The sequence below is a fragment of the Gopherus flavomarginatus genome, chromosome 5 (assembly GCF_025201925.1).
Source record: "Gopherus flavomarginatus isolate rGopFla2 chromosome 5, rGopFla2.mat.asm, whole genome shotgun sequence".
NCBI lineage: Eukaryota > Metazoa > Chordata > Testudines > Testudinidae > Gopherus > Gopherus flavomarginatus.
Window position 1 is genome coordinate 122,455,347 of NC_066621.1, and position 144,179 is coordinate 122,599,525.

Consider the following 144,179-nt stretch of genomic DNA (forward strand, 5'->3'; position numbering starts at 1 on the left):
CATTTAATTATTTTATAGAAAGTGGAATGTCTTCAAGAAGAGAGATTGAGGGAGTCCCGCAATCAGACTATCCCATAGTCCAGTTTATAGAGCACTCACTTAAGAGATGGAAAACCCCTGTTCAAATCCCTTCCCATTAGGCAGTGGGGGAATTAAACCAGGGTCTCTGGCATTCCAGGCGAGTATCCTAACTGCCAGGCTAAAGGTTATAAGGGAGCCAGTCTCTCCCTCTGGCTGTTTTGTGTGCAGTTAGGCATGTTCTGGGCACAGCTGCTGGATCAGGCCCCATCTGTGAGCTGGCCAGGGCAACACCCATCTTCAGCTGGTTTGAAGATTGTGCGGGGGCTTAGACATCAGATACATGTCAAGACTCCTAGAGCGAGGAATGGTGCATGTGCAGAGGCAGAAATTTAGGTGCCTAGGAAACTTTTACGTAGAAGGTTTAGGCGCCTACAGGGTTAGGCAACAGCTGAATGAGGTTTTGTGTTTCATGATAATGGCTAAATCTGGGACGAAGGCACCTAAATCTGGGGTCTAGGTGCCTAAATCCTTTTGTGGATTTGGACCCAACTCTTTTTGTTTTTATTCAGACTACAGCTTGGTTCCTTGATTCTTGCCTGCTCCTTACGTAGCAGTCCATTGAGCAATACATGAAGCATTTCTTTGATCTCAGCATGTGCACATCATCTCACAGTTAAGCAAACCCAATTACCACACCACTTCCACATTGGAATAAAGTTCAAATTTCTTGGTAACTTCCCCACATGGCACCCCATAGTCCAATACTTTAACTAGTACATTCATTGCAAGCTACAAATATACAGATATCTTAACTGCTGGTTGCCAGATCCTTAGGTGCTGCATATGCTCCTAACTCCATTGAAATCAGTGGTTTCCCCAGGAATTGAAATTAGGGGAGGTGTTCGAATTTACAGGGGGAGTGTCAGGTCCAATGAGATATATAAAAGAGATATGAATAAAGTAAATGTTTTGTTAGGATTATGCAAATTTAACATAAGGAAAATGCAAGTTACACCAAAACACATAACAGATCTAGATTTCTAAAAAAAAAAAAAAATAATGAAAAAAATGTATTTAATTTAAAATTAACTTTAGAAAAGTAATCCATCATGGTATAAGAGGGCAGTCCTCTCATGGATCAGTAACTGGTTAAAAGATGGGAAACAAAGGGTAGGAATAAATTATCAGTTTTCAGAATGGAGAGAGATAAAAGTGGTATCCTTGAGGGGTCAGTACTGGGACCAGTACTGTTCAACATATTCTTCTGGAAGAATGGGTAAACAGTGAGGTGGCAAAATTTGCAGATGATACAAAACTATTCAAGACAGTTAAGTCCCAGGCAGACTGCGAAGAGTAACAAAATGGCAAATTAAATTCAATGTTGATAAATGCAAAGTAATGCACATGGGAAAGCAATCTCAACTATACATACAAAATGATGGCATCTGAATTAGCTGTTAACACTCATGAAAGAGATCTTGGAGTCATTGTGGATAGTTCTCTGAAAACATCCACTCAATGTGCAGCAGCAGTGACAAAAGCAAACAATGTTGGGAATCATTAAGAAAGGGATAGATAATAAGACAGAATATATCACATTGCCTCTATATAAATCCATGGTACACCCATACCTTGAATATTGTGTGCAGATCTGGTCACTCATCCTAAAAAATATATATAGGAATTGGAAAAGGTACAGAGATGGGCAACTAAAATGATCAAGGGTATGAAACAGGAGGAGAGACTAAAATGACTGGGAATTTTCAGCTTAGAAAAGAGATGACTAATGGGGATATGATAAGAGGTCTACAAAATCTTGACTGGTGCGAAGAAAGTGAATAAGGAAATTTTATTTAATCCTTCACATAACAGAAGAACTAGCAGTCACCCAATGAAATTAATAGGCAGCAGGTTTTAAAAAAACAAAGGGAAGTACTTCTTCACACAATATAAAGTCAACCCAGGGAACTCTTTGCCAGGGGATGCTGTGAAGACCAAAACTATAACAGGATTATAAAAAGAACTAGATAAATTCCTGGAGAACAGGTCCATCTGTGGCTATTAGCCAGGATGGGGAGCGATGCAATACCATGCTCCAAGTGTCCCTAGCCCATTTGCCAGAAGCTGGGAATGGGCAACAGGGGATGGTCACTTGATGATTACCTGTTCTGTTCATTTCCTCTGAAGCACCTGGCCTTGACCACTGTTGTAAGACAGGGTACTGGGCTATATGGACCATTGGTCTGACCCAGTATGACCATTATTATGTAAAAATTAATTATAATAATAAAAATGTTTAGTACAGAAACTCCCCAATATAATGACCTCCCAAGATAGCAACAATGTGAGATAACAACCTTGGCAAATAATGCATTTTTAAAAATCTTGGCCTACTAGGAAACATTTATATAAGTTTCCATTCCCAGTCACAAATCTAGCATTTTGGAACAAAGTGACTAAAATATAGTCCAACAAACAAATGTTTATTTAACATGCCCCTCACTTTTCCCTCCACCGAACTCCACTTACCGGTGTTGTCCTTGGTCAGTGGAGACTCAGAGTTCAGAGGTGCTTTCACGTGAGTACATCTTCCAGATGGTGGACAAGAAGGCACTTTGCTTGTTCCTCCAGCTGCTCACTGTTCACTCTGGCCACGTCTGTTCGTTGTGCCATCGTTCACTCCACCACTCTGTTGCCAATGGCCCTGCGCAGTCACCTTCGGCTGCCACCTGCCACTGTGACCTCTGCGAGTTGGTCTCTTGAGGTTCCACCCAGCTCTGAGTGATTTCAGCTGAGCTCTCAGTGCGGGAACCTCGCTCACTGCTAGTGCGGTCTGGGTTGTCTCTTACACAAAAATGCTGTACCCACAGGAACACTGTCCCCACAACAGGACTAAGCACTTAGGCCTTGGCTACACTGGAGAGTTGCAGCGCTGGTGGTGGCTTTACAGTGCTGCAACTTACTCACTGTCCACACTTGCAAGGCACATACAGCGCTGTATCTCCCAGGATACAGCGCTGACTGTACTCCTCCTCTGCCTGGGGAATAACAACTGCAGCGCTGGTGATGCAGCGCTGCTCTGCCAGTGTGGCCACCAAAAGTGCTGTTATTGGCCTCCAGAGGTATCCCAGAATGCCTGCTCAGCCACTCTGCTCATCAGTTCAAACTCTACTGCCCTGGCCTCAGGTGACCCGCCCTTTAAATGCCCTGGGAATTTTAAAAATCCCCTTCCTGTTTGCTCAGCCAGGTGTGGAGTGCAATCAGTGAACCTTTCCAGGTGACCATGCCTCCATGTGCCAAACGAGCCCCAGCATGGAACAATGGCGAGTTGCTGGACCTCATCAGTGTTTGGGGGGAGGAAGCTGTGCAGTCACAGCTGCGCTCCAGCCATAGGAATTACGATACCTATGGGCAGATATCAAGGGCCATGCTGGAAAGGGGCCATGACCGAGACTCGGTGCAGTGCAGGATTAAAGTGAAGGAGCTGCGGAGTGCCTATTGCAAAGCCTGTGACAGAAACCGCCGCTCTGGTGCTGCCCCCATGACCTGCTGTTTTTACAAAGAGCTGGACGTGATACTTGGGGATGACCCTACCGCCAATCCAAGGACCACGATGGACACTTCAGAGCGCGGGGGGGAGGGAGAGGTGGAGGTGGAGGAGGAAGAGGGGGGGAGGAAACAGAGTGAGGGTACTGGGGTTGAGGGAGACACCTTGGAGTCCCAGGAGGCATGCAGCCATGAGTTCTTCTCAAGCCAGGAGGAATGCAGCCAGTCGCAGCAGCTGGTACTTGGTGAAGGACAAGCCAAGGAGCAGGTTCCCGGTAAGCGGCTTTTATTTTCAGGATGGAAATGTTTCGGGAGAGGAGGGAGGGTTAGGGCTGCATGCATGCATGCCTAGATGTGGAATAGCCCATTGATGTGGTCTATCACGTTGCAGTAATCGGCCTTGGTAATCTCTTCAAAAGTTTCAGCCGGAGCGCGGGCAATGCGCTTCTGCAAGTTTATAGGGAGAGCCACTGTGGTCCTTGTCCCAGTCAGGCTAACGCGTCTGCGCCACTGTGCCGCGAGGGGTGGGGGGACCATTGCTGCACACAGGCAAGCTGCATAGGGGCCAGGGCAGAATCTGCATTGCTGTAGAAGACCCTCCCGCTCTTCCCAGGTGACCTGCAGCAGCAGCGAGATATCTTCCAGGATTAACTCCTGTGGAAAATGTTGGGAGAGTGTTCACTGTAGGTGCCCCCTGCAGCAGTTTGCTTTCCCCAACGCACAGAAACCCCTTTACAGCCCTGAAGCAATCAATCCCCGTTACTCACCATTTCGGGGCTCCTGTGGGTTATGTGCACTCTCTTTGGTATGGGAAAATTATGCTAAAGTGAAGACTATAAACTCCTTCACTGTCTGAGAATAACTGTCTGAGATAAAAACAATGCTGCCTCTGTTAACTGTTGCCTTTTTTTCCCTTTCCACAAGTGACCTTGAGTTCTCAGCTGCCCGTGTTAATAGCAGCTCTAAGACTGCAAAACCTGCGGAAGAAGCCACAAAAAAGCAAAGACGACCTGCTGCAAACAGTTATGGATCACTCTGCCAGAGAGAATAAAAAACTGCAGGACTGGAGGGAAAGAGAAAGCAGGATCCGCCAGAGAAACGCAGTGGCCAGGAAGAAAAGCACAAAGCAGCTGATAGGCATCCTGGCGCGCCAAGCGGACTCTATCCAGGTGCTCGTAGCCATGCAGACAGAGCACTACCGTGCCGGCCCCGCCCCAAAGTTCTTTCCCTTGTGCCCCAATGTCAGCTCCAAACTCCCTTCCCCAGCATCCAGGTTCTTACCTCCACCAGCTGCCTCCAACACCTGTACGTTCACCAACCAGCACTGAGAACTATGACCCTTACCCTCTGCACTCAACCCCCATCACCATGCAGTACAGGCATCCTGAAGTGCAGCAGTCATTGCACAGCACTCCAGACAGGACATATTCAAACCTGTGACTGTACAGTTCCCCACCACACACCCGTGCCCTTTTAGGTTCCCAAAATGTCGTGTGTCTGTCAATAAAGTTATTTTCTTTTCAAGAAATGAATTCTTGGCTTTGAAAACAGTCTTTATTATTGCAGAAAGTCAAAGATACCTTAGCCCAGGAAAGAAACAGGCACTGCAAATCAGCTTAGGAAAAACAGATTCCTACTAACATTGTAACCACTGCACTTCACTCCCATGCAAGGCACCAAACATTACTGTTGGTTTTCAGCCTCAAATTCCTCCCTCAAGGCAACCCTAATCCTTGAAGCCCTGTGCTGGGCCTCTCTAGTAGCCCTGCTCTCTGGCTGTGCAAATTCAGCCTCCAGGCGTTGAACCTCTGAGTTCCATGCCTGACTGAATGTTTCTCCCTTCCCTTCACAAATATTATGGAGGGTACAGAACGTGGATATAACCGCAGGGATGCTGCTTTCCCCCCAAGTCTAGCTTCCCATACAGATATCACCAGCGCCCTTTTAAATGGCCAAAAGCACACTCCACAGTCATTCGGCAACGGCTCAGCCTGTAGTTGAACCAGTCCTTGCTCCTGTCAAGCTTTCCTGTATATGGGTTCATGAGCCAAGGCATTAATGGGTAAGCGGGGTCTCCAAGAATCACAATGGGCATTTCAATGTCCCCTACTGTGATCTTCCGGTTTGGGAAAAAAGTCCCTGCCTGCAGCTTCCTAAACAGGCCAGTGTTCCAAAAGATGCGTGCATCATGCACCTTTCCAGGCCAGCCTGTGTTAATGTCAATGAAATGCCCACGGTGATCCATAAGCGCTGGAGAACCATAGAGAAATATCCCTTCCGATTAACATGCTTGGATGTTAGGTGGCGTGGTGCCAGAATAGGAGTGTGTGTCCCATCTCTCGCCTCTCCACAGTTAGGGAAACTCATTTGTGCAAAGCCATCCACAATGTCCTGCACATTCCCCAGAGTCACGGTTCTTCTTAGCAGGATGCGATTAATGGCCCTGCAAACTTGCATCAAAACAACTCCAACGGTCGACTTTCCCACTCCAAACTGGTTCCTGACCGATCGGTAGCTGTCTGGAGTTGCCAGCTTCCAGATTGCAATAGCCACCCGCTTCTCCACCATCAGGGCAGCTCTCAATCGCGTGTCCTTGTGTCGCAGGGTGGGGGAGAGCTCAGCACACAGTCCCATGAAAGTGGCTTTTCTCATCTGGAAGTTCTGCAGCCACTGCTCGTCATCCCAGACTTCCATGACGATGTGATCCCAACACTCAGTGCTTGTTTCCCAAGCCCAAAAGCTGCGTTCTGTGGTGCTGAGCATTTCCGTGAAAGCCACAAGCAACATCGTGTCGTACACATCAGGCGACTCGCAATCATCGTCGGACTCCTCATCACTTTGGAGCTTAAGGAATAGCTCAACTGCCAAACGTGATGTGCTGGTGACACTCGTCAGCAAACTCCTCAGCAGTTCGGGCTCCATTTCCCACAGAAATTGCGCTGCACAGAAACCATTGGGAGAGTCACAATGGCGCCAAATGTGGATGGAAAAACAGGGACTGCTGGGATGCAAAGCGATGCATCACGGGGCGTTGGGACAGGAAGCAGAATGACCCGCACCCTTCCGTCCCCTTCCCACAACCCACGGCGCCAAAATGGGACGAGGTGCTCTGTGGGATAGCTACCCATAATGCACCACTCCCAACAGCACTGCAAATGTGGCCACACTGCAGCGCTGGTAGCTGTCAGTGTGGCCACACTCCAGCGCTGTCCCTGCACAGCTGTGCGAAGACAGCTGTAACTCGCAGCGCTGCAGACCTCCAAGTGTAGCCAAGGCCTTAGACCTGATTGTCAGTGATTTCAGCTGCAGTGGTCACTTAACAGAACAAAAGACTATCTATGGAGCCTAATCAGCTCTGTCTTTAAACAGTGGAGAGGGACAGGTCCCCACCCTCTCTCTTGATGTCTTCAAATCATCACAGGCTAGAGTTCTACTGCCCTTTACTCATACAATAAGAACGACATTTCATCCCCCATTCCCCCCACATTCAAGTGGTTTGTAATCCAACCCCAGCCAAAATCTATCACTTGGACAACACAGCTCTGTTTGCTGGATACCTAGGTAGATTAGGTGTGAATGTAAATATAATCTGGCCCTGAAGCCGTTCCCTGCAGCCCCAGCTCATCACTAGCTGTCAGGGAGAGCTCATTTAGGCTTTGCTTACAAATCATCATTTGAAATTATTAGGTTGGCCAACATCACCAAAATCAATGCACTGACATCATAAAAAACAGCTGTATAAGGAAGCGAGGAAGCTAGTCTATGTTCATATTTTTCAAATCTATTATACTTTTTCAGATACACATATTTTATCATACACTGTATAAGCTTTTAAAGTGTGTATTAATGTTTCAGTTTAAATTCAGATTTCCAAACAGTTACTGAATTGGTATGTAACTAGCTTACAAAAGTGGAGTGGGTGTTGGGGAAATTCAGGGGCGGTATACACCCCCCCCGGGGGGGTGTAGGGAAATCACTGATTGAAATCAATACGCGACAATGATTTACACCAGGTGAGCATCCAGCTCTGGATTTCTCAGTGGCTTAGAATAATTGAGCATTGCCTGCAAGGTGATTAATTTGTCGTCTTCTCACCTTCTAAACAAAAACTCTAGGGAAAAGAATAACCCATTTTATGTTCCTTCAGCTCTAACGCTTTGGGTAAAGAGTGGCCGCAGTGACATCAATGATAGCATTGTCATTGATTTCAATGGGGGTTGGATTTTACTCTTTCTCTGTAAGATTAAGGGTTTGCCTTCACTGCAAAGTTATAACGTCAGTGCCGCCCCTCACAGGAGTACCATCCACACACAAAACCCTTTAATTTAAGCCTGTGGTGCTTTTAATCTGAATTGGCTGGCCCATCAGAGGGTATTGGCTAAGCTTAGAATAGAATCATAAGAATATTAGGGTTGGAAGAGACCTCAGGAGGTCATCTAGTCCAATCCCCTGCTCAAAGTAGGACCAACCCCAACTAAATCATCCCAGCCAGGGCTTTGTCAAGCCAGGCCATTTCAGGAGCTTCTAACAAAGTAGCTGATGCACTCTCTCGTGAAAGTTTCCCAGAATCCACTGGTTAAAATTTGTCCTTAAAACGTAGAAAGTCTTGTAGTTTACATACTTAGTAGTATATGTAAAGGTGCATGTGTTGTACTAATCTGTTTATTCTAAAGTTCTAGGAAGAAATCACCGCCAGTGAGGTTCCCCACTGTCTGCGATTTGGGGGGGCGTGTCATAAACAGATAGTTAAGGGTTAATGTCTCTTTTACCTGTAAAGGGTTAACAAACAGTGAACCGGACACCTGACCAGAGGACCAATCAGGAAACAAGATACTTTCACATCTCGGTGGAGGGGAGCCTTTGTTTGTGTTTTTTGGGTTTGGCTTTGTTCTCTCTGGGTTCTGAGAGTAACCACTCGTACCTACAGGCTCTCTAATCTTCTGTTCAACTTTAGTAAGTACAAAGGTAGAAAGGCCGTTTAGTCTTTTTAATTGTTTTTCTTTATTTGCAAATGTGTATCTGGCTGGTAGAGGTCTAATATGTATTTGGCTGGAAGTATTTTAAATTGTATTTCTGCTGGAGGAGGCTTTTTCTCCAGTTTCTAGAAGCTGACAGACCCTGTAATATTCCATCTTGAATTTACAGTGATTTTCTTTATTCTTTTTTTCTTTTATTAAAAGTTTTGCTTTTAAGACCTGTCTGATTTTTCCCCCTTTGTTGAGGCTCAAGGGAATTGAGTCTGTACTTAACAGGGAAGGAGAAGGGAGGGGGAGAGAAAGTAGAGGAACCCACCTGATTTCTCTGTGTTGTGATTCAAGGAGTTTGAATCACGGTGATCTCCTAGCGTACCCAGGGCGGGAAAGATCTGGGAGGAAGAAAGGAGAAGGGGGAATCCCTTTGTTTAGATTCACGGAGCTTGAATCTGTATATCTCTCCAGAAGCCCAGGGAGGGAACACCTGGAGGGGAGGAGAAGGGGAGAGAAATGTTGTAGGACCCCTGTGTTGTAGGACTCAAGGAATTTGGGTCTTGGAGTCCCCAGGGAAGGTTTTGGGAGGACCAGAGTGTATCAGGGACTGGAATTCCTGATTGGTGGCAGCTTATCAGATCTAAGCAGGTAATTAAGCTTAGAGGAATTCATGCTAGTACCCCAAATTTTGGACTCTAAGGTTCAGATTGGGGAAAGATACTATGACAGGGCCTTAAAAACCTCTAAGGATGGAGATTCCACCACCTCCCTAGGTAACCCATTCCAGTGCTTCACCACCCTCCTAGTGAAATAATGTTTCCTAATATCCAACCTACACCTCCCCCACTGCAACTTGAGACCATTGCTCCTTGTTCTGTCATCTGCCACCACTGAGAACAGCCTAGCTCCATCCTCTTTGAAACCTCCCTTCAGGTAGTTGAAGGCTGCTATCAAATCCTTCCTTACTCTTCTCTTCTGCAGACTAAATAACTGCAGTTCCCTCAGCTTCTCCTCGTAAGTCATGTGCCCCAGCCTCCTAATCATTTTCACTGCCCTCTGCTGGACTCTCTCCAATTTATGCACATCCCTTCTCCAGTGGGATGACCAAAACTGGACACAATACTCCAGGTGTTGTGCCAAATAGAGGAGAATAATCACTTCCCTCAATCTGCTGGCAATACTCTTACTAATACAGCGCAATATGCTGTTGGCCTTCTTGGCAACAAGGGCACACTGCTGACTCATATCCAGCTTATCGTTCACTGTAATCCCCAGGTCCTTTTCTGCAGAACTGCTGCTTAGCCAGTCGGTTCCCAGCCTATGGCAGTCATGGGATTCTTCATTCCTAAGTGCAGGACTCTGCACTTGTCCTTGTTGAACCTCATCAGGTTTCTTTTGTCCCAATCCTCCAATTTGTCCAGGTCACTCTGGATCCTATCCCTACCCTCCAGCGTATCTACCTCTCCCCGCAGTTTAGTGTCTTCTGTGAACTTGCTGAGGATGCAATTCATCCTATCATCCAGATCATTAATAAAGATGTTGAACAAAACCGGCCCCTGGGGCACTCCGCTTGATACTGGCTGCCAACTAGACATCGAGCCGTTGATCACTACCCGTTGAGCCTGACAATCTAGCCAGCTTTCTATCCACTTTATAGTCCATTCATCCAATCCATACTTCTTTAACTTGCTGTCAAGAATACTGTGGAAGACCATATCAAAAGCTTTGTTAGAGTCAAGCTATATCACATCCACCACTTTCCCTATATCCATAGAACCAGTTATCTCATCATAGAAGGCAGCCAGGTTGGTCAGGCATGACTTGCCCTTGGTGAATCCATGTTGACTGTTCCTGATTACCTTCCTCTCCTCCTAGTGCTTCAAAATGGTTTCCTTGAGGACCTGCTCCATGATTAAGTTGGAAGCTGATTGGTGCTGCAAGCCTGGAAGGCTGGAGAAGTGAAGCAGCCACAGCGTGTTCGGGGTGGAGGTGGAGCAGGGGTGAGCTTGGGCAGCGGCGGGGTGTCTCAGGGCGGAGGGGTGAGCTGCCACGGGGGGGCGCCTCAGGGCAGGGGCGTGGCGAGGGGAGGGCGCAAGGTGGAAGTTTTGCCTAGGGCGTGAAACATCCTTGCACCGGCCCTGTGTGTAGACGTACCCCATCTAGCTCGGATACTAGAGCAGTGAATCTGTGGCAGAACAGGCTTCAGCATAATAAATACCCTGAGTGACAGGCTGGCTTGTACAGCCGACATTTAAGCCTGCGTTGCTGCGACTTCACTGCTCGGGTATGTACATAAGAGCTACAGTCACACCCTGAGACTGCAGTGTAGACATACCCGTTAAGGGGTCACGGCCATTATTTAAGCCCATAGGCTGGAATAGCAGAGGGAGGGAGGGAAGAAGGGGTGTGTATGTGTTAGAATTCACATTCCCAGCCACCCTGCATCCTACCCACCTAGAATCTAGTTACTCAGGCTTTATGCAGCAGAGGTAAATTTCACCTCTAGTGTGCAGTGCCCAGTGCCCATTGCTTCAGTGGGAATTGGGGACATCAACAAGTCCTAGGCTTGAGCCATTAGTTATCTGCCAATTTGTACAATGCCAGTGTTGCAAGGGTTAATTTCATGGAAAAAGGCAGGGAGACTTAAAAGCTTGGCAAATATGCTTGAGTATATCATTTGAAATCCATCTCTTCTCCAGCTGCCAGAAATACAATAGTCACTTGTACTGTTTTCTGTACTGAAACATGGAACACTAACATTTCAAAGGAGCAAGACAGACTGGTGCAGCAGCTTTCACAGTTCCTGTGTTCCAAGGGGCTTTATAGAAGAGCTACTAGTAAAATACTGGAAGTGTAATGAGTAGAACTGTTGTGAAGGGAACTCTGTTTTCTGTTCCTGAAATAATCATGTTTTCGCCAACTGTATTCATTATTCAGAAGTATTTGCTGAATGATTTGTTTGTAAAATTTTCACCAAATGGATAATTTACAAAATGGTTGTTTTGACTATTAAACTACAAGGCAGTCGCAGTCCATGGGGATGAGCATAAATACACAGGCAGACCAAATGTATCTTTGAATACTTGCTACTCATGGTGTGTGGTGGGTCACCTAAATTACACACGTGATCTGTGATTGGATTATAGTAACTTTTGGAGCAGAAAAATTGTGAAATGACAATTAGTGAACAACAAATAGGAAGCTTCTGCTACAAGTGTCTAAATGAATCACTGAATTTTTAGGGTCCCAACTCTAGCACAACAAATAATAATAAAACAGAGAATTCACCATGTTTATCTGCAAAACAATTTAACTGCTTTTTGTATCACTGCACCTGCTCTTGCACTGAATGTGTAGCAAACACAGCAGGCAGTAGTAGCTTACACACAGACTAAGCCAACAGAATCTGTTTTTAACTGGGAGAAGGAAGATTGACCAAGACACTGGAATTTCTCTTTTCTTAAAGTTCCATGAGTTCTTTAAACTTCCACCTGGATGCACTCCTCCACCACCCTGAATTTGACAGTTAGTTGGCCCATAGGAACCCCACCACGCCTGTCTGGTTAGCAGAGTGGCAGAAAAATCCAACACAGCTGCATATAGTGAGATCACATTTATGTCACTATTTGGATTCTCTCATTTTAGCCACCTCCCTCCTGTGCAACCTTTCCCCTAACTATCAGAATTAAAGGGACAAAAATCAGTTTAGGCCCAAAATTATTTTATGAAACTTTAGAAGAAAAGAGACCAAAAAACCCCAAACCCACCTGACTATGGACAAATGACTTTTCAGAATTCACTACCAGTGGAACACTTTTTACAGTGGGGGTGCTGAAAGACAGTGGTCCCCAAACTTTTTACTTCATACCTCCCCTTACTTGTGTCCGTGCCCCCTCTCCCCGGAGCTCTGGCTAGGACCGGGCTGTGGCTCCGGGAGGGTGCGGGGGATGCGGACAGAGATATGGGGGCTGAGGCTGGAATCACAGCTGGGGCAGGAGCAGAATCCCAGGCACGGTTCCTGTAGCCAGGACCCTGGGCGTGAGGCCAAGGGCAGAGCTCTGGGGATGGGTCCTGCAGCCAGGACCCTGGGCATCGGGCTAGGTGCTGGTGGCTGCCAGGACCCAGGGCAGAGCCCCAGGTGCAGGACCAGTGGCACTGGGATCCTGGGTGTGGGGTTGGTGGCTGGAACCTCGCACAAAACCTGGGAGCGCTGCAGAACCCCAGCACCCCTAGTTCCCACAACTATGTTCACTACAAAACAGTGTTTTTGTGGATGTTCTCCTTCCCATGCAGTGTGGTGAGCTTCAGTCTAACAGATTTGGCTGATGAGAGCCAAAGTGAGAACCAGAGAATGAAGTACAAATTGAAAATGAACCTAACCAAACTCATCTCAATGGACTGCTCTGAGGTCAAAGGAAAAAAATAAACAAACAGCATCAATAATGAGGGTAATTAACCATTGGAACAACTTACTCAGGTATATTGCAGATTTTCCATGGCTTGAAGTCTTTAAATCCAGATTGGATGTCTTTCCCAGCGATATGCTTTCACTGAACCAGAAACTATGATCTTGAAACAGGAATCACTTGGTGAAATCCTCTGGTCTGAGTTATCCAGGAGGTCAGATGGTTGTAATAATCCCTCATCATCTTAAAATCTATGACTATGAAATGTGAATTAGATTTTTTTAAATGTTAATTTTCAATCATCTAAAGCTGCTATTAGCAATATGGGTAAGATATTTAAAATAGATTGGCAGAGACCCTAGGGGTTTTCCACCTTCCTCTGCAGTGTGGAGCATGGGTCACATGCTGCTTTGAACTAAAGTAAATGGTGGATTCTCTGCAACTTTAAGTCTTTGACTTAAGAGTTGAGGACTTCAGTAACTCAGACACCAGTTACAGGCCTACTACAGGATTGGGTGGGTGAGGTTTGTGGTCTGCAATGTACAGGAGGTCAAACTAGATCAGTCATTCTCAACCTATTTCCCACTGTGGGACACACGTGCAGCTCTCGCTGTGTTATGTGGGCTGCATCCACACACTATATATACTACGGATGTCACATGGGCCACAGCTGTGTGTTGATTGGGCCACAGGTTGAGAACCATTGGACTAGATGATCACAATGGTCACTTCTGGTCTTACAGTCTATGTGTGATTTTAATCTTAAAAGGGTCCTTTCAAAACCAGAGCGATAAAGACATACTTAACTCCCTGCTTCCCCCCCCCAAATGCATAATTAACCTATGGAATTCATTACCAATAGATAGCAAGGCTAAGAGCAAAGCGGGCTTCAAACCAGGATTGGGCAATTATGTGAAGTGAAAATACCTGGAGCATGAGGGTTTATACTGCAAATCAAATGTAACTATGTTCTTATTGTCTGTATAACAGTGATTTTTTTCTGAATCTCCATTCTAGTTTAATGAGTCTGACAAGAGGCAGGTGGCATTTTCACCTATTTTAATGAGAAGCAGTGTCCACGCTCTGACACTGGCTAGTTATCAAATACTCCAGAGGCAGGTGCAAGAAACCTAGTAGTGGACAGTTATGGAAAAATCTGTAGGAAAAACTGCTTCCTAGCACTAATCAGTTAAGAGTCCAATATAAGATTTTCAATAACCATTATTATCCTCTTAGCTGCAGGTCCTCTACTTCACCTGCTGTGTTTCCCATAGGTCTGACATTCCACTGAAATCAATGGGAAAGCAGTGTTGCAACAGCTTTCTGACTGGAGTATTTAGCAGGACGTAGAGATGTTTTATGTGAAATATTTGGGAGCATGGCAGGGGCATTATGTGTGGATGTTGAAATAGCTGTGAGAACAGAGAGGTTGCAGGAACACAGTGAAAGAGCATTTCACTGTACCAATATTGAGAGAGGGAGAAAAAAGAGACAAAGAGTGTAGATCAGTTTAGGCAGAGGGAGGGTTCATTAGAAAGGAAGCAAAGGGGTGCAGGAATAAACAAAGCTTATTTCAGGGCATAAAAAGGGAAGGGTTTTTAAATAATCGTTGTTTGAATTAACTTTGGTTAAAGGGACAGCCTCAACTTGCAAGCTTATTTTCAAATACAGGTTAACAATAGCATCAGGTACTATGTCTGTCCTGGAGTCCCCCACCCCCTTTTGTAAATTTATAATCAAGAACTCTCCCCCGGTTGTGTGTGAAAGATCCCCACACAGACAAACAAGGGACAGTCTGTTTATTTATAGCTTGTGTATAGATACTTTCACTATCTTTCTCTTAGTGCTATGAAATGCACAAATTAAACCAATTGAAAAAAAAAGAGGGAAAATCTACCATGCAGATTTTCTTAAAAACTATGTGGACTCAAGTCTTCTGAGCCTCGCTAACAGACCTAAAATATCATTCTTAAAAAGCGTCTGAAAGCTAGGTATCTGGGGCCCTCTGCTGGTTGAATACACACCCACATCTTGGACACATCCCACTTTCATAGCCAGAGGCATTACAAGTGACAAGAGCTGGGGAGGGAAATGGATGCACACCTTGCTCCTGCCCCAGCGTCTGCCTCCCATACAAGACTACTATAAACACACAATGTGTTCTGAGAATTTTCAGAAAATGAAGCTAGTGCAGAAAACACCCAGCTACTTATTATGTGATGTGTCACACAGTCAACATATGACATCATATAGTTTGGGATCTGTCAGTGACTGCCCCTAAGTCTCCGCCTGGAGTTCAAGATGTTGGTTTTAATTAACCTATAAAGCCCTAAATTGCTGGAGGCCTAATTACAGAGCTACCACTCACTGTCCAAAGAATACTGTTTATGTGCAGAAAATAGACTTCATGCATAGAAATGCTATGTCTGGTTCTGTATGCAATGGAAACAATTTAGTATAGGCATATACAAGTTTAATATGCTTAAACACTGGGCAGCGAAATGATTGTCATGGATTCCTAATAGGCTTGCAAGGTCAGCATAAAATGTCCATGAAAACTTAAAAAATTCCTTATGGGCTCCTGAAGAACTTAAAAGTTAATTTACATGCATTTCAGCACATGAAATGTTGTGCAGGAGGCTCCTGGTCCTCCTTTCCCCTAATAAAACTAAATAAAACTAAGTTTGGGGTCTCTGAAGAAGCTGAAAGCTCCCACGGGGATGGAGTTTGGAAAACTAAACAAACCTAGGCCAGAGGAGGATATTCCAAACTGCAGAATTTGTTAAATAGACACAAATTAGCAAGGGAAAGGACTGCAGCTATTCAACTCAAAACCTTTTTCTTAAGTATATTTCTATGCATAAATCTTTCTCTTTTGATCACCAAGTATTGAGGGGCATAAACTTGTATTTTCAACATCTGACTTATGTACGTGACAGTGAATGTTATGAAAGATATCAGTGTCTAGTAAGCTCTGCCCAGAACATCCTAAGAGTCCCTGTCCTCCAGATTTCACAGCCTTTCCCTAAGTGTACATCACTCTGGAGTTACTGCAACACTCACTGAAAAGCTCATTAGTTTTATACTGCCTCCCTAGATGGTAGAACCATCTTCCTCAGGGCTTGGGTGCCTTTTAGGCTAAAACTGTTTTCTCTGAAGATCCCTTCCAAAGCCCATTTGAGGCAAGTACTGCCGTGCTCTTCCCTGGTAATGGCCCAGGTGCTGGAAAAGTGGTTTAATATTAAGAAGCCAGCCTTAGCCAAATAAGAAGGCAGGCAGCTGGCTGCCACAGCCTTCTCTAAGCGCTACTCCACAAATAGTCAGTTCAAAGCCGCAATGACCTCGCCAAAGCAGCCTTCCGCTCCCACAAAGGTGCATGTGACTGCTTTTAAAACAAGTGGTTATGTCTTCCTCAGCTGCTAATGCCATTCTCTCCCACTTAGGCTGGCCTAAAATATGAGCTGAACCCCTTGGAGAACTATTGGTTCCTTTCAGTGCCAGGTTTACAATGCCCATGCTCAGAAGGGGCCCTGGCCTGCTGCTCCTCTTGGCCTGCCCGTCGACTGGCTGAGGGCTCCTCTCTGGCCCCTGACCCCAGTGCACCTCCAGGTCTGGGCAGTCTTGGCTTCCCTTTGCTCAGCTTGAGGGTAAGGAGCAACTCCAGGAAATGGTAGTCAGGGGAATGCTTCTGTAACTTCTACCAAGAGGCTCTCAAGTTAAATTTCCTTTCCAGAGTCTTGTAATTTCTCCAAGAAAAATCCCCTGGATTCTAAAGGCCCTGGTGGTTTTTTGGGTTTGTGGAGGGCAGGGTGTTTCTAAGAGAAAATAAAATCACAACACTTTCTTAGGAAGGAAATAAAAAGGGGAAGATTGGAAATGGGTTGATAACTAGCCAAATTGTCAAGATCACTAAATCTCTTGAGCAAATGATACATTCAAGTCTCCTCCAAACCTGCTGCTATGCTGAAGGCATTAACAGTCTGCACCAGTAATAAATGCTGCACTTCCTTATGGGCCTTAACTAGGAGGGATGGGCTAAATGCACAGCTGATAGCTCAAAATACTAACACTTTGGTGAGCAACACAGGCTGAAACTCAAGCAGGAAAAACCTGTTTGTGTCTGTCTTCCCTTCCTCCCTCCTCACGGCCCAGCATGTTGTTGTGCTTCCATGGAAGCAGAGAATTCAGCCTACATCTGACCAGTAATAGGAAGGACTTTAATTAGCAACCATGCCCACAACTGGAGACCAACCAGCTGACTAAGATTTTCCAGGTGGTATGATGGAGGCAAAGACCCTCTGGTTGGCCTCCTGTATAACCCCGGCATAGCAAGTCAAGAAATCCTTGTGATACAATTGATCAGATTTGCCCTGAGACATCCAGCAATAGCTCTTTAGCTAACTTACCACTTGGTTTGTTTAGCACAGATCTATAAACCACAGTGGCCTGTGAAGATGAAGCCACAGAAGATGACACCTGTCTACATGCCAAAAATATCCCACAGCACTGAGTCTCAGTGCCTGGGTCTACAGACTCAGGTTTTTGCTACAGTGCTAAAACTAAGTGTGTAGTTGTTCAGGCTCAGGCTCTGAAACCCATCCTCTTCCCTAGGCTTCAGAGCCTGAGTCTGAACATCTACAAGACTATTTTTAGCACCATAGTGCGAGCCTGAGTCTGAAGACCTGGGCTCCGAGACCTTCTGCTGCAGTTTTTTATTTTTATGTTTCTTGCCCTGTAGACATATCCCTAGGGGCCAAAACATCAATGGTAGAAGACAAGACTGCTCTAGGGTCCAGTTTTCAGGGAGATTATGAAGTCACAGTGCCAACTACATTCAGCTGAAGTTGCAAGTGCTTGCACTTCTGAAAGTCAGGCCCATTCAGTCCTATTAAGTGATTAATCAGAGTGAAATGGTGAAGGAACAAGATCACACCAGAGATCTGTCCCACCCTCCCAACAGCTGTTTCCATTGCTCAGGAGTGGGTAGCTCTAGAAGAATCCACTCCTGGCTTTCCCCAATCTCTATCTGCTCCTGCTTCCAGGAGGTGACGCTAGGATCATGCTCAAGTCCAAGGTGCTTCATTTTTTCTATATTGGGAGCGGAGAACATTCTGCTCTCTGCTAAAGTCCATCTGGGAGAGGTTTAACTCAAGGTACATTTCACCATCAAGCCCAAAATACAGCCATGGAAGTATTGCCATTCTTTTCTATCCACAAGGGGAAAAAACCACTAGTGATTATTTCAGTTGGGTCACTCTTTGGCCTTTGTTTCACTCACGTAATAAGACAGAAACTCCTTCCCTGACCTTCCCCCCTCCAAAAAAAAAAAAAAAAAAAAAACAAACAAGAAAAAACCTTCAGAAGATTAACAATTATGGATTTGATTTTCAGTTTTTTCCTTCTCCATCATTAAAAATCTAAGTTCTAATGCTTCAATACTCTTGATTAAATCCTTAGTAGGGCTGGTGTTAGACTCACTGGGGACCAGGGCAGAAACTAAGGAGTGGGCCCCCACCTCGCCTCCCAGGATTGAACCCTGAGGCCTGGGGGCTGAAACCTGAGCTGCCTGGCATCGCCGCTTCCCCCCCAATGTTCCTCCAAGACCCCATAGGCATTCCTCACTGTTTGAAAACTGCTGCTTTAGGGTGATTTATTTCCACTTTTAGAGATTAAATTACTGTAATGGTCACATTACATTTACCCATAGTGACTCTATATATGTTGCAACTTGGCTTTGCAGGGCCCCAGGCAAGTGCCCTGCTTGCTACCCCCCTAAAGCTAGCCCTGATCCTTAGTATATTTTATTTCCAAGATTTTTGTTCCCTGGAATGACATCTGTTCCCTATGTTATAAATATATTAGAATTCTTTATTCAAATTCATGATGAAGTATCACCCCCTGAATGTTTACGGCCATTTCATGCCCCTGACCTGTATTAAAGCTACTGGGCTGAAGGTGGACAGAGATTATGCAAGGAACTTGCTATCACTTGCTTTAGAGATCCCACAGAAGATGCGCATGTTTCAGTTTGTTGTGAATTTGAAGCATATGTTTTCAAACAGAACTCTGGTCTCATACTGAAGTAGTTAAAGCAACTGACAACAAGGGAGGACGGTAGGGCTAATATCCAAGAGACAGCATCAATTACACATGCCTTTCACGAGCAAGGTTTAGTGGTCATTTTATAGCATTGTAATCAGCAAACTTGAGGCTTTCTCCCATGGCAGAATATGATAACTTCCCCCTTGACCACAATGTGAGTGATTCAATAGCCTGTGTGCACAAACAATGGAAAAAGGGTTGCCAACTTTCTGCTTGCAGAAAACTGTACACCATTGCCCTGCCCCTTCTCTGAGGCCCTGCCCCTACTCCACCCCTTCTGAGGCCCCGCCCATCGCTCACTCCATCCCACACCCTCGCTCCCTCGCTCATTTTCACTGGGCTGGGGCAAAGGGGGATGCAGGAGGGGATGAGGGCTCTGGCTGGGGGTACAGGCTCTGATGTGGGGCTAGGGATGAGGGCTTTGGGGTACAGGAGGTGGCTCAGGGTGTGGGCTCCAGGCAGTGCTTACATCAGGTGGCTCCCAGAAGTGGCCAATATTTCCCTCCGGCTCCTAGGTGCCCGTCTGCCCCCACAGTTCCAATTAACCACAGCACTCAAGGCTGCACCTCCCCCTAGGAGCTGGAGGGAAACACTGGGTGCTTCTGAGAGCCACGCCTTGGCCCCGCTGTGCCGCTGACCAGAGCCACCAGGATCTCTTTTCAGCCGGGTGTTCTGGTCAAAACCGGATGCCTGGCAACCCTAGATGTGTATTCCAGTTAGGTCTGTGTGCACTTAGTGTGCTGGAGTGGGAGCATTTTCCTAGCAGTACCTGTAGAGGGATGATGCTTGCACTTCATGGCCATAGCCCCTTCCCTGGGTATATGAGGTGATGCCACCCCAACCCCTCTTGGTTCCTTTGCACCAAAAGAGATGAGACTCTGATGCAAAGAGACAGAGGGTGGGTCATGGAATACATGTCTTCATCACATCTCAAAGAACCAGTTACAGTAAGTAACCATTTCTTCCTCTTCTTTGAGCAGATCCAGCCATGCATTCCACTTAGATGACTCACAATCAATACCCCTCCCAGGAGGCGGGGCTCAGAGTTTGTCTAAACGAGGACTGTAGCATCACCCTTCCCAAGGTCGTATCCACCCTGGAAGATGCAGTAATGGCATGAGGTTCATAAAAGCATGTACGGAAGACCATGTAGCATCCCTGAAAACATCCCAGATGGAAACGTATTGACATTTCTTGCACTCTCATTGAATGAGTTCACACCCTCTGAGGGGGTGTAGCCAAAGCTATTTCATGCACAGTCTTGATACAGGATGTTATCCATCTAGAGATAATCTGTGAAGAGTCTGTGCTTAACCCTTCATAAGATCTGCATATGACACAAACAGGCGAAGTGAAGCACAAAATGGTTTAGTCCTGTCCTAATAGAAGGCTGGACATTGCCTAATGTATGGAGATGCTGTTCCTCTGGAGACTAATGTGGCTTAGGAAAGAATACAGGTAAGTATACCAGCTGGTTCAAATGGAACTGAGAAACCTCCTAATGACCACATCCAAAATTTTTGTCTAAAGTCACCTTGTCTTGGAGAATTGTGTACAAGGAGGCTTTGCCATCAAAACCTGCAACTCACACACTCTCATTGTGGATGTTATTGCTACCAGGAATGCAGTTTTCTGACAGGACAGGAAAGGGACAGGATTTAAATGATAGGTTACATACCACATTTAATAGTTCTGCAATTTCATATCTGAGTTCCTTCAGAACTCTTGGGTGAATACCACCTGGTCCTGGTGACTTTAATTAGTGTTTAATTTATCACTTTGTTCCAAAACTTTCTCTGACGACACCTCAATCTGGGACAATTCCTCAGATTTGTCATTTACAAGAATGGCTCATATGTGGGAATCTGCCTCACATCCTCTGCCGTGAAGAATGATGCAAAGAATTCATTTAGTTTCTCCACAATGGCCTTGCATCCAGAGCGATGTTCCAGTCATTGCTCAAGGAAGATAAGAGTCAAAACGGGTGTTTGAGAGTTGCCGGGAGAGGGCACATCGATGGCCTGAACCCATCTGCTTCTTTCTGTGGGATCTATGCCCCTTTTTAGGGTAGTACCGCTGTCTTGGGGAAGAGAAAGTCTGCCCAAACATGCAATACAGATGCTACTGCAGTTGTTGCTGTTGAATACCATACTGGTGCATCTGCAGTGCAAGTGTTTACACCCCCAAAAGGACCTAACGGTAGCCCTAGGATCCTTTAAGGGGTGCAGTCTTCTCTGATAGTTGAGAAAAGTGCCTGGCAAATCCTCAATGGCTTGCTGGCACTGGTAGCAATGCTCAAGTTCTGCAGAAAGAAAGACCTCCTCATGGTCATCGCAGAGGCCACCACTCTGGCTGAAGTATCTGTGACATCCAGCACGGACTGCCAAGAAGTCTCAGCCACCATGCTGCTCTTGGTGACAAATGTCCGAAATTTCTTCTGCAGGGAATTTGCTGGTTTATAAATTTAGATACAGCTGTCCAGTCGACAAAGTCACATTTAGACAGTAGTGCCTGCTGATTAGCAATCTGCATCTGCAAGGAAGAGGAGGTGTAAATCTTTCTGCCCCTCAGGTCCCTTCACTTAGTTCTCCTTGGGAGTGGACTTAATCTTGCTCTTGGGCTCTATTGTTCACCAGTTACTATCAAGGAATTTGGGACCAAATGGCAATAAAACCCCTCAAATCCCTATGTGGGAACGAAAACACTTTTCCATGCGCTTAGCTGCAAGCAGAACGAAACCTGGGGTGCTCCAGAGGACCTTAGCAGGCTCAATGAGCACACTGTTAATAGGGAGGGCAACTCTCCAAGGGGCTGATGGCTGCAGGATATCCACTAACTTTGAGTGTTCTGCTGGGACTCCACTTGAATACTCAGGAAAGCCGCCTTGCCCCGCAACAGGTCCTGGTATGCCTTGAAATCCTCTGGTACTGAAGGGGAAGTAGAACTCTGCATCCCAGAATTGTCCAGGGATGAGGTTGAGGCAGTTAACTGCGTCAGTGCTGGATCCTGCTCCAGGGCTGACAGGCCTGGGCAGGATGACTTTGGAGGCTTCAAGGGGAAGTTTCACTGGCACCTGGACCTGTGGTGGATCGACTGTTACTACCACAGAGCTGGTTGGTGATCTCGGCTTCGAGTGGAACAAGAAGTGGGACCTCCATGACCCAGGAGTGGCCCACAGAATCCACTGGTATAAATAGGGTATTGGTGGCCAGTCGGCACTAGGCCAGGGGCCCCAGTCCTAAGCACAAGGTGAGTGTCAATCTTGGTATCCAGAGCGCTCCATGAATGGCCTTTGCTCAGGCAATGGAGAGCAGGAGGAGTAAGATCCTGATTCAGATGCCAAGGAGTCTCGGGATTTGGGATACAATGGTGGGGTAAGGGTGCAGCCAGTCTGACTTATCCGTAGCCCAGAATGATGAAGAGGCTGGTGCTCACAGTGGAAATGGTACTGATGACACCAAGTATGCTTGCATCATTTCCAGCGCTGGGAGTGGTATTGGTTCCAAAGTAAAGATTGGTACCAAAAGTAAGTAATGGTGCTGAAATGGAGGCTGGTGACTGCTGCCACGGCAACACTGGTGGCGCCAGTTATGGGGGCACTGGAAAAGTTTCCAGTGCCAAGGAAATCCTCTGTGCCGAATCTGGTACTGGCCCCATTGCCACTGAGTGTGGGGTGCAGTGCTGATAGATGCATAGGTTCAGTAGTCTACCCCACCAACAGGGCTATAAAAGATACAGCCCTGGCAAAGTACTGGACCAAGGGAGAGGTTGGGACAAAAAAAAGACAGACCTGCTTCTGCCAGATACACCACTGGGGTGGTAGCAGTCAGTGCTGGTATTGGTCTTGTCGGTATCAGACTCAATGGATACCCCAGGGTTGAAACTGATGTCAACAGTACAGCTCTCTGCAGCTTGAGGTCTTCAAACCACAATTTGAAGACTTTCATAACTCGGACATAGGTTAGGGGTTTGTTATAGAAGTGGATGGGTAGGGTTCTGTGGCCTGCTTTGTGCAGGAGGTCAGACTAGATGATCACATTGGTCCCTTCTGACCCTAAAGTCTATGAGCTCCCTGCGTGGTGGTGGGGACAGGTTGATGGCACCTCCTCCATCATGCACACTGGAATTCACCCTGTGCTGATCTACTCTTCTTCTGGAGGAAAGATACGAGTCTTCACAGGACCTGGAGAGGCCTCAGTTGGCCTTATGTGAACTTTTTCTCAGACCACTCGATGGGGAACGACTCCTCCATCTCTTCGGAGAGGTGCCAACTACAGGATGCAAAGCGGGAGCAGTCCTCAAACTCAAGGGCGACCTGAAATCTGACAAAGGCTTTGATGCTGAAGTAGGCTGCATGGCCTGTTCGAACAGGTGCTGCTCCAGACAAAGATCTCTTGCCAACTGAGTCAGCTTAGTGAACAATCTGCAAATTGAACACTGCTGTTTGACATGGGCTTTGCCTAGGTACATCATGTACCACATGTGGTGATAGTTACTGGGAATTTCCCCCACCCTACAACGTTTAAACTAATACAAGGTCTAACACTATACTGGGGTACTAATGAACTATATACAATTAGAAAAAAATAAGTCACTGAATAGAGGATTGTGAGGTTGAAAACTATAGAGTTCTGACTCCAGCTACGGGCAGTAAGAAGGAACTGAGAGAACATGGGATTGCATATAGTCAGAAGTGGAGCTACAGCCATGAGATATGAGCGTCGCCCCCCTACAGGTCCTGCTAGGCACATTCTCTGGCAGCGTGCTGTGCATGCACACCTAAGTGGAATACATGACTGCATCTAACTCAAAGAAGAATCTAATTCACTGAGCAGGTCACACACAGTTACGTAAAATCACAGATCAGTGTTACACAGCAGCTCCATGTCTGCAACAAGCATTATTTCCATTTTAAATATTGGAAAACGGAGGCACAGAAATTAAGCAATATGCCATAGACTTGGTATGTGGACTTGTGCAGATCTGGCATTACAACCCAGGTTTCCTAATGCCCAGTGCCTTACCAACCCTGAATTAGCAGATGCAATGCCTTTGTGGATTCAGGGCAGCATTTGGAATGAAAATACATAGAAGCAGGACTTTATATATAGTTTTAGCCTATAGTTAGAAGCCTTTGTTATCAGAACTACAGTATCTTACAGCATATAGGCTAACCATAGAGGTGGTAACTTTATTTCACAGGATTAAAGATACAGTACAAAATGAATCTGTACATCTTTCTATTAACATAATTTGTTTACACAATTATATTACACTTTACCAGCCTTTATGCTGCATTTCCTTAAATACAAAATAAATTTTAAAAATCCCTACAATATCCTCTTAACAGTTGCAGCTGATAAAGACAAAAAGGACTTTTGCCAGTAGCCCTTGCCTGCCCTTATGCACTTATAGTAGTTCTCAAGTCATATTAAGCCTTTTCATTGTTGTATACTTGTGAATATTCTCTGGAACCCAAACATAAATATCAACTTATGGTTGCCTATTTATAAAGGAAAAGATTGGTGAAGTTGAGCTTTCCCCCTGTAATAACAATGTGCCAAACTCAATTTGTATATTGATGGCAACAGGATTGGTACATAATATTTTTGAACACTATAAATGCTTTGACAATACATTTAACTTTCTTGAAAAGTCACATGGAAAGACAGGTTAATGAGTTTTACTTCAGCAAGTTTATCACAACAGCCAAAGTCTCATGGAAAACTTTAAAAAGTTTCACCTTTATGTTTTGAAAAAACGATCTAAGGACATTTGTATTAACGCAAGCTCCCTTCTTCTGCTACTTATTCCCCATTTGAAATTATTAGTCATAGGGTGAAATATTTCCAAAGAAATGAATAACGACAACTGATGTAAGCAGATCCTTGGACAAATATCACCAAGGAAAATGCAGATGACAGAATCCTAAATTCTCAACTTGGAAGTTAAATCAACTATTTAAGAGTTTTGTTTTCAAATTACAAGCAACATTTTTAAGTTGACAGGTACATAAGGTTAGTGATTTGGGGTCACTGGAATAAAATTCTCTCCTCAGATCTTCATCTTTCTAATTTCTTTCCACATGTAGAACTCCCACTGATGGCATTTGACTGCTCTACTGTTCAGTACAGTAAGCACTGGGAAGATCGGATAAGTAAAGTTTGCACTTAAAACACTGCTGGAGTAGGGTATGGGGAGGAGGTCTATAAAATTATTTCACTCAGCACACACTGCAGTTCACATTCAGAAATCCTGTTCTCATTCAAGGTTCCAAAATAAAAGAATGAGAGAAAAGAAATATAGGGGAAAATAAACTGAGCAGAATTCAGTGTCAGTAGATTTTTAACCAATACAATCTCAAATTATCACTTATTTTTGACTGAAGTTACCTAACTTCCCAATGTTGAAGTATTCAGCACTCACATATTAGCCTTCAAAGTTTGGCAGGTGCATACTCAACTTTAGCAACATAACTTCACTGAACTAGAAAAAAAATTTGAACTGCCACACCAAGTGATCAACTGAATGGAAATTTTATTTTAAACTCAATTTCCCTTCAAACTGCTCTTGCACACAACTAGAAAGACAAGGTGTGCCACCAAAAATGAAAAGATGCTCTTTAAAAACAAATAGCAGCAAGATAATTAAAAATCCAGTCCTACTTACTTAGGAAATTGAAAACTGGTTGATAAACTGTATGCACAACCTGAAATAATTCACTATTACTAAGTCCCTTTTTTTGTAAGAAGCAAAAATATGCTGCAAAGTTTGGAACAGAACAGTAAGGGATTATCAGAAAAACTAAACCACACAGTAGGCAGCTGATCTAGAAAATCTACTCATATTTCTTTAATCCCTGAGTTAGTTTGATGTTATTCATATAAACTAGTTTCTGCTATTATCACTTTATTCAAATGGACGCCATTTGACAAGATTAAGCGATGGTCAACAGCAGGGGAAAATTTCCTTATTGCTTATGTTGTACTTCTCAAAAGGCAATTCTATAAAATGAAAAAATGTTTTGATATATTGCCTTCTGTTGATTTATTTAATGTAAAATGTTTCAGCTCTGTGCAAAGCCAGCTACAAAAGACTGCAGTTATAAACCATTTCGTGGGAATGAATTCCCACATAGCTAGGAGGGAGCCATTAGAATTTAGCTCTATTAGATTATAGCATTCAAAACCTTTTAAATAAAAATTAAGATTAGCAAATGGTAGAACTGTTAAAAAACAAAATAGATACACAATGCATTCAGTGGTGGTGAACTGGAAAATGTTTTCCATATCCAGCCTTTAACTACCTTATGCTGAACTAGAGAGATCTACAAAATCAAGGGAAGAGGTAAAATACCACAGAGGGAAAAGGTTTGGAAGTTCACTGAAATTTTTTTTTTAAAATAATGCAGTTAATGGACTGCTGTATATTTTAATCAGACCATGCAGAAATTCAATACTGTTCCCTCTCAAACAGAACTGAAACACCCCCTTGCCCCAGAACGGATCTTCCATGAAGACCTGGTGAGATTCTGACTCCACGCTCTTGGAGTATCTAAAAGTTTTTTCTGTATTCATAATACTGCAGTCAGCCACAAAACATTAGCTTCCAGGAAAGAATATTTAGCCCTTCTCCCAAAATGCAACAAGTTAACTGCAAAGAAACCTTGCCCATTCAACTCTTTATAAACACATTATGTGCAAAACGTATAGGATCTCACAGTTTCGAAGCCTTTTCATACAAGCGGGTTCTTACTTAAATTCCGATCTACTGAACAAAAGCCTTTAAAAAGGAAGCTGTTAACTCTTCAAATGCACAACGTATGATCTAGAGGCAGCATCAGAGTCTTGAATATTCAAATTTCATTTTGCTTTAAAATAGTGTATCCACAGGGTATAGTGTTAATATGGAAACAAATATCCGCATCTGCTGAGGAAAAAAGAGTACAGATTTCTGCCTTCTTCTCCCAGAAAGCTGGTCTCCTATATTTACTTTGTGCATTTAGCTTCCAAATGGTTATGATCAGTTAAAACAACTATCAAAAATTTTACAAAACAAGAACCTTGAGTTTATGGGTCTGATTCTCCAGCTCAGTGTGGCACCTTTGCACTGCTCTGGTGACACGAAGGAGCCATAATCCATTGGGACCACCTCCATTCTGGATTCCCCCATCGAGGCGAGTCCTCAGATGCTATAGCCATCTGTTATGTCATTCTGACATAGATGGCAGAGGGGACACAGCTAGATGCTCCTGTGTTCTAGTGAGGGGCTGTTACCAGCCAGCACATTTCTGAGCACTCCTTAGGCTATTCTGAAGTGCAGCAATGCTGATGAAAATTCAGCTCCAAGAGCAGGGAGCTGGAATTCACCCCTTTGTACCTCCCCTCCCTTCATTTAGATGTGCTCAGCAAAGAGAGGAAAATTCTCTGCTGCACCCACTAGGTATGTAGCAAGATATGTAGATTTTGGCTGCATAAAGACCTTGTGATACAGGTCATTTCCATTGTACTTACTGACTGGATTGCTGAAGTTGTAAGACTAGCTGGAGAAACACGAGAGTTCCATCTTTTAATAAAAGAAACACTAGAAAAATAGTCTACCTATAACTGAGCTGAGAAGGCTTCTGGCCATGTCCCCCCATCAGAGTCTTTTCTAAACAAGAATCCTTGCTGCATTCTACAGTAAGCCACTCTCTCAGCTTACTATGGAGACAAGATTAAAAAAATAAAGCAGGAAGACTAACAAATTGCCCTTTTGCTAAGAAATCCCACAAGTTGCACAGAGGCTACAAGAAAATATTCACCACTTTTCCAAATGTTTGTGGAGGACATTCTGTGGAGGATTTGTTAAATCATTCTTTTATTTTACAAATGCAATCTATCCCTATTCACCTTCTTGAATAGAGATTGGCCATTAGCAAAAATGTGTGCTGCAAGGAAAAAACAAAACGCCAAAGTGCAAATCACAGAACAAGAAGTTTTCTCACTAGTTACAGATTTTGCTTTTGTTTTTGCTTCTTCTGAATGGAACATCCAGGTTAAGTCATCAAAGGTAAATGAGGTTACGTGAACCGTGAAACTATTATTAAGGAATAATTAAAATAAGGTCTGTACGAATACTTGGGATGCAGATAAGAAAAACATTCTCTCACAGTTCTAGAGGATCTCTTTTTGCTCAGAAGAGCAGAGTTCAGGTCTTCAGCCTTTCAACATTTTTCTTCTTTCTATATGGGCCAGCTCCTATTAGCCAATGTCTTCCACATACTTTAAGCGATGATTAAAAAGAACTTCAAAGAAAGAAATTGGATATAGCAGGCCTCACTTTTGTAGTAGCACACTTGTGTTTCACAAAAAAAGCCATTGTGTTATTCCATTGGCACTGAAATAACATTCAAATCAGTCTAGAAAAAGTTACTTATCCCTGAAAAAAGGCATCATTCTAAGCAGCTTTCAGAATTTTATGCTTCTTTGAGCCTCTTCTGGGGGGTGAAGGACCATAGAGCTGTTCTAAATCACAATGAAAATAGTTTCTGCTGGAGAATATAGTTCCTTTCACTGAGATTTCTGTTGCTGCTATTGTGGCGGCTGATGTTCTGGTGGAGGTTCTTGTTGGGGCACAGCTGGCCGCAGCCCCACTGGTCTGAGGATAGCTTGGTGTTGCCTCTGTCTGTAAGCTATAACTGTTCCTAGGAGCAAAGCGATGATAGTCATAAGGTAAAGGTCCCACTCAGGGCCCAACAGCTGGTCCATGTCAAGATGTGACACTATCTCTCTGATCTAAAAAACAAAAACAAAACAACTCACCATTATGTTCTTCTGGCTGCATGAGTCAGAAATGTTGTAGCAGTTTCAGACATCTTTAATTCTGGGGAAAGCCACCTGCATTTTTTATTTTTAGTAGTATTCTTTTAATACACCAGTACCAATATTTGCCATAATAGATTAACCAAAATCATGCTCCAGTTTCAACAGCTACAACAGAAAATGCTATGCACTATAAAAGGAACACCAGCAACTACTACTTATGTATTTACATATCTTTCATGTGAGCAAAGCCTTTAACCCACCAGTCTTAAGCCTGAGGCAAGAATAACCCATATTGCCATATTAACTAGTAGAAACTGTTCTGCTCCTCCTTCAAACTGAATTTTTTTCCTATCATATTTTCTTCCTTGGAGCTCAAGACTTAACATCTGCATGAAAACTACAGGAAAAGAATTTTGCAGTAGTTCAGGTATCATTTGCTTATTTTCTGATGAAAGCTGAAATTTCTTTTTCTTTTCATTTGCTGGAGCCTGCCAAATGTCCTGAACAAAAGTGCAGAAGTAGAAAACAGAAGTGGAGAAACAGAGAGAAGGGAATGATGGACTTATGCTTATGGCACTGAACCAGGTCTCAGGGAACTGAATCCATGCCTCACCCTGCAAGACTTCCTGTTTGACCATCAGCAAGTCAATTAATCTCTGTGCCTCAGCTCCCTTTCTGCAAAATGGGTATGATCATTGCTCTCAGCCTTTGTCTGTCCTGTCCTTAGGGGTGTTGAGGGAATGCATTAAATTAATGAACATTGGAGGAAGTCAGATAATATGGTGATGGGGCCATATAAGTACCCAGACAAACATTTCTTTAATGCCGATCACCAAGCACTATGTGGAGATCCTGTTGAAAGAACAGCACAATATAGTATTATCAAGCCAGAAAGAAGGAAAGCAAGCAAACATTGGCATGCTGTCCCTGGGATGGTAAGCTTAATTCTGGGGAAACCTGTTCACATACATAAGTTATCAAGTTTTGGGCCAGGGAAGATCTCCTGAAGGGAGTATTAGCACAGCATCTAGAATACTGATTGGGGGATTAATTATTAGGATAAAATGAGTATATCCCACACAGTTTCCTGCAAGCTCAGGAGGTAGGAAAGGCATTGAGACCTTAGTTCTTTCCATTTCTCTTGTGAAATAGAAGAAAACAAGACAGAGCAGAAAAGTTTATCCTAAAAGGTATGGAGTTTAGGGTGAGGATGTGATGTTTTGCTTCCACTTCTAAAGAGGTTCCAAAGTTAGGAATAAGGATTCCTTGCCATCACTCTTAAGTGTTTGCATTACTTACATTGGTTTCTCGTACATACTGCAAGGAGTAGACAATCCCGAGTTTACAGAGTGCTAGGAAGACAGGAACTTGAGCATCTGGGCTGGCTTCAGCTGCCATGTCATAGAAGCGTTTTGCAAGGTGAATATCCTGTAATTAATACATAATACAGAGAAATCTATTTCCAAAGAAACCCAAACAAAATTAAGGTAGTTAAGTTGGTGGTTACCTCAGGGCCAAGAACTTCTGATACCAAAGGAGTTTTTAGACTTTGCTTGTTTGCCAGATAAGAGCCAATAATGCCCATTCATTAAAAACACCCTTTTCAAAGGAAGAATCGTTTTGTGGCCAACTTTCTTTCATTAAGATCTGTTCTATCCCACCACCTTCTGTTTCAAGCCATGTATTTGCATCCACATCCATGCTAGGTTTATCTCTGTGTGAGAGTAAAACTGTTGAAATTGATGCAAGAGTGGCTGTTCAATCAATGTATTTTAATACACACATAGGACTTTGCAAAGCAGTAGGGGAGCCTTAATTTTAAACCCCTCTTCCACAGACACTCCTATAGCAGACTGGCCACATACATTAGAGAATATCAACCAACCAATCAAGCCCCAGTATTTTAGGTCTCATTGAATCCATTTTAGAATGCAACCCTAACTATGCAGATGCTGCCAAGTGACTCCATAATCTTTCTGCTTGTTGCTATATGACAAAGCCTATTGGAATTTTAAGAAATACAGAAAACAGTCATATACACCTTGTGCTAATGGGTTATGTTAGCTATTTTACAGTTGGTTGTTTTATTTCAATGAAGAAAGAAAGGTTGAGAGAATTCCTTAGAAACCTCCCCTAGCAAGCTTTTTATTCAAGGTGATAGGGAACACTTCCCTTTTCACACTTGTGCTATACTAACAGTAATAAGGGAAATGAAGTTAGCCTTCAAATTTGTTAGTGCTTTTCGTTAGAATCACAGCTGTTGTGTTCAGTTTACACACTGCTTTATACATCTTGTATTTCCATTTTCTTCTGCTGTTTTATGAAGGAGACTGTTTAGTGAGTTTGGTCCCTTCACAAAATATTTGCTACAAATTCGTAAAGTGCAAACTCAATTTTGAATATTAATGATACCCAGTACCTGTTAAAAGCAGCCCCTCCCCGATCAAGTCTCTTTTCGAGAAATCTTTGTAAAAAAAACTAATACAACACGGCAAACTCATTTTTCTCAAATATTAAACCAACACAATAAAAACAGTTTTTCTCAATCTATTCTCCATCCCTTGAAAAACTTCTGTTTTTAAATCCATATTCAAACATCTCTCATTTGGGACAAATTCTAGAAATATCGACGTTAACACCATTTATTTTTACAAACACTTCAAAATTTGAGAACTATTGAAGTGTGGAAGCACTTGTAAGCGTTTAAATAAAAAACCATGAGTTGACTAACTCTAGTGAAGGTGAAAACAGGGTATGTTCATATCCTTACTTACTGTAAACACAAACTTGGGCTTTCCTTTAAAATTTGTAAATTGTTGTGTTTTCTTAATGGCAAGAGTCTTATTTCTAATTTCTTATTATAATTCTTTAATGCTACTTTAATGTGAGTAATGATCCATATTTTAATACTTAAGAAGCTGCCTGAAATTCCCTCTCTCTGTTTCTCTCTCTCTCTCACACGTACGCTCTCTCCCCCCATCCCTGGAGGCAAATAAAGATTGTTAAAACAACATTAAGGTTGCAAAGCCAAGCAATCAAATTTTAGGAAATGCCAGAATTAAGGCTGCCTATGCAATTTCTGGAAATTTAGATGCTAAAATTTAACAACTCTACAGAGCACATAGTAATGATTTTTGAAAGGGTTATAACACTGCCAAATTTGAAGAGAGACTGTCGCAGAGATGGCAAAAGGCACATTTCTGATTTCAAGTCCCTGTTCCAAAGCATGGTGACAGCAAAGCTTTTCAAAGAAAAAGGTTGTGTGATTTTTAAAAAAAATGAGCAAAAACATTTCCTTAGCCTCATGCTTGCTGACCCATTTGGCTGAAATTTTCCACAAAGTATTCAGCCTGAGGCAGACACCCAGCATTGCAAAATTTCTTCCCAAACAGTTAAAGTTCAGCAAAAAGTTATAAGCAACTGAAAACAGTCTTATAATGGGAAATGTTGGGCCACTTTCATAACAGGTGTTGCTACCTGCTCTGCCTATTATTATTATTATAACAACATGTATCACCCCACACATTGAGAATATTAAAATTTCAAATGCAAATACTCAAATTATGAAGTGACAGATTTACGGTTGCCTATTGCAACCATAATTCTGGCTCCTTGTGTAACCAACCTATGCACTGAATATGGTAGAGATTCTGTGGAAAAACAGTATATTACAGTGCAATTAAAGATACATAATGCATACATATAAGGTGGCAGAATGAAGATAGCATCGGCAATCGCAAATCTGCCATTTCTTAATTTTCAATGGCTTGACTTGCCAACCTAAATACGTTTTTTTTGCACGCAATTTCCTGGCTTTGTGTGTGTATGTTAAGGAAAGGTAAAGAAAAATGGTACATCTGGAACAATCTGCACTCCACCCTCTCTCCCATCATCACAGTTTGAACCCTGAACCTTCAGCATTGCATCACAGACTTCTATTGTTTGAGTTATAGGACTAATCACACTAGCTCACAACAGAAGAAGGCTGCCATCAAAGGGGGGGATTTTTCGGGGAGGGATTATGGGTCTACAGAGCCATGTGCTAGTTCCAAGAAGTGGATGAGGGGGAGTTTGGCTTGGCTCCTTTCTTTCCCCCCTGCAGAGGTGGGGGCTCCTCTGCCCCACGTAATGTTACCACAGTGGGAGACAGGACTGTTAAGGACATGTGCTGGGTCCATGGCCTGGCTCCTTGTCACCCAGGTGTTCTGTATATTGTCTGCTGCTGTTTTGGCAACAGCATGGGTCCAGCATTTTCAAGACGAATTATCTTGGCATGCTGCCAAAAGTTTTCTGAGGCACCCAAGAAAGAGGAGAAATATAGAATTTTTTAAAAAAAGTTCTCTCTGAGAAATTTGAATGAATTTTATTGGGGATAGAGGATACAAAACAAAAGAAAACCAAAAAAACGAAGCACATTTGCCTGAGTGTATGCTGGATTTCAAAGACCTGCTGCAAAGGAGGTGAGAGATAAATAAAAGGTCTCAAGAACCTTTCCAGATGGAAAGTAATAGGCAACACAGAGACAGGTTGCTACTAAATGCCCCTATAATAATGTATGTGAGTTCTGAGCAGTTCTTACATGTACATATATTCTTCACTACGCATTACACAAGAGTGAGAGAATAGGGCTGAGGTTTACTAGACCAAAAGACGTATTTATTCATGCTTTCCAGGTTCCTTTAGATCCTAAAAAGTGATTCACAAGTGGTGAGGAATAATGTTTCCTAGCTGCCACCTCTGCTAAAGGTCCACTGAGCTGTGACCTCAATTCTACCATGTACTGGTCTTCGGGAATGCTGTACCCAAGACAGGCTCTTTCAAAATTTTCCAAGAAGGCCTCGGTGTCATCACCTGCCTTGTAGGTGGGAAATTTCCTGTGCTGTGGAGCAATATTTGGCGCCGGGTTGTTAGGGTTGGCTGGCACATGCAGCCCAGCTTTTGCCAACTCCAGTTCATGTTTTCTCTGTTTTTCCTTCTCTTCATTTTCTTTTTGTTGTTTTTCCATTTCTCGGCGGTGGGCCAACTCTTCTTCTTCTTGTTTCCTTCGGTGGGCCACCTCTTCTTCTTCTAGTTTTCTTTTGTGTGCTGCCTCTTGGGCTGCCTGTTCTCTTTGGAAGGCTGCCAGTTTCATGCTTTCTTCCTTTTCTTTCATCTCCATCTCTCGCCTGTGTTCAGCTTCTTTGATTTGTTCTTCGGCCTCAATTTTTGCCTTAGAAGTCATGGTTCCTGTTTTCTTGTGTTGGGGTGCCCTCCGGTGTTTATCTTCTGAACTGCAGGTTCTCTGTTGCCTCCTGAAGTCTGCCTAGCAACAGTGCCTTTAGCTAATCTTCAATGTTAAGTAAACCTGAAAAACCACTTTATTTGCATGCCTATAGTGCTGGACTTGCCTCCTAATGGGAGGGCTATTGCATGACAAAAGACCCTTAACAGTCTGGTAATGGCTTCTTGCTTAACATGCAAGCCACAAACTGCCAGAGAGAGCAGAAAAAAAAAATTCTCTCTGGTTCCCTTTTAAAACCAACGGTTTCTCTCTGCTAAAAAGCCCTTAGCAGAGAAGAGAAAAATATAATATTCCTACTGGCTTCTGGATTCTGTCTATATCCCACCTGCTGCCACTCATGTGATAACCTTAGTCCCACATTTGGACCTTAGCGTCCAAAATATGGGGGTTAGCATGAAAACCTCCAAGCTTAGTTACCAGCTTGGACCTGGTACCTGCTGCCACCACCCAAAAAATTAGAGTGTTTTGGGGCACTCTGGTCCCCCTGAAAAACCTTCCCTGGGACCCCAAGACCCAAATCCCTTGAGTCTCACAACAAAGGGAAATAATCCTTTTTCCCTTCCCCCCTCCAGGTGCTCCTGAAGAGATACACAGACACAAGCTCTGTGAAACACACAGAGGGACTCCCCCTCTCTGTTTCCAATCCTGGAAACAAATAGTACTTTCCTATTCCCCCAGAGGGAATACAAAATCAGGCTAGCAATCCAACACACAGATCTCCCCTTGATTTCTTCCTCCCACCAATTCCCTGGTGAGTACAGACTCAATTTCCCTGAAGTAAAGAAAAACTTCAACAGGTCTTAAAAGAAAGCTTTATATAAAAAGAAAGAAAAATACAAATGGGCTCTCTGTATTAAGATGATACAATACAGGGTTGATTGCTTAAAAGAATATTGAATAAACAGCCTTATTCAAAAAGAATACAAATCAAAGCACTCCAGCACTTATATTCATGCAAATACCAAAGAAAAGAAACCATAGAACTTACTATCTGATCTCTTTGTTCTTACACTTAGAAACAGAAGACTAGAAAGTAGAACTACTTCTCCAAAGCTCAGAGAAAGCAGGAAGACAGACAACAAAGACTCAGACACACAATTCCCTCCACCCAAAGTTGAAAAAATCCGGTTTCCTGATTGGTCCTCTGGTCAGGTGCTTCAGGTGGAAGAGACATTAACCCTTAGCTATCTGTTTATGACAGCTGGCTTCTCTTTAAAGGAGTGTGGTTTGGGGAGATAATCATAGCTTAGTTCAGTGTGAAATCACAGCTAATATTGCAAGACAGTAAAGGCTACTATTCGTTGCTTAAGAATAAGGATGCACAAAGCCTGACAGGCAATCTCCAGAGCACCTGAACACGACCTCTGAGTGCAAGGGCAATCTTGGGGTTAAAGCACTGGATGGGGACTCTGGGCTGAGATTTTAAAGATGTCTAAAGGATTTGCACACCCAATTCCCTCTTCCTAAATCCCTTAGGACGCTTTGGAAGTATCAGCCCAGGAGATTTGGGTTCAATTCCTGTCTGCCACAGATATCTTGCAACTTTAGGGAAAGACACACTTCTCTGTGATTGAGTTCCCCATGCGCAAAACAGAGAATATTTCCTGCCTTCCACCCTGTGTCAGTCTGGTCTATTTAGGCTTGTATATAGTGCCTAACACGGAAGGGACCGATGTCAGTTAGCAATACAAATATATTTATTAATAAATAAATAATACTTTGAATAAACTAATTACTCATATCAAGCTGTGCTCACCTGTTTGATGCCCAGTCCCTTCTCATGCATGTACCCCAGGTTAAACATGGCTTGGGCACTATGCTGTTGCTCTGATGCCAGTCGATAGTGAATAAATGCAGTTTCATAATCAACATCGGTACCAAAGCCATAGAAATGGTAATCTCCAAGCTTAATTCTAGCAACAGTGTAACCTAATTAGAGGAAAGACAGTACAAGTATAAGACAAGTGAGCTATGCAAGGTGTGCCTCTAGTTTCATTTTAAGATGCACTGATGATTTCTAGAAAAGCATTGTGTTTCAATAGGTCTTTTAAATCATATTATTTGCTTTATTTTTCTTCTTGTACAATGAAAACACAGAATCTTTTATTCCCAAGGTGTTCATAAGAGCATCAGCAGCTGAACTGTCCTGCTTTCATGCAAGTGTTCGAAGTAATAAAATGATGAAGGGTTCCATATTCACAGCAGTATTAGCAAAATAACTGCAGTTTAAGACCAACTGAAGCCTCTGGGAAAGCTATAAAACATGTTCGGGTGTCTTGCATAATGGTTCAGCTACTGTTTTATTTGCTAATTTTCTACCTTACATATTTTACCTTATAATGTCCTTATATTGGCTAATTTAAAAATATACTCCCGCCTGCTAAGAAAAGTGACGTTTTTACAGTTTTAGCTTTTTTTTGGGGCAAAAAATAATTGCCAAATGGGTTGGTGTGTTAGTCCTTCTCATACATCAATTTTTCCACGTTTCCAATGTTTTGTTGGAGCCAACACTATAGATCTGTGCCACATGCCCAAAGGCTTTTGGTATGTCTACACTATAAATGCTACAGCAGCACAAGTGCAGCTACATTGCTATACCACTGTAGCGTAGACACTTTATACAGCAACATAAGGGGTTTTTCCATTGCTATAGTAAATGCACCTCTCCCAGAGCTGTTTCCCAAGCCAATGGAATTCTTTCGTCAACCTAGCTGCATCTACCATGAACATTAGGTTGACCTAACTACATTGCACAAGGTGTGAAAAAATGTAACTACGTCAACTTAAGTTTTAGATATAAAGCAGGGTTGTTTTTTTTGGCAATTCCTTAGGCCCTGTCTACATTGCAAACTTGCCCCTGTTTAACTCATTGGTGGCCAGTTGCTGATATGGCTGCACCAGTGCAAACCCCTAGTTTAGAAAAGGCAAGTTGCAATTTGCAATGATGGAGCTTACCCATGCTTTAATCAGGATATGCCCTATCAACATAAATCATATCCTAACTTGTCTACACCAGGCATTTGCAACTATACTAGTGGTTGGCCATTGATTTGGGGCACACTGCCAATGAGGCAAGGTCTCAGTGGTTAAATAGTAGTGTATTGTTTACAACAACTGATACTTGCAGCTAGTCTTAAAAACAAGTCAAAGTTGAGACAGATCATTTGACACTGTCCCTTCAACGTTAAACTGTTTAAGATCCTATGTATAATTTCACACTTTGCATTGCTAGTTTGAATGGTAACTGATGTTATTATCCAGAAAAATAATGAAGGTTTATACATTTATACAAGGCCTTTCACCTGAAGGATTCTCAGATGCCTCATGCACTGAAAACTAAGCTACCATCATATGCAGTGTAGTTGTAGCTGTGTCAGTCCCAGGATACTGGAGAGACAAGGTGGGTGAGGTAGTATCTTTTACTGGAGATTGAAAGCTTGTCTCTCTCACCAACAGAATGTGGTCCAATAAAAGAGAGAGATTTACCTCACCCACCTTGTCTCTATTATACCACTGAAATACACCTCTCTCTGGGTTGAAGGGCACCAGGTAAGCACTACAGAGCATACCTGATGTGGAGAGGAAAGTTTCCCAACCACACCCAGGTAAACCTCTACTCTTATGAAAGGAGCCATGGGACAGTCAGTGGCAACATTGTGCAGAGCCTCAGTTTATAAGGACCCATTCCAGAGATCATCATCACAGTTAACCGCATGGCACTCTAGCTTGGAAGGATGAAAGGTTCAATCAAGACTGTAGGGATTTAAATCTGGAATTCCAGCGAGCCTACGTAGTTCAGTGTGAGTACTTAAATAATTAAATTATGTCCTTCAAGGATCAGTTCAGAGACAGTTAAACCAACATATGCGTGGGAGGATGTGCCACCTCCAAGAATCTTAAATATTTGACTTTTTCCTTCTCACCTAGTCTCTCTGTAACAGCACCAGGACTTACTTTAATCTTGGCCAATGGCCAGCAAAACAGCTTTTTGAAAAATAAATCTGTTCTTTGAGTCATAGGAAAACATGACCTCCAAGAGATCGGCTCCAAACCACTGAGCTATTGTTTACACTCAAATCAAGGACTATCAAACAGATTTGAGACAGACTAAAACCACTGTCTGATTATTGTCAAAGTAATTATAAATCCTTCAAAGTAGTGATTTAGAAGGGAAATCACTGGGAGCAGTAGCCATATAAGTAGAAAGCCTATAAGGTAGGCAGAAAGTGTAAGACTGCAGAGCTGAAAGTCACTGAATCTCTTCTAATTCCCAGAAGACTCAAGTTGTATGGAGCTAATTCTTACATTGAAAACTGGATAAAGAGTAAGTCCTTGACAGAGAGCAGAATACTTCGGTCAAGGAACTACCCAGAAAGTAACTGTCTGTTGATACAACAACATTTGTTTTATTCCAAAGGAGAGAGTAACTTACTTAATAAATAACCTGTAGGTAATAAACTAGACCAGGTGCTCAAAGTGAAATGGTCATCATTGAACTGTGACTCACCTTGGGAGGCTGCTCTATTCCAATGTAGCAAGGCTTGGGGATAAGTCTCATTCTCTCCTACTATGCTGGCCTCTTCTGCAGGAAAAAAAGGAAGTAATTAAGTCAAGCAGGAACAGGGCACAGAAACTCCATAGTGTCTTCCTGATTACATGCATGTCAGTGTGCATGTTCACCATTTACAAAAACTTTTGCTGAGCTGGATTAAACAGCTGTGCCTCAGAGATGATGGGTCAGATTCTGACCTTTGGTTCTTTCTTCTCTATGCTGCACTTGTGGTGCAAAGGGAACAGAATTTTGAGCGCTGTAAAGCTGGTGTGGCTACCTCTATGCCTCCCATTCTATACCCTTTTCTAGGTTCCCATGAGGACCAGAAGTACAAAGGGGCAATCCACATATGGCAAAGGGGAAATCCCTAGATTTCTCTAGCTGGAGTAACATAGAGCAGCCAAGTTAGAAAACATATGATGTGTTACAATATAAAGTTTATTTCTCTTGTAGACAACTTGTGTTGCAGATAACAGAGTATTTAGCACCTTTAATGAGGCCAGATTATCACAATTTTAGCTCCCATGTAGGCATCTAATACAATGGTCAATGGTTCCCCCCCCCAAGAGCTCAGCCCTCAGCAACTCCCATGGTTTTCATTGAAAGCTGGGAAGATTTGAAAATGCAGCCTTAAAAAGCAGTTTTTGAATAAAAGAGTTGAACAATTTTAGTTATTTTAACTTGAGTTACAAGTTTCAAAAGTGTGTAACTTCCAAGCATGGTTGAAGGGACAGGATCTAAGTAGTTAAGAAAAATTACACATAGTGTGCAGTGCTAGAATCCATTTCAGAAATGTGTGGAAGTTTTAGGCTTTTATTGACAGTGTCACACAAAGGGATGGCTGTGGAAGTGCTGCATAGGTCAAAAGATTAATATTCCATTTCAAATTCTTTCAACTCTAAAGTATTGGTTTCAAATTTGAAATATTATGTGGCAGCAAATGATACCCTATGTAAAATGAATTAGTGTCAGTCTAGTCCTCAGTGGACATGTGATCACTTCTTAAGAGCGACACCACAAATGGCAGTCTCAGAGTCCATGGAAACTTGCCCTCTTACTCTTACAGGTGATGTCTTCCAGATCAAGACTGAGACATACGGACAGAACAAGCTTCCAAAATGCCCTGCCACTGTTGTATCCTTTCTGGATACTGAAGCCATCAATGTGCTCAGTGTGGCACCTTTTAGCATCATTAAAAACAAAACAAAACTATGATGTCTACTAGCAGTCAACAGGCTGACTTACTTATTAAGCTAATTACACAAACCCCATAGCAGTTGTGTTTTTGAGATCCGCACAAAACTTAAATGTTGGGTTCCTGCACTTTCTGATAAATGTCTAGATTGTTAAAAAAACGTATCACTGTACTTCTAATATGTTCTGATAACCCTGCTGTATTGCAACACTTTACTCTGGTCACCCATTTTTAGTGAAGCTTGATTTAATTACTAAGCAGTTCTTTCAAGTTTAGCAAAAGAGCTCAGCTGCCCAGCTACCTATTTGTCATTCTTTCTAGTCAAGAATAAGAGGGTAACAACTCTTCACTAAGAAGTAAAGCACTAGGCCTCGCTGTCTCACCCTCTCCTTCCGTAACACAGGTATGTCAGACTTCAAATGTTCATTAACACTCAGACCAGAAAAATATCTTTACAGGGCATGAGAAATAGAATCAATAACTTCTGAATATAGGAAGCAGTCAGGATGGGGGAGAATTCTTGCTTTCCAAGCAACCTTATTAGTTCAGACCAGCTACTTAATCCTAGGTATGCCTTGCTTGATGATGCATTGCATGTTAAATGGACAGTGACCACTAACCCACAACAAGCTATTGTTTGACACAAGCTAGCACAGCCCCTTACTCTGATCAAGTATGAAGGCAGCATTGCTCTGTGCCACTTCATAGCCTTGTTCTGCCAACAGGAGATATTGAACCACAGCAGCATTTGAATCACCATCTTTATAGCCATTGTAGGCAGTCATGAGTCTCTCAGACCAGCGCCCTCGTTCACATACATTCTTAAATAACTGTAGGGAAAAAAAGAACACCACACAATTATCAGGGGCTTCTTCAGAAGTTTATTGTTAAAAGGATAAGAGGCGGTATGTCTTAGACAGCCTTTCAAACAGTTTATTTAAGTGGACAGTAGTGGTTCTGGAAACAGGAAGAAACTTATAAGAAGGACTTAAGTGGCTTAATAGTCTAATAGCACATCCTTAACAATGCAAGTACAGCAGAAATACAACAGCCTCAGAACAAACCAGCAAAAACAATGTTTCAGTTGATTCCAACCAATTATTTTTTTTCCAGACTGTGAAAATCTTCAAGATTTTGACTTTGTCCCCATACAGGACAGGAAAAATTTCAAATTCTTAAACATTCTTGGGACAGGAAAAGGGTTTCCCATCTAGTTCTAGTAATATGTGAAACAGTGAAATTTACTGACTGTGTAAGTAGGCAGCAACCCACTTGAAATCAGTGGAACTGTACACTTCCCCCAGTCCCCACTAGTATTGAATTTTTCCTGTTGAGTTTGGAACCTATTTCACAGTATAACTTGATAAATGAACACGCACCTATATATTCCAGGCAAGGTTCCTAAATTCTGTGGCACTCTGCACTAGCAGACTGGAAGTGTTGCAATAGCTTCACTTAAATTAGGAGAGGAAAAAAAAATGGGGGAGGGGGAAGGATTTTTAATATGAACGCAAGTGATACAACCAAGATGGTAGTCTCTATTTATTTTGAAACGTGAGTTCTCCAGCTAGGGAGAGCTTCAAGATTATCTTTGTAATGGAGAGCTAGAAAGTGTTTGCTTGTTTGCTTTTAAGCTGAGGTTCTGAAGTAATGTGGCTTCTGCCACAGATTTTGTGGAAAGTGTGGGCCCTGTGCACAAACACATGCAATACAGACAATTTTTTGAATTCTAAACAGCGCTTTCTTTAAAAAAAAAAAAGAAAACTGGTGACCTCATTTTTCCTTATGCTGTCTTGCCTGGGTTAGCCACTTATTCTTCACACTGGTTGAGGTATGAACCTCCCACAACAGCGACTGGCTTTTGGATCTAGAGTTATACTCAAAGAAACCTAGTGTTCAATTTGACCTATTTTTTTAATTAGCTTAAATTTCAAAACAAAAAATAATTTCTAAGAAAAAACCCTGGAATTTTTATTTCAGAAGCATCAAGACATTTTCAATTTTTTTCAAAACAAAACTGACGCTTCTCATGAACAGTTTTGTTTTGACAAATCAGCATTTTCTACAAAAATAATCAGATCGGAACATTCCTGACCAGCTCTACGACTTAGTCTGGGTTGTAAGTTTATGAAGAGAGGTCCTTACCTCAACAGCAGTATGACAGGAGCGCATCACCCCGGTGCCAGTGGCGTGCATTTGTGCTAGATTATAGAAAGCCAGAATATGACCACCCTGGGAGGCCAAATTGAAATATTTCAAAGCCTGTTTATAGTCTCTCTTCACTCCAATGCCATCTACAAAGAAAGAAGCCACACCAGAGGTCAACACTATTCAGAGATGGCGAACGAATACCTCACAAAGGCAGAACTGCAATCAGAATTAAGGATATAGTATTTGTGTTTTTAATTTTAACAATTAAACAACAACAGTAGCTGAAGGCAATTTGTTAAGAAAAATTCCATCAAGTAAGGTCTAAGCATTCAAACTGAAGGAACATGAAGACTATTTTACTATATTTTGTGCTAGGTGGTCTAAATTCTTGTGATGAATATACAATACTGACTCATATATGTTAAACACACTCCTAGTGTTCCAGCGCCATCCAGTGAATACTTAATGCAACAACATTCTGAAACCACTTACTGTAATACATTGAGCCCAGCTGAAGCTGTCCATCTACCCACCCTTGTTCTGCAGCCTTCTGGAAATACTTTAATGCCAGTTCATAATTCTGCAGGAAGACAGGTTGAGTCATTATAGAGCCTAGCAAGGTGGCACACTAAGGAGCTATATCCTCATCAAAATGAGGATGGACTTGTGTGAATGTATCTGTACATCAAGAATGGATTACATGCCCATAAATCTGTATAAGATAGGTTTTTGCTGACAACAGGAGAATAAATACATTAAAGCTTCTTGTCCAGCTATGTAGAAAAGTTACACAAAACACACAAAGAAGAGTTTTGTTGAGTAAGACAACAGCGTGATGCAGTTGTGAAAAAAAAAAAAACTATCATTCTTATGGGGGGGGGGGGGGGGTGTATTAACATGAGCACTGCATGTAAGAGACCGGAGGTAACTGTTCCGCTCTATCTGGTACTGGTGATGCCTCAGCTGGAGCGTGTGGCCAGTTCTGGGAGCCATATTTTAGGAAAGATGTGGACAAACTGAATAGAGTTCAGAGGAGAGCTACAAAAAGGTTCAGCAAACCTGATCTATGAGGAAAGGTTAAAACAACTGGGTATGTTTAGTCCTGAGAAAAGAAGAGTGAGGGGCAACTTGATAATGGTCTTCAAATTGTTAATGGCTGTTACAGAGAAGATGGGGATCAATTGTTCTCTATGTCAACTGAAGGCAGGACAAGAAGTATTCCGCTTAGTCTGCATCAAGGGAGATTTAGATTAAATATTAGAAAAAAACTTTCTAACTATAAGGGTAGTGAAGTTCTGGACTAGAATCCCAAGGGAATTGTGGAATCCCTGTCACTAGAGGTTTCTAAGAATAGGCTAGATAGATAGACAAACACCTGTTGGAGAGGACTAGGTATACTAGGGTCCTGCCTCAGTGCAGGGGACTGAACTAGATGACCCTCACAATCCATTCCAGCCCTATGTTTCTATGCTTTTTATGTACTCTTCAGAGTAGATTATTCTCTGCCACTTGATGGCAAGTGTTGAAAATTTGGGCTATTATCTCAGTCTTTTAGGACACCCAAGAAATCACTAAATACTTGACAGGTTCTCCAACAAACCTCTGCTTCAAAAACCTATGCCAGTAGCTATAGGATGGGTATCCATAAAGCTTTGATACTATAATGGCTGATTGCAATTGATATAATTAGTTTGTTTAGGTAAATGGAATGGACACATTGTACTGTTTTAGGAGAAAACAGCTCTAGAACCTCTTAGCTGCATTATATAGCTTCAAAATAGTTCAGCTCAACTACAGACACCTTGAATTTTGAATATATCTGTTTGCAAAGCTGAACACCTAGAGCTCCAGGAAGGTATATCTTCCACATGGGATCACTAGCAAGGCAAGTGATGTAAGCATTTGTCTCTGCAGATTTTCATAAAAATCTACACATAGACTTGTGTGTCCTTGAACCATGAAATAAAATAGGAATAGTTCAGAACTACGTCTAATTGCAAGACAAAATAAAGCTGGATTTTAAAAGTATTTTATAGCATGTTTTGTATTTTAAGAATTATTTCAGTCCTGTGACTAGTAACATCTTTAATGGGCACTGGATGTTCAAGTTATTTGAAAATATCAGGGTATTATGTTTCTCAGTACTGGAGTTTTACTTTCATGACTTATATTCATAGGATTCGAGTAACTAAAAAATGATTACTTATGAAGGAAAAGTCAGCAAATAAGATTATGTAACCTAACACTTATCCCTCTCTTTTACCAACCAGGTATTTTAGAAATTGACTGATTTTTCCACTAGGTGATCAGGACTGAAAGGATACTATTCAGACTTACCACTGGAACTCCTCTTCCATACAGGTAAGCCATTCCTAGTCCACTCTGTCCAACTGGATTACCCTGACAAAGAAAAAAAATACTTAAGGAGGAAAAAAAAGTGGGGGACCTGGCTACAAGTTATACCAAAGTCTTTAATATGTCCTTTAATGTCCTCCAGGATAGCTGTTGATGATTAACAGATTTTCATAAACTCTTTAATATGTCATTGTCCCTCTCTAAGCCCTATGGCGCTAGCCTCTCCTTGGCGCCTATTGTGCTACCCTTATTCTGTTACCACTCCGTTGATTTCAGTAGAAAACTAGGGGGTGCCCAATGCCAGAAGTGAGATCCTGTGCTGTACCTCTCAGAGACCCAGCACAGAACTTGCAGGCCAAGGGGAGGTGGCACTAAGGTAGCTTTCAGCCACCTATGTGCTCCTGAGTCTGGGCTGTTCTGAGGGCTGGAGGGGGCCGTGGTGTAGCAAATAGCCTTGGGGCCCTAAGTTATGACAACTCTCTGGAATGGTCAATTTATGGCCTACAGCACTGCCTAGAATCTCCACAGCACTGTGTGCTATGGCTGTGCCCGACATCCACCTCCACACACCAGGGCTTGTGAGTGTTCCTCTGAAGGCAGCTTTACATAGCTGTCTTCCACAGTGCATACACTGGGGGAAATCTCCCCCAGCCAGGGCTGTTAGGATCCTGTTATGCTGGGTAAAAAGTGCTGGAGTGGTGTAAAAGGTCTGGAAAAGCGGTGAGAATCTCACCCCAGGTATCTTGACAAATTCAAGCAGTAATCAAGTTACTAATCTTAGTTATCTTGCAGGGCATGGAAGAGCAAGAAAAGTACACCTCTACCTCGATATAATGCGACCTGATATAACACGAATTTGGATATAACATGGTAAAGGAGTGCTCTGGGGGATGGCGGGTGGGCACGCGGCAGTGCACTCTGGTGGATCAAAGCAAGTTCGATATAATGCAGTTTCACCTATAATGCAGTAAGATTTTTTGGCCCTCAACGACAGCATTATATTGAAGTAGAGGTGTACTAGGACTTCATCCCCAAACCCAAAGAACTGCATTCTCACCACATTTTATACATACACTGTATTTCTTTCCCAAAAAGCTACTTCTGCCTCTTCCCATAAAATAAACATTTTAAATGCTCTAGCTTCTTTTGTATTTAAAACTCAGTGAGATAATCTGAACATATTATCAAAGGAAATGAAAGCATATGGTGCATGGACAAGAGAAACAAACTGTGTTCTACCAGGGGCTGCAGTGTCAGTTTAATTTACAGCTATGCTATACAACCATTTTGGAGAGTAAGTGAAGACAACACACACCCCACACACAGTGCAGGGGAAATTTAGAGATGGGATTTAAACATCTAAAACAGAATCAATAGTTGCACGTCATGAGAATTGTTACACCTGTTGCACTGAGCAGACTCCACGAAGCACTGTGGTCAGGAGCTTAATTTTAGGTCTTATGAAACAATCTATGTTTGTAAAGTACTTTACATATGAATTTTTAGCTATTTAAGTTACAAAAAATGAAGTCAAAGGCAAACTTTTGTGAACTGATCACGATCTACCTTTCAGCAGATATGGGCTTTATATTTCTAACTCATGAGTAAAAAAAAAACATACCATATCAGCAGCTTTCTTGAAATACTGAAGAGCAGTCTCATTGCTCTGGGGTATGATATCACTTCCTTCCGAATACAACTGGGAGACAAAAGCACAACTAACAGTTAATTAAGAAAGAGGCATAGTTTAGTTTTAAGTGGGAAAAGTGAAGAACCTCGATTAATTTTTGATGTTGAATTCATGTCCGTTTCTTTTACGGGCTGCCACTGAAAATTTACAAAAAAATTAGTGCAAATTTTAACATGTATAGATAAGACAAGACTAAAAGACGTGTTTTTAGACTAAGGCTCAATAATTGTCTTTTAAAATAAAACAACCCACATCTATGAAAAGAAATTGCTCTTTAACCAATAAGATGATGTTGATTAGGAGGCTTTGTTATGGGAAACTATGTATTTCATCAAAAGGCATTCTGGAAAAAAAGTTGAGCTACCATATCGCTCCATTAACAGTAGTGTATACCATACACACATAGACCTAATATGCTGGAAATGCTTAGGTGTCAATAAGGCAGAGCTAGAACGCTTGTATTACTGTGGCTGCTCAGAGAAACAGACTACTGCGAAGTTTCTTACACCTTCCTCTAAAGCATTAGGACTTGAAGAGGAGCTCTGTGTAGCTCAGAAGTGTCTGTTTCACCAACAGAAGTTGGTCCAATAAGAGATTACTTCACCCTCTTTGTCTCTCTAAAAAGGCTTTATTTGTTTTAAAATGAATGCCTAATTGAGGAGCTGAAGTCTTTAATTAGGCAACTAAATAATCATCCTGATTTTCAAAATGTGGAGAGTACCCAGCAGCTCCCGATGAAACAGTCATCCACATTTGAATGATCTGGAAAATACTTGTCTTACCTTTCCTAGAAAGGCCATGGCATGCGAGTTACCAGCATTAGCTGCTTGGTTGAAGTATTCAAATGCTCTCTGTGAGAAAGAATTCAAAAGTATTTTAGTCAATAAAAGCATTTACTCCATAAACAAATAGTGTTTGTAGATTCTATATTACACTCCATTGGTAACAGGTATATTACCAAATATTGCTTGTGATGTACAGTAAAGGTTCCAACATGAAGATGAACATCCCTTGGCATGCCATGAGTTAGCAAGAGGAGTCAGAAATAATGCTATTCATTTCAATTTACAAAGCAGCTTCATATCAACCTGTCTCAGAAGATTAATTCTCTAGGCACTTGCATAAGGTAAATCCACTCTACAATTACAATTCTTTTTCCATAATCCATTTTGAGAGCACTGCCCCCAGGTGCATTTTTTTTTGCTGCCATAGAAAAGGCTACACACAATGTCTGAGGACGACCTGCCAAGCATGAAACCTGCCTGGTCTTCCTTTATCTACAGAATGGCTCTCGCTTTTTAAGCACAGAATGGCCAAAATCCTGCCCAAGATTTTAACACAAAGTTGAGCGTCACTGTTGGGAAACAGGAGCTTTTTAATTAGATAGTTTGCCCGAGTCAACTGAATGATTAAATATACATAATAGGAGATTTCCTCCACATAATTTGCATACCTAGACCAGCAGCCACTGTTGGCCTGGCATACCCCTAAAATTCAGGAGGCAATGCCTCATTTTTCCAGTTGTGAGCAGTCTATGCAGCTGAGCCCTACTAGCCCAGCCTAACTCATCTCAAAAAACTTAATTGCAGGGACATGTGTGTCTATAGGATGTTTTCCAGTCTGGGTAGGTATTTAGATCTGATTTTGTACTATTCTGAGCTGAATACCCAAGATTGTTTGATGTCAATAGGGAAAGCTCATTTAAGTCAGGTAAATTTAAAGTTCAGTTTGACAAGAACTAGCTGCTGGCTCTAAGAGGCGTTCTTGGTTTTAAATTCTTGATTGATACTTGAGAGCAAGTGGAAACACTTGATCACTCTGGCAGTCACAAAACTGCATGTTAGGTATTTCAAATTGCCTCTATCTTCAGTGCAGACTCTGTGGCTGTGCCAAGTCTGAACGATATATATGGATCAAAAACAATGCTGAACAAAGGATGTTTTTGTTTGTTTTAAGTTGACTTAAAGACAACTGCAGGGTTCATTCACTCCCTCGTTGGGAATTAGTCTGGAATAATCATCTTCATGACATGCCCACTCTGAGTTTGAGTTGCACCAGCTCTTCATTTACCATCACATAAGCTTTTTAAAAATTCTGCCTGCCTTTGCAGCAAGTCAATTTCTTCCTATTGCATAAGCCAACCCAGCACTGAGCTGGGAATTGTGAACACCTGGCAGTACTGAAAGCCACACATCCATTTGCTGCTTATTCAGCCATGAAAGAGTATATTTAGTGTATGGCAACAATTCTCGTAAACAACATGGGCCAGATTCTAATTTCAAATCTATGCATCAGCACACCACAAAAAGCTTCTTACGCATGCAAAAGCTCAGTCACTGAGATGTGCAATGAAGTCTGTTGTCTCTTCTGTACGGGAATCTTGCGCCATGTATTTTGACTTCATCTCCAATATCTTCAGCTAATGTGGGGCAGGCAGAGAATCTGGGTCTTTCTACCAATCAGAATAGTGCACACAACTAGCTAGAAAGCCAGTCACGATTGCTGTATCAAGCCAACATTTAGACAAGAGTTTTAGTTTTTCATGAGGACTAGACAATTTACTCTCTTGTAAATCATATTTATCACTAGGGCATAAATGCCAGCAATGACGTAAAATGGGTACCTGGTGATTTTGCTCCACTCCTCTTCCTCCATGTAAATGTAACTGACCAAGGCCAACCTGAAAAATAAAAATAAAATGTAAAGCATCGTGTTTCCTTGTATACAGAAGCTTTATACACAAGCAATACAATTACAAATTGAGTAAATTAAATCACATGCACAGCAAACAGCATACCAAATTGTTTATCAGAGATAAAGACGACAGGAAATAAGACTGAAAACAAAAAATATTCTGCTTCAGTAGTCACCACAGTTTGAGGCAAAAGGGTGATTAAGGCAAATGAGTTGGCTTCCTCAGGTTTAAGATCCTTGTTACGATATAAAAAAAAAGATTTAGCATCTTTGAATCTGTTACCCTAGTTTTTAAAAAACATAACCTTTCAATTTTTTATTTGTTATGGTCAGACATCTCTCAGTTCTTTCCGATTCCTTCCGTTAATGTGGATTAAATATAGCGGAAGGGAGTTATGTTTACACTCTGCAGATAGCAAAATCCTCTACCTAGAGAACAGATACAATGTGGGCAGTGGCAGGCCAAAGCTTCCTCCACCTGGCCCTACCAGTATGCCCCAAACCTGATCTGGAAGGGCTACTTTATTTTCAATGGTCTCTCTGCTGAGATTGCTAACAAAGGAGCCAATTAATGACAGTTGTGATGTGGACACTTGTCCAGTGGCAACTTGACTGAAAACAATTAGCTTTCCACGCAACGGATTATTTGCCATCAGTGACCACACAGCAGTATAAGGAATGGAGTATTTCCATATATTTACAGGAATTAACTACAGCATCTCAGATAACACTGGAAGATCCCTGGCAAACACTTACTTTAAATGATGACTACTATACATTTCTTCATGACAGCTTTTGAACTCCACCAAAGACCCTTTGGCTTCTACTTAACTGTGCCACTGCTGCCATACATGGTTGGTATGTTGTTGGTCCAAAGGCCACTTCAGTGTTGTGCCATGTTTATTTCTTAGGGTGAACATTTCTAATGTAATGCTAGGTAGAGGCAGAGAACAGCAACGAAGGGGGATGGAGAACATTCATGGTTACAGATGACAGTTCTTCTAGTTAAATCTAGCCACCTTACAACCACAGACAAAATGCCTAACTATGGTGATATTGGTCTCTCCAAGGCCCTCAGCAGTCCTCTACTCCTTTGTCCTGAAGGCCCTGCACTGTGACAGTCCTTCTGGCCAAGGCTCCCTCCAGAACAGCCAATTCTGCTCCTAAACTGGCCAGAGGAGTTGGAGTATTGCAAAGCTCTCTCCTCCTCACGGTGTGAGGAAAGCAACCAATAGAATGTTAATTGAAAGAGGAATTTTATTTTCCAAGCGCGCGCGCACACACACACACACACACACACACACAAAGGAGAAAAATGTTCGTCGATTTTTATTGGTGGAATTTTTAAGTTTGAAAATCAAGAATGTTTCTCAACAAATACCTGAAAATTTTAATAAAACAAAAATATAATCAGAAAGCTATTTTCCATCAAAAGAAGTTTCAGTGAAAAGTTTCTGATCAGTTCTAGTAACCATGTTGGTCTAGGAGTGAGAGAAAAAACTGGATTCTTGAGAGCTTCACACATTTGCAACTGCTCCAACAGCCTCCAGAAGAGTCCCACCCCATCATGTCACACTGATATACCTGTGCTTGTACATCTCCTTTCTCTGCTAGAAACTGGTAATACTGAATCAAATCTTCCTCCAGCATCCCACTGGCCATTCCTGTATTTTCCACTTCATCTGCCAGGCGAATTCTCTGCACAACCGTGCCTCCTGTCAGAGATATATCGCTAGCCACTGGTGACAAGAAGATGAGAAGAACAAGAAAAGGAACGTGAAGTTAACATACTAAGACATATGAAGTAAGCCATTTGCAGACAACTTTCAACTGAGCGCTACATTTTTGGCACACCACCAAAAAGACTGGTTTTATCAAAATCAAACATCCACCCAGATCCCATAAACTGGGCAAATAAGACTGTATATTAGAGTAAGTACTTCTCAAGAACAAACGAATTATACTATGATTTTGTGTATTGTAGGCAGGTGATAAAGAGGAGTAGGCAGTTTTAGCTGTGACTCTGCCATATGTGAATGGTGCATAGTGCAAGACAGCTTAGGTTCCACAACCAACATTAACTCTGAATTTCCAGAATTCAAAGAATATTTTTTAAAAAAATCTATTAAGTTTTTCTAGAAAGATCAGTTAATTTAGAGATTAATCATGCTTGGGAATACCCATTTGTGAAGTCCTTTGGCATCCTTCAGAATTAAAAGTTTAAATTTAAAGGTTATACATGGAAGAAGATATCAAATTGGTCTACAATATCTGTAAGAGCTAACCTACCAGTGTGTTCAACTAATGAACGTATAAGAATATAAAATTCTAAATATTTTGAAGTATGCCCAGACAAATATTGTAGGTAATTCTAGATTTGCACCTTCGTTAATATGAATTTTTTTTTACCATGATTAGCCACAAGTCGATAGTGAGTGAGAGCAGATTCACAACTCTGAAGGACTCCTATCCCACCCCAGTACCGGTAACCCTGCAAAGATACAAAAGCAAGGAATCATCAGTTGTTATACAGCCACTTATTGGACATTTTATGCAGTTAAATAGCTGGATGCACTCGTGCGACTTTCATCAACTTCTCACAGCAGAAGAAATGCTTCAGATTAGATGTACTCCTAACACAAATGAATAGGGCCCAACCAAAATCATTTTGGTCAATTTCATTGTCTTAGGATTTTAAAAATTGTAAATTTCATGATTTCACCTATTTAAAATCTGATGTTGTAATTGTAGGGGTCCTGACTCAAAAAGGAGTTGTGTGTGTGTGGTGTGGGGGGTGTTGCAAGGTTATTGTTAAGTGGGTTGCAGTACTGCTATCCGCACTTCTGCACTGCTGCTGGTGGCGGTGCTGCCTTCAGCTGGGAGCCTAGCTCTGAAGGCAGAGCTGCCGTCAGCAGCAGCACAGAAGAAAGGATGGCATGGTATGATACTGCCACCCTTACTGCTGCACTCCTGCCTGCAGAGCTGGCCCATCAGTCAGCAGCTGCCACTCTCTTGCCCCCTAGCTCTGCAGGCAGAGCTGAAGTAAGGGTGGCAATACTGCAACTCCCCTAAAATAACCTTGTGACCCTTCTGCAACTCCCTTTTGGGCAGGACCCCTAATTTGAGAAATGCTGGTCTCCCCCATGAAGTCTGTATAGTACAAGATAAAAAAAAACAAAAAAAACCACAACACTTTCCTGGGGGAAGACCAGATTTCGTGGTCCATTATGCGTTTTTCATGGCTGTGAATTTGCTAGGGCTCTATAAATGAATGCAAGAGTAGTCAATGAGCCTTGTGTTTTAAAATCAAACAAAACAACTAAGCAGATTTTGATGCCTCAGGAGCAACAATTTAACACATTCTGTTTAAAGGGTTTGAATTTTATGCGCCATATTCTATTTGTGGGTTTTATACGTGCTGTTGGAGAAAAACAAGATCCTGCTTTGGTTTTTAAGGGCCTGAGTCTCCTCTCATTTATACCAGTGTAACTTCATTGAAATCCCTGGAGATAAATAAGGACAAAACAGTTGTGAAAGGAGACTCAAGCCCTAAGCGTTAGCTTTCACCTTCTGTGGAAGGTTTCTGTATTAAATAGTAATGGAATGGGTAGGCAATAAGCAGCACTGTATAGACATGCTCTTGTGTTTAAAAACTGAGCACCTACACTTTCAGGAGAATATAAAACATTCATGATCTTAATAATCGAGATATAAAATTAGATTAAAAAGGGGCATTTCTATTAACTTTAGTTCTGTGTATTAGCTATGAAATCTCACTTACTAAAATCATGTGCGCTATCAGATTTCCTCCGAGAGCTCCAAAAGTGTAATAAACCAGAGCCTAGAATAAGAATAGAAGGTATTTAATCATTTGCATCTGAAGTGAAATAAAAGCAAAAGTGAAGATTTGACAGAGTTACCTTAGCTTGACTGGAATTAACACCAAGACCAGATGCATAGAGAAATCCAAGAGCCTGAAATAAAAATACAATTCAATTAATATTTGGAAATTTTAGGATTAGGTTTGTAGACTAGGAACAAAAAAAGGTAAATATGTTGCAGTGACCTGGAAAACATAGGTACTTGAGTGCATATAAGCAGACCAAAAAGTCGACTTTATTTGGGTATCCCCCATGTCTAATTCATTTATTGTTAAATATAAAGTACATGATTTCTCCAAGGTCAAGTAGGCTAGCATGGATTTCTCTTATGTTCTAGAAGAGGCAGTGCTGTCTAGTATCCATTGGCGCGTAGGGCTGCAAGCCAAAGACTCAAGAGATCTAATAATGACTGACAAAGTTGCTGAGTTACCTTAAACAAGCACCTTAACCTCTATGCCTCAGTTCCCTCATTAGTAAAACAGAAGTAACTTCTCTCTCACATGGAGTGTTTTGCAAGGATTACTTAATTTTCAATGCTCTATACAAAAAAGTAAGTTCTATATAGAGAGGGAGCTGTTGGCAGGGTGTTCTCCAAGAAGGCTCTGGGACTGTGGAACTTACTTTCCACCTTGGCTCAAAATAGCCCAGAGTTGATGGATTTTCAGGTACGCTGCAAAATCTATTTGATATAAATCTGGCCAAGGCAGAGTCTGAGTGTATATTCCTGGGGAAAGGTGCTTTAATTTACAGGTTGGCTGAGCTAATTCATTATTTGTATATGATCAGTTTTGCTGCTGGGCAGTAATCATTTGTGACTGTAAATCTAATCAGTTATGACACCTAGAACTTTCTGAAGAAAAAACAAAAATAAGTACTGTTCTAGCTCCGTCACCTGGTACAGCTGTGTGGGCCATCAGAGAGAACACAGAAGATACAGTGTCACACACAAATATAAGAGCTAAACTTCCAAAGTTTGACATGTTAGGATAATCAAGAGACTTCACCTAGAGTGAACAGTTAATATAATTCCACCAAAACCAGAAGTCTGTTGTAGCCACACCAGCTGATCAGTTATCAGTGATGGCTGCATACAGTATTTCAGAAGTAACACAGCTATGGGCAAGTCATGAATCATGTATCAGTCTTGATCTGGACCTCACTGCCTAAAATTGTGGAGACATGATAGTCAACAGTTTTATACATACTAATCTACAGACATTTGTAACCACAAATCAAAACATGTGTGTTCTGGAATGAAGACTAATATGTAATTCCACTTAAAAACCTCCAGTGTAGATCTATGGTAGTGATGATACTGCAGTATGAATACACCTAGTCAGTGGGCCTCAAACTTTTTTAATGGCGATCCCTTTCACACAGTAAGCCTTTGAGTGTGACCCGCCCCCAATAAATTAAACACACTTTTTAATATATTTAACATGATTATAAGTGCTGGAGGCAAGCAGGGTTTGGCACAGAGGTTGACAGCTCGTGACCCCCCCATGTAATAACCCCACAACCCCGAGGTGTCCCAACCCCTAGTTTGAGAACCCCTGTGCTAAGTGAATAAGGAGCTTATGCACTAGCTCTCTCCCTCAAGAATTTTTTCCTTGTAGACAGTCTTTAGTAACTGAAAAGAGATACAAGTGTTCCTGCTGATACTTCCAGTACTCAGCAGCCCTACACTGTAACAGCCACTGAAAAAGTTCTATTGCTTGTCATTTGCTCTCAAGATATTCAGTGCTGCAGATGCAGGGCTGAGGAGTAAGAGAAGGGGAACAGTACTCATTTAGACAACTGTTCAAACAATAGTCCTACCCTTTAGACAAGTTACAAACAAACCTCAGTGCTGCTAACATGCCTTTGAATCACCTCCATTCATTTGGTAGAACATGGATATTAAGAGAATGAACTTCACACAGCACGCTCGAAGATTCCTTTATTTTCCCAGGAGGAGGGGTTGAATTAGGTTATGGAGTGGAGTGAGGGAGTTTACTTGAATAGGGCAGGAGATCTTTGAAGTAATACATTACTGGTCATATGTTTAGACTGTATAATGCCTTTAGACTAGCATAGGCACTTTTTTAACAAAAAAAATTTCACTTAATGTGATTATATGCACACGGTTATATTTATAGGAATAGCTGCATCCACTCCAAGTTTGTATATTTTTTTACAAAAGACATTTTAATAAAAACTACAAAAATTATTTTTCAGCCTCCTACTTAGAGTGGGTACTTCAATGACATGAAGGTATGTGAGAGGAAGTGGAAGTGGATGGAAACAGAAGAGAAATTAAGGGATAGAAGTGTGAGGGGGAAAAAAACATCTCAGATTCAAGTTTAAGGTGTCAGGATGAGGCTTTCCTTCAGAATCAGATCTCTGAAACTTGTATAAAGTGTATGTGTAAATATTTAATGAAAATTCTGTGTTGATACCTACTGCCTTTGAAACCAAAAGTCAACAATTCTAGAACATTTAAAACATGTATGTTTGTGACTAAAAGGGCAATTATGTTTCATCCAACAGTTGTCAAATTTCCAGTGTAGCCTAGATAACCTTGAAAGAGCTTAACTATCAGCAGTTATCTTTATGGAAATCCCATAGCCAAACAAACAGCACCAGGCCATTGACTCAGAAGTTTAAAAGATATTTGGTTGGCTAGAGTCTTCAAATTGTAGCTGCCTGTATCTTCCTGACCTGTACCCAAGCTGGTAGTTAGTTAAAGTGATGAACAGACCAGAACTCACTACTTACACATAGGTTTAAAAAAAAAAAAAAAAAAAAAGAATTTCCTTCTAAACATCATTAGGTCAAAACATAAGTTCTAGATGTCAGATTTATTTATTTAAGAGCAAAAAAAGTGCTGGATTGCAGCCCAAGAGACTAAAGTCCTGTTTATACACAAAACATTTATAGCCCAAGGAAAAACAGAGTCAGCTTCCCCCATCAACCTTCCTCATCCCATTCTAGAGGTGAGAAGGGAGGTCAGTCTTCATGGCCCATCCCACCCTTGGTCATGGCTGAAGCTGATAACATGAACGCTAAACAAAATCTCCCTTTAGAGCAGTGCCCACCTACTGTAATCTGCCCGTGCCCCCTTGGGAGCGGAGCTGTGGCTGGGAGCCATGGCTGGGGTCAGGAGCTGGCAGCTGAGGCTGTAAGCGGAGCCGTGGCTAGATTGGGGCTGAGCTGGAGGCAGAGTGGGACTGAGTGGCGCTTCTTCCCTGACCCCCATGGGGACTGGCCCAGGCCCTGCTGTGTTCCCCACAAACATTATTCTGCACCCCCCTAGACAGGCATTTCCCACAGTTTGGGGACCACTGCTTTAGAGAATACATACCGTTTGCCCTTTAGGAGATCCCTCCTCAGTCAGTTTCTCAAACAGCTCTTTAGCAGACTGGATGTTTTGCTTCAGGTAATCCCCAAACAGTAGAGCATAAGACACTTTTTCCATTGCCTTGGTATGGTTCATGTCGGCTGCTTTCAGAAGATACTGATATGCTCTTAAAGAAGAATGTAATTAAAAGTTTAGTCACCTTTAAACAAACAAAACAAGTTCTATCAGTAAAGCTAAAAGGTACAGAGGAAACTTTTCACTGCCTCACTCTGTCCTAATTGCCATTCAGAATCTACCACTACCTAATTTGCAGGTATTTCCCTTTTCAAACATAGTATAATATTCAAAACATCACATGACTAAGACACCACAAATTAAGAGCATATCCATGGGTTCACAATCCTCCACATTGTTAACATATAAATTAATATTATTCATGAGCCTTTTTAACAGTTCACAGAGTCAGACACCTCCTCACTACAGAGGTTTTTTTCTGTTGTTGTGCTGGTAATGGAAGACACCATCCACAGGATCTAGTCACAAAAGTAAAGTTATCATCACCACTGCTTTTTAATGGTTTCATGTCACATGAGGCATCAGCTCAACTATCTTGATTCACTTCAATATTAAATCAATTTAAACTAAAAGCACCAATGGATTCCATACAAACACTGGGCTAAAATGATTACATCGTTACTGTTGTAATGAAGAGGCTAGATTAACCATCAGAAGTTTTTGGGAAAAGACCTTTTTGCTAAATTAGTTTAGCTGATTGTGCAAGATCCTTGACTGAAATAGACAAAAGGTCTCTTCTCTATGATTCTGACATCTAGAACTGTGATTCCCCAAAAGGTACCATCTAAACAGGTTAATGTATAAAAAAATTTGTTTTGTATACTTTAATCTGTGTAAGATATTAAACTACCCTGAAGAGTTTAAAGGAAATTGTCTCACTTCCTTCTTTGCTCCTATTTGTTTGCTTTCCAGTTTCTATTCTCTAGACTTCTTCCTTTTCCCGTATAAATAAATCTTTATATTTCAGGCTCCACGTTGGTTTCTTTCGCACCACTCTCTTGTAGTCTTATGTTTAATAGAAAGGTGAGTAGTGACCTGAAACTGAAAGACCACTGCTACTAATTCCTATAATATTTAAAGCACAAAAAGTAGGATGATCTTGCAGCTAAGACACTGGACTGGAACCAGATTTTCAGAGTCCAATTCCTGCTTTGTCAAAGATTTCCTGCATGACCTTGGATAAATCCCTTAGCCTCTTGTGCCTCAGTTCCCATGTGTAACATGGGAATAATGCTTCCTTTCTCCCACTATGTCTTGCTAAACTAAACTTTTGGAGGTCTTTGTCTCTTATTGTGTCTATGTAGAGTGCCTTAGTACAAGAGGCCCTGATCTTAAGTGTGGCCTCTAGATGCTACTGCAATACACATGATTTGCGGTATTTACAGAAAGTTGGAACTACCTGACATTGCTGCTGATTTACTAGATGGATGGAGCACAAAGAATCCAGACTGAGCAGAATGAGAGTTTCATCTAATCCTTGCTCTTCCTTGGTTTCCTCTTTTGCATTTATCCATTTACGTTATACAAAACTAAATTGTTGTAACCGAGTTAGTTAGCTAAAACAGAGAATATAATCAATACTTTGCAGTTATATATAGTGCTTTCACGGTAACCAAGCAACAGTAGAGAAGTTCCTACTGAATCTTGTTAATCTAATCTTTGAAGAAGTCAGTGAAATCCTGAGTTGAAAAGGGAAAAAGATCTCAGGAGTCTCAAAGGCGCCAAACAGGCACTGGATATGTCAAATGTCAGTGAATCCAGATTTGAGTTTTTAGAGTTCATACCAGGGCAGCTGTTACATCCTGCAGGGGCTGTTCTAAGATATTCCTCTCTTCTGCTGAAGAGGGTACCACGTTACAACAAAAACATTTCTCCAATTCATGATCTCAGTATAGTTAGGTATAAAGAGGGCCAGGAATTTTTTGACAAAGTCTTTTTCTGATTTTTAACTCAGAAAATATTTGTCAAAAACTTTTCATGTAAACATAGTAGCTTCAATGAAGCCACAGACAAGTGGTTTAGGACTCACCAGGCAGAGCATGAACTTGGACCTGGATCTGCCACATCTCATGTGAGCATGCTAACCACTAGACTATTGGCTATTCAGGTTGTTGGCGGGGACGGGTTGTCTCTTTTTTCATTAAAGATTTCAAAAGGTTTTAGGTTTGTCCTGCTCTAGAATGGATTAAAAAAAAATAATCTTGAAATTTTGTGTGTGGAAAAAAAAAAACCCAAAAAAGCCCAGATTCCTCCTGCCCAGCTCTTGTTACATGGCTAGAGAAAAAACAATGGTTCTTTTTCTGAAGCAGAGAATTGCACTGCTTAGCAGCACAATGAACACTGTTAGAATTACCTGCACACATTCCATAATGGAAAAAGTCAAGCTACTTTTTGTGGATCTACTCAAAGAAAGCTGACATGAGTTTCTGCTCCTGTGAATGTTCTCCAATTACCATTTATTCTCAATGCCACATGACTGATTTATATAAAATTAAGTCTATATAACTTCTAGTATCACTCAAGTCTAAAACTAAGTGTCTCATTAAGCTGTGTCCTGGTTAAAAGACATCGTACCAAACCAAGTCATCTGTGTCTCCCAAGAAAGACCTATGTTAATGTTCAAGCATGGACTTACTCTTTCTTCTGAGCCTTTTTACTGCTCTCGTTAAGGATTTTCATCCCAGTCTGGTAAACATCCTCTGCTTCCTGCATCTGTCTTCTCTTATTAGACTGCTCTTCAGCTAAAAAAAGAAAAAAGATAAGTGGTTTAATCAAATGCAAGAGGCTGGTCTCTTAAACATCTGTTTCTGCTGGTCTTCATGGCAGAGTCTTCCTTGGCCACATGATTAGGGCGCTACCAAATTCACAGCTATGACAAATGCATCACAGTCCGTGAAATCTGGTGTCCTTCCATGAAATCTGGTCTTTTGTGTGCTTTTACCCTCTACTATACAGATTTCACAGGGGAGACCAGCATTTCTCAAATTGGGGGTTCTGACCCAAAAGGGAGTTTCAGGGGGGTTGTGAGGGTATTTTAGGGGAGTCGTGGTATTGCCATCCTTACTTCTCCACTACCTTCAGAGCTGGGTGGCTGAAACATGGTGGCTGTTGGCTGGGCACCCAGCTCTGAAGGCAGTGTTCCATCATCATCAGCAGCACAAAAATAAGTGGAGCAATACCATACCATGCCACCCTTACTTCTGCGCAGCTGCCTTCAGAGCTGGGCAGCTGGAGGGTGACGGCTGCTGCCTGAGGGCCCAGCTCTGCAGGTAGTAGCCTAGAAATAAGGTTGGCAATACCATATCATGCCATCTTTACTTCTGCGCTGCTGCTAATGGCAGCTCTGCCTTTAGAGCTGGGTTCTCAGACAGCAGCCACCGCTATCCAGCTGCCCAGCTCTGAAGGCAGCGCAGAAGTAAGGGTAGCAGTACTGCAACCCCCACTACAATATCCTTGCAATTCCTCCTCAACTCCTGTTTGGGTCAGGATCCCTACAAATTACAATATCCTGAAATTTCAGATTTAAATAGGTGAAATCATGAAGCTTACAATTTTTTAAATCCTATGACTGTGAAATTGATCAAAATGGACTGTGAATTTGGTAAGGCCCTACACACGATCTTGTAACTGCAAGACAAGATACAGAGGTTGTGCTGGCAATGACGGAGAAAGTTGTCTCAATGGGCTGTTGGGTTTTTATAGCCACCCTTTTTTGTGTGTTTGCCTAGTCTTTTATTTATTTTGCTATCACCGTGCCACTCAAATCATCCTCCTGGAAGGTGGGGATAAAAGAGAGAAAATTTCCTCAAAGACATGTTTTGGCTTCCTTTCTGCAAGAGACAAAAGGGTCATATTTGTGCAGCAAGCCACCGACTTCAGTGCGAAGTATACAGTGAATTCCCCATGTAACTTTCCAACTGTACCCATTAAGGTCACTTTCAGTTTCCATGAACCCAGGAAATAGGAGTACCACATGATAGTGTGGGAACAGGTATCTGTGTCACTAGGATGGCTCTCCCTTTCTCATTACTTCTACTGTGCAAACCTTATGTTTATGGAGACACTTGCCCACAAGGGATAAGGAGATCATTAAACTCAGTAAATATTCTTTGATGAAAGAAAACAGAAATGTATCTGGCTACTTACTTTCACAGAAGCCCCACTTTTGATCTCTCTTGTAATCATAGGTTGTTGCACACCAAAGCCTGCCATCTTCCCTCCCATCAGCAGTACATTCTGCATACTCCTTCTCCAGGAACAGGAAGGGGAAGTGGCAGGGCTCACTGTCTGCAGTGCCTCCGATGGCTGTCAAAACTGGAAAAAAACAGCCCACCAGGAATGAGATCTCTCTCATGATTTCACCCCAAGTTAAAGTCTGTCTCTCACACACGTAGCAAACAAACTGTTCACCACCACAGGGGGACTGTTCACTGTACACCAGGTTTCTGACTTTTAGTACGACAAACTCATTAAGCTAAAAAGTTTCATTATTCATGCAACACTATAAAGAAGGGAAATAAAAAAGGGACATATTTGATATAAATAAGATTTGCATTTTAATGTTATCATTACTATATTATTAGCCGTTTTAGATTATTAAAAGTCTTAAGATATCAAAGCTAGAATTTGAAAATCTAATTTCGTTTCCAGTGCCCATATACTACTTGCTTCTGTACTGCACTTCACTCAGCTAGGGCAATGAAAAAAGACTGATTAGATTGACATTTGGCTATAGGAAGTTTGATAGTTGGTTCTCATGTATTCACTTCAGCAATATTGCAGTTTGAGTCTCTAACATAATAGCGAAAGATTTAGATCTAAATCTCCCTGAATTTTTATGGATTTTTAAAAAATGGATGACATTTCTATTAGCTTTCATGAAAGCTTCTCATTTTACAAGCACTGCCAACTCTCATGATTAAATTGTGAGTCTCACAATTTTCATTAAACTCCCAGCTCCTGGAGTCATGTGAATAAAAAGATACTCTCTCAACTTCACTTTAAACAAAACCATAAAGTTTCTAGTCCTCAGGATTAGAGAGAAAAGCTTGAAAACATGACCCCCTGAAGGCTCAAAAACTAGAAAGCCATAAAACACTTTAAAGATTGTGGGGGGGGGTTTTAAAGTGAGCCCAACTTATGATTTGTGAATGCGTGGTGGTGTCAATAATATTTTAAAGATACATTATTTTACAGGTTTGGTTTAAGTCACTTCTACAAAAAAAACTCAAGTTGTTTACATACAGGTCTTCTAGAATGACTAGGAACACTGCTATGCTGGACAATTCAAAAGATTTCATTTTTGGGAAGACAATGACATATAAGCAAGTTAGTTGCTTGCCCAACAGTACACACTAACTAGTGGCAGAATGATTTTTCTTCACAATATGCACACAGTTATTTGCCAGCTCCAGCACTTATGGCACAGGGGCTTAGCACAACAGTCATGAGTAACTGCCAACTCTGGAGTAGTCTGCAGAATTAAACTGACTACATGTATATTTTATTGTCACCTGCTCAACTACTGAACTAAAAGGTGTCCACAATCAGTGAACAACAAACTCAGCACCTTGTCATCAGCCCTGCTGAGAACTTGGATTTTGTCTATATTGCAGTTATTATTTTGGAAGGTCTGACAATTTTTTTCCCTGTAAGGGGGAAGTTTTAAAGTTACTTTTTTGGTGTTTCCCCCTTATAACCACGTTAATCAAAAAGCTATGGAAGAATATTCATTCACTTTTTATGAGAATCCTAAATTTACTTAGCATTATCCCCCTAAGTTGGTTTCACATAACACTATGCTGAAGTCCATGAAGTTAGAAAGGTTTTTAAGTACTGGTGACATAGCATAGCAGCGAAGGGGGAAAAAAGTAAACCAGCTTAGGTTGCACCTGCTGCGTCAATGTAGAGTAAAACTGAAACTCTGGTAAAGAACTTCTCTCTCTCAAAGTTGCATAAATAGACTAATAATGGTTTCATATGAACCAATAGCAATGAACATTTCCCCATCCTCTACTCATCAGTTCACCTTTTCGGAACTCAACAGCTGTTTACAGGCCAAGACTAGAGTTCAATGAATACAGAATTTGCCATATCAGGTCAAACTACTGGATTTATCAAGTCTGGTTCCTGGCCTCTAGTAGTGGAAAATACTGGATGCTTCAGAGGAAGGCAAATAACAAACACATAAAATGCACCAAGCAAATCATGTAGTGCTTTAGATGGTGGCATTAGTTTACAACTGCCTCTCACATCTTATTGCATAGCTATGATATTAGTAGGCAAACACTCAGCTAGCCACATCCCATTTCCTTCCCCCACCCCATCTTCTTGTTTTTATTTTAAATCCAGGCACAGTATTTTTTACTAACACCTAAAAGAATGCAAGATGCTACAGCCCATACACTGTGATAGTGCTGTTATGGGAGAAAAATGGAACCATGAACTTTGTATGAGAGGCAAGTATAAGATGAAGTTATTTATAAACTTATACATATTAAGATATCAGGTATGGGCTAATAAGCATATTTACTCAGGTGATAATCTAAGCGGCTGCACACAGTCAAGTTTGGGATTCAGCTATCTTGCTATAGTAGGGAATGTTCCAGGCAACTAGCTGAGGCATTTTTACAGATCATATTTGAACAAATGTGAAGACAAAGCCCTTTCATGGCATTTTGATGGGAAGATATAAAGTACCTTAATGAAATTTCACCTTCAGTTAAGAGGTCTGGCTGACTAAACATGATGCTTGAATTTGAAGGCTACCAACAATTGCTTATACTACTAAAAATGTCTTTTTACTCACTTTTCCACTTCATTGATATCTTTCATCTCTGTACAATGTCATACCCACCTACAGCAACATATACAAGTGCCCAAGAAAAGTGTAGAGCATTTTGTATTAGCTAGAGGCTACTTATGTTTTATAGGAAGTCACTTTTTTTTTTTTAAAGTGTATAGAGCTGGTGGAGGTTAGCAGATTTTATTAGACTTAGTTCTGCACAATTACTGCTTCCTTTCACCATGCTAATCTGCATTTGTGAAAAGGCATATAAAAAGAACTGCTAGAGACAAAGTGTTGAGTTAAACATTAAGTTACCATGCAATCACCCTGTTCCATAAGGTTAGAGTAAAAGTTAGTTTACTCTGGGCACATTAAAAATGTTTCCTTTTTATGTACATCAGCCTACGTCAGGGATACCCAAATGCCAGCTGCAAGGCAAGGATATTAATCAGATGAACTCTAACTTTTCATTATGAGTTAAAAAGCAATTCTTACTCAGTTTCCCTGTAACATCTGAGAACAACCAGGCATGGTTATGGGTATTTTTATTTGAAAAGTACCTAGTTTATATGAAATAAGGTGCTGCCCTACAGCTCTTGAGAGGTTGTCAATGCACAAAAGTTGCCTCAGTGTCAAAGTTTGCTTCCACTCTCCTCAATTTACCTCAAACCTGCATACAATCAATTACCAGAACAAGACGACCACTTATAGTCTTTCCCCTCTTCCCCGTATGACAAAGCTATAATCAGGCCAAAAAAGTGACTACTTCTGGGGAGAGAAAAGCTTTAGATCATAATCTATGCTTCAGACTAAGAAGATATGAGTCATGTTCATGTTAGAACTTCACGATTTGGATTGTCCTCTCCATTCACAAGTTGTTTTAAAAAAAAAAAAAAAGAAGGAGAAGGGCACTCTTACTAACTTGAGTGAATTTTCTTATGCTGTGCAATCAACAAACTATGGAAAACATTTTAAAATGCATCTGAAATAAATGATATAGGTATTAGCCAACATTACAGTTGGGAAAATTAAGGCTGCAATGACCATTGCATTCTGAAACCCTCTATTCAGTTAGACAATAGAGACAAATGAAGACTATTTCTGGATCCCACTAATCTCCCAAATTTTTCCAGATTGATTTTGCTTCTTCCTGTTGGTTTATGAAGCCTGCAGAATTCAAGGAAAAAGTTACCTGGTTTCTGTATTTCTACATCTTCCAAGTTCTTATTTAATAGGTTTGACATTTCAAGAGAGTTAAGCTCCTCCAACATGCTTTCTTTCTCCTCTTCTGGGCTCCTAAAGCTTTCGTCATCTTCAGTGTGAGAGTCTGATTCCCCTGACTCATGGAAGATCTGACCTGCTACAACACGGGTTCCTGTGGAGCGGTCCCCCACCTGTTCTTCTGAAGGCAAGGAAGTCTAGAGAAGAAGAGAGTAGAATTTAGGATACTAGTCCTCTCATTGACTACTACTATTCAATTTTACCCCTTTTTAGTTTATAAAGCCTACCAGGAAACTGAACTTAATATCAGAGGGGAAGATGTGTTAGACTGGATCTGTAAAAAGCGACAAAGTCCTGTGGCACCTTATAGACTAACATACATATTGGAGCATAAGCTTTTGAAGGTGAATACCCACTTCGTCAGATGCATGTGTCATGTGGGTATTCACCCACTTATGCTTATGCTCCAATACATCTGTTAGTCTAAAAGGTGACAAAGGACTCTGTTGCTTTGAACTTAATATGTTACTTCTCATTCTTGAGCTTAAGATAAATGTGTTGAATTGTTTCTTTCAGCACCTATTTCCCTCTTCCCCTTTAATTCTTATAAAAACACCACACCTCTTTCCACAATGGAGATGTCCCAAAATTCTTTCACAAAATTGGTTGCTCTTCATTCATGCAGATTGTGTGTACATCACTTCAGCTTATGTGAAAAATGGAGCTTCATTTGCGCTGATTTGGAATGACCTGTTTAAAGCTAAGGCACTCAACTACAGTCTTGGAAGTATAGCAGAAGGGGAGACTAGTTCCCTTTGTACTTAAGGGAAAAAACTATCCCAAAAAGTCACAGGAAAATCAAATTTGGACACATGGACTCAAGTATTTAGTGGAGAGCTGACTGTATAAGGCTTTCTAAAGGGGAATCCTTTGTCCCAATGAGAAACAGCTAAGTAGACTGAAATTTCTCCATACAAAGGTAAAGTTCTTCCTGTACTGTCTTGTCTTCCACCAACAGTTCCTGACTTCATGTTTGAGGTATTCCATCTGAATTGTAACAGACTTTTCTATTACACTTAATTGAAAACTTCCTAAGGGACTTCACTTGCTCTATCAGTTTTGTAATATTAGTGCTCCCAACAAAGTTTCAAGTCTATCACTCTTTGACCACAATTCTTTGTTTCCTCTCTCCTAAAATCTCCCATTTATAGTCTAATATTTGTGAAAAATTAGAAGGCAAGTTGTCTACCATTTAGAGCAAAGAACTACAATTGAAGACTGATGGGTTTTAGCCCTAATAGAGCCAAATAAGGAGGGAGAAAGAAGTGGAAAAAACCTTCACCCCACCTAGTCTCTTCGCCTCAGTTTCCTCACCTGTATGACAGGTATATTACCTATCTGACAGATATACTGTAAGGCTAAATTTGCATCTCTTAAACTTTGACGAAAGGTGCTACAAGAGTGCATCATAAGGGAAGACAATCTTACCTTTGCACTAAACCAGCTTTCCCTATACTTAAGGCTGTGAGTTTGTCACGGAGGTCACAGAAATCACAGATTCTGTGACTTTCCTGGACATCCGTGGCTTCTGCAGCAGCTGGTGCAGTTGGCCCGGGGGTTGCCTGAGCAGCTCGGGCAGCCTGTGAGCCACACACACTGGTCACTGCTGGGGCAGTCTCAGTCAACCGCCCCACTCCCCCCAGCCCCAGCAGGAGTTTGGATGCATGTGAGAGGGGCCTGAGGCACAGGAGGGGGGTTAGGGCTCTGGGCGGTGCTTACCTTGGGGGGGCTCCCCGGAAGCAGCAACATGTCCCTCCCTCAGCTCCTAGCTCTGCGCACTGCTTCACTGCCCCCTAGCTTCCATTGGCCACAGTTCCCGGCCAATGGGAGCTGCAGAGCCAGCAATTGGGGTGGGGGCAGCGCGCTGAGCTAGGAGTTGAGGGACGGACATGTCGCTGCTTCCAGGGAACCTGAGGAGCTGGGTAGGGAGCCTGCCAGCGCCCAACCCCAGCAGTAGGGGTCCCAGGCCATGCACCCCCTCCGCTACCCCAGATTTAGGCAGGGGTATATAGTATGTCACAGGTGCGTCATGGGCCATGAATTTTTGTTTACTGCCTGTGACCCGTCCATGACTTTTACTCTAAATACCCATGACGAAAACGCAGCCTTACAGATGCTACAATTTTAATACTTCCATAGGTCTTTATTATTATTAGTTAACTAAACCCTCAATACACGAGGTAACATATACTTTTTTTCAAAGAGGTGAGCTGAAGTTCAGAGATGTTAAGTGACATGACCAAGGTCATATAGACAGTTAGTGGCAGTTTCTAAACAGACTCCATTGAGTTCTGATTTTCAGACTCTTGTTCTAGTTCAGCGGTTTTCAAAGTTTTGTACTGGTGACCCCTTTCACACAGCAAGCTTCTGACTGCGGCTCCTCCTTCCCTTATAAATTAAAAACACATATATTTAACACCATTATAAATGCTGGAGGCAAAGCAGGGTTTGGGGTGGAGGCTGACAGCTTGCCACCCCATGTAATAACCTCATGACTCGCTGAGGGGTCCTGACCCCCAGTTTGAGAACCCCTGCTCTAGTAGCCCCACAAAGAGGGAGAAGAAAATGGAATGCATTATTGGGTGAGACTTATTGCTTACCTTTGAGTCTAATGACTCATCCTGACTTCCTTCTTCATCTGTAAAGAATTTTAAAATTTAGTTCAGAAGCTATTTTAACATGTTATTGCCTAAATAAAAAGCAATAAATTTAGCTAGAACAAAACAATATTGCTTAGCATTACTCTTTTGAGATATTCTAGAGTTCGCTAGTACACCTAAAAGGCATTTAAATTAGAATTGCTAAGAAGCATCAACTTTTAAGTTGCCAGAGAGTTTAATTATCGAAAGGCATTGACCAGGAAAGCCATGTTATCATCTTTTTAGTTAGATATATTTAAACATGGTTCTCAGTAGAAAGGTGCCTATGTGGTTTAACAGGCCAGCATATTCAAAGCCTCAGAGTGGAGATTTAGTCATTCAAATAGAACAATGTCAAGTTATCAGGGCACTAGACCATTATGTTGTCATACAAGGATCCAAATTTAGTTCCAGCCTGCAAACAAAAAACAATCAAAGCCTGTTCAGCCCTGGGGAAAGAGGTATTTGTTAGACTCTAAGTCAGCAGAAAGACAAGGAACTCTAGAACACATAGTCTAGAGTTTGTTTTTATGATCTCAGGTAAGAGGGAAATAGAATTGTTTCACAGATCTATTTTTAGCAGCTTCAAATGTGTTTTGTAGACTCCCGTATTTCTCATATTGATTTTCCCTGGGTCCTATATAGTTAACGCACTCACTCTATCATAAACAGCTTTTCTTATTTTTTGTTTGCACTAGTCTCCTTGATCAAGAGTCTCGAGTTGTCACACATGATGTGGGACCTTTGCAAGTATGAGAGGAGACCTGAGCATTGTATCATACCTAAACATAAAATACAACTTGCATAAGCAAAAATACAAGATAACCCCCCAAAATACAGCAGTGTGTTAAAACACTGAATATTTCACTTAAACCAAGAGTCAGGACAAATAGAGTTAAAACTACTAGTCTGTCCTTAACTCACCTTACTATGTCCAGATTATGCATTGCAGAGCCTTAAAATGGGAAATCTATTGTACTTCAGAAGAGATGGAACAGGCTGAGTTCAGAGAGACAAACCTTACTCTCATCAATTTAGGTACCCTTCATATAAAATAATAGCTGTTCAATACCTTGAATACAAAATTCTATTTGAAGTGCTAAATATATTAGCCACTTAAGGGCTGCTATATATACAGTAAGTGGAATAAAACACATTTCTGCTATTAACTTACACACATTGCCTTTGGAGCAAAGATGTGCTGGTGGAAAACCAACAGAAGTCCACCACATTCTGCTGCAGCAAAGGGGCTGAATACTTGCAGATTTTCTATCCCTAACAGCTCTGAAACAAGTGATGGAAACTGCGATGAACATGATATTTTACTGAATTCACAGCTCTGATGATTCTACTGACACCATCTAGGAAGCACTACAGTTTACTGCCATGCAATAGCCAGTGTTAGAAGTCAGCTATTAGAAGCTGATGCCCTTGCCCTTGTTTGCTTAGCCTGACTTCCTGTCATGAAAGATAAGTATCAGGATTTATTCCCGAACCACTCAGGCTTGCCCTGGCAGATTCAATAATGGCAGTAGGAAATTATAAAGGCACCTTAAAAGTTTAAGAAAGGAGCAATGCCAGCTGTATTTTCCATTCTGAAGCAGACTGTAATGCTTTTCAACTCAATCTCACACACTGCAATTACTTCTCCCACTACTGGAGTGCAGCACCTTCATGGTGACACACAGTGGATTTTTAGAAGCGCATAGTGAAACTGCACATCAGTTTAGGTAAGAAAGTTAAGAATCCAATATCTGTTTTGAAAATGTAGGGGAAATTAGGAAGCAGAATGTAATTAGCAGTTGGAGTTTAGATAAAAAGAACAGGAGTACTTGTGGCACCATGCTCAAATAAATTTGTTAGTCTCTAAGGTGCCACAAGTACTCCTGTCCTTTCTGCGGATACAGACTAACACGGCTGCTACTCTGAAACCGGAGTTTAGATAGGACACTCAGATTAACATCTTCACTTTTGAAAGTGGTATAGTTTAGGCCACGTCTACACTAGCGAGCTTACAGCAGAGCAACTATACCGATGCAGGTGAGCCGCTGTAAGAATGCTTGTGTAGTCACTCTATGCCGACAGGAGCTCTCCTGTTGACATAATAAAACCACCTCCACAAACAGCAGTAGCTATGTCAGTGGGAGAAGCTCTTCCGACAACATAGCCCTCTGCACGCTGCCACGTATGCCAGCAAAATCTAAGCCACAATAGATTTTGATGACATAAGTGATAGACCTGGCCCTAGTGTTCTAAATACAGACAAGCAGTCAGGAATCCTATCCCATCTTGCATTTTAATCCTGACTTTGACAACCTCTATGGCCTTGAGTAAATCACTTATCCCCAGTGAGGAAGGTCAGGTTACAATACAATGGGATTAACTGCTTGCAAAGCATTCTGAAGATGTCAGCAATACTGTTTAATGCGTTACAAGCCCAAGGATATTTTTAAAGGCAACAACTGGTTAGGACATGAGCTTTAGGTGTCATCTACAGGTTCATTGTAATCATCAAATATCAGCTAATATGTTCCTAAAAGAAAGATTTAAAAATAGCACTGATAGCCCCTCATTGCTAATTGACATTGCATATTTTATACACACACACACCTCTCTCTCTCTATCTCTATATATCTATATCTATATCTATATCTATATATATTCCAAGGCGAAAAGGTACCATTGTGGTCATATAGTCTGACCTTCTGTACAACACAGGCCAGAGAACTTCCCTAAAACAACTCCCAGAATTCTATTTTGATTGAAAAATTGCCAGTGATGGAGAATCCACCACAACTCCTGGCAAGTTGTTCCAATGATTAATTACGCTAATTGTCAAAAATGTACACCTTATTTCCAGTCTGAATTTGTTTAGCTTCAACTTCCAACCACTGGATCATGTTATACCTCTCTCTGCTAGATTGAAGACCACATTACTAAATATGTGTTCCCCATGTAGGTACTTGAAGATTGTAATCAAGTCACTCCTTAACCTTTTTTCTTAGTTAAGCTAAATAGATGGCGCTCCTTGGGTCTATCCCTGTAAGGCATGTTTTTTAATCCTTTAACTTTTCTAGTGGCTGTTCTCTGAACCCTCTCCAATCTATCAACATCTTTCTTGAATAGTGGGCACCAGAATTGGACACAAAATTGGAACACCAGTTGCATCAGTGCCAAATACAGAAGTAAACTAACCTTTTCACTCCTACAAGATTCCCATTTATGCATCTGAGCATTGCATTAGCTCTTTTGGCCACAGTATCATATTGGGAGTTCATGTTCAGCCGATTATCTACCACACACTCAAATCATTTTTCTGAGTCACCACTTCCCAGGATAGAGTTTCCATCCTGTAAATATGGCCTACATTCTTTGTTCTGAGAAGTATACACTTAGTTATATTAAAAACATACTGTTCGCTTGCGCCTAGTTTACCATGCAAACCAGATTGCTCTGAATCAATGTCCTGTCCTCTTCATTATTTACCACTCCCCCAATTTGCGTGTCATCTGCAAACCCGATCAGTGATGATTTTATGTTTTCTTCCAGATCATTGCTAAAAATTTTAAATAGCAGAGGGCCAAGAACAGATCTTTGCGCAATCCCACGGGAAGTACACCCTCTTGATGACGATTCCTCAGTTACAACTACATTTTGGGACCTATCAGCCAGTTTTTAATCCATTTAATACATGCCATGTTAATTTTACACCGTTCTCATTTTTTAATGATGTAGTATCAAGTCAAACACCTTACAGAAGTCAACATCTTACTTTTATTAACCAAACTCAATCTCAAAAACTATCCAGTTAGTTTGACAGGACCCATTTTCCATAAGCCTATGTTGATTAATTACATTACCCTCCTTTAGTTCTTTGATTAATCAAGAGACTTTATTAATTGTATGGCAAAGTCATACAAAAGCCAAGTCACATACAGAACAAAATACCAATAGTCTAAAAGGGTGTATTACCTCCATACACATTCTATTCAATGGGCAAACATTGGTTAATAATTCCCTCTTATTTCCAACAGTGACCTACCACTGCTCATTAACAACAATTACATGTATATAGGGATATGAATGTAAAATTAAGGTGGGAGGGGTAAGGGGAATAAGTAGTACAAACCAGGACTAAATTCGTTTTGTTTTTGTCTCAAAAGCAAAACAATTGAACTGTTTCATTGCAGTTGCATCATGTAGCTTCTTTGAGAAGAATCAGCTCTAAATTAACAGGTTGCAGTTATAACACAGTTAAGAGGCTGTTACACAGATGTTCTTTCCAAACCAGACTGCTAAAACAAGGTAAAAACAACTTTAATTTATTTAGCTGTACTGGGCCCTTAAATGATTTTCCAGTTAAATTAGGTGGACTAACTTGCAGTGATACTCGATAATGCTAACAGCAAAGGGATCATTTACAGACCTACAATTCTTGACACAGGACTGCTGAACCAGTACATGGACATTACTGTTATAATTAAAAGCATGCCTACATTGAGAGATAAGATCTTTTGGAGGTGTTAATGAGGGGCTAGTGGTAGGTCACTATTAGAAATAAGAGGGAATTATTAACCAACGTTTGCCCATAGAATCACAGACACTATAATGTTTATGCACTTGCCAAACAGTGATTAGAGCTAATTGTTCATTTGCTTTTCTAAATGCAAATCCAAGCTCAGAAAAAGTGGGTCACTTACCATTTGCTGGATCTGTTTCAAGGGTTGCCTAGTGCTACACATGCTAAATCTGAAAGGGCTGATTAGAAATTAATCCTACCATTTTTAAGCAAATGGAGGGATAGTGCAGATTATTAAAAGATAATGAGCCAACAGTACAAGACAAACAAAACATTTTAGTTAGAAATTTAATGCAAAATTTCTCCATCAGGCCTGAACTTTCTTGTACACCAAATGAAATTCTACCTACTTAAGTATGAGGCATTTCATGAGGATTAATTACTTGTTTTGCCACTTCTTTTAAGCACTCACATGCTCAAGAAAACCCAACCTATTAATGATGAAGAAAGAGTACTGATAGTACACACTAACCACATTAGAAGTACTTCTAGGAACAAGGGCTGGGTAAGACATTTTTAGTACTTTATATGAGGAACCAGAAATTAGGAAAAAAGTTGTGCAGTGCAGGCCACCTGAGCGTAGACCACCACCAAAGGTCAGACAAGTTTAGCCTAGATTCCGGAAGGGGGAAAAAAAAAAAAAAAAAGGACAACTCCGGTGTCTATGTGCAAAGCTGTGGAAGAGTCAGCAAGAGTAGAGAAATTCTGCTAGGTTTGGTCTAGAAAAGCATTAAAATTACAGGTTAAGATGGCTACTCATCCTTTGGAAATAGGCAGAGATCTAGTAGTGCCATAAGGAATCTGCTAAAGCCTCATGAATGGCCCAACTTATCTCTGAGAATTAAGTTTTTCCATCCAGATTTTTGTAAAAGATCCAAATTCTGAACAATTCCTCACAACCCAACCAATACTCAAGATATTTCCGTAATAGACCATCAGTGCAGGGCCTTGTGTGTTTTTATTAACTAGGGAACATTTCCTTCATTGGGGGGGAGGGGGAGGATTGATTGTTTACTCTTTGGAATAAAATTTGGCCTTTACTTATTTAAGAAAAAAGAGAGGATAAACAAACATGAAACATTAAAAAATGACTTTCCTCATATGGATAGATTTTTCTGACTATGCCAAATTTTGACACAAAATGCACTTCAGGTAAGAGACACCTGAACCAAGTTTGTACACAATGCATGCTTATTACAGCCAATCACAAGGCATGCAGTGATTCAGTAAATGTCACTTCTGGCTGTTGCCTCAGCAAGGTTAGTTTCAAGTTGTCCTATTCAGTTATTTGTCCCACCACTATTCCGTTAGTGCACTGCAAAGACTGTAGTCAGTCAGTATTAGTCCTCTTATGGCAACACTCAAGGTTCCTTCAAACTCCTTTCGAACTACTGGCTGAACTTTTCCAAAGCTACCTCTACAGCAGTCCCCTTCTACAAATTATGATCTGGGATTTAGGAACTTTGAGGGAATATTTATTTTTGTATGAACAGACTTCAGCATACTACTTCCCACTCAAGTCAGACAGTAGGAGCACAGCACAGCAGCAAGAACGGAATGGAAAATACCTCCTCCTCAGTCGGTGGGAGGATGAGACAAAAATCCCACAAACAAGCCAGGAATCAAACTTGCATCTTCAGCATAACTAGTGCAGGACACAGCCTCAAATCAGATCAGCAATAGCTATATGCAACAACAAAAGAATAAAGGATAAAATTTTAGGTGACAGTTATTTGGTTTTGAAATTTTAGTAAAAAGGAATGAAGCAGAAAAAACACCATTCTGATAGCTCACAAATACCAGAACACCTTGAAGCACAACTGAAACATTTCCAATATGTAACAGCAGCAAATGATGTGAAACCTAAATGTGTGTGTACACAAACACAAAATTAAATAAATACACACACACTCTTCCCATAAGCCCATGATTATATTGAACCTTCATAATTAAGAATCAGATTTATTTTATCCCGGCTTAACCCATCTAAGTGTTCTCACTGGAGGACTGTCAACATATTAAATAAAAAGAATGTGATTAAAAACGAATGGATAGCATTAGCAAGTACAATACTGTGACTGAGGCAGTGGGTAAAAAAAACAACCAGAACTGTATATGAAAGTCTGCAGAAACATCTCTAGACTCAGCAATTTCAGCATTTGTATTTTACACAGACTTTTTTGGAAGCCACTTATGAAGCCAAAATAATGAAATATCAGGCCTTCTCTTAGTACTTCCACAATCTGGGAACTGACTTGTTGCAGGAAGATCAGTAAAACCTAGTCAGGATTTATTTCTGACTCTGAGACATGAAATAAACCAACACATCAACACAAGTATCATACTCCATAAACATACCTAGAAGAACCTAAATAAGTCAATAAAGGAGGGAATGATTTGGAACAGTCTTTTTCAGGACCCCACTAAATAACTGTTTAGATATCTCCATAGCATATCTCCATACTCAATACAGATTAAACAAAAGCAAGCTCTTCTTTACAGTGCTGGTTGACAATCATCTAATAGCAGGAGGGAGTCCAACAACACCAGAGATTGCAAACTCTACCAACAAGTGGTGTGTATAGAATTTCAACCAAAATGGTAGATGTAATCCTTGCCACATCTTCCAGTTGCTCCCCCCGATTTACCAGCATCTCATCAATTTTATCTGGATTGAGCTTCATCAAGAGAGTCCTCATCTAAAGCACAATCTCTACCAAACAAATTTACATCTTATTCTGTAAACAGATGGTGAGGCTCATTCATTTGAGGCCTAATACTTTTCTTGGCATAACAGCAAGCAAGCATGGAAGTCTCCAATAAATTACTGATTTGAGCAAAGTTTAAGATTTTCCTTAAATTAAGATTTCAAAGTAGGATGCGAGTCTTGGTTACAAGGCCAAAGACAGTACTTGATAAGTTATGTACCCAAATAGAAACCTTATCAAAAACTCTTGAATCCAGACAATTAAATTGTAGATTCAATAATTTGAGTGAGGCTTCTCAGAAATCATTTTTCCACAACCCATATGATTCAGGATTAGCCTCCAGAAGTTATGGGTGAGTATTTAGGAATTCAAATATCCACTTGGAAGGCCTGCTCCAAGCATAAAACAACTGAGCTAGTATTCAACAGCAAGCCTCTAGGCTTGTACTGGACCCTGTCAAAGAATGTTTCAGGTACCAATATTTTGCAGGATATCAGATAATCCAATAATAACAATCACAAACCAGAACCAGTTCACAAAATAACTTTCTAAAGCAAATGTTAGTTAAGAAATGCCTTTCCAGGATCACAGTGGCTGCCAAAAATCATTATGGTACATTCAAAGCTATATCTGGATCTTGACATGATGACCATTCCAATTTTTAGCCATAGCAACCCCCTTAGCAATATATAACAAACCAAATACATATTACCTACTACAGATGTTTGTACCTAACTTAAGCATCTGAAAATTATAATTTGGTGACAGCATCAAACTCTGCAATACATAATACACAGGTGAATATGTGTTCCAAGCCCCGCTCTGTGCTGATCCACAGAGGATATGAGTTGTTACAGCCCTCAGCTACAGAGCCTTGGCTCTTTAGCTGTTCTTGCTCTTAGCTTTGGATGTCCCCAGAACAAGCCTCAGTATTTCAGCCAAGAGGGCAGCCAACAGACATACATAGTGCCACATGTTTTAAAAGTACCCTATTGTTGAGGCTATTCATTATACCTTCAATATACTCACGATTTAATTTTGTATTAAAAAAAACCCTTGAATACTAGGTTCAAAGTTCAACTACCAGGATATCACACTCAGAGAACACAGCCCTGTCAAAAAAATTACATGCTGCATACGAGCCATGCTAATCACATGCAGTTAAATATCCTGCATGTACAACTGATTGATTCATATGTGGTCGGATAAGACCAGTTTTCATTTTTAATTTCTTTATAAGCACTCTGACAAGTGGTAGATGGTAACTGTATTGGGTAAGTGGGTTATGTTATCTTTTTGGCTTCAGAGAGCTAGATGCTTCTGTACTACACTTTGGGAAACATGCAGGTGGCCAATTATGTTATCTACAAAAGCCGTGACAACAGTATTTGAGATCCAAGTTGTCCTTGAACAAGGCAACCTTAATTTATTAACCCTCTAGTTCAGGGGTGGCCAACCTGAGCCTGAGGGAGCCAGAATCTACCAATGTAATTGCCAAAGAGCCACAGTAATACATCAGCAGCCTCCCATCAGCTTCCCCACTCCGCTCTTTCCGCCCATTGGCAGCCCCCACCCCCCACCATCAGCACCTCCTCCTCCCTCTCCACATCTCCTGATCAGATCAGCTGTTTTGTGTTTCCAGGCATGCAGGAGGCTCTAGGAGGGAGTGAGGGCATGGCAGGCTCAGAGGAGGGGGCAGGGCCTGTGGCAGAGCCAGGGGTTGAGCAGCGAGCACCCCTGGCATATTGGAAAGTTGGAGGCTGTAGCTTCAGTCCTGGGAGTCGGTGCCTATACAAGGAGCCACATATTAACTTCTGGAGAGCCGCATGTGGCTCCGGAGCCACAGGTTGGCCACCCTTGCTCTAGCTGGTAGCATATGCAAAAGATAAAAAGTCTAGGATTGTTTACCAAAAACCTATCAGACTTGACTGTGAGGTCATATTCTTGAGTGACACCTTGCAAGATCACAAATCTTCCAAAAAGCCTCTGTTTGGAGAGATCTTTTCCCCAAAAAGTTCAGGGTGAAGCTGTCTCTGCCTAGGTCTACACTACAGTCATTACAGTGGAACAGCTCTACTGCTACAACTGTGCTGGTGTAAGGTCTCCCGTGTAGCTGTTCTAGGCCGGCATAATTAAACCACCCCAACAATTGCCGGTAGCTATGTCAGCAGGAGATCATCTCCTACTGACATAGCGCTGTCCACACCGATGCTTTGGTTGATCGGGGTGTGTTTTTTTCCACCCGCTGTCCGACAAAAGTGTTATTGTAGACATAGCCTCCGTAGCCAGCTAACATCCCTTCAAGTATCTGAATGTAAAAACACAGGACGTCTGTGTGAAGTGGAGGCTGAGAGGATGTGAATGAGAAATAAATTAAACAATGTAATTAACAAGAAATAAGTATTTGGAATGACATAATTAAGCACTGTGGATGTATTATGCACACTTACAACACTAGAGATGTTTTATTAATGGAAAAAACTCTAGTACTGCTTACTGAGTAAAGATAGGTCTAAATTAGGGAAAAGGGTATTTTAATAAAATATATATATAATATCTAACACATTTTGGTTACAAGATGTTTAAAAACATTGGCACCCAGTGTGGACAATGCTTACCACCTTCCAGGATCCCCCTTAACAGCACTTCACAAACATGCTTAATAAAATCACCTTTTTTCTACTCTACATAAGACCTAACAGATTTGGGGCAGTTGATATGTTAACTGAAGCATGATGTTTTTCAGTCCTTCTCTAAAACACTTTATCAAAAACAGACAAGTGCCTCACCAGCAGCAAACCACAGTCAGAAGGCTAGAAGGTATTGACATGTGTTTCCACGTAATGCTACACCACAAGTTAGGTCAGCCACCTTACTGTTACCCATCCCCCTTTCCCTTCCCCTCACCATCACAGCACCCCATCCGTCCTGCTGTCACCTACACCCCAACATCCCAACACCCTCTCCCCACCTTACCCCCAACTACAACCAGCGCTGGGTAGGCCACCCTGCCTTCCCCCATCCTCCCACCACCCCAACAGTCTCCCTATCTGGTCCAACACCACTCCATCCACCCCGCTGTCACTCATCCCCCACCATCCCGACACGCCCTCCCCAACTGACCCCACACCGTCCGTCCCCCCCAAACTCACCATCCCATCCTCACTTAACCCCACACCGCGCCTATCGCCGGATCAGCCCCCCCCTCCCTGCCCCCCCATCCCGACACGCCCACTCGCTTCCTCTCTCCACGCCCGTTCCCGTGTCGCTGAGCCACGAGTCCCCCGAAGCCCCACGCGCTACTGCCACCCTCCCCCCAGCTCTCGCGCTGCCGTCCCCGAGGGGCGGATACCCCACGCGCAGGGAGGCGGCGGAGAGACGAGCCCCTGGCCCAGCCCGGGAGAGAGACGTGGGGGTTGCACCCTCGGGATCCTAAATACTGACCAGCGGTGGCTAGGCCGCAGCTCAGCAGCGCCGCTGCGCAGAGTAACAACGCCAGCCGCTTCCGCAGATCCATCGCAGGTCTCCTGTGAGGCGACAACGCCGCCGAGGAGCCCCAAGTCCAGCTTCCCCACCCCGCCCACCTGCCTTGAGGGGGCCAATCACGCCACACTAGCTCTAGGACAACAACCAATTACTGTTAGCCGTTCACAGCGCGGGCGGCCCATTGGACGATGGCTTCTCCGACATGGCCACCTCGGATTGGCTGAGCACATTATTTACTGACGGATACTTTCGCCCGGCCAATCGAATCTCAAGAAGGGAAACGCAAACCCGACAGCGCCAGCCCAGGTAGATCAAATGTCCGGACTACAATACCCAGAATGCATTCTGGGCCTATCACCACAATGCCCACAAGGCATGGTGGAGAGTGTGTCATACACCAGCTGAGGCAGGCAGTGTTAGGAGTCAAGTCCTAGTTCACGCTTCACCGTGGGCTGGAAGAGATTTGTGCTCCCTCAGCTGGGGGTGGGGGCGAGGTACAAATAAGAGCTGGTGGGTCCCAACAGCCCTGTATTATAAGCGACGTCCCTTGGACCCTACCAAATCTTCAGCGTTTTATCCCGCGTTCTACAGCAGGGTGTCAGTACTCACCGGTGCATCATCTTTCCACTCTCCTCCCTTCTGTGCTGCGGAGGGAAAGCTGCTAAGTTTGGTTGGACATATTTTCAGGAGGTTGCATCACATGACATAATCTTTAATTAAAGCTTAATCTTTAATAGCTGGGGACTCCAGGACAATCCTGGAGGGTTGGCAACCTAAACAGATGAGGCGGTGCTCAAGGGCCAGGGTTGGGAGGAGAGTGGAAAGATGCACCGTGTGAGTACTGGCCCATTGCTGGACTGGGTCCCTGCTGACTCCAGCCCTTAAGCACAGCAATCACATCTGCTTTCCCTGCACAGACTCTGTCAGGCAGAGCGAGTGTACAGACTGTGTCCTGGAGCTGCACCGAAGGGTGGAGTCAGGAAGGAGCTCTGTCCAGCAGTGGGAGTCATTACTTCCGGGTGTAGAGTCTTTGCCAATAACCCCAGCATGATGCACAGGGCTGCAGGAGGCAAAGACCAGCAACTGTAGTCTCCAACTTGGTTCCTGGCATCCCTGCTGAACCTCAACAGGAGTTGCAGGGGGTCTGGCCCAGCAACTGAGGCCCTGAGTTCTCTGCTACATCCACAGCTGGAGAGAGAGAGAAACCCTAGGAAGCATGGAGGTGGGGAAAGGCATAGGCGCTGACTCAATCGGTGCTGTGCTCCCATCAGCAGCCAAGTTCCCCGCTCTCTCCCAGCTCACCTCCACCTCCACCTTCTCGCTTGAGCATGCAGCATTCCTTCTTCTCCCCCTAGCTCCCAGCGCTTGCCAAGTGCTGGGAGGGAAGAGGGGGACCAGGGCAGAGATTTGAGGAAGGAGTCCAATAGGGGCAGAGAGGGGGCACAGTTGGGGGGGCGACCTTGGGGAAGAGGTTGTAATGGGGGCGGGGTGGGTGTGGGTGCAGGGGCAGGGGCGAGAGAGGGGTTGAGCACCCACCAGCACCAGGAAAAGTTGGCACCTATGGGAAAAGGGACTTGTCCCCAGAGGTTCAAGTGAAAATTGGGGTCATCTGAGGTCTGTTCCAAATTTTTTAAATACAGTGTTGGCAACCCTCCTGGGAAAGACCCTCAAAGGGCAACACCAGAGCTAATGCTAACCCGCACACCCTCTGCCCCCAGTTCCTGAGGAGTGGAGATCAACCACCAACCTGTCCTGTGGAGCTGATCAGGAAAAGCTTTATAGAAAATTCTTCCCATTTTATTTAAATCTCCAGATTTGATTAGAATTACAAAATTTGAAAACTCTCACCCCACCATAAAACTGAACAGAAAACACGGCACTGATAGCGAATTGTGAACATCTTGTCAAAATGTCATCTACTTTCTTCCAGAAATTTTGAAATTTAATAAGAAATTGAGAAGTGTTGACCACTTCTACCGCTAGCAAACCCAGCAGGAATTAGTATTGCTTAGACTTATACTTTGTGCTATCATATCTATGCAGAGGGGGCAAATGGCAGCCTCTTAGCTCCTGAAAAGTAGGGAATGGCTATTTTAATTCAGCTGGGAAACAGAATGTGCTGATGCAAGAAAGCTTATTCTTGGAAGATTTGGACAAGAGCAGATGAGTAGGAAGAGACTAAGTTGCAAAGGGCCTTATGGTAAATACTAGAAAATTGAATTTGATATGGTGAAGAAGAGGGAGCTAGTCCAGAGACTCAAAGAGCGTGGAGGGTGACATAGTCAGGAGGGTGCCATTTCAGATTTTGTGAGGTGGAGGAATTTTAACATGTCATTTCAAGGGCATATTCATATTTTAAGGAAGCTAGTGAAGAGACCTATTCCAAGGTTGTAACAACCTAGCAGGATTAAGAGCCCTCCAGGGGTACATAGACTAATTCAAAAAAGAAAACGGTGACACTGAGCCACAAAGCGTTACACAACTAGCAGGCTAAATGACCCAAATTCTACCTTTAGAGACATATTAGAAAAGTATGCAAATAGTAATTAAGGCCATTCCTTATAAATAGCTAGCAAAGCCATGTTAGATAGACTAGAGCTTTGAAATGCAAACCTGTATTATTAGAGAAGTGGAGGTAAATACTAAAAGGCATTTGTATGTGTTTACTTATATCTTGTTATAGGTTAATGATGTAACCAGACATTTCCTGTCTGTTACTATATTCTATTGATTCAGAGATCAGAAGGGAATATTACATTTAGATGGAACTTGGGTGTGATAATATCATTGGGTATATTTCTCTTTGAAGTTTGTAGTAAACTGTCTATGAACTGCTTAATGGATAATTACCTTATGCTGATGAATGCAACTAATTACCTGTGTGTACATAGGAAATAGGAGGTTTTATTTCAAAGTCACAGTGCTTCACCCAAGGAATACCTGCATCTAGAGATTAGCAATATCCTGCCAGAGATCTGTAAAAGAACTCTAGGGACCGGATCCTGTTATCTCAGATCTGCTTAAGCTTGGTCAGGGGGAGCTTGAGTCACAAGACTGAGGTCTCCAGCTGCAGTCTGGATTATCCTGCTAATTTTCATTAAAGAATTTGAACAAACTGTATATAGACTGCCTATTTGGACTATAACCTGATGAACTGATTCTGGAAAGAACTTTTTGCAATTCAGCCACTCACCATCTTTATTATAAACCTGACCTAAGAACTTTATTCAGATCTTTATGTATAATGACCTATTAACCGCAATACTCTCTCTCTTTTCTTTTTTCATAAATCTTAGTTTAGTTAATAAGAATTGTTTGAAAGTGTGTATTTGGGTGAGATCTGAAATATTCATTGACTTGGCTGGTAATGTGTCGATACCTTGGGACTGGTAGAACTTTATCTTTGAGGAACTTATCATATTTGACTTGGCTGTCTGGGTGGCAGCCCAAGGATGGATTGTTTTAAGGGAGCTGTGTTTTTGGCTTGTGGGGAACCAGTAAGGTATTGTATAAGCTGTTTTGTTGCTGGCTTGGTGAATCTAATTATTAGAATAATAATTATTAGAATATTAGTTTTGGGGATTATCTGCCCCGTTCTTTGCAGTATGCCCTGATTCATGGAAACATAGAAGATTAGAGTTAGAAGGGACCTCAGGAGGTCATCTAGTCCAACTCCTTGCTCAAAGCAGGACCAATCCCCAACTAAATCATCCCAGTCAGGGCTTTGTCAAGTCAGGCCTTAAAAACCTTTAAGGAAGGAGATTCCACCACCTCTCTAGGTAACCCATTCCAGTGCTTCACCACCCTTCTAGTGAAAAAGCTTTTCCTAATATCCAACCTAAACCTACCTCACTGCAACTCGAGACCATTGCTCCTTGTTCTGTCATCAGCTACCACTGAGAACAGTCTAGATTCATCCTCTTTGGAACCCCCTTTCAGGTAGTTGAAAGCAGCTATCAAATCCCCCCTTATTCTTCTCTCCTGGAGACTAAACAATCACAGTTCCCTCAGCCTCTCCTCATAAGTCATATGCTCCAGCTCCCTAATCATTTCTGTTGATCTCCACTGGACTCTTTCCAGTTTTTCCACATCCTTCCTGTAGTGTGGGGCCCAAAACTGGATGCAATACTCCAGATGAGGTCTCACCAATGCCGAATAGAGGGAATGATCATGTCCCTCGATCTGTTGGCAATGTCCCTACTTATACAGTCCAAAATGCCATTAGCCTTCTTGGCAACAAGGGCACACTGTTGACTCATATCCGGCTTCTCGTCCACTGTAACCCCGAGGTCCTTTTCTGCAGAACTGCTGCCTAGCCATTCGATCCCTAGTCTGTAGCAGTGCATGAGATTGTTCCGTCCTAAGTGCAGGACTCTGCACTTGTTCTTGTTGAACCTCCTCAGATTTCTTTTGGCCCAATCCTCTAATTTGTCTAGGTCCCTCTGTATCCTATCCCTACCCTCCAGCGTATCTATCACTCCTCCCAGTTTTGTGTCATCTGCAAACTTGATGAGGGTGCAATCCACGCCATCCTCCAGATCATTAATGAAGATATTGAACAAAACCGGCCCCAGGACCAACCCTTGGGGCACTCCGCTTGATACCGGCTGCCATGGAGCTAGATATGGAGCCATTGATCACTACCCGTTGAGCCTGATGATTTAGCCAGCTTTCTATCAACCTTATAGTCCATTCTTCCAGCCCATACTTCCTTAACTTGCCGTCAAGAATACTGTGGGAGACCATATCAAAAACTTTGCTAAAGTCAAGGAATAACACATCCACTGCTTTTCCCTCATCCACAGAGCCAGTTATCTCATCATAGAAGGCAATTAGGTTAGTCAGGCATGACTTGCCCTTAGTGAATCTATGTTGACTGTTCCTGATCACTTTCCTCTCCTTGAAGTACATCAGAATTGATTCCTTGAGGACCTGCTCCATGATTTTTCCAGGGGCTGAGGTGACTGACCTGTGGCTCCCCAGATCCTCCTCCTCCCTTTTTTTTTAAAGATGGGCACTACATTAGCCTTTTTCCAGTCATCCAGGACCTCCCCTGATCGCCATGAGTTTTCAAAGATAATGGCCAATGTCTCTGCAATACATATGCTAACTCTTTAGCACCCTTAGAGGCAGCGCATCCAGCCCCACGGACTTGTGCTTGTCTAGCTTTTCTAAACAATCCTGAACCACTCCTTTCTCCACAGAGGGCTGATCACCTCCTCCCCATACTGTGCTGCCCAGTGTAGTATTCTGGAAACTGACCTTGTTCGTGAAGACAGCGGCAAAAAAAGCATTGACTACATTAGCTTTTTCCACAGCCTCTATCACTAGGTTGCTTCCCTCATTCAGGAAGGGGCCTACACTTTCCTTGAACTTCTTCTTGTTGCTAACATACCTGAAGAAACCCTTTTTGTTACTCTTAACATCTCTTGCTATCTGCAACTCCAAGTGTGATTTGGCCTTCCTGATTTCACTCCTGCATGCCTGAGCAATATTTGTATACTCCTCCCTGGTCATTTGTCCAATCTTCCACTTCTTGTAAGCTTCTTTTTTTGTGTTTAAGATCAGCAAGGATTTCACTGTTAAGCCAAGCTGGTCGCCTGCCATATTTACTATTCTTTCTACACATTGGGAGGGTTTGTTCCTGCAAGCTCAATAAGGATTCTTTAAAATACAGCCAGCTCTCCTGGATTCCTTTCTCAGTGTGCTTCCCCCCACCAAGGCAAGAGCTGGTCATAAAAACATTTTTATTTTCTGATTGAGAAGTTATAGGTATGTATAATAACATCCTCTAATTTCCACTAGCAGCAACTGAAATGCATAAGGGAAGCACTGGCTGTTACATTGAAAATAAAACTGATCAGCTTTGTGGGAGAGATAGAGACTTATGGAGATCAGAACTCAACAGACCTCTTCTCTTGGCCATGGCTATCCAGAAACTGCTCTCTCCTGTGTTTCATCCTACCAGATGGGTAACAAGGAGCTGTTTACTCACATGAAGTGCTCTGGTCCCAGAAATGTGAGTTATTTACAAGGTTAAAGCAGGTAAACATACAAACACAAATGAGTTACGGTCTTAAGTTTGAGAAGGTAATAGAAGCTGCTGTAATGTGCAAGCCAGGAAACCCATGCTAAGCAGCTGGGGATCTTTGGCTTATGCTTAGTAATCTATGCCCCACAGAGTCTAAGCAGCAGGTATATACTCATCCTTCTTGTCAGGGAATTTTATTCCTTTCCCTCAGGGCTTGTCTACATCAGAAAGTTGCAGCGCTGGTGAGGGAGTTACAGCGCTGCAACTTAGGAGGTGTACACATCTGCAGGGCACCACCAGCGCTGCAACTCCCTGTTTGCAGCGCTGGCCGTACTCCCGTTTTGTCTCGGGTGTAGAGGATCCAGCGCTGGTGATCCAGCGCTGGTAATCAAGTATAGACACTTACCAGCGCTTTTCTTGACCTCCGTGGAATAAGCAGGTATCCCAGCATACCTGAGGAAGCCTCTGGTAATCAAGCTGGTCTCCTTCCCCGGCTTGCTCTCGCGTTCCCCAAACCCCGTGCAAGCAGGTCTCCTTCCCTGCGGTTTGCAGGGTGGTTCGGGGAACGCGAGAGCAAACCGGGAAAGGAGACCAGCTTCGCCGCGGTTTGCTCTCGCGTTCCCCGAACAAGCAGGTCTCCTTCCCTGCGGTTTGCAGGGTGGTTCGGGGAACGCGAGAGCAAACCGCGGCGAAGCTGGTCTCCTTTCCCGGTTTGCTCTCGCGTTCCCCGAACCCCCGAGCAAGCAGGTCTCCTTCCCTGCGGTTTGCAGGGTGGTTCGGGGAACGCGAGAGCAAACCGCGGCGAAGCTGGTCTCCTTTCCCGGTTTGCTCTCGCGTTCCCCGAACCCCCCTTGAAGCCGCCCAACAGCGCTGCAGTGTGGCCACATCTAACACCACTTGCAGCGCTGGTTGCTGTAAGTGTGGCCACTCTGCAGCGCTGGCCCTATACAGCTGTACTAATACAGCTGTAACAACCAGCGCTGCAAAATTTTAGATGTAGACATGGCCTCAGAGTTCAAGCTGATGGGATGAGTTCACCTACACTTCGCCTCTTCATGGGTGTTGGAGGAGTAATCAACAAAGTCTTTTGTCTACTGATCCACAGTGGCTTGTCTGGTGTCTATGGGCCTTCTTTTGTTGGAGAGGAGATGACACCTTTTGTGACAAACTAGTATTTCACACTTGGTAATGCTTCTCTTCTGACTGTGGAGGTTTACAGTTTTAGAGCAACTACATTTATAGTTACAGGACAAACACTTAAATATTATCTTATATAAACCTTTTGCCAGCAACAAGAACAGGGTTCAGTATCTAGGGATTCCTCCTACCAATACAAAACAGAACAAACTCAGGCCTATACCCAGTAATCTGGAAAAATTAAACACCACTGCTGGGCACCTCTAAGAGGCAATACTTTCCCACTTGCAAGCACTGAGTCTATAGCAAAGAAAACTTTAATAAAAAGAGACAAGGAACCCAGCATTAATTCTGGAAACCATCACCACCACGATTCAAAAGCATATGACCATGATCAAACAGTTTGTTGGGCAGTATTCTTTGCCCAGTTTCTCACCTTGCGATGTGAAAGTCCAACAACAAATGCTCCTTTAACACATCACTCCCTTCTTCCTCCACTGCACCCCACTCACAGTTGCTGTCCTTGATCAGTGAAGATCCAGAGTTCAGATGTGCGTTCACCTCCCACCCCCAACGTTGGGGGAGCGGAGGGGAAAGAACGTCAACACCTCAGCCACTGCACTACTGCTGCAACTGGCTGACAGTTGCCACTGTTTGCTTTGTTGTCACTGCCTGTCATAGGCTGCTGTGCCATCATTCACTCTTCTGCTACCGTCTTTGCTGCAATGTCATATTCTGTCGTTCTACCACTTAACCCAGCTTTCAGTGATTTCATAGGGTAGTGGAGAACCTCACTGGAAGTGCAGGCTGTATAGTCTCTTTCACTGCAGTATTATCCTATACCAGATCTAAAGATCAGTGCCTGGCTATCTGCAATTTCAGCTCTAGTGAACATTGGACAAAACAAGGACTTTCAACTCAGTCGAATTATCTCTGTCTTTAAAAAGTGGGGAGGGGCAGGTCAAATGGTGTCAGACTCCTTAGGCACCAGCCATACCAGGTAGAAACTCCTATGCCCACACCCTTCTCATCGCCACTGGGCTTTGGCATCCCTACTCCATGCTTAGCAAGTGAGCTTCAGTTTAGGGGGAACCCCTCAATCAGGGCAGGCTAAGTACAGTTCTGCTGCCCTTTACTCATACAATGAGGATAACCACATTTCATTAGCCTGCACTCTATACTAAAGTGATTTATAACCCAACACCATCCAAAACTGATCACTTTGGCAGAGTAGCTCTCTCTGCTGAAACCTAGGCAGAGCAGGCATGTCTATGCAAGCACGGTCTGTTCCTGAAGGCTTTTCCTCCAGTTCATCAAGATATCAGGGGAGAGCTCATTCAGACCCTGCTTACACATATAACGTGGAATACAGATTTCATAAGTGAGATTAATGCATGCAGCAACTCACAAGCATTTCATAAAGCCCAAACACTAAAACCATTTTTATCAATTTAATACTTATCTTAAAAATACTAATACAAAGGTAAGCTATGTTTCCAGCTATGCATTTGTCTGTGTTCAGTGAGGCCGAGGGGCCTTGGCATGGTTTGTCAGTGTCACAAGATTAAAAGTCATATGTATTTTTAAAAAGACTTCCTTACTTTTGTTACTAAAAACAGTCAAAGAAAAATCTACCTTGCTTTCATTTTTAAAACTTTTTTCACATTTCCATCAACTTTGAAAATGACAATTGATATGTCACTCTAGATTTTATTTGTGTGTATTACCATAGTGCCTAGGAGCCCTAGTGATGCACCAGGATGCCAATGTGTTAGGCACAGTACAAACACAGAACAAAAATATGGGCCCTGTCTCAAAGAGCTTACAATCTAGGTACTTGTTGTTTTCATTTTTGTTTATACTTAATTTCTGCTTAATTTCTCTTTCTCTCCTTTGTGCATTAGCACAATCCTGCAATGGTAGGGCTGAGGACATTGCGGACGAATATTGATTTATTCTTTTACAAATTTCCATTGGAATAATAATAACAAATAGAAACACTTTCTATTGACCTTAGATATAGGAACAGCTTTTAAAAAAACTAAAATCTAAATTTTGGGCTAAAAGTTTTCCTGGTAGTTATCTCTTAAACAGCTTTGATATTGTGCAGTGGGAGTTTTGCTTTGAACAGCAAAAGGAACTGCTGTCTCCCTAACATAAAATTATTAGAAGAACAAAAGATAATGCCCTTAATGAAGGCTTAATCAAAATGGATAAACGAAGCTTAAAAGTAAGCAAATTACTTTGAAAGAAAATAAAACCTATCTAAATGACAAACTGTTCTGTTGATTAGAATTGAACAGAGCTATGAGTTATTTAGCTATCGACAGCAGAATCCAGAATGGAGCTGTGTGAAGAAAAAAAGTGATTAAATAACTTTCCAACATTAATTATAGGGAAGAAAAGGCCCATGGTGCAGTGTGAGCTACAGAAGTCAAGATATCTCAACAGGAGGACTGGCCCCCATGTTTTGATGTTAGAGTCATTATGAAGTGACAGGTTTCAGAGTAGCAACCATGTTAGTCTGTATCCGCAAAAAGAACAGGAGTACTTGTGGCACCTTAGAGACTAACAAATTTATTTAAGCATAAGTTTCGTGGGCTGCAGCCCACTTCATCGGATGCATAGAATGGAGTATATAGTAAGGAGATATATATACATATATAGAGATTATGAAAAGGTAGGAGTTGCTCTACCAACTCTAAGAGGCTAATTAAGATGAGCAATTATCAGTAGGAGAAAAAAAAACTTTTGTAGTGATAATCAAGATGGCCCATTTCAGACAGTTTGACAAGAAGGTGTGAGGATACTTAATATGGGGAAATAGATTCAGCTTGTGTAATGGCCCAGCCATTCCCAGTCTCTGTTCAAGCCTAAATTGATGGTATCTAGTTTGCATATTAATTCACGTTCAGCATTTTCTCATTGGTGTCTGTTTTTGAAGATTTTCTGTTGCAAGATTGCCACCTTTAAGTGATACTCTTCCTGCAGCAAGGTCACCCTGCAGTGTCTTATATGCTTTGTATCTGCTTATGGTCTGGGTAGAAAGTTCATGTGGTATAATGTCCTGTAGGTTTGTTGGTTTCTCTGAAATATTTCAAACACCTGCTTTACTATTTTGTAACATTTTCTTTTAGTTGCTCTTAGGAAGTGTGGACTGAATTTTTGTGCTTATAAAAGCAAGCAACTCTTCAGTCAGAAATATAGTGGTACGGGCAAGTAGGCTCTTGTCTCGCAGTTCTACTAGTGCCCCTGCTTTCTGATATAGGGCTATATTTTCAAAAACTCAGCACTCACAATTGGGGCCAGAATTTCGTAGTTGCTCAGCACCCAAAGTGCTGAGTTCTTTAAATATCTGGTCACTTACTCTGATGCTTAAACGGGAGCTGAATTCTTATAGATTTCTAATCCCAGCTGTGGGTTCTGAGCACTTCTAAACATTATGGCCTATGCCCCTGCTATTCCAGCTCAATCTAGATGCACCAGTGCTCCTCTGTTATTCTAACCCTGACATCTTCAGCTTGTTCCACCAATGACCCTTAATCCTGACCTGCAACAGTCCCTGCTATCCTATTCTTGGACGTCGTGTGAACAGAGAGGACTAATCAAACTGATCAAACTGACTAATCAAAGTGAGTGCAGTGAGGCAGGCATGGTGGCTCTGACATGGAGGCAGAGCCCACCTGCACCAAAAGCCAGAAATCCATAGGTTGTCTCCTTGAAAGCCTGACCTCTATAACAGGTCCTGCCTTCTCCCAGATCAGCACTGCTCCAGGAAGACAGAGCCACATAGAACCTGAAATCTGTCATCCACTTCTCTGTATCTTAAAGTGTGAACTGGAGGATGTGGCCTTATTTAAATTACATTTTTATTTGAATATATTTTTATTATATATTTCCTGTTATTCCTGGAGTATATGCTGTTCATTTGGTTTTACATTTCCATTTTCACCTTGTTTCCAGCCCCAAAGCTATGAAGCTTGTGATTTTAATTTGTCTTTGAGGGGAAAAGGAAGTCCTTTGAGTCATTCTTTTGTTTTGTGCCCCATCTAAAAATCTCAAGGCCAGTAATATTTTCAGAAACAGAATTTCAGGCAACCCAACAAGTTTTCTTTATTAGATGCTGGGTTACAAGTAGTTGATTAAATAGCTACGCAAAAAAGCAGATCTGAAATGAGAAACTCACAGAGGAGCTAATTAGCCTAGCTTTATCTTCATAAAAGTGTCAGTTCCAAGAGGGATCCAGGAGCTGTTTATTATAGAGCATCACTCTCAGCTTTCATTAGCTTCACGGGTTTCTGCAGATCAACTCTCTCTAATATTAAAGGAATAACAACAATAATAAAAGAGAAGGAAAAGTGTTCAATAGTCTCAGACTGTGATGGATTTAAGACCTGGCTGCACAGTAAATCTTATTATGTCACAGGAGCATACTATAACCCGGTAATGCCTTCCTTGCATTACGTGGTCTGATCTTCCTCACGTAGATAGTGCCAAGCTCTGTATTACTGCCCTGGTCTTTACAATGCTTGTGTAACAGAACTGAAGCCACAATTGTCACATGGATTTTCAAGAGCACTCACACAGTTGGTTAACTCTTTTTTCCACTGATGTCACAAGAACTTTATGGTGCTGGCAGGGATAGAGCCTAATTCCACCGATTCCAAAGCAAAAATCCATACTTCTTGAGCTAAAGGAGACTCCCAATAAGCCAGTATCCATATATGTCTTTATGACACTGTTGAGCAGTTCTGATACCACTGCCCCCGACTTGATGATAACACACATCATCCACTTTTCCATATCTCTAACAGTTCAATAACATAGTTATAACACAAGTTCTTACCCATCCAAACAAACAAGACCAAACTGTATTACAACATAGTTGCAGCACTATTGTCTTATGATGAAATCCTCACAGCATATTAACATTTACTGGGTGTTTGGAGAGTGTCTTAGGCATTTTCCAAACTATGCTAGGAAGAACTATGTTTAAACATGACTGCATCCATCTGTAGGATCTGAGAGCAACTAGAAAGCCAAATAATCATTTGTCTGAAATGCTTGGTGGATGGAGAGAGAGAGAGACAGGCTCTTTAGAGAGTTAGGGGCAAGCTGAACAGTTCAGATGTTGATCCAAACCTTCCCAGAGTTCTGGGTTGCTTGGATCCAGGGATTTGGGGCTTATTTTTTAACTGGCTAATTCGCCCCTAGTCAGTAATCCGTTAAAGTCTTCAGTGTGAGTTAGTTCCAATTAATTTGGTATATGCTGTCCTGTATGAGCTTGATAAATTTATTGCTGCCTCTCAATCTATCTGTGCACCAGCCATAAAATTCCCATTACTTAAATAATTTTATTCTGTAAAATTTTTAATACTTATTTTTCCGTGCTTTTTTCCATTTTGTCTATGCCAAAATATGTACTTCACTTATGCAGACATGACCTGGGGCTTCCGTAGAATCCATTCCACAGGCATTAGACTGAGAAATGCAAGTCATGATTAGTGTCGCTAGATTCCAAAGGAACTGACAAATAGTGAGTACTCAAAGTTTAAATAATACTTTAAAAGCACAAAGTACGTTTAATCCAAGGAACTCAAAGCATTATGGGTTTTGTCTAACGGCAATGGAAGTCAGTGATAACACTCTCACTGACTTCAAGAGGCTTGGAGTCAGACACTATACAAAAATTAGACTCTCAGCTTCTACATAAAGTGTTAAAGAGTCCTGTGGAAACTGACAGACTAACAGACGTATTGGAGCATGAGCTTTCCTGGGTGAATACCCACTTCGTCGGATACACCCATGAAAACTCATGCTCCAATACATCTGTTAGTCTATACGGTGCCACAGGACTCTTTGCTGCTTTTACAGATCCAGACTAACATGGCTACCCCTCTGATACTATGTAAAGTGTTGTTATTCCCATTTCACAGATGGGAATGAGATAGAACAAAGAGGACAAGAGAAGTTTAGGGCTAGATCCACAAATAGATTTAGGTGCTTACATCCAAAATTTAGATCCTTAAAGCCCCTGATCAGCTGCTACCTAACCCTGTAGGTGCCTAGTTTCTTCCAATAAAGTTCCCTAAATGTCTGCTGCTGGACACATGTACAATTGCCTAAGTCCTGATGCCCAGTGCCTACATCATGCTGAAGGCCTGCTGGGGCTTAATCTAGTGGGCATGTTCAGAGCATGCCTAGTAGCTCAGGCAGGCCCAGCACAAAACAAAGCCAGAGGAGGTACTGATTCCCTTATACCCCTAAGTTAGAGCACTCACTGAGGATGTAAGAGATGCAGGTTCAAATCCCCGTGCTGTCTGACTTGAAGCAAGAATCTGAACGCAGGTCTCTTATCTCATAGATGAGTGCCCTAACCACTGGTCTTTGGCCCTCTTGATGCATTGTATGAAGTATTTAACTATTAATGGGAGTAAGGATTGGAACTCTACTTTCCTACATCCTTGGGGAGTACCTTAACTGCTAAGCTACAGAGTCACTAATTATCTGGCCTACCAAATGAATTATGGAATAATTTGTCCAAAGGGAATTCTGTTGCTACTGGTTGGTGTATGCCCTGCTGCATAAGGGCTTTAACCCAAATTCAGTTTTTACCCAGTGTAAAGTTACTGTGGGTGTTGTTATCCATGTAAATGTGTAATCATTTTTAAAAAAATCCAGTTAAGCTGTTTGACTTAAACTGTGGAACTTGCTGCCACAAGATATCATTAAGTTTGTTGTTGAAAAAGCACAGATACAAGAAAAAGGACTTGCCCTCCCCCCTCTGACTTAAGTGCCAGTGATAGTGCAGGACATACACTGGGTATTGCACATAATAGGAGGTAACTATTTTGGATGTCATTATGGATAATGACCACTGGACTGGAATTAGGTGGCTGCCTATGGGCCAGTGATCATGATATGATTACATCTGGTATGGCCAAACAGGATATTCCCAACCAGTAGTATATCTATCTGGTGCTTCAAAAAGGCTAAATTTCCCTAAACTGTGGAAAAATTTAGACAGAAAAATGTGAATGTAAAATTGCAAGTTAAGGAGAATGTATTAGATGGCCAAAAATCCACAATAAAGAAAGGACAAAGCCCTATCTAGCTAGGAGCAGAAGTGAAGGCTTCAACAAAAAATAAAAATTCAAAAAAAGGGGGCCTCAGACAGCAAACAATATAAATGAGAAGTTATGAAGTGTAGATAATTGATAAGGGAAGCCAAAGACATCAAGGAAAAATCCATTGCAGGTGAAACTAAGGACAGTGAGTTTAAATATATTAGGAACAACGAACAGCAAACAATGGTATAGGTCCATTACTGAAGAGAGATGATAAAATTGTTAATGATGCAGGAAAAAAAAAGGCAAAGTTGTTCAATAAATACTCCTAGTTTTGGGAAGAAGCAGAATTATTTACTCATATCATATGAACAATGAATTACTTTCCAAATCTATTTGTACCTGAGAAGGACATTAAACTGCATATATCAGGAATAAACATTTTTTAAATCAGCAGACTTTGATAATTTTAACCCAAAAGTTCTAGATGAGTTGGCAAAGGAGACCACTGGGCTCTGGGTGTTAATTTTTAATAAATATTGGAATACTGGGATAATCCCAGAAGACTGGAAAAGTGCTAATGTCTCATGAGAAAATGTTTCGTTTGCATGTTTTTAAAATCAGTCCTACTGTATACACATGTAAAAGCATTATCACATTTGGAGTTAGTAGGGCTTGCTAGTGCTGCTCCTCCAGGCAAAATACTAACCTCTTGTTCTAACTACACTGATCTGTTGATCTTGCAAACCACCCCGGAGAAAGGAAAATGGCTTGCTTTTCATATTCTTGAGGCTCAACAGTGACCTGAGCTGATGAGAAAGGAGCAATTGGCTCTGAAAAGTATTCCATCCAATCCCTGAGCTGATGAGTAAGAAGCAATTGGCTCTGAAAAGTATTTCATCCAATCCCTTATGGCTAGAAGGATGTTAGCTGTGATATGGAGCCTTGAGGATGACTGAGATACAGAGGACTCCATAGATGCAATAAAAGTAGATAATAAGGATATAATAGTGTCGTCTTATTTAGGAATGCTGGTGCAATATTAAATTGTTGCTAAATCTCATCAAAAATGTATTTATTGATTATATATATGTGTGTGTAAATAATGGCCAAAGCTCCGATACAGCAAAAAGGTCAAGCAAGGCCGCACTGACAACTGGGAACATCCTGCCCAGGAGCAGGGCCAGGGTTTCTGGCACCCTAGGCAGAATTCGGGGGCCGGCATTTTGTGTGCTCCCCATGGAGCACATGGGAGCTTCCAGTTCCGCTCCCATCGTGCCATTGAAGAAGGACTCTCCACTCAAATGCCGCAGGTGACAGTGACAGTCATTGAGCTGCTCAATTGCCTGCCGCTGTTTTCTGCTGCAAGTCGGCAGAAGGTCCTTTGGCGGCACAACGGGAGTGGAACCAGAAGCTCCCGCGCGCCCCGTGGGGAGTGCACAAAATGCCACCCCCCGAATCCTGGCGCCCTAGGCGACCACTTAGGGTAGCCTAATGGAAGTGCCAGCCCTGATCCTGCCCATAATTGTGCAAGTTTTCAAACACCGCAGAGAGCCACCAGATCCCAGAATGAGGCCTGCAGGTAAGCCAGGAAACCATGTATGCATCAACTTCTTTTGGTGAGTGGACTGTGGAAAGGTCTGCTGCTCGTGCATCTGGCTCTTTTCCCATACCACTGCTAAGCACTACTGCTGGACTGAGCGTGTTGTGCCTCCTTTCATCTGTCAAGATGTTGGACAGGCATATCCATAAATTACCTGTGCAGCTCCCATTGCTGCTGACAGAACTAGAAAGAGAAAATGCTAATGAGAAGGTGGCCAGAATTGCTGCATTCCATTATTAAAACCTGAGCCCAAACCCACTGAAGTCAATGGAAGGACTCGGATTGACTTTAATGGGTTTGGATTAGGTCCTTATCTGGTAACTGCTGTACTTCTCCTAATCCAGAACTTGCATGCTGTGTTGCCCACCCGCTTCCTTCCTGCAATGATTACGTGGAGACATAGGTGCTGGAAATAGGAGTGCTAGGGGTGCTGCCGCAACCCCTAGCTTGAAGTGGTTTCTATCATATACAGGGTTTACAGTTCGGTTTAAAAGCTCTCAGCATCTTTGTTACACTAAGATTTGAAACTCCAATTATGTTACCTACAAGAGCGCTTTCAATACCCTTAAAAAGGGTAACTAGGTTGTGAATTGCCAGAGTATTACCAGGGTGCTTGTCTCTGACCTGCAGAGGAATGAAAAGTTACCGTATATTTTAGACAGGCAAGAAAGAATACATATCAGAGTCAAATGCAAGGGAATTACAACTGAAAGAATTAAAAAAGAAATAAAAAGGCACAGGACATTTAACATATACAGGAAATACAGTAGTTTCAATGTAACAAGCATATAGAGGGTCCCATATATCCAGAGACTCTTGATCCTAATGTTACAATTTAACTCTGCACTTAATACAATGTGGCATGAACAGACTCTATATACAAACAGAAGAAATAATTGTAGCATTACAGATTTAAAAAAGACATTTACTTAGTACTTAACTTTTATATTTAAATTAAACAGTAACATTTAATACTTAATATCAATTATTCATAATATTTCCATAAGCATCCCGTGAGGCTCAGCTGAGTTGTCAGAGAATGCATAGGGGAGATCTCACTTAAACACAAACATCCAGCTTTATTGATAGGTAAAACCTGCACATTCCTTACATAATAGGTAGGAAGAAAATCAAACTTATACAGATACCAAAATCCTTCTGACTCATCAGAATAGTCCTTCTGCTCTGTCACAGCAAGCTGAAGTGAAGAACTTGTCCAGAAGATTGGGGCTTCTGTGACAGCTTCCCACCAGCTCTTGAGGTGGTTAACAGCAGGTTCTCTGTTGTAGAGAAGGTAGCTTGCCACAGCAACCCTTTAGAATTCTATCATTGCTGCTTCTTTTCTAAGCAGCTGCTTGTCAGGTAGTTTCTTCTTTGCAGGTATCTTGCAGCTTCTGCTCCTCTTTGAGCCCCAAACCCACTACAAGTTCAGCTTGCCTGCTGTCGGCCTTATATATTGGTTGCTCTCTCAAGGTCTGCTTTCAGCTAATCAGCTGCTAGCTTTCTAGCTCTGCCCTAGAACATCATGTGGTCACATATACCTACATGTGCTTTGTCTGTCGCTCTTTTATGATGTAATCTTTAAGCTCCGCCTAGTCACATGTACACATATGTGCTCATCTGTCACTCTCTTATGACATCACCTTTAAGCGCCACCTCTGGATACCATTTTGGATTCTAGGATTGTGTTGAGTGATTTCCCCATTTCTACATCAGCTCTGTATCTGCCATGTTGGTTGAATTTTCTAAATTTAAACTAATATTAATTTCTACTTAATTGAGCTTTATTCCTGAAACTAACTACTGCTTTGTGCAAACCAAAGCATACTGATATTGTCATCACTCTTTTTATGTCCATTTGAGAGAAATGAATTTTTCAGCAATTTAAACCCCTTCCCAGGTTTTTCTGCAAGCCTATTTTTAGATGTTGTAAGATGTCTCAGAGCATTTAAGTCAAAATTTCTTGTTACATCCCTACTATAAAAATTGTCCCAGCACCTCTGTGAGGAGATCTTTGTTCCTTCCTCACATTTTGATATTGTTCCTCACATGTGAAACCTTTCCCTGCTTCTCTCACCACACTTGGTTCTCTTCCCTACAGACTGACCAAACCACCTAATAAAAGCTGTTAATGGATCTCATCAGTAAAGGATTATCCTGGAGCTTTACTTTCAAAAGTAAAGACAATATGAAGACCTTGTGTGATTGAAGGCTTCAGGGTCCTGGGCTGATTTATCAACTCACAGGCTGGTCTCATATCTTCCTCCAGTAGCTGGGAAGACTGAGTAGGAAGTGTTACTACCTGACTTTGCAGAAGGTTCCTGATTTCTATGCTACCAAGATCCATTCTATGTTGTTCCTGTCGACTAATAAACTCTTCTGTTTTACAACTCTGACTGAGAGCCACTGCTGACTGTGAAGTTGGGGTGCCTGTCCCTATGGGCATGTAAGGCTTCCCCAGCTGTTCTTTCCAGGTGGATTCGCCTTGGGGAACTCACAGGGTGGAGAGGGGAGCTGAAGACTGTGAGGTCAGACCCAAGAAGAGCCAAAGCCAAAGAAGCTTCTTGCCATGGTGCAAGGGTGTCCTGAGGAGAATCACACTGCACCAGAGTCCTGATTGGCTTCACTCAGGGAAGTTCCGGAGCACCCAGACTGTAACTCCCGTGACAGCTTCATGTTTCATTTCTGCAACATTTGAAAATAAAATCTGAAAAGCTGCTTTAATATTACTTTTTTTTAAAACTAGCAGTCAATTGTCCCCCCTTTATCTGGTTGTGTCATTGTACTGTCCCTCTAAACTGCAGGTTCCACAAGGAGAAGATTGCTGACATGCAGGAGGTCAGACTAGATGATCATAATGGTCCCTTCTGACCTTAAAGTCTATGATTTTATATCTTGAGTAGATGTGGTCAAAATTTTTCAGACAGAACAGTTTTCTGTTGGAAAATGATCATCTGATGAAATTACAGTATTTTGTGAGAACCATCAGTTTTGTTGAAATTTTTTACAGGAAATTATTGAAACATTTCATTTTGATTGAAAAGTTTCATTTTGTCTTCACCATTTTGACTTTTATGTTATGTTATAATTCAATGTTTTGATAGGTCATTTGTTTGCAAAAAAATTTCAGAATTTTAATTTTGTGATAAATTCCAAAATTTATATTTTATTATTCCAATTTGGAACAAAAGAAAATTTTGAAATGTCAGAATTTCCTGCAGAAGAGATATTTCATCCCCTGACTTGACCAGCTCTAGTTTTGAGTAAAGCTGACTGGAAAATCTACATGAAAACAGTTTAAACAAAAACAGAAAGAAAACTTGGGAGCGATATTACCAATACCCACTACCTCTGCCCATCTTTTTTGTGTCTAGTACTAGTCTACTTCACAGGAGGTTAGGATGTATAAAGCACTTTTCTCCTTTGGAATTTAAATGTTTCATAAAGTTATTTAGAGCTGTCCCCTCCCCTCAATCAAACCAATATTCCAGTGGTAGTTCAGGTAAACTTGATTAACATGTCCCTTCATTCTGTTACCCATGGGTGGTAGGTGAATTGCAGCCTTCAGGAGGCTAGCCCCCAGCCAGCCTGCCCCTTCTGCCCAGGGCCCCGACCCTCCTACCCCCCTTCCCCTGACGGAGCCCAGAGGCCCCGCTGACCAGTCCTGAGCCATCCAAGTGCCCGCTCCCACCCCAGCCCCGGAGTACCCAATAGGCGGGCAGGCAGGCAGGCTGCATGGCCCCCAGCCTGAGCCCTGGAGCGGCAGGCAAGCAGGCAGTTGAGCGGCGGGTGGTCAGGCAGCTGAACACGGTCTCCAGCATGATTGTGGGTAAGCAGTACGCCCCCCTCCCCCTGCCCCAGAGCACCAGGTGGGTGGGCAGCACAGCCCCCAGTCCCGGGTGGGCAGACGGTGAGAGCACTGGCTTCAGCCGCTGGGAGTCCCTGGCTGTAGGCTGGCCCCCACTAGCCCCAGCCCAGGGCAAAGGTGCCGGAGCCCTCCCCAAAATTGGGGGTGGCAGGGGCCCCAAGCCAAGATGGAGGCCAAAACAGCCCGCTGCCCTTGTCCTAGGCCCCCCGCCCAGGGCAGGTGGAGGGACCCAGGCTCCCCAGAGCTGCCCATGCAGCTCTCCCTGACCCTCCCACACACCTCTCTCTGACCCAGATCCAGCTGGGGGGGGGGTTGGGAGGGGGCTTGGAGCTGCAGCCTGGCCATGATAAGAGTCAGACAGGCAACTGTGGGGCCGCTTTCAGTCTGCTGCGGCTCCCCAGCTGATCTCCACACTGGCCGGTCTGGGGGTGGGGCCTGATGAGGGGAAGATGAGGGGAAGGAGGTGGGGTCCGCCCTGGCAAAAAAGGGATGGGTCAGGCCCGTCTACTTTCAAAACATGGGAGGGCTATGGCCCCCTGGCCCTCCCTAATTCCAGCACCATGGCCTGGGGCCCCGGACACATGGAAAGGAACAGTGGTGGGATCACATCGTCCTGCAATCCTGGAATGACGAGCAGTGGCTGCAGAACTTTCGGATGAGAAAAGCCACTTTCATGGCACTGTGTGCTGAGCTCGCCCCTACCCTGCGGCGCAGGGACACGAGATTGAGAGCTGCCCTGCCAGTGGGGAAGCGGGTGGCTATTGCAATCTGGAAGCTGGCAACTCCAGACTGCTTCCGATCGGTGGCGAACCAGTTTGGAGTGGGAAAGTCCACCGTTGGAATGGTGCTGATGCAAGTTTGCACAGCCATTAATCGCACCCTGCTAAGAAGAACTGTGACTCTTGGGAACGTGCAGGACATTGTGGATGGCTTTGCAGAAATGGGTTTCCCTAACTGTGGAGGGGCAATAAATGGGACGCATATTCCTATTCTGTCTCCACCCCACCTGGCATCAGAGTACGTTAATCGCAAGGGGTATTTCTCCGTGGTTCTGCAAGCGCTTGTGGATCACCGTGGGCGTTTCACTGACATTTACTCAGGATGGCCTGGAAAGGTGCACGATGCACGCATCTTTCGGAACAGTTCCCTGTTCAGGAGGCTGAGGGCCGGGACTTTTTTCCCAGACCGCAAGATCACAGTAGGGGACGTCGAAATGCCCACTGTGATCCTTGGAGACCCCGCTTACCCCTTAATGCCATGGCTCATGAAACCGTATTCAGGGAAGCTTGACAGGAGCAAGGACCGGTTCAACTACAGGCTGAGCCGGTGCAGAATGACTGTGAAGTGTGCTTTTGGCTGTTTGAAAGCCCGCTGGAGGTGTCTTTATGGGAAGCTAGATTTGGGAGAAAGCAACATCTCCGCTATTATATACGCGTGCTGTACCCTCCATAATATTTGTGAAGGGAAGGGTGAAAGATTCAGTGAGGAATGGACCTCCGAGGTTCGACGCCTAGAGGATGAGTTTGCTCAGCCAGAGAGCAGGGCTACTAGGGAGGCCCAGGAAAGGGCTTCAGGGATTCGGGATGCTTTAAGGGAGCAATTTGATGCTGAAAGCCAACAGTAATGTTTGGTGCCTTTGATGTGCTTTGCTCTACCTTGGGGTACAATATTTACCACTTCCTGCAATAATATAACGTAGTGAAAGAGAAATAAAATCCTTTATTCAACATACAGTACATAAAAGGCAAGGGGGCTTAAGGTGGTGGACTGTACATTCACAGGTTTGAATATGTCCTATTTTGACTACTATTCAATGTCTGCTGCACTTCAAGATTACTATGCTGCAGGGTAATGGGGGTGGAGTGCACAGGGTAAGAATTATAGTTATCAGGGCTGGTAGGTGATCGTACAGGTGTTGGGGGCAGCTGGGAGTAATAAGAAACTGGCTGCTGGAGAAAGTTGTTTTGTGGAAATACTGGGGAACAAGAAAGAGGGCTTTGGGAGGGCTGTGGGTTACCACGGTAAATATTTGCCTGCATGGCTATGAGAGACTCGAAAGACTCAGTTTGGCAAGCCAGGAGGCTTATCATCTGCTTTGTGGATTTTTGGCAGCCAATTCCTTTCTCCTGCTTTCTGTTTGCCTCCATTCATGTATTTTCTGTCTCCATTCATACATTTTCTCTCTCCATTCCTGTGTCTCCCTACTTTCTCTGTTGTAGTGTATCATAACTGATTTGATCAATTCCTCTTTTGATTTTCTGGGATTTCTTCTCAAGTTCTGCAATCTACATGAGGCCGGTGATCCGGCTGCATTAGTCAAGGTCACTAGAAAAAAAGAGAGATAGAACCATGTAATACACAGAGGCTACATTGTTTATTATCACACAGTGAAGGACTTTTTAGACTTTTGGTAGCATCCTTCTCACATACCTCACATAACACAGAGAGGGCAGGGAAGCTAAGTCATGGCGAGCAATGGGGTGAGTGTTTTTCCCCCGAGTTCCCCTTGGGAGTGGGAATTGACCAATGGGTCACTGGGGTTTATCTGCACTGGGTACAGGAGGTAGCTGGTGTCCTGCACAGGGGACAGTAGGGAACAGGAAGGTGGTGTGGCGAGCTACTGGCGGGGGAGAGGGTGGGCTTTGGTCCGCGTTCATGCCATCCTGCTGGTGAGGGGGGGGGAAACGCACTGCAGGGCCGGATGCCTGCTGGGAGGGGGGTGGGGAACACCGGAGCGCACCGCGGTGCTGGATGCCTGCTGGGAGGGGGGTGCATAACACCGGAACGCACCACGTGGATGGCTACGTGCTTGGAGAGGGGGGTGGGGAACACCGGAGTGCACCGCGGTGCTGGATGCCTGCTGGGAGGGGGGTGCATAACACCGGAGCGCACCGCGTGGATGGCTACGTGCTTGGAGGAGGGGAGGAACAACAGAGCGCAATGGGCTGGGGAAACGTGAACCTGCCGCCCTGCAGTGAAGTATCCCTAAATTCTCAACAGGGTTTCCTACTGCCAGACATATCACTGCTGCGTGTTACCTGGGAAGAGAGGGAGGGTCTTCTACAGCAATGTGGATTCCGCCCTGGCCCCTATGCAGTTTGCCTGTGTGCAGCCATGGTCCCCCCACCCCTCGCTGCACAGTGGATTGGACGAGTTAGCCTGACTGGGACAAGGACCACGGTGGCTCTCCCGATCAACTTGAGAAACCAAATTGCAAACGCTCTGGCTGCAACTTTTCAAGAGATTACCAAGGCAGATTACAGAGACGTGATAGAGCAAATCAGTGGGCTATTCCACGTTTAGGCATGCATGCAGGCAGCCATAACCACAACCCTCCTCTCCCAAAACATAAAAATTTACTTACCCCGAGCATGATCCTCAGTTTCTTCCTCACCAGCAACTTCCAGCTGCTGCGACTGGCTAGCCTCCTCCTGGCTTGAGAAGAGCTCCTGGCTGCATGTGTCCTGGGACTCCGGGGTGTCTCCCTCCACGCCAGTAGCCTCACTGTCGCCTTCCTCTACACCCTCCCCCACTTCTCCCTGCTGTGAACTCTCCATTGTGGTCCTCGGATTGGCAGTGGGGTCACACCCAAGTGTGGCATCCAGCTCCTGGTAAAAACGGCAGGTCGTGGGGGCAGCTCCTGAGCGGCGATTTCCCTCACGAGCTTTGCAGTAAGCACTCCTCAGCTCTTTTATTTTGACCCTGCACTGCAACGTGTCCCGTTCATGGCCCCTTCTCATCAAGGACTGCGATATCTGCCCATAGGTATCATAATTTCTCCTTCTGGAGCGCAGCTGTGCTTGCACAGCCTCCTCTCCCCAAATACTTATGAGGTTCTGCAGCTCTGCATTGCTCCATGCTGGGGCTCGTTTGGTGCGTGGAGGCATGGTCGCTGATTGATTGATTGATTGCACGCCACACCTGGCTGAGCAAACAGGAAGGGGATTTTTAAAATTCCCGGGGCATTTAAAGGAGGGGTCAGGTGAGCCCAGGGCAGTGGAGTTTGCATGATTACCAGAGAGGCTTCTAAGGTATGCTGGGATACCTACTTATGCCACGGAGGTCAATAAAAATGCTGGTGGGTGTCCACACTTGCTGACCAGCTCTGGATCACCAGCGCTGGATCCCCTACACCAGAGGCTCGACCGGGTGTACAGCCAGCGCTGCAACCAGGGAGTTGCAGCGCTGGCCGTGCTGTGCAAGTGTGGCCACATCCTAAGTTGCAGCGCTGTAACCCCCTCACCAGCGCTGCAACTCTGTAGTGTAGCCAAGACCTGAGTTGTTTGAGAAGCATCGGCTATGTCTATCTGGCAAATGTTCTCTCCAGGAAAATATACAACAAAAGCAAAAGAAAGCTTTGTTCAGCAGCTGTCAAGAATTAACATAAAGATGGTTTGTTTTAGTTAGTGACAGGGAACATTCATGTGCTGTCACCAATTCAAGCCTCCTGAAACTCCAGGATCAGTATGAGGAAGCATGGGGAAGCAATAGTGCTAGAAGAGATCTACTGGAGGTGATGGCGTACAGCTAAAATAGTTGACTGTGCAGTTCAAAATGGCTTTACATGCATCTCCAAGTCACAATGATGCTTAATGCAGAGGCATCACAAAAGCTGGGAGATAAAACATCCTATATAAAAATCTGATAAGACTGCTTCTGGAACATTGTACAATTCCGGTAATCTCAGTACCAGAAAAATGTTGATTAAATAGAACGAATTCAGGAAAGACCAACCCAAAACTTTAAGTGGCTGGAGGAATGGATTTATGGGGAAAAATAAAATGAAAAAAAAAACCCAGCTATTTTTTGCTTAGAAGAAGCATGTCCTAGTAGTTAAAGCACTGAACAGGAACTCAGAAGCCTTGCTTTTCTAGTCACAAATCTGCCTCAGACAGTGTCTATGAATATAGATAGATGCTGTACCTCAGTTTCCTGCAAATTTGTGCCCAAGAGGTTGCAATGTAGGATCACTAGAAAAGGAACAAATTCTCATCCTTTGTGCCTTAAGGAAAATACCTTGCTGCTTTTTGCTTCAATAATTTAACAAGCAAACTTCCATCCTCCTGGAGCTGCTGGCACAGTGGATAAAACTAAATGTCCTCTCCCTTTAGACTGCAGGGACCAATTTCTACAGTCTAGCTAATACATTAAAAGCTAATCAGATCTTATCACAGCTCCCTAATGGACACAGACTGTATCACTGAGTGGCCACATTAGCTTGCAGGCACACAGAAAACTACAGTCTCCACTGTTAATGACTCCCTTCCCCCTCCAGCAACATTTCTCAACTTTTATTGAGATTGCAATTTTATTCCAAAAGGAATTTACAGTTGTGAAACTTGGTTAGATGCAAAATGTTGTTGTGGTGATGACCATAGTGATACAACTTGTGTAAATGAAAACAAGCACATCAGCTCCTTATAATTCCTCCATCCTTGGTGGACAAATTACACCAGGAATGAATTGAACTCCTGTAGTGCAGGCTAATTTAAGCAAATCTAGGTTGTGTTCCAAAGACGTTTGATCAGGGGCTTTCTGGATGCAGATTCAGTAAGTTGCCTTCCTCAAATTTCCCTGATGTGCGAGCTGGGCAGCAGAGGAAGAACTAGTCCCCTCTGAGGGAGAGAGGCAACAGAAAATGTATCAAGAATTGGCAGGTGTGTTTTTGTACAGAGAATAGGACAGAAGTTTCCTGTTAAACGAAGTCAGGGGGAACCTGAGAAGTGCCTCATTCTTGACAGAGATAAAAAGGGAGATACCTTGATTCCTGTGAGGGTGTAAGTTATCACTCCTAAGTTTTCTTTCAGGCAGCAATCAACAGGAAGCACCACATAGCACTGGAGTACGCATAATACACATCGCTCTAGCCCAGGGATCGGCAACCTTTGGCATGCGACCCGTCAAGGAAATCTGCTGGTGGGCCAGGACTGTTTGTTTACCTACAGCGTCTGCAGGTTTGGCTGATCGCAGCTCCCACTGGCCATGGTTCGCTGTTTCAGGCCAATGGGAGCTGCAGGAAGCGACAGCCAGCACATCCCTCAGCCCACGCGGCTTCCCACAGCCCCCATTGGCCTGGAACAATATATTTGGGTATAATTTGTTCAGACATATGATTAAACCATTATAAATAATGAACAATATTGGGAAAGTAACCACTTGTTGGATAATTTTGAATAAGAAATAAGTTTTTTTGTTTTTTTTTAAAAAACAAATAGTTCACCTATGTCTCAAGGGGGTCCACGCCAGGAATTGTAGAATTGAGTAATGGGAAAGCTGGGGGTCAGAACTGAGGTGTAGTGGTAGCTAAGTGTTGGAGTCAGCCCAGGATGAGAATACTGGAGATGCGTTGCTGGTCAGGCTCAAGGTGCATCTGCAGGAATCTGTTTGGGGTCCCAGAACTGGAACTGCAGGGGATGCAGCAGGTCACTATTGATGTGCATTGGCTAGTATGTGACAGCACAAGAGTGGAGTAAGCGTACATTTGCAGGCCAGAATTAGAAGGCGCTGGTAGGAATGTTTGTAGGGAACTTTGCCATTACAATTTTAGCTCCATGGAGTCCATGACTCCATCACTACATTTCCCCTGCAGTTAGTTTCCCCTGTGTTTTCTCTTGCAGTCAGTCCCTTTTGTAGGTCCACACAGGCCCCCACAAATTGGCCAGATAGGTACAGGATTCAAGAAGAAAAAGCCAAAACCAACCAACCAAAAAATAAAAAAATGCCCCTTATAGGAAGGCCTACGACCTGACCCCAAGTGGCAGAGTTCGTAATTCTCCTACTGTTCTAAGATGCAGGCAGGCTTGCTGGCTGACTGGCCTTAGGTGCCAGGTCAAGGGAGGAGCCACTTAAGCCAGTTCACAGGGCCCTTAGTTCAGACCCTTGTATTAGTACAGCCAAATGTCAGAAAAACAAAGTGCACAGGACCCATGTCAGGCTAGTGACTGATGGTCTGCAACCTGTAGCATTTATATAGCCCAGCTCCAAAGGCAGGAAAAGGTGTTCCTTGATTGCACCCAGACCTTCTTGGTTGTAAACTCCAGACTGTCCCTTAAAGAGGTGGTGCCACACCCTGCTTATGCTATTTAACTCCCTCAACAAACAAACAAACAAACCAACCCTCTCACTTTATTAAAAGTGATCACACTAGGCCAGTGGTTCTCAACTAATTACACATTGGGGGCTGCATATACATATATTACCTGGGCCACAGGGGCCGGGTGGCAGGGCAGCAGCAGCCCCAACCCCGATCCTCACCGCGCAGGGCTGCCTGCCCCAGATCCCGCAGGGCCGGGCAGCTGCTCAGGTCCCTGTGGAGCCAGGAGGCTGCCCCAACCCCTGCCCGCCAGTGGATTTCCCTGATGAGCCGCGTGCCAAAGGTTGTCGATCCCTGCCTTAAACAGACCATGCAGAAACCAGGACAAAACCCTGTTTTCAATATAACCTGTGGCAGCCATGAAAAAACAAGATGCATGTCACTCTTGTCAAAAGAAGAGAGAAGTGAGAGAGAGAGAGAGAGATGGAACAGGGATTTCAGACATGAAGCAGAGAATCACAGAGATGTAGGGCTCGAAAGGACCTCGAGAGATCATCAAGTCCAGCCTCCTGTGCTGTGGCAGGACCAAGTAAACCTAGACCACTCCTGGCAGTTGTTTATCCACCCTGTTTTTAAAAACTTCCAGTGACAGGAATTCCTCAACCTTCTTGGAAGCTTATTCTGGAGCTTAACTATCCTTATAGTTAGAAAGTTTTTCCTAATATCTAATGTAAATCTCCCTGGCTGCCGATTAAGTGAATTACTACTTGTCCTACCTTCAGTGGACATGGAGAACAATTGATCACCATCCTCCTTATAACAACCCTTAACATATTTGAAGACTGTTATCAGTTCCCCCCTCAGTCTTCTTTCCTCAGGACCAGGGCCGGCTCTAGCCATTTAGCCGCCCCAAGCACGGCAGCACGCTGCAGGGGGCTCTCTGCTGCCCACCGGTCCCGCGGCTCCGGTGGATCTCCCGCAGGCGTGCCTGTGGATGTTCACTGGAGCCGCAGGACCAGCAGACCCTCCTCAGGGACACCTGCGGGAGGTCCACTGGAGCAGCGGGATCAGTGGACCTTCCGCAGGGACGCCTGTAGATGTCCACCGGAGCCGCAGGACCAGCGGACCCTCCCCAGGCACGCCTGTGGAAGGTCCACCGGAGCCACCTGCCGCCCTCCCGGCAACTGGCAGAGCACCCCCCGCAGCATGACACCCCAAGCACGCGCTTGGCGCGCTGGGGCCTGGAGCTGGCCCTGCTCAGGACTAAACATGCCAAGGTTTTTAAACCTTTCCTTATAGATCAGATTTTCTAAACCTTTTGACACTTTTGTTGCTCTCCTGTGGACTCCCTCCAATTTGTCCACATATTTCCTAAAGTGAGGCACCCAGAACTGGACACAGTACTCCAGCTAAAGCTTCACCAGTGCTGACTAAAGTGGGACAATTACCTCCTGAGTCTTACATGTAACACTTCTGCTAACACTTCCATGAATATTGACTCATATTCATTTTATGATCCACTGTAAACCCAAGATTCTTTTCAGTGCCTACCTAGAATTGCCATTTAGCCAATTATTCTCCATTCTGTAGTTGTGTTTGATTTTTCCTTCATAAGTGAAGTACTTCGCGCTTGTCTTTATTGAATTTCATCTTGTTGAATTCAGACAAATTCTCCCATTGTCAGGGTCATTTTGAATTATAATCCTGTCCTCCAAAGTGCTTGAAACCCCTCCCACAAATTTAATAATCACACTCTTTTACAAAAATTAAGGTATAACACAGGGATCGGCAACCTTTGGCATGTGGCTCGCCAGGGTAAGCACCCTGGTGGGCTGGGCTGGTTTGTTTACCTGCTGTATTCGCAGGTTTGGCCGATCTTAGCTCCCACTGGCTGCGGTTTGCCACTCCAGGCCAATGGGGGTGGTGGGAAGTGGCGGCCAGCACATCCCTTGGCCTGTGTTGCTTCCTGCAGCCACCATTGCTTACCCTGGCGACCTGCATGCCAAAGGTTGCTGATCCCTGGTATAACACATCTACTTCATTCTCCCCCCCACACATTAGGCCAGTAACCCTGTCAGTGAATAATTATCTGAAAATACCACTCTCTTCCCTAGCCATTATTATGAAAAAAGGGATATATAGAAGGAATGTCACCCTGCTTTCACGGGCTCTTTTCCTCTAAGGATTCTTTATTGATGTGGTAGTCTGCCTTCTTCCCCTCCATCTCCTCTTATTCTAGCTTTCATTGTTCCAGAATCCCCCCTCATTTGTTTTTTTTCCCCCAATCACTTTTTATCTTTTTCCTTTCTTCTCTTCCTTCTCTGTTTTCCCCATCCCACCTTTTCTTTCTCCTTTCCTCCTACATCATTCTCACTGAACTGACCCAGAGGAGGATGTCGTAAAAGCCCCATGTGCTTTCCCTCCTCTCCCACTCATGACCACTGTTAGCATCAGTGTACTGTGCATGCACAAAGTGCACCAGTACTGAGGAGCAGCCCCTAATGGGTGATTAGCCAGGAGAAACACCGAGGTGAGCATCACTTGCCTCAGTAGGAGATGGTGGAAGGTATGGATGCCACCTGCTTTCGTTTTGCTCTTATCTGATCACAGCCACCCTTTTTCATACCCAGAGAGCCCCCTCAGGCAAAAAAACATTCAGACACTACAGGGGTGAGAGTGGTATAAGTATTTAGAGAAACAAACAGGCAAGGCCAACACAGATAGCAATAAGAGGTGATTTATTGTATCAAAGGGCTTTAAGTCAAGTCTATTAAGGATAAGATGGAGTACTAACCTAAGGCCCTTACATTACTATGGTTACCCAGAGGGTCTGAGTGGTGGTAAAGTAAGAGCCTGAGAACAGGTCAATAAGCTCTCTCAAGAGCAAAAGCAGGGTGCATGCTCTTCTTTCAAGTGTATTATCAAAGAGAACCAGGCCTCTAATGATTTCAGCTGGCTCTGTGGCCCCTCTGGGCAGTCCATTAAGTAGGGCTCGTCTATGCAAGGAGTCTTTAGGACAGCAGAGAGCTTAAGCATAGCAGCAGCAGGGTGATAAATATTTGGGACAGTAATTGAAAGGAATCCTGAGTCCTGATAGTCAAGGGTTTTTTTGTGCTTTCAGTTATGCCATACAGCTTTGTTGATTTCCGTGAATTTATGGTTTAATTAAGAGCTGAAATTGGCACTGTTTATTTCCATGCATTACTTCCCCACCACTGAAATGCAGTCACCTCTTGGGGTGAACTGTGACAGCTGTGTAACTGCAGACTAACTCTACGCAGCTATGGCAGACAGGAAATGCAGAAGAATCCTATATTTCCCATAGAAACAGCAGGAGAATTTTCAGAGGGCAGAAAGTAGTCACTGGAGATGTGCAAATTCTGAAATGAAACCTATTTCAGCTTTCATCACAATCCAAGTTACCAGCTACCTAAGGATGATGAACATTTCAATGATCCCTGGACTGTTTGAGTGTATGGTCAGGTAGCAGCTAATATTGGCTATCACCCTCCTACAGGGAGTAAGCATATAACAGTTCCTATGTCTTCATAACATAGAACCCAGGTTTACAAGTTACTCAGGGAAGGTGTACCCCTGTACTCAGGCCCAGCCAGAGGAGCCACATAAGTAGTTAGTGGAGATAGAAACTGAGACTATCAAGGTCAAGATCAAAACCACCTCCCTTATCACTTAAAATATATGATTAATTCCCTTAGCTGTAACTATTGTGATAAACTCAGGACAGACAGCTGCAAGGGGGCGGGTGGGTAGAAATCAGTCTCAGAGGGTTAAAAGGCCCTCCTCCCTATCAACTGAGGTGGGGGTAACTACAGGTCAATCAGGTTCAGCTGAGAAGGGGTTACCAGAGTATCAATTAGAATCAGCTGAGAAGGAGCTACCTGAGGTTAATTAGGATCAGCTGATTCCAACTAAGGGCTGCCTGGGACCTTTTTTAAACCCTCCCCTGGGGGAAGAAGAGGAGAGAGAGAAGGAGTTTTGCTGCCAGTAGATTAGGAGCAGCAAGCCTCTCCAGGAGGGGAGGCTGCATTCCCTCTCATAAGGGAGAAAAACAAGCTTAAAAAGACTGGCGGAGAGAAGGAATGGACTTCCCCTGTGCCACCAAGAGGGACTATTTTACCTAAGCCTGTCTCGTCAGGGCTAAAAGCAGTGGAGACTGCGGGGACAGAGAAGGTGCCTTGTCACACTGTATATGAGGCTTTTATTCAGTATGTGCACCAGTACTACTATAGAGGGCAAAAAAGATCACAGATGTATAGCCACTGTTTGATAGTACTATACAGCAGGGAATGTTTTCTTGACATGTGGCTGTTTGACTGCACCCCAAACATAAAGCTCTGCACAGGTGCCATTTCAATCATGCTGCATGTACACAGATATATTTATGATCAAAGCCAGCCTAGTTGTGTTTGTTTGAATGATTCTGTTCTGGCCACCTAAAAGTCTGAGATTTAAAAATAAATAAATTTGGGGCTTTTTTCTTTGTCTTCTGGTTTGAGCCTGCAGGGTGTCCTCAGCTCACTTTTCAAGTTTTTCTCCATAACTATGTGAGTTAGAAACTTACTGTTTTTAAAATTAATGTTAGGATTCTTGCATAATCACTAGACTCCAGGAGCTGGGGCTTTAAGAAGAGCAATAAAAGTCTCCAGACAGTTAATAAAAACTGCAAGAATTGGCAATTACTGTCTTGTCGCTACCTCTATACCAGGGATCGGCAAACTTTGGCATGTGGCTTGCCAGGGTAAGCACCCTGGCGGGCTGGACCGGTCTGTTTACTTGCCACGTCTGCAGGTTCGGCTGATCGTGGCTCCCACTGGCCGCAATTTGCTGTCCCAGGCCAATGAGGGCTGCGGGAAATGGCACAGGCCGAAGGATTTGCTGGCTGCTGCTTCCCACCACCAGCATTTGTCTGGGACAGCGAACCGCTGCCAGTGGGAGCTGTGATCGGCTGAACCTGTGGACGCAGCAGGTAAACAGACCAGCCCAGTCCGCCAGGGTGCTTACCCTGGTGAGCCGTGTGCCAAAGGTTGCCAATCCCTGCTCTATACTGAGCTGAACCAAAACCTTGAATCTGAACCTCCCCTGAAACTTTGGTGATGAAGAGGCTAGAAATTCAGAGCCAAATTTCTGCAGCTTGGGATCATGTCTATTATTTTTATTTATGTTTCTTAGCAGCAAATTTAGGGGAAGGTGGCAGATTGACAGTCCGGGAGAATGATGTCCTGTATTTACCTACAGAGGATGTAAAAGATCGTAACTGGCAGAGTGCATTAAAGGGAAGGAAGGGGGTTCACCTTCCTCTGAATTATTTGTTGTTATCCTGCCTCCAGCTGTGGCTATAGACTTAGTAGACCTAATGGTCTGATCATGTATAGCAGCAACTCCACAGTTCATGTTTTTTTTTTTTTCTCTCTGGTTCCTCTCAGGTGCTTCCTATACAGAGAATGCTCCAAACCATGTCCCTCCCATACTATGTTGAACTCCTTCCTTTTAACTCCTCCCTGAGACTGATACAACCACCAGGTGTATCAAGATGGGCCTAATACAGCTCTCAATGTCTAGTTAACCCCTTCCAGTCCAGAATGGAGTTTATACACCACATCTTACCAAGGCTTTGGAAAACCCAAACAAGAGACTTTTTCCAGAGAATTCAGCCTTGGTTTATATTCAACCCAGTGCCTTCTGGACCAAGACTTTGGCACTTCAGCATGTATAAAGTGATACAGATCAGTACTTCTTATACTTCTGTACCTAATCATCAAATCTTGGGGCCTTGATTTAAAGAACTGCCAGTCAGTGCAACTACCACAAATAATTCCACAATCATCATGACACTTATGTGATTAGACCTAGGCTTGCAAGTTACCATTCTATTAAGATGAATTAAATAAATATGTTCCTCTCTTGGTCCTGTGGTTTCAGTCTCTCGACAGAGTCAACCATACATCAATTCATCACACTGTGAAAGGTGATCTTCACAAATGGAAGGGTTACAAGTTGCATTTTTATGAAAAGGGATCATGTATTCTGCAGACATCAAGAGAAACAAATCTAATTTCCTGTGGGAATTCTTAAATGTTTGGCATTTGAGATTTTTTCCCTCACTGGAGTTAAAGCTCTTCCACAACAGTAGCATTTGCACAGGTGGATTGCTACTGGTCTGATGTAGTCCTATTGTTGTGTTACCATCTGGTCACTGTCCAGGGGCCAACAATATATAAAAAGAGTTTGGTGCAGCTCAGAACATGTGTCAACATAAAAAAAACCCATCATTACAATTGTTGGCAGGCTGAGCAAGGATGCCACAGACTGACATCTAGGGTGGTGGTGGAATCTCCATCATTAGAGGTTTTTAATGCCTGACTTGACAAAGCCCTGGCTGGGATGATTTAGTTGGTGTTGGTCCTGCTTTGAGCAGGGGATTGGACTAGATGACCTTCTGAGGTCTCTTCCAACACTAATCTTCTATGGTTCTATGAAAGGGTCCTGGAGGCTCAGCTATTCTCTTGTCCCCAAAGGGGGCACATTGCAAGTCAGGGTTGAGGGGTATTGCCACTGGGAGAAAGGTGGCAGCTTACAGGAAGCTTGCACTGCTGGTGCTTGTGTTGTGCGTACACAAAGGATATCCATTTCCAGGGCTGTTAATGAGGCACCTTTCACTGGCAATGCATGTTCTAAACAGTGAAATAACGAAGTGAACTTTGCAGAAGACAAAATTCCTGTGAAAGAAACAATTCACTTTGAGGGTGGAGGGGGGTGGAAGTGAATTTGATTTGCATTTACTAGTTGGTAGATGACCCTTGCTGCTCCCAGTACTCCCTTCCAGGTTGTATGTTGGATCTCAGGCCAAGGTATGCCTGAACCAAACCTCAGGATTTGGACATCTCAAACTTTGGGGAAAATTCAAACCAGTATCTGAACTTTATGGCTCAGGCCCTTCCCAAATATGCACCTGGACAATGTAGATTCAGCACCAGGGCTGCCCACAGGTGTGGGGGGAGCAAGTGGAGCAATTTGCCTCAGGCCCCCACGAGAGTTGTCCGAGGCCCTCAGAGTGGGGTCCTTCACTCGCTCCAGGGGCCCCGGAAAACTCTCACGGGGCCTGGGCCCCTGGAGCTCCTTCCACTCCGGGTCTTCAGCAGCAATTCAGCAGTGGAGGGTCCTTCCGCCCTGATCTGCCGCCAAAGTGCCGGGTCTTCGGCGGCAATTTGGTGGTGGTGGGGGCCCCCACCGCGGGTCTTTGGGGGGGATTTGGTAGTGGGTCCCAGAGCAGAAGGACCCTCCGCAGCTGAATTGCTGCCAAAGCGGGGCCCCCTGCTGCCGAAGACCCCAGGCCCCCTGAATCCTCTGGGCAGCCCTGGTCAGCACTAGGGTACATTGTATTGTCTTTTCTATTAGAGAACAATCCCTCCCAGCCTTTGGAGGTATTGTCTACTCAGTTTATTAAAGGGTAGGCCTGGCTTAACATAAGTAACTTGCCTCATTTGTTGGTGGACATGATTGGAAAGGTGACTGGAAGGCTAAGTTGTAAATAGGGGCTTGACAAAGAGTATACTGGAGTCAGGACATGCAGCTTACCTTAGCTAGCACACAACACCTTGATGCCATGGACTACGGACAAGATAAATCTGGAATGTAAAGATCAGATTCCATGTGAACATGGACATAACATGCTGAACAGCACGGATCGGCAACCTTTGGCCCACGGCCCACCAGAGTAAGCCTCTAGGCTGGCCGGGACAGTTTATTTACCTGCAGCCCCCATTGGCCTGGGATGGCGATCCATGGCCAGTAGGATCTGCAATCGGCCGAACCTGCAGTCGTGGCAGGTAAACAAACTGACCCGCCCCACCAGGAGGCTTACCCTGGCAGGCCGCATGCCAAAGGTTGCCTATCCCTGCTGTACAGGGATTGGTTCCTGAAAAGTAACCAAGCCAATCCAAAAATGTGATTTAATGTATAGCAAATGCAATGTAATGTGTAAACATATATAAAAGAAGAGGTTGTCTGTGTAACTGTGGATGTGTAGTACTCCCTAAACCCACTCCCTATGCTTGAGTCTGATCAACTGATCAATATAGGAACCTGAGTGATGAAATCCAGAATTGAACTGAGTGTTTTGGATCCCAGAGAACTGGATGAAGTGTTCTCCCAGAACTGGAGAAGGTGTTCTGGATAAACCGAGTGGAAATGGTTTTAGAGGGAATTCCAACATTAGGATAAATCTTATTTCTATGAATTAACAATCTGTAACAGTGGAAATGCTATTTGTCCACTAGATGGCACTGTGGTATCAACATTGAACTTTCTGTGACTTGAATTGGCTGGTACAGCATAGCTAAGAATCTTTGGGAGAATACATTTTACATGCTTTTCAGATACGATAAAATCTAACAGAGGGGGATGGGTTGTTTGAGAGAGAAGGATAGCTTTGTGGTAAAAGCACTGATCCAGAACTCTGAAGAGTTAGGTTCAGCTCCTGGATCTGCACAGACTTTCCTGGCTAATTCTAGGCAACTTGCTCAGAGAAAATTTTCAAAAAGTGGCTATTGATTTTGGGTGCCCAGCTTCAGATACCTTGGACCTGACTAATTTCATGGATGCTGAGCATCTGTGATTTCAATGTGAGCTGCAAGTGTTCAGCACCTCTGAAAATAACGACCTAGTTGGGCACCCAAAATCAGTGGTCAGTTTTTAAAATATTGGGCTTAACCACTCTGGCTTCAGTTCCTCATCTGTGAAATTGCGTCTGTAATATTTCTCTACCTCACTGGGGTAGACTGAGAATAAATGACTGGAAGGTTCTCAGGTATTACACTGATAGGGCTATGTAAGTGTCTAAATAGATAAATACAGGAGACCGAGAGATGAGAGACAGGGTAGTATTAATTTCTTCAGCAGAAAGAACAATATGTCCTATAATCTAGGTTTCATGATTCAGCATCCTTGTGAATAATTTGCAACACACGGCAGTGAAATAACAGCTATTTTATATGAGTGCAGATAAATTTGGGTATTTAATGGTTGGGATACCTCGTGATGAGGGACAAAGAAAGGTATATTTTTGGAAAGCTGATTTGGGCCTAGAGATGGTATTAGGAAATAGAGTTAGCATGGTTTGTCCTCATCTGTGAGAGGGGGCCTTGTGTAGTCCTGGCCTTTTTAGAAAGGTGTATCCTTAGTTGGCTGGTTCAGTTGAGTTATCCTACAGCAGTGGTTCTCAAACTAGGGCCGCCACTTGTTCAGGGAAAGCCTCTGGCGAGCCGGGCCGGTTTGTTTACCTGCCGCGTCCGCAGGTTCAGCTAATCGCAGCTCCCAGTGGCCGCGGTCTGGAGTGGCAAACCATGACTACTGAGAGCGGCGATCGGCCGAACCTGTGGATGCATCAGGTAAACAAACCAGCTCGGCCCACCAGGGGCTTTCCCTAAACAAGCGGCGGCCCCAGTTTGAGAACCACTGTCTCATAGACTCATAGACTCATAGGTCAGAAGGGACCAATCTGATCATCTAGTCTGACCTCCTGCACAAGGCAGGCCACAGAACCCCACCCATCCAATTTTATACAACCCCTATCCCAGGACCGAGTTATTGAAATCCTCAAAAATGGTTTGAAGACCTCAAGCTGCAGAGACACCACCAGCAAGCGACCCGTGCCCCACGCTGCAGGGGAAGGCGAAAAACCTCCAGGGCACCTGCCAATCCGCCCTGGAGGAAAATTCCTTCCCGACCCCAAATATGGCGATCAGCTAAACCCTGAGCATGTGGGCAAGAGTCACCAGCCAGCACCCAAGAAGGAGTTCTCCGCAGCAACTCAGTACCCATCGCATGCAACATCTCCCCGCAGACCATTGAGCAGACCTGTCTGGTGGTAATTCAAGATCAATTGCCCAAATTAACGATCCTATCATAACATCCCCTCCATATACTTATCAAGCTTTGTCTTAAAGCCAGGAAAGTCTTTTGCCCCTACTACTTCCCTCGGAAGGCTATTCCAGAACTTCACTCCCCTAATGGTCAGAAACCTTCATCTAATTTCAAGTCTAAACTTCCTAATATCCAGTTTATACCCATTCGTCCTCGTGGCTACATTAGTACTAAACTTAAATAATTCCTCTCCCTCCCTAACGTTAACCCCCTTGATATATTTATATAGGGCGAGCATATCCCCCCTCAGCCTTCTTTTGGCCAGGCTAAACAAGCCAAGCTCTTTGAGTCTCCTTTCATAAGGCAGTTTTTCCATTCCTCGGATCATCCTCGTAGCCCGTCTCTGAACCTGTTCCAGTTTGAATTCATCCTTCTTGAACATGGGACACCAGAACTGCACACAGTATTCCAGATGGGGTCTCACCAACGCCGTATACAACGGTACTAACACCTCCTTATCCTTGCAGGAAATACCCCGCCTGATGCATCCCAAAATCGCATTTGCTTTTTTAACAGCCGTATCACATTGGCGACTCATAGTCATCCTGCTATCAACCAGTACCCCAAGGTCCTTCTCTTCCTCCGTCGCTTCCAACTGATGCGCCCCCAACGTATATCCAAAATTCTTATTATTAATTCCTAAATGCATGACCTTGCACTTTTCACTATTGTATTTCATCCTATTTCTATTACTCCAGTTTACAAGGTGGTTCAGATCTTCTTGAATAGTATCCCTGTCCTTCTCCGTGTTAGCAATACCCCCCAGCTTCGTGTCATCTGCGAACTTTATTAGCACATTCCCGCTCTTTGTGCCAAGGTCAGTAATAAAAAGGTTAAATAAGATCGGTCCCAAGACCGATCCTTGAGGGACTCCACTGGTGACCTCCTTCCAGTCCGACAGTTCACCTTTCAATACGACCCTCTGGAGTCTCCCCTTTAACCAGTTCCTTATCCACCTTACAACTTTCATATTCACTCCCAGCTTTTCCAATTTAACTAACAGCTCCCCGTGCGGAACCGTGTCGAACGCCTTACTGAAATCTAGGTAAATTATATCTACCGCATTTCCTTATCTAAGTAATCCGTCACCTTCTCAAAGAAGGAGATCAGATTGGTTTGACACGATCTACCTTTAGTAAATCCGTGTTGCAATTCGTCCCAATTACCACTGACCTCTATGTCCTTAACTACTTTCTCCCTTAAAATTTTTTCCAAGACCTTACATACTACAGACGTCAAGCTAACAGGCCTATAATTACCCGGATCACTCTTTTTCCCTTTCTTAAAAATAGGAACTACATTAGCAATCCTCCAGTCATACGGCACAACACCCGAGATTATCGATTGCTTAAAAATTCTCGTTAACGGGCTCGCAATTTCACACGCCAGTTCCTTTAATATCCTCGGGTGGAGATTGTCCGGGCCCTCCGACTTCGACCCATCGAGCTGTTCAAGTGCGGCCTCTACCTCAGTTGCAGTAATATCCACTTCCATATCCACATTCCCGTTTATCATCCCTCCATCATCGCAAGGTTCCTCACTAGTCTTATTAAAAACCGAGGCAAAGTACTTGTTTAGATGTTGGGCCATGCCTAGGTTATCCTTAACCTCCATTCCATCCTCAGTGTATAGCGGCCCCACTTCTTCTTTCTTTGTTTTCTTCTTATTTATGTGGCTGTAGAACCTTTTACTATTGGTTTTGATTCCCTTTGCAAGTTCCAGTTCAATGCGGCTTTTAGCCTTCCTCACTTTATCCCTACATGTTCTGACCTCAGCAAGGTAGCTTTCTTTACTGATCCTGCCTTCCTTCCACTCCCTGTAAGCTTTCTGCTTTTGTCTAATCCCCTCTCTGAGTTGCTTGCTCATCCAGTTTGGCCTGCAACTCCTGCCCATGGTTCTTTTCCCCTTTCTCGGGATGCAGGCTTCCGACAGTCTCCGCAGCTGTGACTTAAAGTAATTCCAGGCCTCCTCCACATTTAAATCCACTAATTCCTCCGTCCAATCCACTTCCCTAACTAATTTCCTTAACTCTTTAAAATTAGCCCTCGAGAAGTCAAAAACCCTAATCGCAGATCTACATTTGTTTATCCTTCCATCTAGTTTGAACTGAATCAGCTCATGATCACTCGAACCAAGGTTGTCCCCTACCACCATTTCTTCTACGAGGTCCTCACTGCTCACCAACACCAAGTCTAAAATGGCATCCCCTCTCGTAGGTGCTTCAACCACTTGATGAAGAAATCCATCCTCTATCACATCCAGAAAAATCTGACCTCTATTATTTGTGCAAGTACTCGTCCTCCAGTCTATATCCGGGAAGTTGAAGTCCCCCATAATCACACATTTCCCCTTTGTGTTTACTTCATTAAAGACATTAAAGAGGTCTCTATCCATATCCCAATCCGATCCCGGCGGTCTGTAGCACACCCCAAGCACTATCTCAGGGGAAGCTCTAGTTGCTTTTTTACCCAGCGTGATTTTTGCCCAGATGGACTCCGTGTTATCCATTCCATCGCATCTTATTTCGCTACATTTAATTTCATCATTGATGTACAAGGCTACTCCCCCACCTTTGCCTTTCTTCCTGTCTTTTCTGAACAGCACATAGCCTTCAATACCCGTGCTCCAGTCATGAGTACTATTCCACCAGGTTTCGGTAATCCCTATAATATCCGGCTTCACTTCCTGCACGAGTAACTCCAGTTCCTCCATCTTGTTACCTAGGCTCCTCGCATTAGTGTACAAACCTTTTAATTTTCGGCGTTTGGCGTCAGTGACATTCTTTCCCCCGTCGTGCACAAACTGTCTGCCACCAGCATCACCCGTTACTCTGGTTTCTACTCCACTATTCCTCCTTGGATCAAATCTTGGGGCCGCAAGGGTATCCCCGCTCACTTTGTTTACTTCCCTCTCCAGGTTATGTTCCGGCGTGGAGATCTCCCGAACATTTCCCAACCATCTCCCCCAACTTTCTAGTTTAAAGCCCTCTTGATGAGGTCGGCGAGCCTCCATCCTAGAATCCTATTTCCCTCCTTGCTGAGATGAAGTCCATCCTGAGCAAACAGTTGTCTATCCGTAAATGCGTCCCAGTGACCGTACATCCCAAAGCCCTCCTTATAACACCACTCCCTGAGCCATCTGTTGATCGCCATAATCTTGTCCCTCCTTCGTTGCCCCGCTCTAGGAACCGGCAGAATCCCACTGAAGATCACCTGAGCCTCGATGTCTTTAAGCCTCTTCCCCAGTCTGAAATAGTCCTCCTTGATACAGTCCAGTGAGTAACTAGCTGTATCGTTCGTTCCCACATGAAGGATAATCAATGGATTTTTTCCCGCTCCCGCTAAGATCGTATTCAGGCTCAAGTCCACATCCTGTATCTTAGCCCCCGGCAGACAGCACACTCTTCTGTTCTCCCGATCCGGTCTAGTTACAGGCCTGTCTACTCTTCTCAGTAGAGAGTCTCCAATCACGTAGACTTGCCTTTTCCTGGTGACAATGTGATTCTCCGGTCTATCCCCCACAGCAGCTGGCCGTGATTCCTCCCGATTTGTATTCGACCTCACAATCCTCCTAGGGCTCGTACTTGATGTCGCCTCCACTGACTGCCCCCCTCCATCTGCAGGACTAGCTGCTTGCCTCTTCTTCCTTGCCGTTACTCCTTCAGCAGCCCGCTGTGTTCCATCTTCATTTCCCAACTCAGCAAACCTATTCCTGAGTTCCATTTGTCCATCGCTGGCCCGTCTTATCCTCTGTCTGGTTCTCCTAGTGACATGCTTCCACCGTCCACTTTCCTCACCCAGCAGTCCCTCCTCAGAGTCCTTAGGTCCTGCTTTTGTCCGCTCGCCTGAGCTTGTCCCCTGTGCCTCATCAAGTCTGTGTTCCATCATCTGCTCAAATCCCCTTCTAAACTCAGCCAGAGTTTCCACGTGCATCTCCAGTCCCCTTACCTTTTCCTCCAGCAGCTCTATCAGACGACACTTCATGCAGATGAAACTCCTTTCAGGTGCTCCTTCTAGGACCATGTACATGCCGCAGCTGCCGCACCCAGTCATCCTCAGTGTGTCTGCACCTGCTGCCTCTGCCTCCATCGTAGCGCTGCAACTCTGTGCCTGGCAATAGACGCCTCACACCGCACCGCAGGCCACCGACCAGCGCAGGGCTGCCTCTTCCCTGGTCTGCCTTCCCGGTTCCTCTGCCTTGGTCTCCCCTGCAAACTCCCACTGAAACTCCCCTGTTCGCCGCTGCAGCCGACTGTGCCGCTGCCTGAGTGCCTGGCTCCTTATATAGGACCCCTAATCAGGTAAGCCCCGCCCCCAACTCAGGGCTCAGCCTCACTCTCAGCACACAGCCCCTAGCAGCCTGCACACACACTCACTCACACACAAACACCACAAACCACAAAAACCTGCTCCTCCAACAGCACTCCCACTGAAACTCCCCTGTTAGCCACTCTGTTCGCCGCCTCCTGTGCCGCTGCAGCTGACTGTGCCTGGCTCCTTATATAGGACCCCTAATCAGGTAAGCCCCGCCCCCAGCTCAGGGCTTAGCCTCGCTCTCAGCACACAGCCCCTAGCAGCCTGCACACACACACACACACACACACCACAAACTACAAAAACCTGCTCCTCCAACAGCACTCCCACTGAAACTCCCCTGTTAGCCGCTCTGTTCGCCGCCTCCTGTGCCGCTGCAGCTGACTGTCCTACAGCACTCCTCTGCAACAGGCAGAACTTGTACCAGGACTGGGTAGGTAACAGTGATTTGGTTTCTTAGTAGTTTTGCACAAACCTTTAACATTTTTTTTTAGATCCAGGGGAGCTTTGTGTTGACTTCTGACTTCCAAGAATCCAAAATGTCAAAGCAAAGCTCAGCCCCAGTCTCCACATTCTCCTTGTTTGAGGATGAAAACGTTCGACCACTGAGTTTTGCATGTTTTCCATCCAAAGTCATAACACAGTTCTGACACTATTGGAGGCCTAAAACAACTGTCCTGATTTTCAGAGATGCTGAGTACTCACAGCTGCCAGTAAAGTTAAAGGGAATTACAGGGGCCCAGCCCCTCTGAAAATGATGACGTTTATTTCTGTGTCTAAATATGGGGTTAGATGTCTAACTTTAGGCCACACAATTTGAAAAATCTCACTGTAATCTCCTCGTGGCTCAGTTTCCCCATGTGGAAAATAGAGATAATAGTACACATTGAGAGAAGATTAATTTGTAAAGGGCTTTGAGATCCTTTGATGAAAAGTGATATGTACACAGGAAATATTAATTATTGCTTTTATAAAACCTCTCACCCATTTAAAAGCATTTCCTAACTTATAGCTACAAAAATGTGAATGCACTGTAAAACAACTAAACTTTCTTCATACTCCAGGTTGGCATTAACCCATTTGCACTCACAAACAGGGATAAGTATGATTTTTAAAAAAACTATCCTTAATAAATACAATACATTTCATGTGTGTTTATGTGGATTACAAGTAACAGATGCCTCTCCTGGTGTCTTTTAAAGCTGCTAAAAATAGTCTCAAAGTCTGAGCTGAAATTAATGAGATAAAATTTTCCTTGATGGAAAATATCAGGTTAGGAGGCATTGCAACAATTAGCATTGTGCCAACAAAGGCATCTGCCTTGGGGGACTTGGTTATGGCATACACTAGTGTCTTTAATTATGGGTCACTGGTTTGAATTCAGCTCTGGGTTTTAGTGATCAGAAATTGGTATCATGTGATGGTTGTTTGGATGCCTACGTGAAATGAATTATGGTCTCAGGCCAGTATGACTGCATTGTTAATTATCTATAAGCATTGCTTCAGTTGTGCTCTTTAATTGGGTTTATATGAACAGCAACCATTTCCTTTTTCTCCTTTCTGTGACTATCACATACAATAATAATTTGAAAAAATCTATCTCCACAGTTGGCACCTCATTATCAGTCTTAGCAGAAAGGAGAAGGGCTGAATGGGTTATGGAAACTACATTGCCTTCTTACTCAGACAGTAGATACTACCAGCACAGAATTAAGATTTAGCATTCGATCCTGCAGGGTGATGAGTATTCCGCCCTCAATCCAGCAGCTGCTTAACTTTGAATACAAGTAGTCTCATTGAGGTCAATGGGATTACTCTTGTGCTTAAAGTGAAGCACATGCTTCACTGGGCTGGGTTTGGAGTGCTCAGCACCTTCAAGGAACAAACCTATTATGAGGGTAACCTTGCACTATTGCTGTCTGGGCTGTATCTTTTCTGAGGATGATTAAAAATCTTCAGCCTTGTGACCCAAGACAGGATTTCAGCACTAGTCTATTGTTATTAACAATGATCTTATTTTTTTTTTTTAGCACCAATATGCCCAGCACAGTACAGTTTACAAATAGAAAGAAGTTCACTGCCCCAAAGACCTTTACACTGTACAATCTAGACACACACAGGAGACAAGATACATTGGGACATCCAGGGATAAGAAAGTCTTTTGCCTTTTTTTCTTCTTCCTTAAAGTTACAGCACACTCACTTCTCTTTGGCATTGTAGATCAAGAGGGTTTTGTGGAAGAATTTGAATGAGGATTAGTTGGAGAACTGGGACTAGGAAATCATGGAAGGTAAAAAGCTAATGGACTATCGCACTGCACCATCTAGCTTCCAGTGGCCTCTATTCACCATAACATCTGAAAGTGACTTCTAAGAATTGATAACTTAAGACTTACTAGACACCCCAGTGATGGATAGATCATTAGCCTCATTTTACAGGGGGAAACTGAGGTATGGAGAAGTTAGGTGTCTTGCTCAAGGTCACATGGTAAATCAGCGTTAGTGGTGGGACTAGAACTCAGGTCCAGAGCTTTAGCTACCAGACCATGATAGTAAAAATAGCATTTACACCATCTTTCTTTGTCAAAGTCACAACACTACAAAGAACGAACTTCGGAATACAAGCATTTGGCACCATGATGTCTAATGTAAGATATCTATAGAGTTACTGGACCAAGGATCTCTGAGGAAGAGAGATTGGTAATGCTCAACTTCACCACATCAGAGATAGCTGAATTCCTGTTGATCTCTTCCAAATATCTTGTTTTCCTTCTACCATATCAGATGATCATTTTATTATTGCAGCTTTCATTCAGCAGTGAGTTTGAGTAAATTCAGAATAACAGTATTTAGCATTGTTAATATGACAAATTTCCCCATCTTCTGTTTTACTACCTAGAGTCTGAATAATATTCAGAAACACCACTACTTGGTGCTCTTAATTTAATTGAGGATTGACTTTGTTTTACAGAAGATAGAAGAAAATCAAAACAACAAACAGTCCTTCATGATTTGCCGTTTATCCCTAGCTCTGCTGAGTATGTATTATATATTCTGCTGTATTACATTGCTCAGCAGCATCTCTCAACTTGACTGGGATCAATTTTCAGCAGGCCTCCTTTCAGGGTCTGATTCCAAACCCATTGAAGTTGGTGGGAGTCTTTTCACTGGAGTCTTTGGATCACACCCCAAATGTGCTTGCATGTTATTGGGTATGTATGTATAAATCCTGCAAAAAATGGCATGTGCAGGTTCAGTGACCTATTCTGGGTGTGCAAATGTGCTCAGACATTTTACAGGCGCAGCTAAGGATGCCCACTGGAACTGTGATCTTCATTTCTAAACATGAATTTTTGTGGAAAAGTGTTGGAGTAGCTCTGATCTAGAAATTTTGCTGAGCCAGACCCGATTCTCTTACCAATTCTAACTTGAATCTGTTAGTGGATTGGGGAGCGCTGTGAATTATTACTTTCCAGCCAGTCTCACGTGTTGATTTGATTCATCTCCCACTAGCAGCTTTCCATCAGATCACATCACAGTCATTTTGTATTAGCGTTCTTTTAGTTAATGGGATATGAAGATAAGGACAATTTATATCAGCAGCTGACATAATCTACTGGTAAATGTGAATGCTACATGACAGGAAGCTCTCAAAATGTATCAGCACAAACAAAGTTCTCTCTCTCTTTCTGCCTCTTTTTGCTGTATTAACAATCTGTTGTGGAAAAAATCCAGAAAGTGGGCAAAAAGACCCATTTTCACAGCTACAGTAGGATGCAATAAAAAAGCTACATATTTTCAGCTGTCAGGTCTTTTTTGTGTTGTGTCCTCCTCATATAGCTTCCCATCACATCCTTGCACATACGATTGCCAGATCATTGCACTCTGCTTGGTCACTGGAAGAGCATTCATGCTCAAGCAGCTGACATGGCAATTTACTTCATCTTTTGAGGCTCTCCCACTGTCACAGGTATTGGGGCCAGTGATGTAGCCCCACTTAATCATTGCATCTCCAGAGTGGCCAACTCCAGTGTGGAGTCGATTCAGGCAGTGCCATGTAGTCCAGGTTTGATCTGCATCTGGCTTGGGTGCCAGAGTGCACAGGCTGCAAGGTTATTCTCATGTTTGCCATGACTGAGCCCTTGTCTGTTTGGAGGACAATGTTAGGGATTTAACAGTGACAAGGAAACTTTGTTGTAACCTCAGTAGACTCAGCATCAGTGTTATATAGCGGTTGTCTTGGATCTATACATTGCCTTGTGTGCTCTACTCTATTAGCAGCTTCCCAGCATACATCAGGAGAAGCAAGTGTCAGGTTCCAACCAGGAAGATTAGAAAATTACAAGCACAATAAAATTACAGATCTAGCAATGTTTAAAGGCCTTTTCACAAATTTTGCTGTTTTCTGCAGAATCCTGACATTCTTTTATTAAAAAGAAAGTCTGGACCCCTTTGCATCACCCATGCTATGCTTCCCCTTAACTTCTCAGCCAGGGAGGAACGTGCCTTAAGCCGTAATAGCAGTAGGAGTGTGAACTCCCCTGTTCGGCTTAATGAGGACAAAAACTGCTTGGGACCATTTAACTGCTAGTGTTATTAAATCACAGTGGTAAGGTCAATTTCATCCCTGGCAGAACTCTACTGCTTTCTCTTGTTCCTGCTGATCAGTACAGTTGGGAGAAAAAATGGCAGTAAATCTCTGTTTATAGCAAATTTCTGTTGTGTTTTTTGCAATTTTCTACAGTACATGGTCTGATCTTTCATTCCCTACTCAGGCAAAACTTTCAGTGAAGACTGGAAGATTTGCTTAAATAAGGAGTAGAGAATCCATTTGGTAAGATGTCTGCAAGCAGTTATGCGACAATTTGTTAGAAAGACAGTTATACACTTTCAGCCTGGTCTAGTGAAGTTGCAGCACAGCTACTGACAGGTGGTGAACCCTTTCCACTCCTGTTGGTTTCAGTGAGAATTGATGCTCAGCCCATTGTAGGAATGGGTACTGTGGAAGAGGAAAATCCCTCTCAGGTTCCTCCATTTCTTTCCCACCATGTCCTTGGGTGTGTTTCTTGAAATCAAAGTAAGTTTAAAAAAACTGATATGCAATCTTCCAGGGGTGGGGAGGGGGTAGGGTAGAGAGATGTTTTGTGTCTGAATTAATAAAAACTAAGTTTGCTGTGGAAAATCACATGAGAGTGAGATGGGAGTCAGAGAGCACTGAGAAGCGATGAGCAGATGTGACAAAATTAGTTTTGTCTGTCCAGCACTGGCGAGTACGTGCAAAATTTTTCTACCACTGTCTTCTTTGCTTGAAAACAAGGTTGAGCAAATGGCTTAAAAAATAATCCAGGAACATTTCAGTGACTCCTAAGTCAAATTTTGCTTTGGTATATTCACTTTCATGAACATGAGTGGGAGCACTTTTTTTTTTTTTTGTTTGTACTAATATTTGGGAAGAGGGAATTTCAGGCCTGTAGCTAAGGTTGTTTAATCAAGAAACAAGGAGCAGTAGAAGTCATATAGAAAGGTTAGATTATCCAGTCAGGTAATGGAAACTACAGCATGTGACTTAGTTGACCAGTCACACAGCTCTGTTTGTGCTTCTCAAATATGTTGGGTCAGAACACAAGAAGCTCACACTTATTTGAACAAAATGTTTGGTCAGACAACTGCAAGTAGCAAACAAATCTGTAATAATCATACACTGTTTGTGGATAGTGTGTGAGTAGGAAAAGAGCTACAATTGAGGATTAAATTATTCATTGTGAATTGCTCACCCAGCTCTTCTGGAAAGTGATCTACTATATTAGTGTTTGGTGCCCTCTGAGATAAATCAAAACAGTCTTGCTGCGTGCCATTGGGTTGCTTCTAGTCACATTCTATTAGGCTTACCTCAAGCATGCACCTTTTTGGCCATGGCAGTACAAGATTATTTTATTATGTTCTCTCTCTTTCCTCAGATTCTGAGTCAAGTTAACCGCCACTGTAGTACAGTGGCTGTACGTTTTTAGTATAATTAAAAATGTCAATTTCTGCCTTTCTTTCTAATAGTTACACTGAGGAAATTTTTCATAATCCTCCCAGTTTTCCTGTAGTAATCTTTTATTCCAGGAGCCTCTTTTTGTTCTTGGCTTCACATCTGATGGGGAAATTTCACGAGGTAATCATTTCTGAGAGCATGGCTAGCAGCAAAATAAAAGTAATTAACTACCATTGCACAGCCAGGGTTTTGTGCCAACTAGCATTATTATTATTTCAACTGCAGTTGTGGACAGAAGCTCAAATCAGGATTGGGCCTGTTATGCCAGGTACTGTACAAAAATACAGGAAGATGTGGTCCCTGCCTCAAAGAGCTTCCAGTCTAAGAAAAGTGCCAGGGTGGAGGAGAAACGTAAAATAAAATATAGACAATTTGATATAGCTATAGTCATATGTAACTAAAATATTATAAATACATAAAATATGAGCCAGCTATCCCCTGCTGCCTTCAGTCTAGCCATCATTCATTGACAGATTTCTTATGGGGATAGGGTAGATGTGGATCAAGCCGTTTGGGCTGTTCTAGGTCAAAGAGTCCATTAACTCTAATAAGATTATTTGTTCATGTAGCTTGAATGAAGATCTGAAGAAAACGTACTTCAGTGGGACTTAAGCACGTACTTCAAGAGAAGCACATGCTTAAAGACTTTGCTGCATATGAGGTTGTTTGTAAGGATTACGTAGCATTGAAGAAAATAAAAGTAGGGCTCCTCTATTAATGATTTGAAACTGTTTCAATTCATTTTTCTGGCTTGTGATTTATACTCCTCCATCCTATTGCTGAACATTCATGCAGCAGAAAAAAGTCACTGAGATAAATTCAGCGATTCACCTTTGAGAAAAAGAGACAAGAACATTCATTGAAAATACATTGGAGATTAATTTGTCTGGGGAGTTAGATACACTTCTCCCCCACTCTGCACTACATTTTTACTCTGCAGAGCATTAAATTCTAGATGAATGGTTAGATCTATTAGCCTATGGAATAGTCTCCCAAGGGAAAGAACGGAAGCCTCAACTTGTGGGATATTTAGAACTAGACTGGATAAAGACCTGAAGAATTAATGTTAGTTCTGTTTTTTTAAAAATGTACCATTCCAGAGAATAGACTCTCAGGAGCAGTCCTCTGCTGGTCAGGGGGAAGGAAGATAAAGAGATAAATGACTTAGGCCTTTTCTACCTTTAATTGATATGACCCAAAGGAAATTCATTAGGATTAATGCTGAATGTCCTGAGCTTTCTTTTGGGGAGGGTTGGCCTAGAGAGAGCAGGGCATCCTAATACATTTACCTTTGGCCCTTCACTTTCTGGATAGGATTTAGTCCCCTGACTACACTGAACTGAGAATCATTCCAAGAATCAGAAGCAGTCCTGCTAAAGGATGAGAGTGAGGTGAAACTAGAAGTTTTATGGATGGTCCCCAAGTGTCCCATGAGGATTCCCCACCTTACCTACCAAGCTGCTTCCTTGTAACTTCTCTCTTCAAAGCCCCCTCTCTCCTCTTCTTCCCCACCATAAGCAGTACTTGGGGGAATGATGTCCCACAAAGTCTCTCATTCTAAAATTCAATGTCTGAAGGCATACTACTGACCTCTGGGCCAAGGGGCGCACAGGAGACAGAGATGTAGCACGAACTTTATGGGATAAGCAATGACCCAGGTAAAAGCATCCACCTGCCTTATGCAGAGGAGAGTCTACGTTCAAGTGCATTTTACATCCTTTCCAGTACTGTTATTCAGGAGGCAAGCACAATTCAGACAGACAATTCTAGTCACCTTCCACTTTTCTGTCAGGGTGAGCTTCAGTTGTCATCTGAAGGAAATCACACTATTTAATGAGGAGAGATGATTAGTAACGAAGCAGAAGAGAGAACAAATTCCTTAAGAAACCGTCTTTTTGTTCTGTGTTTGTACAGCCCCTAACACAAAGAGGTACTGGTTTCCATCTTGGGCTTCAAGGCTCTATGATAATACTAATAAATAATAATTAATAATAGTCAATCAAGTCCAAAAGGTGTGATTTTGATGAACCAATAACGTATGTGTTGTCCAGCTATTTTGAGGTCTTCTCTTTTTCTCCCTGTAGCCATCCATAACATAACTAGATAGTAATCCATATTACAGAAGATAATTTATTCTCAGTCTCCTAAAATGGTAGGACAAGAAGCAACAGCCTGAAACCAAGGAATGGAAAATTTAATTCATTCAACAAGACAAAATTCTGAATGACAAGTGCAATTGAGACAGTGGAACAGGCTCCCCAGTGGAAGTGGTTGAGGTACCATCAGTGCAGAGAATAGATACAAAAGGAAATTAGAAAACTTCTAACAGGAATGACATAGGGAATAGTCCTGAAAAATTCAGCCTCTGATTGGACACGTGTTTGTGAGTATTGTTAAAAACAACATCACAATACACTGTTTGTCCATCATCTAGAGATGATCAGATATTGAAAAAAACTGATTCATAAATATTTTTGCCAATCTGAGAGCTAGGTTTGTGCCTGCCAAATGTTGAAAAAAAAATAGAGACATCAATATCTCAGCAAATAAAAGTGCCAAGTTGCGAGGATTCCTTATTTTCAAGTATTTAGCTGGCCACCAAACATTTGTGAAAATGTTTGCTAATCCTGAAAGGTTCACAAATCTTTGCATAAAAGAATATTCTCCTGCAAATTCTTTGTTATTGTGAGACACATAGGAAAATGGGAATTGCCCCATTGATCAGATCAGTGGTGCATCTGGTCTCCAGTATCTTAGAGTGGCCATACCAGATACCTCAGAGAAAGATGCAATAAACCCCATGCTGGATAAATAAGTAATAAAGCGCTCTTAAGGAAAATGGTCAATTCTACAAAAGCTGCCACAAAACAGAGCAAATTCTCAACATAAGATAAAACAGTTCTAGAGAGTAATTCTGTGTTGCTCTTTTCTAGTTCAAAAGGAGTTATTCAATCAGGGAGCAGAAACAATACCATGTGACTTAGGTGACCATCACACACCATGAATTGTGGTTAATAGTGCCAAATGTTCAAATTAAACAGTTTACAAACAGTCCTTAAGGCTGAAAATTGATCATCATCCAGGATATTCGGTGAATAATTATAAATAATAGATCCACTTGCAGGAATCAGGATTAGTTTGCAGACAGTTTACAGATGAGAAAAGGCAACATTCACAAGGAATATTATTTACAATTAATAAATAATTTGCCTTGATCTCTAGCCTTCCTGTAAGGTGTAATGCGTGTAAACTTCTTCTTCTACTGAATGGAATGCCAGGCCCGATTAAGTGCGTTGACATAACTCTCCAGGGGCTCAAAGTAATAGTATTTCCTCCTCTAAAAGCAATTAGCCAGCCCAAAAAAGCTAATGGCTTTTTATGTCAGAATATGCTGGAGACATCTGCTAAGTGGGATGTTGGTCACCTATACTCTGCCTGTCCCTGGCATATGCACAGCCAGGCACAACAGCACAAAAAAAGAAAAGAAAAAAAATGACAGGAATATATGTTTGTCCACCTCTCATTCCCCAGTGAAACTGACTTTAGGAATTTTTCTTGTATGAAAAACCTTAGTAAAAATTCACAGATCCTTTTCTTAATCAGGGATCTAATCTGGCATTGGAATCTGAATGCCTCAGTATGCTATCCCAGTTTGGCCACTGTCCATGCAACCCAACTGCAATGCTGACAACTAACTCAAAGAGCTAGGCGGGGTGCTCCCCAAACCCTGTTTGGTTTTGTCGCCATCATGTTGAAAAAAGTCTCCAACTGCCATTTTCTCAATTCCCATCTGACCCATCAAAAATTTATTTGAGAGGAAATGCTCTATCACCTATACACTATCCCATATGCTACTGCAGTGGATATTCCTGCACTGAAGGATAATATTATTAATGCACAGGATAGCCTAGGAAAATGCAATTCAGCAGCAAGATTCTTGTGTCTATAGGTATATCTACACTGGAACTGGAGGTGTGATTTCCAATGGAGGTGTAATTTCCAGCTAGCGCATTAAAAATAGCAGGGTAGCTCTGGTGGCACTAGCATTGAGATGGGCTAGCTGCCTCAGATACAAGCCTGTCTGAAACCTTGGTGTGAACTAGGGTAGCTAGCTTCTCTTGCTGCTCTGGATCCATGTCTAGTTTTAGGATGGGTATATTCCTCTGAGCTGGAAATACCATCAGCTTCACTGTAGACACACCCTACGATTTTAATATGTAGCTTACATGGGTGCTTAGATTTTGCATTTGTGTCTGTTTCCATTCTATACTTTGTGCTATACTGGATGAAATATGGCAAACCTGGTCAAGTTTCTACGATCAGATCATCATCGAGTGGCTGTGTCCTAAAAGGGAGATAAATTCAAACAAGGTAAAGGAGAAGAGGAGGGGGAATTGGGGAAAGTGAGAGATGGAATGCAGAGGAGAGAAATGGGATGATGAATCCTAAGGCATGAAAGGGAGGGAGGCAAGAAGAAGGAGAGATGAGAGGAAGAGGAAAAGGAAAAGAGAGGGAGGATGATATTGAACTACTCTACATCTGATGCCACAAACTCCACACTTTTCTCTGGTATCAGCTTCTCCTTTCTTATATTATATACCTAACACATTTCATCACAAAGGATCCTAACATTGATCATTACCAAGGGTTGTGGTGGATTCTCCATCACTGACAATTTTTAAAACGAGACTGGATGTTTTTCTAAAAATATGCTCTAGGACAGTGTTTCCCAAACTTGGGACGCCACTTGTGTGGGGAAAGCCCCTGGTGGGCCGGGCCAGTTTGTTTACCTGCCCCGTCCACAGGTTCGACCGATCGTGGCTCCCAGTGGCTGCGGTTCACTGCTCCAGGCCAGTGGGAGCTGGTGGAAGCAGTGGCCAGTACGTTCTTCGGCCCACGCTGCTTCCTGCAGCTCCCATTGGCCTGGAGCGGTGAACCACGGCCCATGGGAGCCGCGATCATCCGGACTTGCGGATGGGGCAGGTAAACAAACTGGTCCAGCCCACCAGGGGCTTTCCCTACACAAGTGGCATCCCAAGTTTGGAAAACATTGCTCTAGGAGTTACTTTGGGGAATTTCTATGGCCTTTGTAACACAGGGGGTCAGACTAGATGATCACAATGGTCCCTTTCAACCTTAGAACCTATGAATTACTTCATCTCCCACTGAAATGGTCAGTTGATCATTTTTATAAGGTGCCTATCACTTTGGTATCAAAATGCCAAACAAAATTATGAAGAAACATCAGAATCCAGAGCAAGTGGCATTGTTTCCTTCAGTACCATTGGATTGCAGGAGGTGTATTATATGTGCCTGGCTTTCTGTACACTCTGGCTGCTGTGGTAATGTGTGTGTCCAGGAGCCAGCATGACCCCAAGGCTTTGCAGTGTGGTCAATAGTGAGGTCTGGGTAATGGCCAGTTGTTCCAAGTGTTTCAACCCTTCCCACTTATGCCTTGACCTGGCACTCTAACAGGAGAAGTAATCAGGGTGAAAGGAAGAATGAAGGAGTTAATACAAAAAACTGTAAGTCATTAAGCAAATGTGCCAGATTGCAGAGTGGCTCCACACTTTGCAGAGATGCCGCACGTAACCTCCTGTCTTAACATTCTCCACAGGCTGGCCATGTTTAAGGTTTTCCTGTCATGAGAACTCACCAGCCAATTAAAATAATAATCAGTCAGCAGAGCAGAGCACCACAGACAAGCTTGAGATGGAGGTTTATTTACTTCCCTGGTGTACATTTTTTTTTAAAGGAGACGTGAAAGGAGCAGCCGTTCCATCTCAGCAGAAGAACTGTGCAGCTATGCGTCCCTTGAAGGAGACTGGCTTGTCACTGTACAGACACCACTCAGAACTGAAAAGCTTTTCCTCTCATTTACAAAGCCTTTTAAAAAAAAAAATAATAATAATCCTAATAAAATCCCAAGCAAGGACTAAACCAACATCCATGTACATGACAGATTTTTGAAGCTGGGATGTAAGAGTAAAACCCTGAAGACAGCAATAGCACGTGAGAGAAAAGCAGTTTCCCTTCCATTGCATAGCCCTCCTCCTCCAGAAAAATCCTTTGTGTGTGTGAACAGCAACAGAACTGAATTTGGATTCCATGGAGCAGTGGTCCCCAACCTTTTTGGATGGCAGGCACCAGCTGAAGGACCACTGCGGCGGTGGAGCACTTGCCGAAATGCCGCCGAATTTTGGCGGCATTTCAGCGATGACGCCTCTCGATGACACCGCTTGCTGTTGACAAGAGATGTCATCGAGAGACATCCCCGCTGAAATTCGGGAGCGACACCTCTCGACGACGTCACTTGTCGACGGCAAGCAGCGTCATCGAGAGGTGTCCCCGCCGAAATGCCGCTGAAATTTGGCGGCATTTCAGCGGGTGCTCTCCTAGGGACCAGGATGCGGGTGCATTAAGATGCCCCTGCGGGCGCCATGGTGCCCGCGGGCACCGCATTGGGGACCCCTGCCATAGAGGGACACAAAATGAATGGGCTTGGCCTCCCCCTCTGTCATGAGAACATGTGAACGTCTCTGCAAATGTTCTGTCAGGTCTGATCATCTGTCAAATATGCAACTCCTGGAATGGAGAGCACAGGAAGAAGTGGCAGCAACAGCAGGGCCTTGAACTGGGATCCCTCTGGGTGTCAATCTTACTAGCAAAACCAAATTTCTTGCAGGCCTGGGATTTGCAGGTCACTGCTTCTCTCCTGCTGGAGGTTTCAACAGCTTTGTTTTATAAATTCTCAGATATAAAAAGAAAAGAAAAACACAGCAACATTTGGCAGAGCTCAAAGCTTAGAAGCTTCCTCATTCTGTTCAAGCAGAGTTCCAGGCCTTCTGAACTTGGAATAACTGGTCCTATCCAGATATGATTGGTTAATCTTTGCTTCTGAATGAATTTGAGTGCCAGATAAATGGACCTGGAGGCTGAGAGTCTTTTCTTTATTCATAATTCAGCTACACCCTGAGCAATGGCCATGCAAGTCCCATGAGGTAGCCCACTCAATGTGCCTCTAGCTTTTGCCTGGGAGGACCTCTGCTAAGGGTGAAGTGACATCAGTATCCTGTCTAGTCTACAGCTGCTAATGAGGGCTCTGATCCTGCAGTGAACTCCAGGAGGACAGATGCTGGCACCTGCCCAGGGTCCTTTTGACTTCATTGGGTCTCCAGCTGGGCATGGGGTTCCGCCATCATGGTCATTACAAGATCAGGGACCTAGTTTGCAACTTTGCAACATGGTAAGGGTCTAAACATGCTTTGTGTCTACATATAAAGTAATTGCTATTAAATAGGTTGCTGTATTCTATTTTCTGCAGCAGAGGGGACTGCCTGCTAGGCTGCCAGTGCTACAACATCACAAATACATTGTTACTTAGGCAGCATTAATGGATAGTTAAGTCTCCATGACCCATTCATTCCCTGACATCTCTATGAGACTACACAAAGGGGTCAGTTTTAACAGTGTTAACACTTTTTATAATGTCCAAGTGTATCAATTTGGCAGAAGATTACTATTCAGAGGAACTGTTCTAATGATCGCTCCACAGTCAAAGGTATTTTGCCTCCACTGCTAATTTAGCTCATTTCATCTTCAAAATTCACTGCACTGGCTCAGATAACTTCAGACACTCAATCACTGTGCTATTAATAAATAACTACATGCTAACAGGGTCAGATGAATTTGTAAGCGTCATGTTATCAAAGACCAGCTGAGCAATCAAAACAGAGTTTAAAAGAAGAAATTTAAGCCCAAATTCTGTCTTGCTGGCCATGGCCATTTCTTTTTTTAAAAACAGTTGAAGGGAATTTTATTGCTGATGAAAGGTAGGTAGACAGCGCTGGGGACTAATGCCCCTCTGTCAAGGTTCCTTCCCCACTCTGAACTTTAGGGTACAGATGTGGGGACCTGCATGGACACTTCTAAACTTAATTACCAGCTTAGATCTGGTATCGCTGCCACCATTCCCCACGCACTACTTTTTTCCCTAGTTAGTTTTGATGGACTTCACCAATTCCCTGGTGAACAGAGATCCAGTCCCCTTGGATCTAAAAACAAGGAAAAATCAATCAGGTATTAAGAAAAAGACTTTTAATTAAAGAAAAGAAAGGTAAAAGAAAACCCTCTGGGAGAGATTAGCATACCAGCTACTCTCACAGACAACAGATTCAAAACACAGAGGATGTTCCCCTGGGCACAAATTTAGATACACAAAAAATACCCAAATACCCAATTTGATTCTACCTCTAATTGCATAAGACAGGTTACAAAGAAATAAACATAAACCTATTTATTCCTTCTAAAACTTACTACTCTGATAAGAGGCTGGTTCCTTGATCTTTTTCACTCCGACTGAAACTGAAACTCTAAACAAAGGAAAAACTTCCCTCCTTCCTTTTGAAACATCTTGTTCCCCCATTGGTTCCTCTTTTCAGGTGTTAGCTAGGTTAGGTAAACTTTTTAACCCTTTACAGGTAAAAGAGGCATTAACCCTTAACCATCTGTTTATGACACCCTCTGTTTATCCATAGTACAGGGGTAAGTTTCCCCTGCCTGCCAATGTTTCTCAGCTCAGTCCTGGAGGACCAAGATCTAGGGGTAAAAAAGTAGGAACTGCAAAGGAGAAGCCTCTGCAGTGCTTCCAAGCTCAATTGTTCAAAAATTATGAGTCCGGATTCCGCCCCCCCCCCAAATTTTAGATTGGCTTAAAGATAATGAGATTTTTAAAAATATATGCACATTTTTGTTTCTTTTAATTTGCTTTCTGAGCCTTTGGGGTGCATCTGCTCCCATTTTCAAGATTTTCTGAGCAACTATGAGGGCTAGAAACTTACTTTTTTTAAATGCCTGAGACTCACGATAAAAATCACGAGATTTGGCAATGATGAACCAGCTCCCCAGCATGGTGTTAAGTTGCTGGGGGAGGTACCATTTCTTTTTTACCTGAGCTGTAAGATGAAAGCCTTTACCAGTTTTGGTCATTAAATGTCCCATAGCATTTGCCCAAGAGTAAGCATGTTTAGCCCAAATGTCCTGGCTGATCTTGCTAAACTCCTCCTGAGATTTCAAATGAATACAGCATTCACCTCCTCCTTCTGTTCTAAAGTGTTACATAGTGTTGCTTTGTGCTGTTGTGTTCCAGCCAAGAGGTTGCTGCATTGCAGTGTTGGGTGAAGTGACTCCTGTGTGTATATATACAGGTTGTAAAACATGTTGAGATCCTTTGGGATGAAAGTGACTATAAAATATGTGATATTGTTGTTCTTATTAAATATCTTATCTTTCTGGAGGTTCTGTAGATCGTATTTTTCATCTGTAGATTTCTCACCAATTTTATCTGCAGTTTTTCTAGTGCCCTTTAAACTAAAGCTCCTATTTTAAATAAACTTTCAGATGCCGGCTAAGTGTGTTACTACAGCAAACCATCCTGCTGATGGAGCTGTGTGTCTAATTCTCGGAAGGGCTGGGGAAGCACTTTGGGTTTGCCAGTTCTTCATCTTTTCATGTAGTCTTATGGGAGATCGTGCTTATTCTCAGTCCCAGCTCAAAGGGAAAGAGAAATATGGTCTATTTAAAAAAATTGCAGTTGAATTATTTATTACATTCAGTTATAAACCTTTGCTTGATGCTTTTGTATTTTAAAACATATGTGAACATAATGCAGTTGCTTTTAAGATGGGATCGGAAAATAAGTAGTAAGGTAACTGGCATCCACTAATGACAGTGACACACATATGCACACGCACACATACACACACACATAGACACACACACAGATACACACTCTCTCCATAAAAACACTGAAGAATGTTCAGGTTGCAAAATGAAGTGCTCAGAAGTAAGAAAATGCCAAAGTCAGACCTGTCCGTATAATCTTAACTTTGGCCATTTTTGCACCTGCATTACGAGATAGTCTTTAATCACAAAGTCTATTGTTAATGCAAGATCACTGTCCCATTGTGGCAGTGAGTGCTCAGTGAATGAGACAGCTGTTCAATATTTGGGATGGATCCTCCATTGGCAGAAATTGGCAAGCCTCCATTGATGTCAGTGGCGCTGACTTACAACAGCTGTTGTTCTGGCCCATATTTTTATTCTCATAATTCAATTTGTTGCCCTCTGCTTTGCACACTACATAGCATCCAATCTCTATGCTGGATGAAGGATGAATCCTGCTGAAGGAACTGAGAAATCCTTCAGGGCCTCTGGCCCACACAGGGCATGGAGCCCTGTTCAGAGAATCACAGAAATCAGAGTCAGTGAACACCCAACAGGACTCTTGAGCCGTGGAATTTAACATCCCACTTGTGCTGTGCGACTGGGGATGTGTGTGTGTGTGTGTGTGTGTGTGTGTGTGTGTGTGTGTGTGTGTGATTTATCACAGGAATTTGTTGGTATTCAATGGAATCCATCCTGGAGGGCTGGAAACCCCTGGCAGGACAGATGAAATTTCTAGGTTCAAGGAGTGGTGTTCTTCTTCTGTGGGACTGACCACATGACAGTGCAAGTACTTGCCAGTGATGACTTTTCCGATGCATTTGAAATCTCAAATGGAGTGAAGCAAGGCTGTGTACTTGCTCCAGTGCTGTTCAACTTGTTCTTTGCTTGTGTTCTCAGCCATGCAACAAGGGACTTGGATCAGGGGATATTCATTTGCTACCGACTTGATGGCTCCCTCTTTGCTCTTCGAAGACTCAATGGTAGGACCAAGACACTGGAGAGGCTTTTTGTCAAGGCACTTTTTGCAAATGACTGTGCCTTGATGGCTCATAGACAAGATGACCTTCAGGTCATCGTTGATAGCTTTTCTGAAGTATCTCAGCTCTTCGGCTTCACCATCAGTTTTGGGAAGACAGGGGTCTTGTTCTAACTAAAACTTCATTCCAATGCCCCAGTGCCAGCCATCTTCATCCAAGGCACACAGTTGAATAATGTAGATCAGTTCAAGTATTTGGGCAGTACCATCTCAAGTGACAGCTCCCTTGAAAGGAAATCTCCTCCAGAATTAGTTAAAGCCAGCCCGGCCCTTGCCCAACTGCAAACAAAAGTTCTTACCCAACACAACATCCATCTCTCCACCAAACTGAAGATCTACAGTGCAGTGGTTCTAACATCTCTCCTGTATGGATCTGAGATGTGGACTCTTTAGAGACAACCCATTAAACAGCTTGAGCAATTTCACATGCACTCTCTCCACTCAGTGAGCATTTGCTGGCAGGACAGAGTGACCAAATATTAAGGGTCCTTGAGAGAGCAAACACATCCAGCACTGAGGAAATGTTATTGAGAGCGCAACTTAGGTGGACCAAACATGTCATCAGAATGGAAGACCACCATCTCCCAAATCTCCCAGATCTTGTATGGGGAGCTGAGTCAGGGCAAAAGAAAGAAGGATCGTCTATATAAGCGCTTAAAAGGTAATCCGAAGAGCAGTCTCCAGTGGGCTGTTAGCATTCCCAAAGAACTTGAGCAAATGGCTCAGAACAGGACTCACTGGCAGTCTCTGACAAGATCAGCATGTGACAAGTTTGAGCGGGATCAACAAAATTATCTCCAGGCTGCACATGAAAGGCACCACAGAGCTGCATCATCAAACATCATAGATACAGACTTCTTATGTCCTCAGTGAGGCCAACTCTGTGCATCAGGTTTTGGACTGCAGCGTCATATGCCTAGCCATATATGAGAACTGTGACAATATTGTCGTCATTGTCGGTGATGGACTACCAACTGAAAGTGCAAAGGGGAGTTAGGGAGGCAGGATGTATTTACATTTCAGTTGGACACAATATTTTTCTTTACTTTCTCTTAATGGTGTAGGAGGTCACCATTAAACACCTACCACACTTCACGTACTCGATGGCTACATTCAGTGTCAAGTGATTCTTATCCATCCATCCACCACCCATACTCTTTGGAATCTCTTGATGCTGTTAAAATAATATTAACAGGAAAATATTAGATTTATTATTATCCACTTTGGACCTGCCCTCTTCCCTGCAATGAGATGTGACATGTTTGACATGAACAAAATAATTCATTGTCTCTATCTCTAGATTTCATGCACAGCCTCACCATATTTTGGTCCTTCCTGTCCTAAATGGCTCAGCTGCTTCCAGTTTTGCTTCAGCTGCCTTGATTATTCTTCCTGATATGTCAGTTGATGAGCTGCTTGGCTTCTTTCAGTTACCTCTGTCACTCTCATAAATGTAGGTGCCTTTGAGGTGTCTAAATAAAGTCACAGGGAAACCTCAAAAATTGCTGCCAGCCACAGCACTTGCCCGACTGCCATCCTCGATTGCTGCTCTTAGTCCTTTATCACTGGTTTCCCTCGCTTCATGATTATCCAGCTTGAGCTGACGTCCTGTCCTGCGTCCTTAGAAGAGTGACAGCTCCTCTTCTCTTGGGTTAGTCACACATTCCCCAAGAACCCCCCACAGTGTAGATTGAGTTAATTCCCATAAACTGCAATGTTACAATCCCCCGTCAGCAGCCCTTTCTCTGTTAAATCAGGTGTTAGTCTGAGAGATTTTACTGATCTCAACTGCTGTACGATCACATGGGAAGAAACGGCCTAAATACTTCAGAGACCTGCCTAATGCACCATTAGAGATTTATAGGTTAAATCCAACACTTTATAATAAAGTTGTAAATATATTAACATATAGATTGGGCCAGATCCTGAAGAAAATACTCAGTCGATCTTTTCTTAGTGAAAAATCCCATTGACATGAATTGGTTGAGTAAAAAATAAGTAAAGACTTCACAGTTGGGTCCCACTGTTTGTAAAGTGCTTGGAGATCTTTCAGGATGAAGATGCTGTATAAAGTTTGTCATGTATGTCAATAGGAGACTGCGATGCCTTTCTTTTCTGCTGCATGGTTATATTTCAAAGAACACAGAGACAGTGGCCATTTTGTTCTCTGAGCTGTAGCCTGTCACCGAGGAGATGTGTATGCTTTGCTCTCCTAAGAGGACTTTACTCCTTGTTGGTCATTTCCCCTAATCTAAACTGAACTAAAAGTAATTCATGCAAAGTATATGGCTGGTGTCTTAGTATAGACAATACATCAGCGATGGATCTGAATCCAAACCTTTCTGGGGCTCAGAGGGGCAGGGCTTAGACCATTCAGTTTGACACTTCTTTATGTGGGAAAAAGATTGTGCCCTAACTATAATAAAAAAGGAATAAAATTAAATGCATTCATCTCATAGTCACTTCTCCTGGTCCCTTCATGGATTGAGAACTGGTTAAAAGACAGGAAACAAAGGGTAGGTTTTAATGGTAAATTCTCAGAATGGAGAGGGGTAACTAGTGGTGTTCCCCAAGGGTCAGGTCTCGGACCAATCCTATTCAACGTATTCATAAATGATCTGGAGTATGGGGTAAACAGTGAGGTGGCAAAGTTTGCAGATGATACTAAACTGCTCAAGATAGTTAAGACCAAAGCAGACTGTGAAGAACTTCAAAAAGATCTCACAAAACTAAGTGATTGGACAACAAAATGGCAAATGAAATTTCATGTGGATAAATGTAAAGTAATGCACATTGGAAAAAATAACCCCAACTATACATACAATATGATGGGGGCTAATTTAGCTACAAGTCAGAAAAAAGATCTTGGCATCATCGTGGATAATTCTCTGAAGATCTCCACGCAGTGTGCAGAGGCAGTCAAAAAAGCAAGCAGGATGTTAGAAATCATTAAAAAAGGGATAGAGAATAAGACTGAGAATATATTATTGCCCTTATATAAATCGATGGTACACCAACATCTCGAATACTGCATACAGATTTGGTCTCCTCATCTCAAAAAAGATATACTGGCACTAGAAAAGGTTCAGAAAAGAGCAACTAAAATGATTAGGGATTTGGAGAGGGTCCCATATGAGGAAAGATTAAAGAGGCTAGGACTCTTCATCTTGAAAAAGAGGAGACTAAGGGGGGATATGATAGAGGTATATAAAACCATGAGTGATGTGGAGAAAGTGGATAAGGAAAAGTTATTTACTTATTCCCATAATACAAGAACTAGGGGTCACCAAATGAAATTAATAGGCAGCAGGTTTAAAACAAATAAAAGGAAGTTCTTCTTCACGCAGCGCACAGTCAACTTGAGGAACTCCTTACCTGAGGAGGTTGTGAAGGCTAGGACTATAACAGTGTTTAAAAGAGAATTAGATAAATTCATGGAGGTTAAGTCCATTAATGGCTATTAGCCAGGATGAGTAAGGAATGGTGTCCCCAGCTTCTGTTTGTCAGAGGGTGGAGATGGATAGCAGGAGAGAGATCACTTGATCATTTCCTGTTAGGTTCACTCCCTCTGAGGCACCTGGCATTGGCCACTGTCGGTCGACAGGATACTGGGCTAGATGGACCTTGGTCTGACCCGGTATGGCCATTCTTATGTTCTTCCAGCCAGAATGTGTGACAATGGCAGAATCCCGAGTTCCTCACAGATACATTGTGTCAGGGCTATGATGGTCAGCCACTAACTGACTGCTCAAAAAGTGACATCTTTAGCCTAGTGAGCTGACAGATCCACACTTCAGCTGAAGTGGACACACTTCACAGTCAGTCTGCAGCCTGCTGTCAGTGTTTGCAGATTTCCCTTCATGCCTGGGAGTTAATGGGAACATAAGCTGTAACATGCAAAACACATTTGGACTCATAAAATATGAATAATCCCACCTGGTAGAGATACATTCTCTTAATTTGTATTTCAGGCTTATTTCTGTGCCATTTACCCAAGACCCAGGCCTGAATTCCATTGGCTAAAAGTAACCAGGGGAATAATTTGCATTTTAAAAACTGAGAAAAGAAAGATGTCAGAATTTTCCTGTCCTGGCTGACCTCCTCCAAGTGCACAGAAATATGACAGCACTTCCTTGTCTCCCCAGTAACTTCGCTGAACGAGCCAGCTAGGTCTGTCTGTGTTGCCTGCCATAGAGAGATTGTGCCCTAGGTATTGCCAGGTACATTGGAAGGGGCTGCAGCTGAAGTACCCCAAAGAAACCCAGCCATAATTCCTGTTTTGGGCAATGGTGTGGCAATTACACTACTCTTAAAAAGGGAGTGGCACACTAATCCCTCCAGGCCCAGCTGGCTCTGTGCTTCACAGAAGGTGGAGGAACAAAGCAGGCATAGGGGAAGCAGGGTCTACACAAGGGGTTGGCAACCTTTCAGAAGTGCTGTGCCGAGTCTTCATTTATTCACTCTAATTTAAGGTTTCATGTGCCAGTAATACATTGTAACATTTTTAGAACGTCTCTTTCTATAAATCTATAATATATACCTAAACTATTGTTGTATATAAAGTTAAATAAGGTTTTTAAAATGTTTAAGAAACTTCATTTAAAATTAAATTAAAATGCAGAGCCCCCTAGACCAGTGGCTAGGACCCTGGCAGTGTGAATGCCACTGAAAATCAGCTTGCGTGCCGCCTTAGGCACACGTGCCATAGGTTGCCTACCCCGGGTCTACACTCATCATTCAAATTCTGACCAGCACCTCACCATAGCACAAAGTGAGGTAGTGAATATTTTTGGGCAGCACTTGGCCCAGAATTTGGTAGACTGTAAAGTGCCTGGGATTTAAAAAAAAAGAGGTAAAGGGGGAAAGTGCCCTGTGGTATAGCTGTAAAGTGCTGTGCACATTTGCAGCATTAATACAATGCCAGAAGTTTATATGCTGAATTTAAACTCCTTCCCTGTCTGGAGAATGTCCATGAGCAGATGCGAATTTCTCTATTTCAATGTATTCATCCAATATCTTTGTGCATGTTTTACTTTGTGGACTGATTGCAAATCTCCAAATGTTCCAGGGTGTTCTTAGATGTGTTTGATCTGAGTAAGTCACATGGCATTGATTCTTGGTTGAGTGAGAGCATACACACTTGTGTGAATACTCGTGTGTGCAATTGCATTGTTTCCACCAATATTCCTGCCTGTGTTTTGAAATTCACTGTCTATGAATATTTGTACCCATAGATCTAGATCCCAACACCTCTCCTTACCCATCTCTGTACCAACATTTGTACTGCACCTTGTTTAATCAACTTTAATCAACTGTTTTTCTTGCACATTCACCACTAGGTGACAGTATAGCAACATCACTACAGAACCAGGGAGAACAGAGGTTTGGTTTTGAGGCTTACACTGCAGTTACAGTGACAATATATTAATTATGGTAACTACTTACTTATATAGATGTAGCCAAGTTAAACAAGGTACAGGAGGGGTTTAACTTCTACCCAAGAGACCCCATAGTGGGATTTCAGTAATGCCTGCGTCCTGTTTAGCTTGGCCATCACAGAGACCAACCTTTCGCTGCTTGGCTGCTTTTGCAGCTCTCACACCTTTGTACAACAAACAAGAATCATTAAGACGTAAAAGTATGTCCCATGATACCCTGGTCTGAAAGTGATGCATCCTAAATGGTCCTCAAGGTCTCAGAAAATCCAGCAACTGATCTTAAGAGCACACTCAGAAAAGTATAGCAAAGCACCACTTGAATTAAAAGAGACTCTTCATTACTTGCTAACAGTATAGAATCTAGGACACACAGCTAAGCAGTTCTGATTCTATGCAGCAGAAGTCAGTAGCACCTACATGCACAAGGTGTCTCAAAGTACTTATCTGAGTGGAGCTCGATGCTTCATGAAAATAATCTCCCTGTTGTTGTGCTGATTCTGCTCTGGTCTCAATTACTTAAATGATGCTCACAAACTGCAGCAGTGCATTGGAGTGTGCATAGACCTTTACCACCACCACCACTTTTTTAAAAAACCAACAACCTGGCCTTATATAGTGAAGAGGTACTAATGATATTCATATAATGCCTTCTGCCCCAAAGGATCACTTTGCAATTTACAAATATAATCATTCAATACCAATAAAATGCAGCTACCTCTAGTGTGGCTGTTGGGGAAATTTTGGCCAAGGACATAAAAGCAAAATTTGACTTATGAAAAGTGAATTGGGATGTTTCATGTCCTCCAGAGAAGACAGGACATTTGTTTTAACACTTTCCTATGAAACACCCTACCACAAAGCAAACAGCCTGGTGCTGTTTAGCTGCCTCAGAAGGCTGAAAGGTTGATGCAGTCCTGCCAACATCTGACACTGAGTTCAGGAGTCTAATTGTGTCAAACCTGATGATTAGACCCTTAGGTCATTTGTTCCGGACTCTTAATTAAAGCAATCAGACATAAGGCTGATAGCAGAACAGTCATGGGAAACCATTTCCAGCTGAGACTGGAAATTAGAGGAGAATGGATGGTATGAAGCTATAGAGAAGCAATTCCAGATGGCAGGAGCTGCAGAAGAGATAGCTCTTGCAATAATAATGGTGAAACTGTGGCCATGTCTACACTAAAGGAACTATAGCAGCATAACAACAGTGCTGTAATTATGCTTGCATAACCCCATGCAGTAGAAGCAACCTAAAGTGATGAAAGGGGCTTTTCTGTTGCTTCAGGAATGCCAGGGGTTAGGTCAGTATAGCTCTGGGGCTCAGGGGTGTAGGTTTTTCACACCTCTGAATATCGTCACTATGACACCCTAACTGTCATGTGTAGACCAAGCCTGTGTGAAGGGAGAGAGGAGTAGATTGAGGTGGAGAAGAGAGGTCTGTGTGTGTACAGGGTAGATATCCAGAGAGAAAATCGTTCCAATCTAGAGAATCTAAACATGTTAAAGATTCGCTTTACTCACAAGAGGCGGCTTCTTCTATGCCTCTCACCTTATTATTTTATCTAATCTAATCTACCTACCTACAGAGCTCTGCTGCTAACTCCCCTAGTGTCTCTTTTCTTATGGAAAGGCAGGAGTTTAATGGCTCTTCTTGCCATGCTTGCTTTCTTACCAGAAATAAATAAAGGCACTTGACCTGTACTCATGATGTAGGAGCTAAGTTAAGAAAAATATTTGCTTTCTGATGACACAGAATAATGTTTAGAACTGGCTGAAACACCATCCCCCACATGTTTTCTACAGCACCCTTCACCCCAGCTTCTATGGACTGTGTTGATGTAAGGATTGAAGTGTCTTTTCCCCAATCTCCTTCTCTTGCTTTTCCTTGCCACCATACTGCCTATCCTCTTTCTCGCTAGCCACTGTTCTCCTTATCTCCCCTGGTCCTGTCCATCTTTTCTCTCCTCTGTTCACTCAGATGCACACACATTCAAACACAGGCTCTGAAGGAGGAAACAAATCATCAGCGGACAGTGATAAGAAAAAGGAGCCAAGAGGTGGACTACTAGGTGGACAAAAGAGGCAATCCTACTGTTTTTGGAAAAGAAAGACATGACCCTAGCAGGGATGGTGGAGGTGAGTGATGCTTTCCTAACCACTAGGTTTTGAAAAGCACTTGGCTTTGGAAAATATGATTCTAGATTTGTGTTTTGTGGCTAGTTCATGTCTCTCTGATAAACTGAACTGCGAAGCTTCCTCTGAACCCCCCGCTTTGGACAGAAGTTGGATCTGTGTCCAAACTTTGTAGCTTGTCTCATCTTTGCTTTCCAGTAACTGAACTTGGGCTGAGGGCTGAAGTTGGGCCAAGTTTTCAAAACTGAGCTTGCATATGGTTTCAGGTGGAAACTCAGCTAAACTTTGGCTGAGATTTGTTTTAGGTTTAGGGTTCATTCAAACCTAGAACCAATATTGCTAACATCAACCATTCAAAATCATGAGTCAGACCCAGGGCCGGCTCCAGGCACCAGCATTCCAAGCTGATGCTTGGGGTGGCATTCTGCAAAGGGCGGCAGTCCCTGTTGTTTTGCAACCAAGCAGCGTGCAGAATTGCTGTTGCGGACAGTGGGTGCAGTCTGTGCGCCGTTAGGGTGGCAGGCGCATTTCTACCATGCCTGCGATTCGGAGTCAGCTTCTATGTTTAGCTATCCAGGGAAGCTTCAGCTAAACATAGAAGCTGCTGCTGAATTGCCGCCACGGCAGAAACGTGCCTGCCGCCCTAAGGGCACATGGACTGCCCCTGCCATCTGCAGCGGCAGTTTGGTGCTCTGCTTGGGGCGGCGAAAACTGGTCAGACCCCCTGGTCTAGCCCTGGTCAGACCCCCTAAAATTGGCATGAGATTTAAGAAAGATTTGGGTTCTTTTTATTCACCTTCTGGTTTTTAAGTCTTTCTGATGTATCTGGGTCACATTTTGAAGCTCTTCTCTGCCACCAGAAGGGCTAGAAATTTACTCTTAAAAATTAAATCTGAGATTCTCATGTATTCACATGACTCTGGGAGTTGGGGCTTCAAAAAGACACCAAATTCTGTGAGACTCGGAATAGAATCTCAAAAGTGGACAACAGAACAAAACTCAATGTGGGAGAATCTCACATGAATGAAACCAAAACCCTAGCTTCTCCCTGAACTCCAGAAAACTAAAACGGCTGAACTCTGCACAGCGCTGTACTTCATAACAGATCAGGGTTAAAATCATCCCTGATGTAAATCTAATGAAGTCTGTAGATTTACTCTAGATTTACACAAGTGTCACTGACAGAAGAATTTGCCCCACAGAATAATCACCACCGCTTGAACTGCTATTGCTGTCTGTTTCACAAGGTGTTTTAATCTCATTGTAATGACAAA

At 42.9% G+C, this 144,179-nt stretch overlaps 1 protein-coding gene across 2 annotated transcripts; it reads right to left on the minus strand.

The window, feature by feature from the left end:
- Positions 1 to 24,208: 24,208 nt before the first annotated feature.
- On the minus strand, positions 24,209 to 77,633 carry SEL1L (SEL1L adaptor subunit of ERAD E3 ubiquitin ligase). 2 transcript variants are annotated; one of them, XM_050953252.1, is made up of 21 exons: positions 77,501 to 77,633; positions 66,731 to 66,768; positions 64,042 to 64,267; positions 60,209 to 60,376; positions 58,698 to 58,803; positions 55,991 to 56,153; positions 52,687 to 52,740; positions 52,548 to 52,607; positions 51,176 to 51,257; positions 50,351 to 50,505; positions 48,696 to 48,752; positions 46,855 to 46,923; positions 46,004 to 46,081; positions 44,365 to 44,427; positions 42,520 to 42,607; positions 42,022 to 42,170; positions 40,541 to 40,706; positions 38,637 to 38,711; positions 35,886 to 36,058; positions 30,148 to 30,276; positions 24,209 to 28,818 (listed from the first exon to the last, which is right to left on the minus strand). In XM_050953252.1, exons 1-21 carry the CDS (start codon positions 77,571 to 77,573, stop codon positions 28,615 to 28,617), a joined length of 2,376 nt encoding a protein of 791 aa, XP_050809209.1. In that variant the 5' UTR covers positions 77,574 to 77,633; the 3' UTR covers positions 24,209 to 28,614. The 2 variants fall into 2 exon arrangements, with proteins under 2 accessions (XP_050809209.1, XP_050809210.1); XM_050953253.1 differs by lacking the exon at positions 52,548 to 52,607.
- Between the last annotated feature and the right edge of the window lie 66,546 nt (positions 77,634 to 144,179).

What these genes read in the sequence shown, in the direction of transcription:
- SEL1L (XM_050953252.1), bottom strand. Translation starts at nt 77,573, where the DNA reads ATGGATCTGCGGAAGCGGCTGGCGTTGTTACTCTGCGCAGCGGCGCTG. An exon ending in TGATAGCGCACATGATTTTA is followed by an intron (nt 51,258 to 52,547) that starts GTAAGTGAGATT and finishes GTATCTTTGCAG; the next exon opens with GGTTACCGGTACTGGGGTGG. An exon ending in TGCCTTCATACTTGATCAGA is followed by an intron (nt 38,712 to 40,540) that starts GTAAGGGGCTGT and finishes TTTTTCCTGCAG; the next exon opens with AAGAGGCCAGCATAGTAGGA.